Source organism: Neopsephotus bourkii, unplaced genomic scaffold (genome assembly GCF_033783945.1).
Source record: "Neopsephotus bourkii isolate Nb327-2 ecotype Australia unplaced genomic scaffold, CSIRO-AGI_Nbou_v1 NB_372, whole genome shotgun sequence".
In the NCBI taxonomy this organism is placed as follows: Eukaryota; Metazoa; Chordata; class Aves; order Psittaciformes; family Psittacidae; genus Neopsephotus; species Neopsephotus bourkii.
In genome coordinates, this window is record NW_026900878.1 from 245,993 (window position 1) to 367,888 (window position 121,896).

Below are 121,896 nucleotides of genomic sequence, written 5' to 3' on the forward strand. Positions count from 1 at the left end.
GGAGTTGTGCAGCTGAAGGGAAAAAAGCAAGAGGGAATGTGCTGTAATGTCCATGGGAAAAGCACCAGCCACTCAAAAGGAGTGCATGTGTGTAAACAATGGCTGAATTTTGCCCAAGACCCATAAAGACAACTTTTATGTAATACTGTTCCATTGCCAGAACAACTGCTTTTCTTCAATGTACATTGGCAGTTTGGGGTTTTTAGACAACAGTAACCATGGGTACTCTTAATAGACTTGCAACATCAAAGACCCATTATAGTTGTGTAAAAAGTTGCTACATCCAGACTAATTTTATCCAAGGAGAATTCCAGCCTCTAGAAGACTAAGCCAGGAACATTTCACCTGCACAAATAAAATGGGAATATTAGAAAGAGATTATTGAAATAAATTAAAACCTACCTCTTCCATACAGATATTCCTTTTGGAACTCGGGGAGGAGTGCCAGTGTGTAGCTGTAGGGATGGAGTGCTCTCCTGGACCTTTGAGTGTACCTAGGACATTAGCATAAGGCCAGCAGAGATGATCAAGGACTCCTGCAAGAGATTCATGCCCTTATGGAATGGTGGCTGGAGGCTACCTATATTCAGGGACCTGAATGTCTGCATAAGTAACTGTAAGGATGTGAGTTTTTAAAGCAGAAACTAGTACATAAGACCATGAAACTCAGGCTGCCCTAGACAGAGATGTGACTGACTCCCAGAGATTGTATGTTTTGGGGACCAGATCCCACTATTTCCCCCAGTAGTGCTAACAGGGACTGAAAACCCACTCCATTCACCCAGCAACTTCAGGTCTCATCCTAGGTTTCTACTGGCTGTGATAAGTTTTGAAGCTGCTCGCTCAGCACCTCAGAAGCAGTGTTGCAGGATGAGGCCATTAGTCCATATTTACATTGCCTGGTAATGCCATCAAACATTTTGCTTCTAGTCATTAGCAATCCATCCCTCCTGCCTTTCCCCTCCCTGAGGAAGTGCTCCACAAAGCCTGTTTCATGGATTTCTGTTTTTCCATTATTGTTGTAGTCTCCCCAGTTCATCTTGCTCTTTCATTAAACAGCAAACCACAGATACAGTTTCAATCTAGCAGCCTGTTTGCAAGGAACTCACCATTCAAAAAATAAGAACAGATCCTTTGCATGTTCTTTAAAAAATCCTTTAACATGATTCATTGCCTTATTTTTTGCTTGAAGCATATTTCACTTACACTGGTAATCTTTTACCTTTCACTTATAAATTCAAACACAAAAGTGGTTGCAGTTTTCCAAGTCTTTATATACATGAAATATTACATTATCACTTTCCAAAGGTCAGTTACTCTTCTTTCTCTTAATTAGGATTCAAGATTTCCAACAATACGTTGTTGCAGCAGATGTATAACTCTTTTATGTTTACTAATTTACATTCCTGATTTTTCACTTTGCGAAGAGGAAAAACCAAATAGTTATAAATGGGATAAGTACACTTTTTTCTAAACAAAATAAGAGTAAGTTCCAAGTATGGGGGAAACAGAAGTAATCACTGACATGATTCAGTAAGAATTTATGCACAGAGTCTATTACTTTTTTGAAAGTTTATCAGTCTGTCCCCACAAAAGCCATGCTGGAGTGAAGCATCAGGTGTACTGTGCCTTATGTGCCTGGATGTGCAAGTCAGAGTTTCTTATTAATAGAACTCCAGTCATTAAATTGATCTTCTCACATCTAAAATGACTTTATAATATCAATATCTTGAACTTTAAGTAATTTTCTATGTTCTTGTAGCAGTAGACTTCATTTTGTGACTGATAAAAATAAAGGGTAGTATTTCATCATGAAAATATACCCTAATATCTTAGATAATACTTGAAAGGAAGTAAATCTTTCTTGGAGTAAAAAATGTATGTTAAATCAACCAACCTGTCTGAGAGGACACAGATAAACATAGCGAGCAGTGCTGTTTCCTGTAACATTATTTTGCCACATCTAAACATAAAAATCTCACATAACAGGAGCTGTGTCATTTAAGCCACCAACAAAAACCTTTCCAAGGGGCATGGAGGAAATTTATGAATATGTTCTTGTGCAAATTGTCTGTTAAGAAAAAAATAAAATCTGAAAATGGAGCAAAGAGCAAGTGATCCATGTACAAGGCGATGCTTTAACATTAAGAATTTTTCTTGGTGCAATTCTTCTCTGATTTCCTGTGTGCATGTTCCTGATATTCCCTCTGACCTGGCTGTTCTACAGGGGAAATTAACTTTTTGGTTTGGTTACGTACCTGGACCTCAGGGTCTGGGTTGGATGCCTGGCTCTGCTAGAAACTGTCTCTGTGTCCAAGAGCAGATGACTCCATTCCTCCTGTGTCTCAACTAGACATTTGCAGGATACTCGTATTCTCCTGCTTCATCCCTGTGCTTCCCAGCTGGAGCACAGCCCCTTGGTTAAAGGCCATTGCCACATGTGGGGACAACAGCACCTAGAAAGTGGCACCTGGACCTTATCAGCAGTTCAAGGCATGGCAGCTCGGAAGATGCAGCCTTGCAGTTGCCAGTACCCTGAAACAGCAAAGCTCCTCCTGATCAGGTGTTTAAGTTCATTTACATAACACAGCTGCCAGCACTTTGCCTGGGAATCGCTGATGCCTTCTCAGGACAGAGCAGCCTTCCCAGGCAGCTCAATGACATCTTGGCCCCCAAGTTTGAGGTGTCCAGCCCTACTGGAGATGACCCAGTTGCCTGTAAAACTGTATCAAAACCATGGCAGTTTACAGCCCAGTGCAAACCAGCCCAGGCTTCAATTTACCTTCATATGCCAGCCAAAACCAGTGCCAGTTCTGATGTGAGTCAGAGCCCTGACTCTGTGAGTCAGAACCATCGATTCCTAGATACAGGTTTTACGTGCTTTAATCCTTCCTCATGATTCAATTCCCCTGGATTCCCTGTCACTCCAACATCTTCTTTCTGAAGTCCCTCCAGTATATCTAGATCAGTTTTGGTAATACGGTGCCCAGCAGTGAATGTAATTTTGTTTCCCTATATATTTTTGAAATCCTAGTTCTTAAATCATTAGGGTTTTATGTAGGCATACATATTCTATTATAGAATCATAGAATAGTTAGGGTTGGAAAGGACCTTAAGATCATCTAGTTCCAACCACCCTGCTATGGGCAGGGATACCTCACACTAACCCATGTCACCCAAGGCTCTGTCCAACCTGGCCTTGAACACCACCAGGGAGGAGCATTAACAACTTCCTTGGGCAACCCATTCCAGTGCCTCACCACCCTCACATTAAAGAGCTTATATCATATTATATATAATGTGAATAATTTGCTGTCATATCAGTGATACCAGTTTCGGAGGTAGAGAATATTAGCAGGATTTGATTTTGAGTCGCCAGCTGTTTTTTTGTTTAAGAATATTTCTTTCTTATTGGTGTCCCAGTGAATGCCTAAAATGTAAACTAAGTTAAGAGCAGGCAAAACATTGGGATGATTCATACAAACATAAAATTATATTGGTCCAGATTCTTCTGAAGTCTCTCCAGAGTGGTTTGAGTTTACTGCACAGGTTTCAGGCTGCTATCACAAAAGTCCGAAACTGGACTTAACTTCTCCAGGCCCAGATATCAGCCATCTCAAAGCTGACAGTGCCATTTCTCTTATCAAAATCCACTTGCTTGCTAAGCTTGGGCACAAGATTAACAGCAATGGTCTCAGTACAACCTAAGTTTTCAAATCTCTGTGCAAACACTTTTACTCCAGGTCAGTGACATTAATAATAGACTTTCAGTTGATTTCAGTGGGAATTGACCTTTATATACCCAGAAGAGAAGTGTATATATCAACAGATATCCACCTAACTGCGATAACTAAGATACAATGAGCCAGCAGAAGTTTGTGAAAGGTGTGTCAACATGCATAATCTAGATGGAAAGGATTAAGCAGAGTTATTTCAGAGAGAAAAATAAAATAAAATAAAATAAAATAAAATAAAATAAAATAAAATAAAATAAAATAAAATAAAATAAAATAAAATGTAAACAGAGAAGTTATACACAAGATGTGAAGCTCTAATTCAATTCTGAAGTTTCCCACAGTCTTCTTGGGCAACCTGCATAGTCAGTCCACAGATTCTCCACCATGGTGGAAGTCTTCCTTGCTTCTTCCAAAGGGGAGAACTATAGGACCAAGTCCTTGCTTATTGTGACTCTTTTGATTCTGGTAATGATAATAATCACTTCAGTGTCTTCGTTTCTGGGATTATTTGTTAGCTTTTTTTTGCGTGCTTGTTTGGACAGAAAACTTTCCAGGAACAGGACAATCTTTTACCAAGTGAGATGATGGCAAAGGCCCCTCACTTGCAGCTCAGTGCCAGCTGGAAGGAAAGGGTTCTTCCTGAGGTGAGCGAAAAAAGAAAGGGGAAAACCTCAGCAGTAGGGTATTTTGGTAGTGGAGAACTGTCTGGAAAGCAAACACTGCCCCTGGGCTCCATTCACAGACAGAGTCAAAACTGGTCTCATTCCATTTACCCAGGGGGATCATGCTGCTAACAGCCTAGAGCTGGTACCAGCTGTGCTTTGGATGTACCATGCAGTGAAACTGAATTGAAATCACTGAACAGACCTGTGGGAGTTTGCTTGTGCAGTCCAACACACCCGGAACAAGAGCAACTTGCTAGAAACTTCTTATATGAACCTGGAAAAGGACTTCACAGACTTAAGAATGTGTAGTAAGATAGTAGTATTTAATTTTTCAATTAGCTGAAAAAGGAAAATCCTCCACTTCCCCACACCTTGTGAAACAGCCCAGCTAAAGGATGGGATGTAGCAGCTTACACCAATTTTGCACTGTGTACCGGGCTGAAAACCAGAAAACTCTACTCTTCCACTCAACACCCATGACTGTAAGAAGGGATTCATATAACCATTCTGGCCCAATAAAGTGGTGCATGGGGTAAGCACTGTTGTTTAGGCTGAAAATCTTTGTCTCTATCAGAGACAACAGATGCTGTTAATAACCTCTGGGAGATCCATAGGTACTGCGCTAGGTATGTTTTTTGAATGCAGGATTTGAAGGATATAAGCAATTACTTTAAAGAATGCCTCTTTCCTTCGTAAGTTACACAGTTACATACTATTGAAACCCACTCTGAAACTATTAAGCTAAAGGCAAGGAATAGGAAAACATGAAGACTTTTGAATAGCGAGAATTTGCACAGGGAATCAAAGAGGTTTCAAGTTCACTTAGTGCAGATGTTTCTATAATTGAGACACACTAGAAAAATGCATTAATGCACAAATCAGTCTTGCCTACAGTTATCTGAACCATAAAAAATGTCCATAGTCAGAATATAATTCCCTATAAAATCCTATAGGACACTTAAAAAATAAGATAGGTTCTTTTTTTCCTATTAAACTCTTTAGGATTTTTTTCAGTAGGGGAATCCACAGGGAGCACAAACAAACCTAAAGTCTGTTGATCAATTCACCCCATAACCCCCTTTCTTATACTCACCCACAGGTATTAAGGACCTGAATTTTAAAGAGGCCAGCTAAATGCAGCTGGTGACCTGGGAGATTTATTCAGGTCCTGATCTTACTCCCATTTAAACCAGTAAAACTTCCTTTGGAACTGTCTCAAGCTCCCTTTACTGCATGTGCCCAGTCAGCCTACAAATTCCTGCATGCAAGGGCAAGAACTGTACCTACACATGTGCTGCTAATGCAAAATGCACAACTGTTTCACAGGTGGAGGGAGAACAAGGAGTCTCATTGCCTTTTGATTCCTCAAAACTGTACAGCTTGAAGTATAGACACTATTCAAATGAAAAAGGCTAACCTGAAAAGAAGAACTGAGTCTTCACCTTTCTAAATATGACAGAACCCTCCACTTTTATAGTTCCATATATATAAACAGAACTGGCATGTTCTTCTCAGGAATAAATTGTTAGCTCCCTATCTAAAAATCATCAGGGAGCAGCTGTGCCCTGCTGTAACATCCCCATGGAAAGCTGTCTTAGCTGAAAGTCTAAATCCCCAGCAGTCATTCCTACCTGTAGATAGCACAGCTATTTTCTCCCCCAAAATCCGTCAGGCACACAGCCTCATTCTGTTATAGTAGGTTTTAACAAGGATTTCCTAGCCCCACATTCAGAGATTAATTATCAGTGCTGCCTCCCAAACTTACCTGTTTACCCTGTGTTGCTCTTCTAAAACAACAGTATACCCTACTTCCCCCTCTTATACTCACCCCCCCTCCCCCATCAAGATCATGATTGCCTTGATGGATCAAAATAGTGATACAAACAAGAAGGAAATTGTGTCTCTCCATAATCTTTATCTCAGCCCAAAGGGAGGTGGATGGATAAATATGAATAGCAAATTATCTTGCAGTGGATTCCACTAATCAGCCCCAGGGCTGGGCTGGTTTAGCATGAAGCAATTCTTAGCTTTTTGCAGCCCGAGCATAGGCCTTGGGCAGACGACCCTACCCCCTAATTAAGAACCTGAAACAAATTGAAAACAGCTGTGAATAATTAGACAATTTAAGCGCTGTTAAGAAGGAATAATTTTTGTAGCCATCGTAATAAATCTTATGCTGTCTGAACCCATACGCTTTACGTGTGCTTTTTTCTGCTAGTGGGTTAGTGCATTACTCATAAAAGAAACAGTATCCCTTTTGTTTTGATTGGGCCTGTTTAATAACAAAAGAGCATATCACTATAAGTGGAAGTGTGATGACAAAGAGAATAGCCTTTACTTTCCTTAATTTTCAGTCGTTGTGGTTCAGAACCTGTGTCAGATTCCTGGCATGGGAGTTTGGTGAGAAAAAAAAAAGAATTCTTGATTTGCACTGTAAATAATACCTGAGCCCAAGCTACTTAACATTTTTTAGATTTCCTCCGAAAAATACATGTCAGGAAAATACTTAAAAATGTAACAACTGACCTTTAGCTGTAAGTATCAGATAAGTTCTTGAAGTATTAACTAAGACTTCAGGAAATCTATTTTTCTCTGAAATTTTCCACCTTTTTTTTTAATCTTCCCACTTGTCTGGAACTCAGTTAAAGTGTTTAACAGAAAGTAATATACAAAAGGAAAGCTTTCATCATGCACCACCAAAATATTCAGGTCCTGCTTCAGAAACTCATAACTGCCTTTATTAGATATCAGCTCTGTGAACACCTAAATGCATATTTCAGTTTTCTGTTAGGTATAGCTTTTCTGAAGTCAACATATCTGCTCACACACTTCAGCCCTTGTAGGATCCAGCGTTTGCTTGGATAATGGCATTACTTGTAAATGGGATATGGAATGAACTTCATTATTTAGAAGTATTCTTTGGCTTTATTACTATCTTAAAATAACCTGCATTCCTCTGTCATTTTCATGGGTTTATATAGAATAGAATCATAGAATAGTTAGGGTTGGAAAGGACCTTAAGATCATCTAGTTCCAACCCCCCTGCTATGGGCAGGGACATCCCCCACTAAACCATGCCACCATTTGTCCAACCTCACCTTGAACACCGCCATTCACAACCTCCCTGGGCAACCCATTCCAGTGCCTCACTACCCTTACAGTAAAAAATTTCTTCTTTATATCAAATCTAAACTTCCCCTGTTTAAGTTTTAACTCATTACCCCTTGTCCTGTCACTACAGTCCCTAATGAAGAGTCACTCCCCAGCATCCTTATAGATCCCCTTCAGATACTGGAAGGTTGCTATGAGGTCTCCATGCATCCTTCTCTTCTGCACAGCCACAGCTTTCTCAGCCTGTCTTCATATGGGAGGTGTTCCAGTCCCCTGATCATCCTCGTGGCCCTCCTCTGGACTTGTTCCAACAGTTCCATGTCCTTTTTATGTTGAGGACACCAGAACTGCACACAATAGTCCAGGTGAGGTCTCACAAGAGCAGAGTAAAGGGGCAGGATCACCTCCTTCAACCTGCTGGTCACACTCCTTTTGATGCAGCCCAGGATACAGTTGGCTTTCTGGGCTGCAAGCGCACACTGAAGCTGGCTCATGTTCATTTTCTCATCGACCAGCACCCCCTATTCCTTCTCCGCAGGGCTGCTCTGAATCTCTTCTTTGCCCAACCTGTAGCTGTGTCTGGGATTGCTCCAACCCAGGTGTAGGACCTTGCACTTGGCATAGTTAAACTTCATGAGGTTACCATCAGCCCACCTCACAAGCATGTCAAGGTCCCTCTGGATGGCATTCCTTCCCTCCAGCGTATCAAATGAACCACACAGATTGGTGTCATTGGCAAACTTGCTGAAGGCGCACTCAATCCCACTGTCAATGTCGCCAACAAAGATGTTGAACAAGACTAGTCCCAACACCAATCCCTGAGGGACACCATTCGTTACTGGTCTCCAGCTGGACATTGAACCATTGACCACAACCGTTGCATGCAGCCATCCAGCCAGTTCTTTATCCACCGAGTAGTCCACCTATCAAATTGATGTCTCTCCAATTTAGAGACAAGGATGTCATGCGGGAAAGTGATAAATGTTTTGCACAAGTCCAGGCAGATGACATCAACTGCTCTACCCCTGTCCCTCAGTTCCATAGTCCCATCATAGAAGGCCACCAAATTGGTCAGACAAGATTTCCCCTTAGTGAAGCCATGCTGGTTGTCAACAAGCACCTTGTTGTTTTTCATGTGCCTTAGCATGCATTCCAGGAGAATCTGCTCCAAGATTTTGCTAGGCACAGAGGTGAGACTGACTGGTCTGTAATTCCCTGGGTCATCCATTTTCCCCTTCTTGAAAATGGGGGTTATGTTTCCCTTTTTCCAGTCGTCAGGAACTTCACCTGACTGCCATGAGTTTTCAAATATGATGGACAATGGCTTAGTGTTTTCATTTGCCAGCTCCTTCAGGACCCGCAGATGGATTTCATCAGGTCCCACGGACTTGTGTACATTCAGGTTTCTAAGATGGTCTTGGACCAGATGCTCCCCTACAGTGGGCCCAAGGTCTTCATTCTCACAGTCCCTGTGTCTGCCTTCCAAGACTTGAGTGGTGTGGTCAGAGCATTTGCCAGTGAAGACCAAGACAAAGAAGTCATTGAGAACCTCAGTCTTCTCTAAATCCAGTTAGCCGGTTCTCCTGATAGCTTCCAGAGGGGGCCTACATTGTCCCTAGTCTGTCCTTTATTTGCTACATACCTATAGAATCCCTTCCTGTTATCATTAACATCCCTAGCCAAGTTTAATTCTAACTGGGCCTTAGCTTTCCTAACCTGGTCCCTAGCTTCCCTGACAACATCCCTGTATTCTTCCCAGGCCTCCTGTCCTTGCTTCTACCTTTTATAAGTCTCTTTTTTCCTTCGAATTTTCCTCTGCAGCTCCTTATTTATCCAAGGAGGTCTCCTGGCCCTCCTGCTGCACTTCCTTCTAGTTGGGATGCAACACGGCTGAGCTTGTAGCAGGAGATCCTTGAATATCATCCAACAGTCTTGGGCCTCCCTGCCCTCTAGGGCTCTAGCCCATGGAACCTTCCTAAGCAGGTTCCTGAAAAGGCCAAAGTCTGCTCTCTTGAAGTCCAGGGCAGTGAGCTTGCTGCACGCTCTTCTCACTGTCCGAAGGATCTCAAATTCGACCATCTCATGATCGCTGCATCCAAGGCTGCCCCAGAGCGTCACATTTCCAACGAGCCCTTCCCTGTTGGTGAGCACGAGGTCAAGCATGGCACCTCTCCTTGTCACCTCCTTTATTACTTGCAGAAGGAATTTGTCTTCCACAGAATCAAGGAACCTTCTGGATTGCTTGTGCAGTGCCATACCATCACTCCAACAGAGATCAGGGTGGTTAAAGTCCCCCATGAGAACAAGGGCCTGTGAGTATGAGGCTGTTCCTATTTGCCTATAGAGTGCTTCATCCACAGATTCCTCTTGCTCAGGCGGTCTGTAACAGATCACATAATTATATACATAATTGGATTATGTATCACATAATTCAACCTGGACATGGATTCTGAACACCCAGTTTTTAGAGGATTCATGAGATGATGCTTTGTTTTAGTTCCATTTCCAGAGAAATGAAAACAGAGCTCACCATGGCAGCCATGTGTTCACTGTATTTGTGAGCCAGGGATCAGAAATGCAGTTTTGATAAAATACTTGATGCGAAATACCTGTTTCTGCACTCCAGTAGTGTAGATTTAAGTACAAAAATGGAAACAAAGCATTGTGCAAGCCTCAAAAAATTAACCTTATGAGCATGGTCTAAGTATGGAAAAGGGTTGCGATCTATCTTTTCTCTAGCTCATAAAGTGACATGCAGTTCAGCTCTTGCTATACGCTTTTCTGCTCTAAGTCCTATGACACCTCTCACCATTCTGCATCTGCCTGCAGATGAGATCAATGGCACTTGCTCTTGTACCTGAAGCTCTTACCATCTCAGCAGTTTTTAGCCATGGCCCTGCTGGTCATTTCTTCAAGTCTGAATTATCCTTTGCACAGTTTAGCCCCAAAGTACCTGCTGTGTATGACCTCATCAGGATGTTGCTACATGTTGCTACTTCTTTCCAAGCCTTTCATGACTGTACTTCTGCCTTACATTGGCATTCAGGTATTCTGCACATGGAATCAGAGGCCCCTCTGGGTATAAGGAGCTGAGATTTAGATTCCAGATGTTAGATGACGTAAGATGATGTAGCAGCCTGAAGACTACATATAGTAATAGAGTCAGCTTTGCACCAAAATATATTTCAGAAGTTGTTGTGGAAAAGCTAGGATGTCACACAAGCAAGGCGACAGTTCTTTGTTATGCTTTCTGTGCAGAACCATGGCAAATATTTCCATCACTGAAGTTACTTACAACATTCCAATTACTTTAGAAAAAAAGAGAAAAAATGTTTTAAGTCCTAATGATACTTTTAAAAATAAATAGTAGCAATATGAATACACTATCTCTACTTTCCCACCCTTCGTTTTTCATTCCTCTACTTCCTAGAGTAGATGAATTTCTTTTTTTGAGAATTAAGATGGAATGTCTTCCCCAGAAAAGAAGTACACTGACAATGGGGAGGGACTTGATATGTTGATGTTCCCTCATGAAGCAAGAGCAGAGGAAATGTCAGCAGAGACATACCTACCTATCTATACATACTTCTCTTCCTTCTCTATCAGACTGGTGTCCTCTTTAGAGGACTAGTGCCTAAGGAAGATCCCCAGGGATTTTCTAATTTTGGCCTAGGATACAGTAAGAGTTCATTGTGGACAAAAGAACAATTTGGTGTTTCAATGATACATCCTTTACAATGACCTTAGGCACAAGTAATCAGTCACATCCATGCTCAGGGTGTACCATTAGCCCCAGGGACATCTTCTGGGTGAGCCAATGCAAGTCCTTGGGGGACAACAGATACAGAAGGCATGAGCTTCTTTGGTTCTTGTTAGTCTTGATGGAAGTGCAGTAGGGGAAGGAGTAGTTTTGGCAACCAAAGGAAACCCCTGTGTGTCTGCCCACTAGCAGCCACCTCTGGCCCTCAGCTTCCCATTCCATAAAATGGGCCTAATAGTTCCTTACCCTGTACATGGCTGCAGGGTTTAATCAGCGAAGGTTTATAAGGTGCTTTAGGAGCTTTGACTGCAAGTTGCTGCAGACTTGCTAACTATATTATTTCAAAATAAAATAAACACATTTTATACAATTGAAAGGAAAAGGAAAAAAAAAAATAATAAAAATCCACCACTCCTTCCTCCCTTCCAAATCAGCTTCTCAGGATTTCTCCAGCATGCGTTACACTGCAGTCCATACTCAAGGTTTCACAAATAGACATAGCTGGTTGGCCAAGAGGGTTTTTTTTTATCCTGGTGTTTATAATTCCAATTGGTGTAAAATTTCCTGATGGTTAACACATCCCGTTACAGACACTTCTGAATGAATGACTCATTCCCAAATAATTGACTAGCTTTGTAATTTGGGAAGTAAAAATCACATTTATGAGTCCCTGGGGGGAGGGTCTATAATGTTGTGCATAAAAAGTAGATAAATCATAAAACCTGATTTTTTTTATTTTTTTTTTTTTTGTAAAAGCTTCCATTAGCCTTTGTGTGCACATTAAAGCAGTGCCCTCTAAATGTGTGCAGCTGCTTTAAATCACTGGTGCACTTTAAAATCAAGTCTTTTTATATTGTGATGTTAAAATTACATGTTGGTTACTGTAATTCTGTCTTGGTTTTTGTGGGACATCCTTGGATCAGATCTGCTTCTGGAAAGACCTTTCACTTTATACTAAGTTTTCTAATCCCTGCAAGCAGAAGAAGTCTAGGCATTTGGTAGGCAGTGTAAATGGTATTTATCAGGTAAACAAGAGAGACAAACAAAACGGATCAGTCAATGCCAGTGCAATTAGAACCCCGTCCTCACTTACTAAATGCATGCATTTTAGATCGAGGTTTCAAATAAATGTGCAATGTGATTCTAATGGGATTTGACAAGGATATTTGGTGGCTGCAAGGCAAATCTATTATTATCTACAGAATATCTACTTACAAATCTACCCCTCCAAGAGGTGTTACTGAAACTGCATAACATTTAAACTCCTGAATGAAATGGCCACTTGCCTTGCATTTGTAGTCTACCTTTATAGTATACCATATACCTTTATAATACCAAGGTCTTTTCCCACATTTTCAGAGTACTGTAAATTAGTTTAGTATGCTTGAAAGAACCTGTAATTGTAACTGCTCTTGTTGACACATCAGCTTGATGCCACACAGAGCACAACTGGGACCATATCCCTTGGTTTTGCAGCTACAGTGCATTTCAAGTGCTTGACAGGTCCAGCGCTAAGATGTTCTGAATTAGATTTGAATTACAACCGCTAAATGCCCTTGTCAAAGCTTGTTATGCCTGAAACTAGCCATATACATTTAACTGACTATTCCTATGGAAGATATACTGCTTAAACAAAGACATACTCCAAAGTTTCATGCAGAATTGTCAAAATATAATTGAGTTAAAAAAACAACTAAAGCATAAGAGGAGCAATCTTTACTGCCTTTTCCCCCTTTTTTCCTTCTTTGAAATACATCCAAAGGACAATTTAGTGGAATTTTAGTATGAAATATAAAGGACGCATGCACTTCCCACAGACATTGAAGTCTATACAAATACCAGATTCGTCCATACATTGATCCTAGTGTCTTGAAAGGCCATAGCAAAACTTTAGGATCTTGCCCTGTGAAAAAAGTTTCATGTCACATTGCTGGCATTGGAGAGCATCTGGTGCTTCAGGAATACAACAAACTAAAGCTAATACATTTATGAGAATCAGGATCAGGCCTTGAATTCCATAGAACCATAAATTTGTGCTTCATCAAATAAGGGAAGCATACTATTTATACATATACACATGTATGCAAGCATATACCTCTATGCCCATATGTAATATATAATGCATGTTTGCAGTGTTTATACAGTTTAGCCACACATAATAGAAACCTATTTCTAACTTGCAGATGCATCCACGATCACGTATGGGTTGTACAAGGCCATAATCATACATTCTTAGGCTAGAAAATAGCAACCAGAGAGCCCAAAACAGATTTAGACAGTATTTGTCTATCAGTCTGTGCCATGGAGATCACAGTAACTCACTGGGGCTGCATTGTGCTGCTCCTTGCTAAGCCCTGGGCTCCTGACACTGAATGCTTGACTGCTGGAATGGTTTGCTGAAACTGTCTGGGTTGGAAAAGAAAGTGCTGGTTGTAAGCACTGTTATGTGCAAAGGAGCTGGCCCAAAGCTGAGAGCTGAGAGTGACTCCTGCAGACTAGCTAGCAAACTTAAACCCTCTCTGAAGAAGCAAGACAGATTTGCATAACCTAAACCCACAGAAGCTCAGGCAGGACAGAAAGGGAGAAGCAGGCTATCACAATCATTGAGGATAAGACAAATACAGGCATACTTGTGTACATGACATAGCATCATGAGCTCCACTTCCTCCCAAATTCTCCTCCATGACTGAAGAAAACATCTTGGGCATACAGTTGTTGCTTCATGTTGGATTTCCTAGTTGAATGTGAAATTTAACATAACCTTGGAAGTTTTTTAGACTGGAGTGCAGGTGTACACTACAATGAGCTCCCAGGTTAGCATTCACTGGCTGACCTAACTGGAGAAATAACCCTGGTGCCCCCACTTACCACCTCTCCCTCTCTTAAAATGGGAACTGCAAGCACAGACTTTGGAGGGTGATTGTTGGCATTTACCAGTGTGGAACCAGCACATGGCAGAGGCATATATTCAGAAGAATCTCATGTCCTTCCACACACAGTGGATATGGATGTAGACTCAACATCAGCTGTTTCTAAATAAGGTGAAAGGTTCTTCCTCTGTGCCTTGGCTTGTAGATTGTAGTTTCTTCGGGAAAGAGACTACCCCTCCCTGGGAAGAAGAGCACAGAACACCCAGCACAATGGCATGCCATTTCATCTAGGGCCTCTAGAAGGTACTGTAAGACAAAGAGAGAATAATTCTGCCTTGCAGATGGACAAGGACTAGACAAAGAGCAGGGCAGATGCAGCAGGGCTGTGTTTCTGTCTCCAGTAGTGTGGCGGTGCAAACAGATTGGGAGCACACAACTAAGATTTCTCCCATCTGAAGCTGCCCTAGGCATTACCTCAAAAGTTGAATTCTCCAACAGCAACAACAACAAAAAAGATTTCTAACCCCATTCCAAGAGCAAAATGTGGCCTGAACTGGTCAAAACCTGCTGACAGCCTTAAGCAGCATGAGAAACCTGTTTCATGATGGCAGTTGGTTATTTTAAAACTGAGCTGAAAGATTAATGGTGAGATTTTCAGAAAATGTAGGCGTCCAATGACAGGAACTGACAATTTGCTCATGCAATTTCCCATCGCTATGAGTGCAATAGGGAGAAACGGGTGGGCAAAATTACACACAGCCATTCTGTGCCTGAACTCTTTCTGGAAACCTTAGCCCTAAAAAGGCCATAAGCAAATAACCAGAGTGTTAAACAAAAGACAGAAAGACTTAGGCTGAGAGATACATTGATATTCTTTGTTAATTTTTTTATTCAATTAAGAGGCACATACTGATTATTTTTAGCAGTGTCCCCCTGATACAATTCAGATGTAAATCACATTTCTGTAGTCAGCTGCTGCTGTTTAAGCAGAAATATTTTGACACTATAATTATAGGGTTGAAACTATGCTTTACATTAGTGTATAAAACACTCATTAAATTAAAATTCTTCCATGAAATCATGAAAATAAACAGTCTGTCTGAACTAGCATCAACAAATTCACAGGATGCTTCTGCGTTTTCTCAGAGCTGGCCTTCAAGTGACTGTATTACAAGGCCCTTATTTAACCGTGAAGTGTTAAAGGTTCACGTTCCTTTGAAGGTCCCATTCTGCTTATTTTTAAAATTATTGCTTTAATTGTTTTTACAACTTGTAAGATTTTAAAGCTATTAAGCCTCAAAGTTGTGGGGAAAATTAAAACGGTGATTATTATAACTTGCATAAGTCTGTGAGATGGCAGTGGCACTGCATTTTCTTTTCAAGGGTGGATCAAATAAAAGGAATCCATGGCACTACATGTGGCATGACACATTGGTCTATTATAGCTGAGAAGCAGGATATACAATGTATACACAGTGTCTTGTGGGACAGAAAAGAATCCAAAAGCTCAGGGTGGTAGTGGTGTTAGGAGATCCTTCTTGCCCGCTCTGTTGCTCCCCACTATCTTCCTATCTTTTGCCCACCTCCCATCCATCATGGACCTGACAGTCTTGCAGACAATGGGTTCAACTGTCTGTGCCCTAGAGGAGACAAAGTTTTCAGCAGGATGTGACAGAACAAGGCAATTTCAGTGAGGTCCAGGGGAAGGAAAAGGGGCATGTGTCTTATCCCTGCCCTGCTAACACGCTGATTCATTTGTTAGGTCTGTTTTTATTTACTCCACTCCTCAAGGAAAGAAGCTGCTCATCGTCAAATTTTCAGGTATCCCAAACTGAGGTCACTGTCCATAGAAAGAGGAAGACTCCTCTGCCTTTCAGAGGTCTCATTAGAGGGACCCATTGATGGGCAATGGCATCAGCCTTGGCTCTTTCACCACCTACCATGGGCTTGATCAAAGCTTGCTGGCTGGGACTGCGATCAAGAACTCTGAGCCTCACCCTATACCCCCGAGCATGTTAGCAAACCTGCGTATGTTGGCACACTAATCCCTCTAAGCCCTGATTGGGGTTTTGTTTGTTTTGTCTTCATCTGTACAGTATCACTGATCTTTACAATGCACTGAGCAAGCTGTGGCTGTGCTGCTCTTGGGAGCAAACAGTACAGGATCTTCAAGATGCAGATGATGTAATCACAGTGGTCTGAAACATTTTTCCTCCATCTATATTCCATTGAAATCCACAATTATGGTTGACTTTTCTTTGATTGAAGATATTCCAGAAAGATGGACTGCAATGGTAATTGCACCGTTTTATCTGAAGATATGAATCTGAGACTGATCGCTCTGGTCTTATGAAATTACAGTCAACATGTTATTTTCTCTATTTGTGCATGAAACATATATACAATCGTGGTTGCTGCAATGTATATTTAGTCTTAACTTGTCAGAACCATCAGCTAAAGAATATTCAAAACCTTCAACCATTTTATTAATCAGGATTATGCACAAGAAAGTCGGTTTCACAGTGTAAGTTTAGTACACATTGTAATTCAATAGGAAAGATATTTTTTTAATGCTATAGTTGTCTTCCTTCAGCAGCCACATAGATTATTTTTTTGTCTAGCATTACTGGTATCATGGTTGCCCCTTCTCTCCCACAGGATGACATTTTCCATACTGGATAGCAATAACCTCCTTTTCAGAGCCTGTTCACTATAGTCCAGTAAATTCAATTTCAGTTTTCCTTCAGGTCAAAAGGAAGAAAAATATTTTATCACTGGAAAACATTATTTTTTTATTCTAGCTTCATATTATCACGAAACCTGTGGAGGATGTTCAGTGGGGTTTTAAGAAATCCCACTAATAACTGAATATAAGTTACCCTTTTATTTATGTTCCAGATCATTCCACAAAATAATTGTAGTTTTCAAAATAGATAATTGGCAATTTTTTTTTCTTAATATGTTTATTCAGATGAATTACTGTAGTCCTTGATTTTCAGATCTTACACAGAATCTCATGAGAATTTTTTCTGTTTTTTAAGAATTTTATACAGAAATCTTGGTTGTTGAAATAGCAAATAAAGGCCAGACTAGAGAACCATTTCTGGGTTAATATAGGCTACTTCAGAAGAAGAAGAATTTTTAAAAATATACGTGTCTTTTAGGGAAGAACAAAAAAAAAAAAACCCAAAACAGTACAAGAAATATTTCTAGCAGGCAATTAGAAATATCCAACATTACATTTATTGAGCACATTATATATTACTGCCTCTATTTGGCTTACCACAATATAGGTGTTAATGTGCACTTTTATGTAGCTATTATGTAGCAAATGTATTACGTAGAGAAGCTGACTTTCCATTGTTATTCTCTGGTATCTGCTCAGCACTCATTTTTCCTGAATACACGACTGTTAGAAAAGTTGCTCTCTATAATATTCACAGAAGACAAACACAGCTGAAGGGAACTCAGGACATGGCTTAACAAAAATATCGTTCTAGAAATTATTTGCTGGGACTATCTCTTATTAAAGATGCTACTTATATGAAATGCAATTTAGTGACAAGTAAGAGGTAACATTAGCATAAAGGTGAGTGTAAACCCTGAGGACAGAGTGACTTAAAACCGTACCTAGTGATGGCAACATAAAGAGACATTAGTAAGCAAACACTTGCAATGACCAATGCCCAAATAAATCAGATTACTCTGCAGTATATATGTTTATACAAATAGTCATTCTGGTGAATTAAGGCATTTCAGATATGAACCATACATATCAGAACCACATGACCTCCTACCCATGGTGGAGGATTTAACTGCGTAGTCCTACTTCTTCTGGCATGGCTTCTGGAACATTTTTGGGTAATGTAAGAGGAGGCCACTAACAGGGCTCCATAGCCTTCATTTCCCACCAGCCATTCCGCCTTCCCATTTCTCTCAGTGCTGAAGCAGCTCTGGGGATACTCAGGACACAAAAGTGCTCATAGTTGAAGGACACCAGTCACTGACCACCAGAACGAAATACCCAGCCCCACATATTTTAAGAAAGGCAATTTGACACGCATGCTGCATTCATTTTCAGCTACCTCCAATTATCTTCCCCTCCCTCAGGAACAACTCCATTTCTCCTAGCCTGTGGTAGGCTGGTCCATTTGTGGCTGCTTATTTAAGCAATGATGTTGGAGACATCTGAATTCCTCAGTGTAAAAGATCAACAGCTAACACAACCATAATTACAGACTTCATCTTCTTGCCCATACCTGCCTCACCTATGGAAGTCCAGAAGCTTTTGGCTTCCTCTACTTCCCCACAGCCAGACATAGTGCACTAGCATAGTCCAAACCTTCAGGAAATATCAGAGCTTCCCCTACCTTCTGCACTTTCTTCCACCATTCCTTATATTCTCCAGGAAAAAGCTTTCTCTCTCCTACCTTTCATACACAAGAGCTGAAAGAGTAAAACAAGTACTAAGTCCCCCTCATTGTTACTGTCCTAAATGGTGACTCCTTCTTTGAAGAGGCTCATGCACCAGGGTCACCACCATCAGCTAACTTTGCTGGTGGTCAGTTCAAGACACACACAGATGAAGTAGCCAGTATGAGGAGTTATGACAAATGAACTGCTCATGTTCTCAGTAAAGAAGCTTTCTGTAGAGAATGGAGTTTTACCTTTTTAAAGTTGAGGAAGCTGCAGCCTAAGTCCTCCAGAGGTACAGCCTCCATCCCCAGTCAGAAGGGCTTGGTAGGAGGTAGAAATGGAGGTGGACAAGCAGACAGTCTTTGGCAAATATGAACATATGACACCCCCTCCCCCCCATGGTAACAAAGACTGTCAATGAACTACCAGTTCACTGGCAGTCAGTTACGCAAATGGTAGCAGATTTCAGTTTAACACTCACATTTTTCCTAAAAACCAGAGAGCTTGCTCCAAGGTGGCTTGAAGGCCAAATTCCCATGCAAGACCTCTGCCTTAATGAAGTGTGAGGGTTTTCTGCAACACCCAGTGGAGAGCAAAGCTTCAGTCAGAGATGCAGTGTTTTGCTGCTTTTTTTGCCTCTTCATTACCAACTGTGAGACAGAAATTAACAACTCAAATGTTGGCTAACACACTCTGAAGTGCCACTCTGTGCCCAAGGGGCCTGGGAGGTGCTGGGATAGGTGACTGCTAGCTGGTGGCATGGAAGTTGCTAGACACTTGCCCCATCCTGAATGTGAGCAATGAAGCCTCCTGGCCAGCAGCTGCAAATGGGCATCTGGATGCCCTTATGCCAGCAGGCATTCAGTGTCAGGTTGTTCATAGCTGCTGTCATCTCAGCTGTCTGTCTGATGATAAGGTTACAGCATTCACCGTCAGACTGGCAAAGAGAAACTTAGGTGGAAACACTAGTTGGCCTTCCCAGCAGCTAGAGCCCATTCTCTCCACCCCCTCCACCTCCTTCCTCTCTCTCTCTCTCACGTCCCCAGGCACACTTGCTGGCTCCCATTGCTTTATTGCTTCCAGGGGGAGAACATTACTTGGTCTTTGCACAGATCTCTGTCCCTTACATCTCTCTTTCTTCTCATCCCCAACTCCTGAATATATTAGCAGTACTAAATAAGAAGAACTTCAAACGGTTTTGAAGCTTCCTCTGGCAAAACCATAAAATCTGCACTGGTAAAATATACATATATTTCTGTCCCAGATTCCCAATCTGTTTCCTTTAAATCCAATAAAATTTATATCACACGGCTTAAGGGCAGAGGGCTTCATACAATTGAAGCTGATTCAGTAAATGCAAAACATGAAAACAAAGTACTGGTATTTGATATTCCTATATTTCAATATTGCTTTGATATTCCACTATGAAACTTAAACTGGGTTGGGGTTTTATGCATTCTTCCCCACCCCCCCCCTTTTATTTTCCCCACTTTTCCCTTTGAATTTTGTCTCTTTAATCACTGGACCATGGATCAGAAATACTTGCAACTTGTTTGTGGAAGGCCAGAGCCTAAAGCAGCAGCTTGTTTAGAGAGTTGTTTCACCATCTGTTCTCTCTTTTTCTATTAGAGGGCTGGTTTTATATAGAGATTCATTTTATCTAGCTCTCACTCACTCTGTAGTACATCATCTTGTTTCATTCACATGGGCACACAATCGCTCATTTATCTTTCTTTCTGTACACAGTACCTATTTGTACAATGATACACTAAAAGTACACATACCCCAACAGGCAATGTTCTCCACTGACTTTCACAAATTCCACATGTAACTCATTGGAGCCAGGGTAGGGTTTTTCTAAAACTGTATTAAAAAGCTGGTGGCTGAAGGGGGCTGTTATGATCATGTAGTTATGATTAGATTGGATATAAGGAGGAAATTCTTTCCTGTTAGGGTGCTGAGGCACTGGAATGGGTTGCCCAGGGAGGTTGTGAATGCTCCATCCCTGGCAGTGTTCAAGGCCAGGTTGGACGAGGCCTTGGGTGATATGTTTTAGAGCGAGATGTCCCTGCCCATGGCAGGGGTGTTGGAACTTGATGATGTTAAGGTCCTTTCCAACCCTAACTATTCTATGATTCTATGATCATCTAGTTATGATTATCTGTTATGATCATCGGACTTTTGAAATAACGAAGGCCATAAAATAACAAAGGCCAATAAGGAATTCCTGAACCAAAACAATACCTTCTGGTTGAGCTGAAGAGGTTTAAAACTTTGGGTGATCTACTAAAGCCTTGAGGAAGCTGCAGGGGGTTTGGAACTAGATGACCTATGAAGGTCACTTCCAACCCAAACTGTTCTGTGATTCTACAAGTTGTTTCAGCAGTCAGATATAACTGGCCATTTTTTGTGAAGAAAACATCACTGCCTTCTGAAGCTTACATTTTCAGACACTGATTTTTATTCCCTTTGCACTGATAAAATTGAGACCTATATGTTAACCAAAATCTTCTCCCCATAAGGGACTTTTGATACACAGGTGGACACCAGAGCAGAAAGTTTGCATTCAGGCCAACCCTTTTAGCAGCAGTGAGCTGTTGGAGTAGTTCCTCTGTCACCTACAACCATGCACCAGTTTCTGACAAAATAAATAGGTTACATTTCTTTACGTTTTTGCTATAAAGTAGGTTTTGAAGACGTTATCAGCCCATACATTTCTGAACATTTCTCAGTCATCATCCTCTGACAGACTCATAAGAAGTGGTGTTGCAAAGTACTCAGTGCTGCATTGAGGAAGCTTTCTCAGAATCAAGGATGAAATCCTACCTATATCACAGTAACACATGAGCTCTGCTGTCTGAAAGCAAGCACAGGTAGTAATCTGCATAGATCACACACTTCTGATTGCTTCAAACCCTTCACCTAGTGTCATGGTTATATTTGTTATACACTTGTTATATTTTCTCAATTTTTCATTAACTCCTGTAATTCCATTTCAGCAATCTTTATTTGTCAGGCTCTCTTCGATATTTACCTGGCAGGGGAGAGAGCATGATCAGGCTGAAGTCGAAAACAGCACTGCACCAGCTACTAAGAAGGAGAAAAATGACTGCTACTGCTGAACCCAGGACACTTAGCTAGGAGGATGGAGAGTAGACTCCATGCAATAGATCTCACTTCAGTAAAGAAAGTTGGAATAGTTAACTTATTGAGTTTCCTTCCAGCCCTGTTTATCAAAAGTGTAAAAACCATAAAATTCAGAAGACTAATTAATGTTTCTTTGCCTACCATCACTTGAATTCAGTGAGTTAGGCATCTCCTGAAATCTTTCCCAATCTCTAAGCAATTTTAACCAAACATTTTAAACATATGTATACATACATTAGAAAAATCCTTTCTTTCCTCCAAAATTTGGGATTCTTTACCAATATGATAATTTATTGACATTTACTTTTTTCAGCATCTGAGGTGACATCATGACAACATTTACATGTGTAGAACTACCCTAAGCTGACCGCTCACAGCCTGCAGGGTGAGATGCTGGAGCTTTGCACTGCTGGAAGGATGAGTGGAGCTGCAACATGGTGGGTCAGCCAGTACTTGTCCCAGCCCTGGAACAAAACAAGGGATTAAACATTAAAAACTGAATAGTTTTAGCTTTGGAAAACCTAATTTCGATACATTTGTTGTTTAGTAAAATTTTCCACCCAAAAAGCAGTAATTTGTCAAAGAGCTTTTTTCAGAACATCTAGCCTTTAGCTTCTCAAGAGGCTCTTTGTAAGGGGAAGATTTGTACCGTTCTCTGCTAAAAGAGAAAAAAGGAAATCGGGAAGCTTCTTCATCACCTTTTTCTGTTTTCTGATTAATTCTTATTTCATGATAATCCCCTTACTTCGCTGGTTTATTTAATGTTATGAACTATTACTGATGCTACTAAGAATAGTTCCTGGACTACAATTTCCTCTTCTACAAAGCTGAAAGGATGTGTGTCACCTTCTTTATCCTGCTTGGTGGTTGTAAGAATTTTCCAGGGTTTTGTCTGACATACAGTTAATCTCAGAAATTAATTTTTCATGTATACACAGACATTGTACAATGGGGGCTTGAAAGGCAAAGAATTCATCTGGAATATCATGAGTTCTGATGCATCCTTTTAATAGCCAAATAGCTGACATCTGATTATTGGGAAGATGCTCTGGATAATTCAGCCTATTCTGTGCTGCCACTGCCAGTTCTAAGACATATCATGCCTGTTTCTTAGCGCAAATTGCTTAACACATCCACCCATTTTAAGACAGCACAAAATCAGTTTGACAAGCATTCATTATTCTGAAATCACATATTAAAGAGAGTAACAGTTGCAAAAGTATCACAACCATTAAGGAAGAAAAACTTATATGAGGTATAACCTTACTGTGCAGTGGGTAACAGAAGCATTAATAGGAAAAACTTAAGTGGAAACAGTTGACAAAATAAATTAAAGCACAGCTCTCCCCTGAAAAGTGACTAAAAATGGCATCCCAGGGTCCCATGTTTATTATGTGTTACCGACTCCAGATCAAATTTGCTCAGTATACAAATAACGGGTGAAATTCTAGCTGGGCTGAATTCAACTAGAACTTTGCAGATGACTTCAGTGGGGTCAGGATTTCATTTTAAGAGACCTTTTTTTCCCCCTTTTTTAGCAGCCTGTGGCGATCTGACTTGAAGGATCACAAGGCTGGTTGAGAAGTGAAAAAGATAGAAAAACCCTAAAAAAATACAAAATTGTATCTATTTTGTAGAGTTGAAAACAGTCCAGTTTTTCACTTTTGTTTTATAGCTGAAGATTTCACATATGATGTTTTTAATCAGTGTTCTTATCGAGGATATCACTGACATGTTTATTGGCATTCTTTTCTGCCAAAAGCACAGAATTTGGAAAAATGAAAAATCTAAATGGTCATGCTGGTATTCATCTTAGTGATCCTTGTCAATAAAAATGTCAACAGAAAAAAGAAGCCAAATGATAACATGTGAAAAATTTCAGTTTTCTCTAATGATCTTTGTCTTAATACAAAGTCAGAGAGAGGAGGACTGAAAGGCTTTTCCAAGACAGAGACTTGCTTTCCCCCTTGCTTTGCATACCTGGACCGGTTTTATGGGTGCCTCAGGTGACCTCTCATCCTAAAGTCCGTGAAAGCTGGTGGCTGCCTGCTCTGGGTGTTATAACACATTAGAGAAGCCAGCAGGGAAGGATAATCCACTGTGCTTCCCTCCTCCCTGGTGCTCACTGATGGGGCTGGGGAGCAGGGCTGGGAAGGAAGTTTGTTTTGCCATTTCCCATGCTGTACTGTTTCATAGAATCATAGAATAGTTAGGGTTGGAAAGGACCTTAAAATCATTAAGTTCCAAACCCCCTGCCATGGCCAGGGACACCTCACTCTAAACCATATCACTTACGGCCTCATCCAACCTGGCCTTGAACACTGCCAGGGATGGAGCATTCACAACTTCCCTCAGCAACCCATTCCAGTGCCTCACCACCCTAACAGAAAAGAATTTCTTCCTTATATCCAATATAAACTTCCCCTGTTTAAGTTTTAACCCATTACCCCTTGTCCTATCACTACAGTGCCTAATTAAGAGTCCCTCCCCAGCATCCCTATAGGCCCCCTTCAGATATTGGAAGGCTGCTATGAGGTCTCCATGCAGCCTTCTCCAGGCTGAAGAGCCCCAACTTTCTCAGCCTGTCTTCATATGGGAGGTGCTCCAGTCCCCTGACCTGTTTCTCCGGTTAAAAAGACTCCAGACTCCAGAGCTGTCAATCTCGCACTTTTCACTGGCATTTAGAAACAATTTAAAAATCTATTAAAAAAATTAGATCCCAAACCAACTGTATGTGAACAGACAACAGCGAGAGCAGTACCAAGGGCTTTGACTGTAGGCAAAGTTGGCTGGAGAGAGTCAGTGCTGTGCGAATATTGCATTTTAGTTTTGATAGCGCAGGACTTCTCTGTGCTTCTGTCATGTCTAAGCTGTCTGTTTCCATCAGGGAAAGGTCTTACAAGCACAAAACACATGGGCAGCCCTTCGGCCCTGTTTCAAATTTCTGCAAAACAATAAATCCGTTTGCTTTTATTTCTTCTTTCTGTAAACATTTCTCCATCTAACATAGTAACTGCTGTTTATACAGTGCAATAAAAACACAGGTCAGAGCACAATAAGATTATAGTCTTACTTCAATATGTCCAATCCATAATAAAAGAAAACCTTACAAAATATCCAGAGGAACAGTTTGGGGTTCTATTCGTATTAATGCATGTCGTATGGGAGGGTTGTATTGGGACATAATATTTTCCACAGCTGTCAGGACTTATTTAAAAGGCAATATCCTTTTTCTGGGATTTTATTTAGGTTCTGTTTCTACCATGTGTAGGATTGTTAATCCCATGATGTATGACTCAGTGGTGTATGATTACTTGAAGGTAATATGTACAAAATGAGCTAAATATTTTCGGATACTTTGTAGGGATCTGACACACTGGGCTCACAACAGCAGAGGAGGGTGTGATAAGGAGGGACCAAAGGGAACGTGATGTATTGTGTTCCCCATTCTCTGTGGCTCCCATGCTCCCTTCCGCAGGGAGGCATGGAACAGAGGCTCGAATGCTTTGGTCCTGAATCCTTTTTCACAGCTTTCTCTGTGCTGGGGAAGGAAGGGGCATTCATCTCCCTGCACTACCTTTGCTCCATTCACTGGATCATGCCTCAAGAGGCAGAAATCCTAAAAGGCCAGTTACACCAACTTTCACAGATGATTGCATCATGAAGTAGTATACCTGCCTACAGAAGTAGGCAGGAATAACATTCTGAAGGCTATTTGAAGTGAAATATGAAACATATATTATGTCTTCAGATTTAAACATGAAATACAGGTTTGTTTCATGGATGGCATGAATGTACTGCAATGTGCCTTCTATCAGCTGAAAGTACTTTGATATGAAAACCAGAGGCATAACTAAAACCACTGAGCTAAATTTGTCCCAAGTGTAATGTCACTGGCCTTACATCGGGGATGTGTTTGGATCAGTGACACTGTAGGGTAGGTATTTATTTTTGCCACGTAGTTGGGTCTTTCCAAGTGAATGGAAATGAAACAATGACATTAAAGGGCATAAAGTTGCTGTACTGTTAGAATCATAGAATAGAATAGAATCTTAAGGATCTTAAGAATAGAATCTATGGATCTTAAGGCTCTTGCTTTTCTCTTAGTTATTCAGTATGTTTAGAAATCAGGTTATTTGGTTAGAGAATTTGCAGAGCTACCACAGACTTTTGTGCTCCCAAACTCTGGGTGCTCCTGGAAATAGATGAAATATGTAGAGATAAAACTCATTAGGGTGGCAAGAGTTTTGTAAGTATTTAAATGCCTGGAGAAGCAGACAGAGTCTTAGGAAGATTTTTTTAAGTGTCCATAATCTTGTCTCTCCCGAGTCATGGAAGCCTGAGTGAGGAGGGAAGGAAGAACTCAAACATCTGAGAAAGATGCCAGGAAAGGAAGATTTAACAGTTGAGATTCAGCTAAGCATTTTTTGCCATTTTAATGCATCATATTACCAATTTTTGGAGGACACACAGCAGGGCATGTCTTCTTTTTTTTGAATCACAGGACCTGAAAAGGACTTCTCTGTTTCTGGGTGCGTCACCAGGAGGCATTAATGTGAAACCTTGAAGTCTCTGAGACCTTGGCTTGTCTCAGGCCTGCAGTTACCTTGAATGACATTTTTGAGCCCTAAACACACACCTCTAAACACACTTCTATTCTTACACAGTTCGCAATTGCACGAAACCACTAGGAGTGACATGCATTGCTATATGGTGCTCAAGGTCTCCTACAAACAAACACATTGAGATAGGTGCCCCAGTAACACAAAACTGCCCAGGAGGCAGACAGGAAGCTTCAGTCATGGGCAGGTGAGGGACAAAGGGACAGCAGTAAAGTAGGGGGAGAGGAGATGGTTCCTGTGGTGTGCAGGTCCTGCTTTACATGAGGTTTAAACATCCACCCAGAGAGATGTCTCATGTGGGGCTGGAGGGTTGCAGATACCCATGCTGCTGCTCAGTGCACACTACCAGGCTTGATCCTCAGAGCAACACAGGTTGAGCAGAAGAGAGTGTAGATAAAGACTCACAAACTTTGTGGGATGGCATGGGACCAGGATGTTCAGCTGTGATACTTCAGCATGAAGAAGTCAAGAAGAATATGTCCTGTTTCAAAGAAGATAGATGACACTGAGGCACCTTCATCACTTAAAGCCAGATTTACAAATATTTATATATCCCTAGATAGAGGTACGAAACCTGACTAGAGGGGAAGACTGGAAGACATTCAGTGTAGCACAGCTGTGGCAGTGTATTGTGTACACTCCCCAGATGAAAACCGGTGCTCAAATTTTGCTCTTATCCACACCAATTTACTCTGTTCAAGCTCCAAGCAGCCATGCAGGTAGCTTTGAGATCACAGCTGAGGGCAAGAACTGTATAAAGTGGGGATATGAATAAGAGAGTGGGTGAAAGTACTCACTAGGCTGAGCTTCAAGTCATACAGACAGCCGTTTTACTGCAACACTACTGCATACGCTTATGGGCAGTGTTTCACCACCAGTGCAAGCAGCAACCTTGGTTACAGTTGGGCATTGACAGCTTTGATGGAGAACAGTTCTTAATGGGGTGAATTGGATAACTGCTGTTTTCCTGAAAACTCTCAGTATGAGACTTACTCAGCAGGGAAATGGCTTTTAAGGAGAGAGTCAAAGCTTTTCTCACCTAGGATGCTACAAGAGACGTTACTGAGGCATCTGTAGGTGAGAACGCTACCAGACTGCATTGTGTTAGTCCCTGGCAATCCAGGGGGAAGGAATCTGCTGGCTGCTGACACAGGCTTTCTTCCACTTTTATTCCCAGATGCTACATTACATTAAAAGAAATAAAAAGAGGAACTGTGCACAACATTACATTTCCCATGTCAAAGTGTTTGCTGGACAACCACAGGGAGGCAATCTGATTCCAGAGAGGGGGCAACAGGCAGTGGGATGCATCCTCCCTGTGTAAGCACAGCAATGCAGCCACACGAAATCAGGGCAGAGACTTAAAAATAATTAATGAGACTGATTTACTTAAAAATGCAGGGCAACTGCTGCCTGCTGTCCTGCTCTTCAATCCTGAAGAGCAAGCTTGCTTCTGCTTTTTTTATGATTCCTGTGTCACCACAACGTCTAAAAATTTGCATTCCTTCATTCAGATGAGAGGAATATTGTTTGGTTTGGGTTTTTTTTTTTCTTTACTCCTGACAAAATAGGGCATTATGCAATATCCTGGATATCAGGATACCGGGTAGGTTTTGGCATAGCATCTCCACGCAGTTAGAAAAAACTGACAAATCTTACGTACATCATATAATCTGACAGACCTGTCTCATTTATCATTTATGTGGGCCAAATCCTGAAGATATTTATTAGCTATGGATAAGATCCTTGTTTACTGTTTGGTGTAGATCAAGACCTTGCCACAGAACAGGACCTTCTGTTGGATGCTGTACAAGCTTTCCTTTTAATTTAGGGAAAAGAAGGTTTACACAATGTTCTCATGGCAGACATCAGCTCACTCTGCACATGCTCAGAGCAGGCTAACAGCAATGAGGTCATGCTGATACAGTGTTGCATTTATTGATAATCTACTTTTCTAATAACTAATATAGCTGCATAATCATAACTTCTGGTGAAGGCAGATCATAGCAGAGAAAGCTCACCTTTGCACAGAGCAATGTTCAACTGCTTCAGAAAACAGGCGGACCAGGCTCGCACAGACAAGTTCTACAAGCGGCTTACAGAAGCTGTTAGTTTAAGCAGGTGAAAGATGAGGTATTTTGTGCTGCACTTTAATATCTTTTACACATAAAAGAGCCTAAGACCTTCTGAAGGTTTTCATGGTCTTATGAAGACCATAAAGGTCTTGGTGAAATCCATAAAATCATAGAATACCAGGTTGGAAGGGACCTCAAGGATCATCTGGTCCAAACTTTCTTAGTAGAGCATGACCCAAACTGGAAGTCCCCAGCCCCCTGCCCAGATGAATCTTTAAAGTGTCCAGTGTTGGGGAATCCACCATGTCCCTGGGGAGATTATTCCAATGGATGATTGTTCTCATTGTGAACATTTTCCTTGTGTTCAGTCAGAATCTGCCCACCAGTAACTTGTGCCCATCTCCCCGTCTTTTCCATGTAATGCCTTGTGAAATGGGTTTGTGACCAACCTTTAAATACTAGACCAGAAATCAACAGAGGTTTTATCTAAGCTTTCTGCAAGTGCTATTTGATGATGAAGGGAAGGCCAGAGTATTATCTAGTTAACTCTTGTGTTTTTTACTATGACACCTTACAGCTCTTTGGAGTTCCCCCCCACCCAAACCCCATGCTTTCCACCAAAAAGTCCACTTCCCCATGACCCATATCACCTTCCCACTTTTCTCTGGAGCTGATTGACCTCTGAAGAGGAGCTTGCCTGAAGAGCTGGCAGGTGGAGGCTGAAACTGTGACCACAGTTTAGGCCCAGTTTTCTAGACAAAGTTTCCTGCATTGTGCAACACAGAGGGCAAATTAAACTCCTATGTTTGCATTTTTGAATCAAAGAGGTTCCATAACGAGCCTGGCATGCAAGGGCAGGTGCTTTCCTCTAATTCTCATTATTTGTGACAAGCTCTGGTTGCATGTAAATAACTCCTGTACACCATAAGGCTATTATCCAGTACTGTCTTTTTCTTGCTTTCAAATATCATTGTCAAGTTTATTTACGCAGCCCCTTGCTCTTCAGTTTACACCCTTCCAGACATACTATTTTCTTGCTCTATAATTATCAAGCCATTGTAAAACTAAATTGGCAGATACTATATTGTAATTCTTGCACTTTTAGCCTAACTGGGGATAACAACATCAAGAGAAGACGGTCACTGACAAATGAGCGTTTTTTTCCCCTGAAAGATAATAGGTAGCTGCTTCAATAATTTTTTGACAGGTCATCATTTTTATATCTTTCTGAATATATATTTCTACAAGGAGAAAGCTATTACCAATATACCACACACGTATCTCCTGTCCATAAATGCATTTTTTTTTTTTTTATTATGGGAGTGCTTTACAACTCAAGAGAGTGTGAGCCACTCTGCATTTATTTCAGTAGGCACTACCAGCAGGACCTGCAGCTTCCCCACCTGGTGAAGCAGGACCAAGCTCAGCTAGACAGCCTGTGGGCCACTAAAGGGGTCATGAAAAAGCTTAATGGACAAACCAGGGAACCGGCAGACTTCTGGGCTCAGGAAAAAACTATGATAGAAGCAGTGTTAAAATCCAGGGCTGCTGTCCCTGGAATTAAAGGGGGTTTTTACACTTTGAAATATATTTAATCTCATTCGTGACATGTGGGCCTTGGAAGTCATACAAGTCTTGGGAGATATTAAATATGTAATGCTTTGTGGTGACAAATATACACTGCCTAGCAGAGGGTAACAGGGGCCATGTCCCCTGTTAGATCTGCCCAGGCACACATGCGGTGTCCCAGGGGAGAGGCTGTCACCACGCAGCCTGCTCACACCATGCTGCCCCGCCGGGCACTTGGCCTTCCTTCTCTGCATCTTTCTTATTAATTCCCTTAGCCAAAGAGAAAATCTTTGGAGAGAAACAGCTTATTTTGAACTCATTTGGGGGGTTGATGTGAGCACAGCACTCATGCAGTGCTGGAAGGTGCTGGTGCAAACATCTATCCTGATCTGCCCAGCAGCCCATGGGGCTGTCAGAAGAGACTTTAGATCCTCCAGAAATTGCTCTTGACACCATAAGGACCAACGGTTTGTGAGTGATCTCCTGCCTCTCACAAGTCTCCCTTCTTGCCTCAAGCCAGCCTCAAAACTCCCTTGGTCTGTGGGAAGTTACTGCAGGAACCCAAAACACCCTCAATAAGTCACTGTTTTCACTCTTGTGCTGGTACCTAGGGCAGCACAAGAACAAAAGGACTTAAGGTAAGGCTTTTAAGGTAAGCTACAATTACAATCTACATATTTGTACCTCTCTTAAACATGTTGCTTTCTCTGCCTCCAAATTTCTGCATAATCCATCCATCTATTACACCCTATACCAAATGTTTTGCCTTGTCATCTCCTTGTAAATAGAGGGCGTCAAATACATGGCCAGCTCATTGGACATATCTAGGGAAATAGTTTAATCTTCCCAGTGGAGAAACTAAAGAAATCATCCCAACTAGCCGGTCAACTCTAGCCACACACCTAATCAGCCCAGCTGAAAGCAGAAGGCTTGTGATACACATGCACTGGAAGGGGAAGGACATGCAAGATGTGTGGTCATACATGGAGAATTCACATTTTTGGCAGCTGTGTTCTCAAGGATCCAACTGTGGGACTCAGTCTGAGAAAAGTAGTCCTAAATACTGGGAATATGTTTAAAAGCCTGTGATGGGCTCACCTGGCAACTACTTCAGGAAAGGCAAATCCTTATGCTCAGCTGAGATTGCGTACGTTTTGACCCCGTTGATAAAATTACTACTGTGTTTTGGCCAGTAACCCTCCGGTTGTAGTCAAGAGCAAGGAGTCTTGCCCACTCAAATGGGAAGAAAGAATGATCCAAATGAAAACAAGAACTGTTTCTTTGCAAGTATTTGTCTAGCATTGTTCAGACAGTACTGTACTGCATTGTATACCACCATGTGCCTGTTACAAACTCTGAGCAAAGAGAATCTGATAACCTAGAGACTGGAGATTCCTCTTTTCCTCATTTTATTTAAGAAGTTTTTTTGATTTACTTTAGTTTTGTGCTGGAAAAAAAAATTATCTTCAAAACAAAATATTCTCTTGGGACAATAACTCGGTAAAAAGTCTGGAATTTAATTAAAATCTCTTATTTCAGCCTTCTACGTACAAGATATCCAGGAACTTTTCATGGACTAAAGGGCTTTTGAGGAGCCTGGCAGTTCGGTAGAAGGAAAAATAGAAACCAGTAAACCTGAGAAGCACAATGGTATCATGGTCCTTGCTACCATCTTCTATTCCGTATGGGGAGACAAAAGGAACTTTACCAACAGTAAGACACAGCTCTCATATTTGCTGTGTCCCTTGGTGGCCATGCAGGAATTAATTATTTTCTCATCTTTTTACTTTCAGTCCTAGGATTTTAAAGGACTTCCGATTATTTCTTCTTCTTTCCCATGTTGAACAATATTTATTTTCGCTTCTGTTTTATTTCCATTTGTCTCACATGTGGAACTCTTCTTAGAAGAGAAAGGAAACTACAACAAAACTGTGCTTCAAACATGTTTCCACTTTCACAAGACTTGGCTGTGCTTCTCCTGTGTGCTTTAATTAAGCTAAAGTGCAAAGTCCCATCATATCCAGTAGTAACCTTTGGCTTGGAAGCATGACTGAAGCCATTTAGGGAAACAAGGTAGTCAGTGCGATGTCACCAAGGGACACAGCAAAAATGAGTGTTGTCTCTCACTGTTGGTCAGAGTATGTGGAAAATAACATTTTAAACATCTGATCTACAATTATTTAATGCTGTGCATCAGCAGAATACCCTGTTAGCAGAGAATAAATTCACTCCAAAGTTGTCCTGTCTTAGTTAACCAGAAAAATTGCATTTTTAAGTTCCAAAACTCACAAACACGTTTTTTTCTAAAAGAGAAGTCTGCTTGGAATTCATAATACGTGCTCTTGTATTCTGGGTTCTGATATTTATTTTAACTTTCTGGAGCACCAGAAGAAAAAGGTTCATTTATCAAATGATTTGGTGCATTTCAGCAGGAGAAAGCTGCTTCCATAGAGGTTTCTGTCTGCTGCTGTTAGGAGAAGGGCTGCAGGTCTCCAGACCTGGGGAGTTTTGTCTGTTTATACCAGAGATCTCAATTAGGTCAGTGTACCTTGTTTGCTGAAACAGACTGCAGTGAGATTTCCAAGCTGACATTACTAAAATGCTGTAGCAGAAAGAAAAATTATCTGACTTGTGAACTGAAATGAGGCTTTTGATAACTCCAGAACTAAAATACATCCTATTCATCAGTGACATTCAGATGGGCCACTGCGTAAAGCACATGTCAGTATCACTGATTAGACATCTGCCAGAGAAAAGCAAGCAAACCTCATAGGAGAAGACATTCTTCAGTCAGCAGGGCTCAGAACGGTCCCCATGGAAGCTGCTCCATTACAAACAGCTCTGTTTCCTCTACCAAAGGTGTGGTGGAAACATCTTATTTCTATTTAGCTGATCAGACAACCATTTCTTTGCAAACTAGAGTGTGGTATAAAAGATTCAGAATGAGGTCTTTAAGAAGTTATACATTTTCTTGGACAGTTTTTAATTTTAAACCTCTGAGTCTTGTTACTGTCCAGCCAGAGCTTGCTAGCACTTTGGGAGTGCCAGTTTCCTTAGTGTTTGAAGTGACAGCTACATGAACTGTGACATTTTAAAAGCATGATGTCTGCTAGGCATGTCTTGAAAGTTGTATGTGTTTGTTAAGCCCATAAATCTGCATGTTCACTTGTTGCATTACAGCTTTAAATCCAGATTCCAACTTTTGCTTCTTTTTGCCAAAAAAAATGTATATGCCAGTGTTTAATACTTCACTGTAAATTTATTACAACTGGAAGAACTCATGTAGTGTAACACTCTCAGACAGAGGGGGTGTCTGCTGCAATCTGGAGGTGTGACTGCAGCTTGAGCAGACAGTGGAGCGAGTTTTCACCTGGCTTGCTGGGTACTGATAATGATGTAGTCAAGTCTGAATAACTCATCGAGAGCCATGTGCCTTGCTTGTCTCCCAGTGCTCTAAGGCTGCTAGTTTCAAGCTAGGCTGTAGGGCTTTTATGAGTTGCAGTCCCCTTGGGCTTCTGACATGGACAGACAAATGGACAAGGAGACTACACCAGAAAAAGATACTTTTCAAAGAAATGCCAATGGCTATTACAGCTGTCAGATGAACGAGTCTGGAGTTTCAAAAGAAGGTCAGAAGCCAAGAGGTCTTACCCCTTAGACCTAGGTTCTTCAAGGTTAAGGGCAAGTTCCTCTTGCAAGTTAATAGATAGCTGAAAAAAAAGGTATTCAAAAATCCTTGTGAAAGTGAACAGAGCAAAGATCCCTCAGGGACTGTGCGAACCAAAACAGATGCAATCTCCTGGCCAAGAAGTTTCCAAGCCACAGCCCGGCATAACATGGAAAATATATAGAGAAAATAACACAGTGTAACACCTGGTTCTCTCCCTGTGCATCTGCAAGCCACTATCAGAGAGAGGTCTGCAGGCAAGATGCATTTCTGATCTGATCCAATATGGCCATAGCTGTATTCCTGTGAAAAGGTTAGAACCATTTTTCATTTCCCCAGTGGAGAGAAAATGTCCACAAGGAGTTGTCTCAAGGAGTTATTCCTGGAGCTGTGTTCCTTCAGTAGGCTCAGGAACTATTAGCAAATAGAACTGAGCCTCACTGTGGCTTGTTCTCTGAAAGTATTAGCTCTGGGATTCACAATGGTCTAAACATCAATGATCTTAGGATTAGGAAAACACAACTACAGTGTCTGCCACCCCACTGTGTAAATGCACAGTGCCCCCACATCATGAATCCCTGCAAAAGGGAAAAGCAACAAGCATGCTGGAGCAATGTCCATCAGGGGCAGTAAAAGACAAGGATGTATTGAACTTTCACACATGGAAGCGGTCAGTGCAAATGGGTAGCCTTTCAGTCTGAACTGTTCTGACAATTTTATGTCACACCCTTATGTAGTTCACTCCTTAAACAGACTGGCTTCCTCCATATGTTTTGTTTAATTTCTAATACACAACTTGCCAGTGAAATGAAGTGACAATGAATCATTCCAATAACAGCAATCTATAAGAGCAACAGATTTAGGATCAAATAATATATATTTTTTAAATCCTTTGAACAAGCCATTATTTTCTGGAGCACAGTAAGAACCAGGGTGAGCACTGCTCTATTAACTCTAGAGCATAACATCTGCAATACTATATATTTAATAGGAAACATGTTTGCCAGAGTGGATCAGACCAGTGCTCTACTGTCTTCATCAGTAGCTATTCCCAGAGGCTTCACAGGAAGGCACAAGACATCCCATAATAGACCACTAGGAAATAATTTATCCGTAAGAAAACTATCTCCTTAACTCATTTTGGTTAATGATGTCCTCTCTGCTTTGAATGCTGATACCTTTTCCACTTTGGATTTCTTATTATTCATATAAATTCCTAACCCTGCAGAGTGGTTGGCCTCATTAATACTTCCTGGCAGAATGTTCCACAGGTTAATTATGTGTTAATTATTTCCCAAGGTCCCTTTAAAAAAACTGCATCCAAGTCAAAGAAAATCCTCACCTCCCTTTGGTTTCAGTAGACTCAGGGGCTCTCAGACCTTGGCAGTTGGGGGGGGGGCATTGACAAGGTGGTAAGGAATCCAGCTAAGCATGTAGTTTGCGTTAAATGGAGCATACTCCAGCTGCTCCTATTTTTGATAATCTGAGAGCTGCAGAGATTTAAGGTTCCCCATGGTGATCCATCATGACTGTAGATGCAAACAGAGCTGTATTCTGGGATGTGCAGCTCCCCACAGAGCATTTTTCCATGCCAACAGAGACTCTGTGTGTGTGTGTCCACATGTGTGTGAGCATGTAGTGTAGTGGGAAGGCAGCAAGACTGAGCCACAGCACACAGACTGATATCTTCCAGAAGTATTAAGGAAACTTCTTCTATCTCACCACTGAAGTAAACTGCTGAACACTTGCTGTGTCTGACATGAGCACGCTGAGACAGTGCTTTGATCCATGCCTCCACATGGGCTTTGTTTCACACCCCATGTAGTCTGATTGGGCTGCCAACTGCTCCCAAGAGCAGTGGCCTTGCAATCCCTCTCCTGTCCACTGTCTTCCATTTACAATGCTGTTATATGCTGGGACGGTGTGGCCACATGCAGGTATGTTGGCTTGTCAGGAGCTGGTCCTGGTGAGACTCCCATGGCTGGTGTGACAGGATACAGAGATGGAGAGGACACAGCCAGTGGTCTTGCAGCAGCTAGCAAACAGGGGGAGCAGAGACTGGAATCAGCCCATGCTGTCCCCACATCCAGCAGCCCTGCCTTCTCTCTTGTGTTGATGCTGGTGCTCCTGAAGTTATGCAGTAGGTTAGATGAGGAACTCAATCCAGCTGAAAGTTAATGTGACCGTCTACCAGGAAAATATCCAAAGATACACTGGGACGGTGATACTTCCCTCACCCAGCTCAGCATGCACTCTGCAAACACTGTTGCTGGTGCACGGGGAGAGGAAAGAACACGGCACTGGGAGGGCAAGGCAGAGAACCAAGTCTGATCCTTACATTTGGGAAGCTCTAAAAATGCTTCTAACATGGCCAGCAGCCTTGGGTTGGCATAGCATATTACGTGCAGACGCCAGTCTGTTGCTGAGCCTGAGTGCTCCCCAGCACATGCTGTGTCACTCCTACAACGCTCCCCAGCACAGGGGCAGGGTACAAAGAGGAATGTGATGTGGAATCATGGACTCATAGAATGGTTTGGGTTGGAAGGGACCTTAAAGATCACAACATCCAGCAGAAGTCCAGATAAAGAGAGCCTTGCAGAGCAAAGAGCACCGGGGGTTTCAGGGACACGAAATCAGAAGAGGGTAAGTTGAAGTAGAAACAGATTCATCTTCTAGGGTACACAAGCTTTATCACAAGAGCTCTGTTTGCTGGGTGCCTCCCAAAAGACAGTAGTTGCTAGGACATGGTAGGAGGCGACACTTAATAGACTGGAACCTCTCATCCAGGTCTGAGAAACCAGACAGACACAATGGCCCTGCCAGACAGGATGGACATTTTTTTGCAGACCAGAGCACCAAGGCTCTTAGCCATGCTTAATGTCACCAGCATTTCAGTCTTATCTTAATGGATAGGAAGAGCCCTATTTTTAGAATCAGACAAGAATCTAAGATCAGCTCAAACAAGTTTCCTCCAGCATTCAGGTTACATTGCTCTGACTTTGACAAAAAAGAATAAACCCAGAGATGACAATTTCAAAATACAAACAAATGAACAGGGGTATTTTAGGGCATAATTTTCACAGGTCACAGAGTGCTTGATGGATGTGGCTGAATGTGTGCTAGCACCAGAACTGCTGGCTCCTGACACAGGAGCCATTTCCTTCTGTATTTCCAGGCGCAGAATACTTTTTTCCATAGTAGTACATTCAGAAGGGCAGCAGGAGGACAAGGACAGCTGGCTGTGCATCTACTGGAGCTTTCCTAGGGAGGAAGCAAGGGCAAATTTATCCATTCTAGCCTCAAAGACAAAGGGATGAAGTCTGAAACCTGACCTTCACTCTTTCCTTCTGTAAATGTTGGGGTTTCTTAGCCAGCTAGAAATTATTGCATCTAAATACTTGGGGGAGAACAGTCATTAAGAACCTTATAAGCACTTCTGCTACACCTTGGCATTAGCAGTGACTGCATTGTTTTCTTTAGAAGCTTCTGAGTGGCAGAAAAGTGGATATAGAAAAGAAGAAATAGAAATTGTATAATATTCAAGCAGACTGTAATAATGTTAAATACCATTTTTAAGCCCCTAAACTACTTTAAAAACAACAAAAAAGGGACTGATTTACAACCTGCTTCACAGCTGAAGGGTGGAGACCAGTAGAAGTATTTGCCTTTGGATATGTTAGTAAAATAACAAACCTATATTAATCCAGCCTTGAACATAACTGCCAACATTTTGAGTGTATCTGTCTGTTAACAGCATAGCAAAGCAGTCAAAACAGACTTTGTTTGAAAAAGGAATAAAAAGATTGAAGGCACTACTAAGAAGTCAGTTATTCATTATAATGCTTTTTGCATCAGAGCTTCACATCAGAAGCTGTGGAGCTGGTTGTTCGCTTTGTTGTCAGATGGCTTGACATGCAAGTCATATGAGCAAGTCATACACATACGTATAGTGTGTGCATATAAATACAGACACATATACACTAAAGACTGAATTAGTAAACTTTTTTACTTGGGGAAGAAGCATGGTGTATAGATACACTTTCCAGTGTGCAAAAAAAGATCATAGTTTGGTCATGGTTTATAGGCAAACTGGTAGAATAAGATCACCAACATGTACCTTCTTTTGACCAGCTTACCCCAATGTCATCATCATCAAATGGGCACTAAGCAGGACAAAAACTACCTACAGAGTCATTGAAGTGAATAAGCATGTCTGAACTGAAATATTACATGGTGGGACACGGTCATAATTGTCCAGCAAAACGGGGAAGAGTTCCCCAATACCAGCAGCTCTCACGTTATGCTACCCCACAGAAAGACTTGAACTGCAAGAGCAATGCAGTTGTGAGTGACAGTACGGATCAGCAACTCCTCTGAGTAACTCAGCTGATCCGATCATGGTGCTAACAGGCTTGCTCAAAATTGCTAACAGCTTGGCGATTATTCACACCACACAGACTATTACAGGACTGAGCTGAGATGTCTCTTATGGAAACCATTATAGAGCAAACCACTGGGCCCTATCTTCTCTGTGTAAATGAACAGAGCTCTACTGAGTCAGCACAGGTTCTCCTTTTTACAAGAATAAAAAATGCGGCCCCCCTGCTCTGAGCCCTCCACACATGCCAAGACTGTCACCTTCGAGGGCTGGGTGATCAAGGCTTGCTCTTTACATCCAACATGATTATTTCGGCAAGTCCTTGAACACAGGTAAAGTAAAATGAAGTAACTGAAACATTCCAGTGCACACTTAAAAGAAAATTGAATAGTAAAAAACAGACTTACAGCAAGAGAAAGGATTGTGCTTGATTCTTCATGCCAGAGCCTTCACTGAGAAGCTTAACTTTTGCCTATTTGGCACATAGTTGCAGACAGTGCAGTGGAGATTCGAATCAGTCCCAATACCAATACCCGGCAGCTCACACAAGACATAGGATAAGGGGAAAACACCCTTCTGTGGTACACTGGGATTTTGTAGAGCTGCGTTGCTTATTGCCCCCACCATCAATAGTCATTTGTGAATAAAGAGTAGCATCCAAGATGTCAGTAATACCTCCACACTGGGCAGGGTACTCTACAAAAGTGAGTGAAAAAACCTTCACTGTGCAAAGTAACTTCAAAGAGAAAAAGAAGCCTAAGGGCATAAACACATACAACTATAAAATAAAAACATGTTTTATAACAAAGAGCTGACCTACACACCTGTTCCAAAAGTGACTTGTTGGACATCCCTTATTGTTCATGGCAGAATAGTACACTTCAGGCTGGAAATGACTATCACCATGCTTTTGCTTTGGCCTCCACCTCAGCACCATTCTCCAGTTAGCTTTCTGCTGGTCTATCCACATTAAATTCAGGTGTCAGGGTGACACTGACACCTCAGTTAGCTGAGTTAACTAGCTCAGTCAGCTCCAAAATGACAGCTCTCATTTCAATGAGGAAAGCTTATGATTATGTGGTAACTCATCTGTTTGGGGTCCTAGGAGCTTTCCTTGAAAAAGCAAAATCCATGGCTGTGAGCTCCTGAGAAGACTAAAACCAATGGGATTCTCACCATTAGCATCAGAAGATCAGGATTTCAATTCATGCTCTAGCTCAGTCTGTATCAGCAGCTAGGCAAATCACCTAATGAACCATTTAACAATTTATTGCTTTTGAGAGAGTTAATTTTTTTCACTCTGCTTTTTTGTTTTCTCCTCTGACGAGGACAACAGTCGGAGCTTTTCATGATTAGCAGGTTCTGACAGCATTTTGAGATCTTGAGAAACAGCATGCTACAGGTAAACAATGTCCCTGACCTAGAAGCTGCAAAGCCTCATAGGGTTGCAAGTTCAGTGCGACTTGCAACAGATACGGGTTGCAAGTTCAGTGCGACTTGCAACAGATACGGGTTGCAGGTTCAGTGCGACTTGCAACAGATACGGGTTGCAGGTTCAGTTTAAGTACAAATGGTAAATTAGTGCTCATAAGTAGAAACCATGACACAAAGCCAGAAGTGGTATTGGGAGTGAGGTCACAAACCTGGTAGTGAAACCACAGGACAGGTCCATCAGTTTTGATAGTTTTCGGATGGCTTAAAAAAGCACTCTTTGTATTGATAAATATGTTTCCACTCAAGGCTAAAAGGCAAAGTCTCACAGATCTGTTTTTCTGTTGAGCTGTCCCTCAAGAACAACAAGAAGAATGCTCTGCCTATGCCAGTGATCTGCTCAATTAGATTTTACTTCAATATGTGTTAAGAGATTGGAACAAGATTTTACACAAATGTTTACCCTGAGAAAAAAGCCTTAACAGACTCAAACCTATATTTGCCATGGGCATACATAATCTGAATAATAATAACCTCAGGGACATACTGTGAACATCAGGTTGGCTACAGGCTTTATTGTATGGAAAACTTCCCAGCAGGTGGTTGTAATCCTTCTGAAAAGGATCAGGGCTGGATCAGCAGCACCTTGGAGAGTTAGATGCCCATCTCTTATTGGATTTACACTATGATAATTTAAGCAAAGGACCGTTGCTCCTTGGGTTACTTCATTAAAAAGCTGAAATTCTGGTTCATGATGCCATGTCTAATCTAAGCACTTGGCCTGCAGTTTATTTTCTGGGTTTATCAGTGGCAAATAATATTGTCTACAACTTTTACAAAGCTTACTGGTTCTTCCTGGGCATTGGGCTCTCCCTTCACCCTAAAAAGTATATATCATTTTTCAGGAACATTATGTTCTGGAAAATGTTTTTCATAGGGCACTAAAATCCCCCCAAAAGGGTTTTCATTTGTCAAATGTACTTTCTGCCCATATAAGATTCATTCCTTAAAATAAATACTGAAACAGAGAAAACCTGCATGCAGGCTTTGCAAAGGAAAAAAGTGCAGCGTATATGGGAGTGGTGGTTTGCTGCAGCCTGGGCCCCGCTGGTATCCTTGTGAGCAGAGCAGAGCAGAGCAGCAGACCGGGGTTTTTACTGGCCTCTGTTGTGTCTGTTGAACTGTTGCTCCGTCTTTAGTGAAATCTCAAGCAACAGAAATCCTCTATTAAAACCACCTGAGCAGCTTTGTCAGCCGAGCTCCATGCTGTCAAGTAACTTAGCTTCTTAAGCCAATACAAGTCATTAAGAAGAAGGTGAATTAGAGATTTAGACGTTGCCGATAGTAACTATCTCTGATCAATTGATATCTTCCTCTGATAAAACGGTGCTCCACAGACAACCTCCTTCTCTGCCTCATCTGCACAGACCCCAACCACTGGATCTAATTATGGGTGAGGAACACCAGGCCCTCGTCAGCGCTGAAAGGCCATCAGTAGGCCTATCCATTAATAACTCTCCTGTGCGCTGTACATTGTAATTGTCAGACTGCAATTTACAGTAATCCTCCAATGCAAAAACTTAAATAGCTGCAGCTGATTTGAAATTCATACAACCAGTTGAAAGAGAGAAAAACAAGATGCACGGGTTAAAAGGCCAAATTGTGCAAGTGTGTGCGCTGAGTGACAGACATTTTAGTACTAGCCTGGGACCATATTTTAAAAGGTCACTGAAAACTTTTGGCTTGGGCCCTCTGACAAACAATGAACTTTCCATATATTTATTTGCCATCTCTTTGTTTTTACAGCAAGCAAAATAAATGAGTTAAATGACGTTGTGCAGGTCTGCACATTGTCAGCACAGGTTATAAGTCATTATTAAACTCCATCAAATCAGACCAAACCCGGTCTAGGCAATGAGACTAAAAGTTATTTGCATTCCTTCTGTCATAAAAAATCATATCCCCTTACCCAAGACTTTCGTTTCTTTATTAAATGCAGCCACAAGAGTATTTCAGGTCTGGCAATGCGAGCTCAGGAAAACCTACTCTGTATAACTCAGTGTAACAGCTTAGAACCGATTCCACTAAAATGTCCCAGTTGAGTGTATCTGGGCACTCAATCAAGACACACATATTACTTTTAAATAAGATTAGCCTTTTTATTTTGCTGCTTAAGTTAAAAGTTTTCATGTCATTCTCTCATTTTATGTAAACTCCAACATAATTCTGTTTTAGAGAATACTTCAAACAAATTAAAACCCTCAACTTGAACATGTCTAGCAAAACTTGCCTAATGGCATAGCAAGCTGTTTGGTGACACTAAAACACTTTTAAATAAGATGAATTTTCCCTGCGTTGCCCTGGCTTTGTAATTACTGCTGCTGAACAGCATACGCCTTTGGTTACAATGGCAAAAGCAGCGGCTTGCGCTCTGAAACTTATTTGACAAATAACTTACAAGTGACCTGCAACATCTGTTTAAGAAATCGTCCTTTGGTATCTGCCTCAAGTCGAGTTCAGCATTAATTATGAAATGCAAACATATCATCTGGGGCCAAGGGCAGCTTTTACACATACACGAGGCATGGTGCGGGGAGGGAGACAGGCTGCAGACGCCTTCCTTACACCAGTCAAGGGGAAAGAAAATGTTTAAGTAAACCTCCATCCGAGCTACCAGCTTGCAGCATTGCACTAGTGAGATCCAGCCACGCTCAATGATGGGCCTGATCCTAGTGGTGCTGAGCTCCCAGGTACTCAAGGAAGGCACGAGCCGTGGTGGGGTGGTGCTTGGAGAGGCGGGTGGTGATGCCCAGCACCTTCAGCCACCCTGGATGTCTGCTGGAGTGGTGGGAGTGTAGCATCTCTGAAAGCCAGACCCAAGTCTCGCTCATATGGAAGATGCCAGCAACGGCTACAGAGGCGGGTAAGTCACAGCAAACCCCTTGGAGCCGCAAAAATCCACATGAAAAGCAAAGGGATCCATTGCCAAAAGAACACTGACAACAGATTTTAATAAAACTAACGACAGACCAATTTACACTCACAAAATTGTATAGTGATGGAGAAGATGTGTTGTTCAGATGCAGAGCTTTAAATCCTCTACCGAGCCCTATCTCTAGATAGTTTACTGCTGTTCTGCTTGGTGTAACATCAGCTCAGTATGAGATTCATCTCGTAGTACAAAAGCAGATGGAAGAGTGAAATACAGCACTTCTTTCTTCTTCAGAAAAGGGAAACTTTTTTTTTCAAGGTCTTATAAGTCTTTTTTATGTGGAAGTCAGTAAAAAATAAAAATAAGAAAATCTGACCCTATGTAATCCTGAATTACGTTATTTTGGGTCTGATTTAAAAACTATCCAACAAGGCTTGATTCAAATAACATGTGCAATGCAGGTATCCCTTCACATCAGTAAGTACTAATAATATAAGTATTGAATATAAACTTTTAGAGAACTATTTCATGATTGCAATCAAAATAAACTGCTTCTAACCTATATGGAAGCACATGTAATATGCAGTTGAACAATACCGAAACTATTGATTTCTGCAGCTTTAAAAGATATTCGCTTGTAAGAGATCAAAGACAAATCTGAAAGTTCACTTCTGCAGAACTCTTTTCTCTGTGCTGCTTTTTTCATTTACCTTCTCATACATGAATTTAATCAGCCAGCAAGCTCAGTCATCAAGTGATAACATTTCTGCAGCTAATTGTGGCATATTGGAGTCTAGTAAGGAATATTATTAAACTGTCCTATAACTCACATTTCGTGTGAAAAAATGGGACTTGAAAAACACCTGCCCAAACAATTAATAAACACACTGCACAGCAAATACCTATGGTAATTCACTGGATTTACAACCGTCATATTATATTAAACATACAGTATCAAAATTTATCACCCATTACACAGATTCCTGTTTTAATAATATCTTGTACTTGTACAATAGCACCTTCTCTCCCAGAGGGTCCCAAAGCACTTTAAAATCATACATACAGGAATTGCTTCATTTGCTGTGGAAATACAGCTGCCTCTGGGGTGGAGCAGGGGGTTAGGGGAGCAGGGTAATTGTGCACAGTGGTTATAAACACTGACAGTCAAGAGAGATGGTTGGGGACGGGGAGCCAAGAAAATTATGCCAAAGTCTCAGGAGCATCATATAAAAGGCATAACCCAGTTGCAGATGAGGGAGGAGCGTAGGCAGCTGTGGTAGAACATGCACTCACTTGGGGTATTTTTGTGGTAGCCCTCATTGGTGAGCAGTCCTGTAGGACCAAGCTGGAGCTTCAGCTCCGGCCCTCAGGCAGTGGATCAGAGAAAGAAATGAGCTCCTGGCTGCCAAGGGATTTGAGCCAAAGGCTTGAAGGCTGCATCTCTAGTAACATCACACTTCATTGCCCAGATTCCCCAAAGATAACCCCAGTTGTCCTTCAAGGGAACCACGGAACAACGGGAGCCCACTGACCAGAGGCCTCTGCAGTGGATAACTGTGTGAAATTGTCCAAAACCAATGCAATATTAGGAAAATTCAGGCAGGTACACAGATTTATGGCTAAGCTATTGACCCAGTTAGAACTTGGCCACCAAAGACTGGTCTTACTTACACCACTGAAAGATGTTTGTGGTCCTCAGCTGACTGCAATCACAGCTTCATCTGTTTCTTCATAGTTGCCCTAACTGCCAAAGTAGTCTCCTGTGGCTTCATGTGAGCTCCAAATCTCTCCAGCCTGGCCTTACTCAGGATCTTCTTAGAGCACCTTTGATGACAGCAAAGAATCAGTTTCTGAACATTAGGTTGGATTTAGCTTTACAAGGAAATCAGTCAAATGCTTAAAGCTGTCCCCTGAAACTCACCATCAATGGGCTTATTCCTGCCTATTAGACTTCAACCAGAGAACCAAAACCCTAAGCTGCAATTGCTTCTCTTTAATTTGAGACATATTATACCAGCGAAGGCTCAGGGCAGAGATGCTTTTTTAAAACAGACAGAAGACCATGCCAGTGTGCGGGATGAGCAAGCGCAGCTTTCAGTGTGAGCAATCATGACAAGATGAAAAATCACCAAATGATGCCAGAAGGCCAGAACTAGTCTCTCTAACAGCAAAACCAATTTCCCACCTATCAAACACAACCCTACCGTGCCTGATGTCTATGGCATGGCTGGCACAGAAACTACTTTTACTGTTGGCACAGTGGACAGAGACAGCTCTTCTCCTGACAAGCCTGCTTAGGATGCAAGTCAGAGCTTTCACTATTGAAGTTAAATATGGAGTCCTCATAGGGATGATGCCTAGAGTCACAAACTTCACAGGACTTGTTCTAGACCTCAGAAGACTAAGTTCAGGGATACCTGAGGCTTAAAGTTTGATGGAAGTGGCAAAAACTGACATGTGACTTCCTCAATACCCAGTGGCCAAGATCAACATCCACTTCATGCAAAGCTCTACTTCAGCTGGCCTCTTCTTCCCAATCCCCACTTTGTGTCCCACTGTCATCTTAAAACTTTAGGCTAGAATAAGCAATCTTTGGCTCTAACTGCTTCCATCACCACAGAGACCTCCTCTATAATGGTTACCCCTTTCTGGGGAGCTCATTTATGAGCCAAGTTGCCCAGGTCTGTTCCCTTTCCTCTGAATCCTGGCATTTCTTCAGAAATATTTCCATCGTACAGCTTTCGCTATTTGTTGATATCTCTCAGGAGTTTATGCAGGTCCCCCATCACTCCTTACCTGAGCCATTGCACATTCTGGGATTTCCTGACACACATCAATGCACTATATCCTATGTAAACGCAGTTGCTATATACCCAGCATAGGGGATTTACTCATTTTTATGGCACATAGGCTGTTCCTTCAGCTTATGTGCCATAGACTCTATTGCAATTTATTTAGCTGATGCACTACGTAAACTTTCACCTTAGCTAAACTGCCAATAAACCAACGTACTTTTACAAGAAACTTTCCACAGAGATTGCTGTGTGGTTATTTTAAACTAATTTAGTGGCTTCTAAGTAATTAAAATAGGCAACCAAGTAAAATAAGGAGTACCCTTGAAATGCACAGGCACAAGTATGTGTGCTTGGTTCACCTCTACAAGGTGGGCCAGGCGGCTTTGAATTGTCCCTCTCTGCCTTGCATTACCTGCTGGGAACATAGCATTCCTTGGGAATTCAGCCCTCCATGGCAGGCAGTGCTCAGCGCAGGAACCTTTCAAACTCATGGATTCCACAGAAAGGGCAACTTTTTAAAGCCTAGCAAAGGCATTTAGTCCAGAAAAAATGGTTATTACATCTTTCATAGATGCCTTCCCATCCACCACCAGCGACTTCAACAGTATTGTTGAGGCGGAGTCCTGGAACTTTTGCCCTTGTTTTAAGCAAGCTTTGTGCTGGCATGGCCCTGAACAGCATCTGGTTGGCCAGACAGGGAGTACAGCTGCCTATGCCATGCTTGTTTGTATAATGAGGTCTCTTTTGCCTGGAGCACATGTACTATGTAAAGCTGGAAAGAAGGTGATGAGTGCTTCTGGCAAGAATATAATGCCCTGCTATTTCAGCTAGAATCATCCTGAAAGCAATAATTTCTTAACTTAAAATTGATGCTGCAAAATACTATTAATTGCTATAGATGTGTGAGAATAGACCAGATCTTAGCTATCAAGATATTGAGTCTGTACTGAATTCAGGAAGGGTTTCATTCTGACACCAGGGTCTTGCCTAAATTCAGGTGACTGGAGAGTGAATACATGAAAGGAAAAACTGACTGGCATAGGGAGCTGTGGTGTAAGAACATGGAAAAAGATGTCTTTGCTTAATGATACCTGTGTTCACTGATGGTTGTGCTAATGCTGGTAGTTATGAAATAAGCAACTCGTACAACCATAGCACTTGTCCTCTATGTTACTTAGATTCTAATTTATAAAATAAAGTTAAAAACCTTACCCTAAAATTGATACCAAAGTGCCGCCCATGCACTTCTGTGAAAACTATGTGCTTAAAGGAACATATAGTTGAGGACTGGACTGGTGCTCCTTCAGCCCCCTTATGAAGCTCAGAGCTTCAAAGTTACATAAGTGAAGTTTGCAAACAGTGTATTACAAAGCTGGAACAGCTGCAGCAGTCCGTACTCACACATACTCCTGCTTCAGGCCAAGTGGTGGTAAAGAGCAGAGGTTCATCTTCACCTTGGCAAAAGATGGCCTCAACCATCCCAGTATCTGTTGGAGGGACAACAGAGCAGGGCTTAAGCAATGCAGAAAGTTCCCAGAATGTGTTGATAGTAACTTCATTCTCCAAGTGGTAAGAGAGAGGAGAGGCTATGCTGGACCTTGTTCTCACCACCAAGGAGGGGCTGGTGCGGAATATGAAGCTCAAGGGCAGCCTTGGCTGCAGTAACCATGAAATGATGAGATACAGATCTTTAGGGCAGCACACAGCAAGCTCAGTATCTCAGAGTTCAGGAGAGCAGATTTTGGCCTTTTCAGGGATCTGCTTGGTAGAGTGCCAGGATATAAAGCCCTGGAGGGAGGGGAGGCCCAAAAAAACTGGTCAATATTCAAAGACCACCTTCTCCAAGCTCAGGAGCAATGCATCTCAACAGAGGAACTTGCGAAAAATGCCTGCGTGGATGAAAAAGGAGCTCCTGGACAAACTCAGACACAAAATGGAAGCCTACAGAGTGTGGAAGCAAAGACACGTGGAATGTCATGGAGGAACAGAGAGATGTTGTCCAAGCAGATTCTTCTGGAAACTATGCTAAGGCATATGGAAAATAACAAGGTGATTTGTGACAGCCAACATGTTTTTACTAGGGGCAAATTTTGCCTAATAAATTTTGTGGCCTTCTGCAATGGGGTTACAGTGTTGGTGGATAATGGAAGAGCAACTGACATCATCTACTTGGACTTGTGCAAAGCACTTGACACTGTCTTGGCTTGCATCCTTGTCTCTAAATTGGAGAAAAATGGGTTTGATGTATGGAGCACTCAGTGGATAAGGAACTGGCTCGATGCTCACACTCAAACAGTTGTGGCCAGCAACTTGAAGTCCAAGTGGACACCAGTGAGGAGCAGTGTTCCTCCTGGGTGAGTATTGGGACTGGTGCTGTTTATCACCTTTGCTGCTCCACACAGACCTCAGAGCAGCCTTTGAGAACCTAACAGGGGCCCACAAGCAAGCTGGAGAAGAATTTTTTGCAAATGATAGAACAAGGGGGAATGGCTTTAAACTGAGAGGGTGGATTTGGATTAGATATTAGGAAGTTCCTTACTATGAGGGTCGTGAGATGCTGGCATGCTGCCCCATCCCTGGAAGTGTTTAAGGCCAGGCTGGACAGGGCTTTGAGGAACTGGCCTAGTGGAAGGTGTCCTAGCCCATGGCAGGGGCATTGGAACTGGATGAGATTTAAGGTCCTTTCCAACCCAAACCATTCTGTGATTCTCTGAAAACCAGTGCCCTACACCTGCTGATGTGGCTCCACTGAGCAGAAGAAATGGGTGGCAGTTAGCCCAGATGCAGCTGCCTGCAAAATGCACACCCTACGTCAGCTGAAGCATCCTAGATGTTATTAAAATCTAAGACAGACAGCCCTGCTTCCTCCCTTCTACATCTTGCCCATGTGGCAAGAACTGCCCCCAAAATAAACAATGGAGCAATCAGTTGGGTATTCATCGCAGTAGGTGGCTATTTCCAAAGCAGGTAGCTGGTGAGTATACCATCCTTTTTTCTTAAGAGCCTGAAAAAATAGAAGCAAAAGAAGCTGCCTCTGCACATCACCGTGTTTCTCAAGTTCTGCTTGACATCTGGAATTTACACTTATTATGTCTGAAGGACTTTTGTGTTAACTTCAAATGCACAGAAATTACAGAGTCCAAGTGGATGACTTCCCAGCGACTTCAGTGGGAGATGGACAGGAACTTAAAACTACAGGAAATTTTCAAGTTAACAGGAGAAAATTACTTCCATTTAAGAGTTAGCATGAGGCTTCCAATAAAATATACAGATATATATATGTATCGCTATATATAAAGAGTATAAGCCAGGTAACTGGAGGTGGTTAAACTGCAGAGTAAATGATACTGTTTTCCTAACATATGGAAGGTCCTTGGTTATTTTACACACCAAAATGGAAGCATTGTTCACGTTCAACAATAACAAAGAACATAATCACAGCTATGAGAAAAATAAAACCCACTTACATGTCAGTACTGCCTGTGTTCACTGACATGAAGATTTCCTCTAAGGAACAGATCCTGCACCTGGAATCCAGCAGAAGTGTTAAGGGAAGCCCAGCCAAGCACCAAATCTGCTCCTCTGTGTTTCTGGACTAAGTAATGATTAGCTTTGTTACTACCTCTTTTCAGGCAAGAATATTCAAAAACTTATTCCTCTGTTTTCACTCAAATTCCTTTTTCTGTATGGTTTCATTTAAGAACAGCAGCTACCTAAATACATACCTTAGCTCTATTGATGCAATTATGAAACACATTTATTCATGAGATGAGAAACCAGTACCTGTAAACTCTTCTTCAGATGGACATAAAGGTAGTATCTTTCCAATTCCTATAGAGTGGCCATCAAGTTTTATCAGAATGACAAATAGTAACTACCCTAAAAATTTGGGTCTCAACGGTATAAGATTTACTACAGTTAATTACTCCCCTTTTAAAATCAATCCTGATGTTGTTTCGGGGAGAGGAAGAATAACGGCTGCATTCCGTGTAGCTCAAACTTAAAAACCTAATAGGATCCTTATCTTATGTTAAGCTGTTTCAATACCATTGCTACTAAGATGTACTCAAATTCTGCATTAAGTAGGTGATGGCAAAAAAATATGGTCACCTGCCTTTGAAGCAGAACATTTCTGAAGAATTCTGGAGGCTTCATCCCTTGCTGTGTAGTAATGTAGTAATTTGAGACACAGGTTTAGATAGCTATCCCTCATGTCACTCTTCCACAATGACCCGGAAGAAAAAGGCATATTCTTTGATCCCCTTCCTAGAACTTGGCAGGTGGGGGCTGCATTGCCCTCCTGTACTGCAGGTTACTAGCCTGCACCCAGAGCTTAAAGGGCTTTACCTACCAGTGCCATCAGTGCCAGGGTAGAACCTAGTCGGGAAAGAAAAACAATGCTGGAAAGCTGCAGAAGATCCACAAGGTTCCTCAGGATTCTCAGCTGAGACAAGGGACAAACTGAGACCACTGAAAGACTTAGGTGATTCATCCCTCCTCCAAGTCCTGGAAGAAGGCACCACCATGCCTATCAGCAGTTCAACAGGCTTTTCTCTGGAATCTAAGAGGAAACGTACAGTTGAACGTTGCCCATTGCAGATGCCAAGAAAGTGACTGCTGCACTGGGAAGTTTTCAAAACAGACTGGCAGGTCTGTCTGGTCTCCATAAAACACAGGCATGACACTAGTGTGCCAGTCAGAAAACTGTACAAACATGCTTTCAGCATTCAGGGTAAGTGAAACACTAATGGAAAACAAATGGGAAAAATAATTAAAGTCAGTGTTACTAATGTTGAGACTATTAGCTAGTACTAACATGCGATTCTTAAAACGTGCTGAATTGTGTAAACCTGTGTTACTGAACCCTTGTGCTCTGGGGCCTCCCAGCTCCAACAGAAATTTTGCAGGTATAACGGTCAACACAGAGATCCAATTGTAGTGCGTACACCATCATTTTTAACCTGGGTGTCCCTTAAGAGTCTTCACATAGCTATGAAGACAGTTCATTCATCAGAGGAAGGAGACATGCAGACTTGTTTTTAAACAAGGTCAAGAAATAAGGTTTTCACAAATTACTTTTTTTTTTTTAGACTGAGACTGAAAAGTAATTTTTTGTAAATTCTAGAAGATTTATGGAAAGATTAAAGGGGAACTAAGAAACAAAATCAAAAAAGACAATACAAGGTGAACAGACCATAACTTTATTGGAGATATACTCAGCTACAATTATTACAAAAAACTATTAAAGGTAATTGTGATCCATAAGGTGCAGATCGCAAACTTCTGCAGCATGATTACAGTATGAATGAATTACATTTTATGTCCCTTAAAGACAGCTGCAGCATGTGATGGTAAGTATTTTATTGTTCATCAAATTATATGTTATTCATTCTACTTGATTTTAACCATCTTCTCAGTCAAACTATTTACAATAAAAATGCCTGCAATTTCCAATTCTTGTTCAAAAACATTTTTCTCTCCAACTTGCTGCTGCAGTAAATTCTGAGTGCATCTACAAAGCATTCAAAGTAGTCTGTGGTAGCCATTCAAATAAAAGAGGAAAAAAACTCAAGGGCTTTAGGATAAAATTTATTTCTTAAAAATGTAGTCAACTTTGACAGAAGTTAATTTTAACTGCTACTGGAGTTTACCATGACCTCTAGATATCTGCTAATGGAATTCAGAGGGAGTTGCAGTTCATATTTAAATTACATTTCACAGTCACAAACCGTGGTGTTTTGAGTTTTAAACCCAATCTGAACATAAAGAAATTAACTTCTTGAAAATAAGAGCAATTGGAAAAAGGATTAATGTAAGTACCAAAAATTAAAACCCTTCTTGCTTCACCCTTCTTGCTTGGGACTCCGTTTAGTAGGCCAGGTCTACTGGGGGCTGGTGGAGCTGGTCTTGTTTTGGTAGGAGGTTTGCCAGACTGATCAACAATCCTTTAAAATAGATGTGTTGGGGGAAGGGGGGCATCATTCCATCCCAACACACCCAGTCAGTCGCCAGCACCTATAATAAATGCTTGGAGCAATGCAGAGATATTCCAGCTGCTCCAGCCAATGAGCCGGCTTCATTTGGAGCTTGGCTCAGATGCCTCTATACAAACGCCGGTAGCATGGGGAACAAACAAGAGGAATTAGAGATGTGTGCATGTCTGTGGGGGTATGATATAATAGGCATCACAGAAACACAACATTATGGCTCCTACGACTGGAGTGTTGGAATGGAAGGTTACAGGCTCTTTAGAAAAGACAGGCCCGTCAGGCAGGGAGGAAGAGCTGCTATTTATGTTAGGGTAAGCTGGAAAGTATGGAACTCTGTCTGGGGACAGGTGAGCAGTTAACAGAGTTTGTGGGTCAGGGTTAAAGGGAGAACAGCTATGAGGGACATTATTGTGGGGATCTGTTACAGACTGCCTGAGCTAGAGGGATCTGCGGATGAAGTGCTCTACAGACAGATAGGAAAAGCCTCACGCTCACAGGCACCTGTTCTTATGGGGGACTTCAACCACCCTGATATCTGTTGGAGGTATGGTACAGCCTGGCACAAGAAATCAAGGAGGTTCCTCAATTGTGTGGAAGACAACTTCCTTCTGCAAGTAATAGAGGAGCCAACAAGGAGAGGTGCCATGCTTGACCTTGTGCTCACCAACAGGGAAGGGCTCGTTGGAAATGTGATGCTTTAGGGCAGCCTTGGATGCAGTGACCATGAGATGGTCGAATTTGAGATCCTCAGGACAGTGAGAAGAGCATGCAGCAAGCTCACTGCCCTGGACTTCAAGAGAGCAGACTTTGGCCTCTTCAGGAATCTGCTTAGTAAGGTTCCATGGGATATAGCCCTAGAGGGCAGGGGGGCCCAAGACTGTCGGATGATATTCAAGGATCACCTACTGCAAGCTCAGGAGTGCTGCATCCCAATTAGAAGGAAGTGCAGCAGGAGGGCCAGGAGACCTCCTTGGATGGATAAGGAGCTGCTGAGGAAAATCTGAAGGGTAAAAGAGGCTTAGGACAGGAGGCCTGGGAAGAATAGAGAGATGATGTCCAGGAAGCTAAGGCCCAGTTAGAATTAAACTTGGCTAGGGATGTTAAAGATAAGAGGAAGGGAGTCTGTAGGTATGTGGCAAATAAAAGACAGAATAGGGACAACATAGGCCCTCTCCGGAAGCTATCAGGAGAACTGGCTACCCTGGATTTGGAGAAGGCTGAGGTTCTTAATGAATTCTTTGCCTCGGTCTTCACTGGCAAATGCTCTGACCACACCACCCAAGTCTTGGAAGGCAGACACAGGGACTGTGAGAATGAAGACCTTGGGCCCACTGTAGGAGAGGAACTGGTTCGAGACCATCTTAAGAACCTGAACGTACACAAGTCCATGGGTCCTCATGAAATCCATCTGCGGGTCCTGAAAGAGCTGGCAAATGAAATTGCTAAGCCACTGGCCATCATATTTGAAAACTTATGGCAGTCAGGTGATGTTCCCGATGACTGGAAAAAGGGAAATATAATCCCCATTTTCACGAAGGGGAAAATGGATGACCCAGGGAATTACAGACCAGTCAGTCTCACCTCTGTGCCTGGCAAAATCTTGGAGCAGATGCTCCTAGAAGGCATGCTAAGGCGCATGAAAAACAATACCTTTGTCGGTGACATGGACAGTGGGATTGAGCGTGCTCTCAGCAAGTTTGCCGATGACACCAAGCTGTGTGGTTCCGCTGATATGCTGGAGGGAAGGAATGCCATCCAGAGGGACCTCGACATGCTTATGAGGTGGGCTGATGCCAATGTCATGAAGTTTAACCATGCCAAGTGCAAGGTTCTACACCTGGGTTGGAGCAATCCCAGGCACAGCTACAGGCTGGGCAAAGAAGAGATTCAGAGCAGCCCTGTGGAGAAGGACTTGGGGGTGCTGGTCGATGAGAAACTTAACATGAGCCAGCTTCAGTGTGCCCTTGCAGCCCAGAAAGCCAACCGTATCCTGGGCTGCATCAAAAGAAGCATGACCAGCAGATCAGAGGAGGTGATCCTGCCCCTCTACTCCACTCTCATGAGGCCTCACCTGGAGTATTGTGTGCAGTTCTGGTGTCCTCAACATAAAAAGGACATGGAACTGTTGGAACAAGTCCGGAGGAGGGCCACGAGGATGATCAGGAGACTGGAGCACCTCCTGTATGAAGACAGGCTGAGAAAGCTGGGGCTGTTCAGCCTGGAGAAGAGAAGGCTGTGTGGAGACCTCATAGCAGCCTTCCAGTATCTGAAGGGGGACTATAAGGATGCTGGGGAGGGACTCTTCATTAGGGACTGTAGTGACAGGACAAGGGGTAATGGGTTAAAACTTAAAAAGGGGAAGTTTAGATTGGATGTAAGGAAGAAGTTCTTTACTGTAAGGGTGATGAGGCACTGGAATGGGTTGCCCAGGAAGTTGTTAATGCTTCATCCCTGGCGGTGTGTTCAAGACCAGGTTGGACAGAGCCTTAGGTGGCATGGTTTAGTGTGAGGTGTCCCTGCCCATGGCAGGGGAGTTGGAACTTGATGATCTTAAGGTCCTTTCCAACCCTAAGTATTCTATGATTCACTCATGTAATAAATACAGGTATTTCCATGAGAATGTTTTTGTAGGGATCCCCCCAAAAAAACATACAAACCCAAAATACTGTGAGAGGCAAGTACAGTATCACAACAGATCACGATGCTACTCCTCGTTTTTGGATAACATGTGCTGTTGTGACTGTGATACAAAGATTTCACCTTCTATACAAATAAACGCATGTAGCGTAGCTATGTCGTATGCAGTAACATAAAACCCCATAATTTCCAGTTTATGGTTCTGTATTTCTTTACAAGGAGGAAAACCCAATCTGCAACATACATATAAACAAAAGATCTTCAGGTATGTAAAAGAATGCAGTTCCATTGATTAAAATGATACTACATCAAGTTGCACCGGCTGAGGATCTGGTACCTCATCCCTGGGCCACCACTATATTTCTCCCCAGCATGGAAACTGGTACTTGTCCAAGTTCTGTACTCTGCAGTCACAACTTACTATTGTGTAATGAGACTTAGAAATAGGCTTTTTTCTGTATGGACTTTTAGCAGCATCAAGCTCAACAAACACTTTAAAAGTCACTACTGCACACTCAACATTCAGACTGAGCAGAGATTTAGTTGAAGTTGACCAAATTACTAGGGGCCATCTACTCACAAAAACTACAATATATGCATAATATGTTGGTTTGTTCAGAGATAATTACTGGAGTGTTAGAGGCCATTCTAATTTTAATTACTTCACATAACAGTAAAATGATGTAGTAGAAAGACAATAGCTTTAAAATACAATCAAGAGTTGGTGCACATCATTGTTGTATTTTTCCACATACAGTAAAAATGCCACAGACATTACAAATGACCTCAGTTGTGCAAGTAAATGACACATTGCAGGCATTATAATTATCTTTTTCAAATTCAGTAAATCACAACAGCAGCAAGGCCAAACCACATTTTTCCTCTCTGTTAAGCATTTTTTCCTTGAAATGAGGTAAAGCATGGTACCAAGTGCAATGCTTATTTGTGCTACATGAACAGAACAGCGCAAAAAAAAAAAAGCCATAAAAATAAAAACGCAGCATAGTTAGGAGGACTGTTTAAAGTACAGTATAACAGGACTTAAGATTAAAAAAAAAAAAAAAACCAAACCAAACAAGGTTCATGCCAACTAACCCCCACACTATTTATGACAAGCCTGTGTGGTTGCTTTTGAAGATGGGTTACAACAGTCCGCTTACACTTGTGCTTATAGCATGTCAAGTGATTTCTATCCCAACCTTCAAATGATCAGATTTAGGTCTTTAATAGCATACAATGTCCAATAGCAAAATCATATCAACTGTAGGGTAAAACACACAGATGTATAACATGGAAACTACTAAGAATTTTCTATCTCCAAGGATAAAAAATATTTCAATGAGGTCACACTGGAAAAAATTACGGCATTTAAAACACATTTAAAAACGCATCAGCAGCAGAAACTACTTTATAGTCAGCCACTACACATTTCAGATTTCCAATTCATAGGCTTTATCTAGTAACAAAGCAATCATTAAACTATTCTGAAACACAGAACAAGTTCAGTTAATTTTCTTTGCATCAAGACACTCTGTAGCATTTTACTGCTAGCAATTACCTGAAACCCCTGAGAATCTATAACCTTGTAATAATCAGTAAGAAATTTTAGGCATTCAAAGACTAACTTAAACTTTAGTTTTTCATAACGCAGTTAAAACTACTTAAGACTTTCTAGACGGTCTGATTTCATCTGCCGACTGATGTCTGGCCAGAAACACAGAACTGTTAACATTAGTAATCATGTATTTTTGCTAGAAAACTTCATTCCTACCATGAAAAAAGAGCTGTAACTTAAATCAGTGACCTTTAAAAGCAAAACAAAACAAAACAAACCAAACCAGTTAAAACAATTTACCTTTGAAAATTCAGACTGTGTGTTTTTACTATTCCATTTCATTTACACTTGTTTTATATACATCAAGACTTGCAGGTCTTGTATTTCCCTGTTCTATTTTCATGACTGAAGAACCAAACAAATGCTAGAATTTTTTATAAGCTAGTATTTTAATTCTCGTTCTCACTACTATAACAATGCTGCTTTCAAATATACGAATGGTCCTTTTTGCAGAATGAAAAATGACTCAGATAGAAAACATGAACTTTTGAAAACTGTATTTCAGAAAAGCTTAATGTCTATCCCTTGTCACTAAGGCATTTATTTTCTTTTGTTAAGAAAGCAAGAGCTGACAGTTTTTGTTTTGTTTTAGTGTGCATTGGTGAGGAAAGGAAAAGGGTTTAAAAGCAGGAAATACAGTATTTATTTGTAATTTAATACATAAGACACAGCATCAACTTCAAACTATTGTGCTGGAAAACGTTAAAACACCTTGCTCTGCTTTCTCAAACTTCAAGCATAATTAACAGGGCAAAATTGCAGCAAACCTCTATTGATACTGGTGGGAATACGAGACCCACAGCTTTTTTTAAAAGGTAAATTAAGAGGTATTATAGTTACAGTGCAAAAAATTAAAATTTCAAGCATAATATATAAACATAGCACCAAAACAGAAAAACGCATGCAAAAAAAAAAAAAAAGGAAAGAAAAGAAAAGAAAAAAAGAACTGAGGTATTTAAGTAAAGAGTGCCTACAAAAATCTAATTAAAGAAGTATAGGCAAAGCCTAAAAAATAAAAGTACGATTTCCACCCCCTGTTCCCAGCAGACCAAAACACCAATGAGCTAGTTTCTCTAAATTAAGGACCTAAATCACAGATGTATCAAAAGTATGGCAGTTGTATCTCAAACATCAATTTTCATGTTATTTAACAGCACAGCTTTGGTAGGCGAAATATGCATGCAACTCTGAAAAGTACAGTAAGAAATTTATGTGGAAATATCTTTAAGTGTAAAGGTGCTCTGTTTGTTAAATACGTAACCAATTGACTATAAAATCTGCAGCATATTTAAGGTGTGATATGTCAAAGGTTATTTTGTTAGAGTGACAGTTTGCACTGTGCAATTATTCATTACTGTTTCCAGTACTGAAACTATCTAGCTTGTATGTTTGTGTGAAATTGAAATTTTAACCAAAGACCATATTTGTTTATGGTATAAAAAAAACAACCCAACTTTTGACTAACCACCTCCTCAGAATTGTTAAAAATAACCTAATTACATATATATGAATACAATTTCTATTATAATCCTGTAATAAGTCACAGCTATAGTCATGAGTCGTACTGTAAATATAGAGCTGTATCATTGTAAAATGCATAATAAAATGAAGGGAATGTAAAACAGCTTGTTCCAAAAAAAGATCAGAAATTAAAAGATTATTAATGAGGGTTTATTTATTTTTAAGGCAAGAACCTTTTTTTATGCAAGACTGTGTGGCATAATGAAACGGAAGTTTCATTCTACCAGTATGCCAGCCTTTTCAGTTAGAATCTGTCCCTAACAAATAAGTGCAATAATGATTGGGAATGCCATCTTAATGTAAAAAGACGACATGGAGAGATTTAAAAAAAAAAAAAAAAAGAAAAAGAAGAGAGAGAATACTGGCACACTTATTCTTTCTTATACCCAATCATCCAGCACAGTTTATCAACTGCTTTATGACTGGCACTAGTGCACAGATTGAAGAATTTCAAGATTACTATATATAAATCTAGCAACTGCATTAGGCATAAGCTCCCTGGCCTTCTAACACTAAGCAAAGCTGTACTGACAATAAAAGTAAACCATAAAGACCTGACAACAATTATTCTGAACACTTGCTAAATGTCATCATTAAAGCACTCTCGTGATTAAACAAAGCAGAAGTGAGGAAAGAAGACAAGATTGTGTTTGCGCAAAAAACTATAACTACAATTAGTTCCAAAATTTTATACATGTTAAATGTTTCGTTATCTATTCTGTTATCAAACAAACTTTAAATTCTGTCTTCCAATTTGTTCCTCTCAACATCAACATTTTTAAAAATTTTCTTTATTTGTGTTTTTTCCCCCCATTTTATTTTTAAGAGGAGTCTCAGCTGTTTGGGACCTGAGGTTGATTTGCTTTGAGGCTTCGTAGTGCTCTTCTTGCAGCTGCAGATTTGGCAATCCTGTAGCTTCTGCCAACACCTTTAAACTTTCCCTTTCCTACAACTTCCACTGTTACTCTGACCTTTCCATCGTAAGTTCTTTCTGCAGGACTGCAAAAATACACACAAGAATTACTTACTCCCTAAGTAAGTTAATGTGAAATAAAGAGACCTACATTCTCTTTTCTACAGAAGTTAAAGCAGTATAGTTAAACAGAAATTGTTACTTTTCTCAAAGTTATGCAATAAAAAGCAATAAAAATCAGTGAACACAACAATCCAGCTAGCCGCTTAGTGCAAAAGAAATTAACTTCTGACATTTATGAAGCACAGCTTAAAAATATTTTATGGCAGTGTGTACCAAAGGAAGCATATTCTTACCTAAATTTGGCTGTCTCTGGCTCCATCTCCAACAGCTCTCGCACTGGAGAACGGGGCACATTAGCAGAAAATTTCTCTATTTGGAAGGGGGAAAAAAAAAATTAGCTTTCTTCTCTTCGTAGTAGATGGCACTTAATTATTATTTTCTTTTCTGAAAGCAGACAATACCTATTAATGGCCTCATCATCGGATAGTATACTTGCCACACCATTTCCAAAGACATTCCGCTATCCATATAAATGGCACCAGCGAGAGACTCAAATATATCCCCCATGGCCTTTGGTACTTCAATGTCTTCCTCTTTTTCTTCATCTTCTTCAGATCTTCTGAGCTGTTAGCAATTAAAAAAAGCAGGGGGATGCAGGAAGAAAGGAAGAAGAGAGAAACAATTGCATATTTTTAAATAAAAAGATCTTCAGAAATCTCTCTTTCATGCTATCCTGTGCTGCTTCCTTTAAGCTTTTCACTGACAATTTTCCACAGTGAAATTGCTCTTTTATTCCCCAAAGAAACCAAGTTGCTGGATATGTCATTTTTCAAATGCAAAAATAAAAAAACTTCCAAGCACCATTGTGTACAGAGACCCTTATGTGCTTTGTGAATTCCTCATGTATTTCTGTAGGATTTTACCATGGGTCTGGTTTTTCCAATAAGAAACAGACTTGGCTCAATCAGTTAATACTAGAAAGCTACGCATAATAAAGGAAGATTTCATACATTAGGCATCCCCTAGAAGCAGCTTCAAAAATCTGTATGAAAGCTTCAAAATCTCTGGATGAAAGTTGGGTGTACTTTTCCTTATCTCATTTACCCCAGAAGACAAGCATGAAACAAGCACCAGTAAACTGAGCCACTAGTGATAACCAGCAACATGAGACAGCTAGCAGGCACACTTAGCTACCTTTTAAAGGTAGCAGGCAGAGTTTTCTTCTATGCTACTATCTTAAGACAATAGCATAGTCTCATTATTAAAGTTAAACTTTCAGTCTATGTTTTAAAGGCCTTGAGTTAATCTAACCCTTTACAAGAAATACATCAAATACATACAATATACATTCACCTAAGTCCAAACAAAGTGATCAGAAACAGAAATTTTTGACCATAACACTCCTCTGCCTAAAAGAAAGTAAGTTTGTCTTTTCTCCCAGCAACTACTTTCTCACTCTGTTGGGTTTAAACCCCAAGGTAGGGGCCAATGTCAGTTCTCTTAACAGCCACCAAAATACTTCATGAACCAGTACAACCCAGTATTTCTACCCAAAATAAATCAAACAAGAAATGAGAGCTGATGTGTAAACACCCCAAACAGGAATTTTTATGTTAAAAACCAAGTTCAACTCTTCTGAATAGTGTATTTCATACCAAATACGAACTGAAGCCCTTTTGAGTTATACTGAAATAACAGGAGAGAGAAATTAAGAGCTATAAAGCAAGGGACAACAGATGTTTCACGAGTGATACTCGAAAAAAGCAAGCAGATGATGTGGAGACACACATGGAAACCAGCCTAGCTGGCATGAACTGCAGAAACAAAGACTCTTGCATTAACTCTGATGAAATAAGAGTTTCAGTAATTCAGTGCCAGACCAAGATAGGGAGCAGGCATAGGGACAGCAAAACAAGAATTTTATTTGAAACAGCTATCACACAATTTGGTTGCAACTTTGGAGGAAGTTTCTAGGCAACCTTTTTGCATACCAGCAAAAAACTATCACTACTCTGAGGTCTTCAAATAAGTTTTTAGCCTTTTCACTCATACTGATTTCACTCTGCAACACAGGGCAAGACTGTAAAACCATGTTTGTAACAGAAGTATTTTGATTGCCACCTTCTAAGTTGTGTAGCAAAAAGAAGAAATTACTAAAGACACAGGTAACATGCTTGTTGAGTGCTGGAGTATTCCCTGATAGAATACTTTCCAAGAGATTGGTCACAGTTTTTCAGAAGACAAACTATGAGGGCTATGCATTGGATAACACTTCTAAAGAAAGAATAATGAGAAAGTGCATCTCTTCCAGGACCCTGATTAGAATTTGACTCATAAGACCCCTGCTCTCATACATTTTCTGAGCAGCTTATCTAAGTGAATTAGTTTTAGACTAATAGATCTCCAGCAAATAGATGTTCACTATCATTAGCTTTCTTCCTGCATAGAACAGATAGGATCTGTGCTTGCAGGTCTTCAGTTAAACTGTCTTTCAAGTGGTTTATTCGAAAGCTGCATGCTATGTTTCCCTGGTTAGCAGATATAAAGCCCACAAGAGCATGTCACACATACTTGAGCACAGTGCAGTAACACCTGTGCCAGCAGAAATGGTCAAAAGCAAAATGGTGGAAACATCTGTCAGTGTGCTACGTTGAATAATCTCCACATAGTCCGAAGGTAGTATTGCTCATGATGTTGCATGGATATCCTATACTAAATCAGTGTTATATGACTTATTAATTTGTCATGATTTTATGATATAGTAGCAGCTTCCAGGCTAAGCGGTCCTGCTACCCCCTTGCCTGCATACTGTTCTAACAATAACACAAAAGCGAAATAGTGACTGAAATCAAGTGTCACAAAAATCTAGAGGCAAACTGTTTTCAATTTGATTATTTTATGAAAGTTCTTACTTTATACTTTCTAAAGATTGCATTTTAATTTGCATATTGTATGCTTTGTTACTGCGAGCCTGCTTCTTTGGTTGCTGTGTGCATAAAACTAAAGTATTACAAAAATGTCCATCACTAAGAAATTCAGTAGCATGTTTCAATTCAGATACTGAACACATTTCTTCTACTTCCACTAACCTCAGAATCCATTCCTTGCATTTCATTCTTTTCCATTTGAAACTGCACAAAGTCATCAATAACATGAAACAGTTCAGGAGAGACAGCTTTGAAGTACTTGTGGTAGTCATACTTAACAGCTAATGATGCAAAAATGGTATTATTGACTAGAGCAGATCGCAGGTCAGTAAGAACTCCTGGAGAGTGTTGCCGTGGGTCTTCATAAAGGTGCTTGGTTATGAGGTAGTCCAGAATTGCATCTCCGAGGAATTCTAAGCGCTGGTAACAATCTTAAGGCATTGGAAATAAAAGAATGTACAACACCACAATTAAGTTTAACACACACATTCTTTCCAGGCCATTCTGGGTAAGAGGTCTGGTACACTGCCACTTAAATTCCACAAACTAGCCAATTCTCAGAGGAGACAATCTGTTTTTTAAAAACAGGTATCTGTGTTCAGAGCAATTAGTTATTGAATTCTATTAAAAAATCAGAAAAAACAGAAGTTACATCTAATAATAGACATTTTTTAACTAAATATTAATTTGTCAGGCTAGCAAACGATTTTGTTTATAATCAATTAATGCTTTTACTCAAAATCTTCACCAATGCACCAAGAAAGATCAAAAAAAGTAAAATTAAGGGATTCCACTAGCAAGCCGATCAGAAAACGGTAACAGTTAAACCTCAAAAAACCTCATAAGAAAACAATGCAACAAAAGCAGGAGGAACATACAATCTCAGATTTTTCATCTAATTCACCACATACTTAGACTTCTCAAAAAGCATTGAACTAAAATTCTCATTAAGAATGGGTCTTTTAAACTGGAACCTAAAATTGTCAAGCACTGGCTGTTCGGAAAATTGGCAGGGGACAGGAATGGAGAGCTATGCAAATCTATTTTTAGAACATAAACAAAAGCAAAAAGCAGTCTTGAAAGTAAACAAGGATGGGTAGATAGAAAGGAAGGAAGACAGAATTGCTACAAAAGTAACATGAGAGTGAAATGGCTAGTACTAAGCTGTTTTTATAGCAGCTATACCAAAGATACTGCCAGATGTTGATTACTAGCTACTCCTTAACAGAAGAAATTACAAGCAACAGCAATTCATAGCTGCCTTATTTGGTAAACAGAAATGGAACCAAAACTTCTGGACCCAACAACACAATTTCAGCTAGACACTATGCCTCAAGGTTTCTGTTAGTATGCATGTGTATGTGTGTAAAGGGATTATCTACCTTCTATATGTTTTCTGAAATACTTGTGAAAAGTAAATACACAGACAGTAGTATTACCCAGAATAAAAAGCTAAAGGAGCATTCCAATGTACAGTGTGAACTGCTTTTCAATGTACTAACATTGTCAAAACAACTTCTTTAATTAAAGCAGAAATTTCTTACTCCTTGGAATAAAGAACCAATTCACTTTGGGGAAAAATTCAGACTGCTGACTGCACAAGAATTTGCCATTCACTTTTAACAGGGTTGAAATTTACCATCGTTTGGTTTTAATTGTATATTATAATAGCAAAATATTTAAAGTTTTAGAATGAACAAATACTATGCTAATTGGTATAAGCAAAAGTCATGCAAGAAGATCACAGGAATACAAATTTGTGCTGCTGTAGAATCTTCTGTGAGAGCACGTAGAGACACATTAAGCAGTTAGCCTGAAATTAATATTTAGCCTGATTTAGTCAATTGCTTCAAACTTGGACTTTAAATATATACTCAATACAATGCCTAGACTTAGACTATGCCTTCTAATTCACAACTTCAAAGGGAAGTCTCCATGTGGTATAGTACTACAGACTATTCAGCTAATTAAAGTTGTATAGTTTTAATCTTCAGAAGCATGGTCAAAGGGTAATATTCTTGGGATTAAGTTATGGACAAATTTGCTAAATATATTTGCAAAACACGATTGCTACTTCTAGAAGTACACTGCAATTTTCCAGAGTTCTACAAGAACTTATTTCAGCTAAATAAAGATCTAATGTCAGTCACATACACTAGTGATACAGCAAAGACGAAAAATGCTCCTCTTTCCCAAAACTTGATGAAGACTTCAGTCTATTATTCAAAATATGAATAATCACTGAGATACAGCTTCCACACATAACCCCCTCCTGAAATAAAGAGCAAGACAGTATTCTCAAAGACTTAATATTCAGAGACTATTGTCTTTTTAAAGAAACATGTTGTCTAAAAAAAACTATGTATGGGAACACATCATATACTGCTTCTCCTATATTTACAATATGGGGAAAACCCCCACTCGTTTAAGACTACTTACCAGTAATGGTATTATAATGGTACGAGGCATGAGTAAATGCCTGAAGAAGATAAGCCTTGTTCTTAAAACTGTAGTTTATTTTCTTCTCGAAGTTTTCAAAACCAGAAATAAGGTGATTTAGGGTTTTTTCAGCATCTGGGTGATCAAACATACACCTTGGTGGAATCTTCAAACAACCATACTCTAGGTCTTTATACAGAGAAGGCTCTGAATTAGGTATAGAAGCAGAAATAGAGTCTGATGAAAGATTTTTTTGCTCGCTGTTACAATTCTCTCTGCTAGCACACAAAGTGCCTTCCCAATCAGTTTTTTTAATTACAGGGAGCACCTTCAGCCCCAGTGAACACAGGAAAAGCTGAGCAGCTCTTTCACCACAGCTGGTCAGATAGCAGCCCAACAGGGCTTCCACACAGTCTGCAATGCTTTTGTCAGCAATACACTGCTCTGTATGCAAGTCATACGAGATAGACTGTTTTCCCGCATCAACACCACAGTTTTCTTCTGATGGATTCCAGAAGCCCACTACAAAATCATCCTCTTCAACAGCTTTGCTAGGATCCAGATAGCACATAGCATCCCACGAGCTATAGTCAAAATCATCAAAATCTGACGAAAACTGAACATTACCCAGGGAAGACTTCTTGGGTGCTTTCCATTCATAGTTTGAATCAGTGGTTGAAAAGTGAGAGAGAGAAATTTTCTTCACAAAAGCCCCTGATCCCATTAACATATTATCAATGAATTTGATATGCTCCTGATCATACTCCAGAAAATCATCTTCAAAGTCTGTTTCTTCCTTGGGTAACCTCCACATTAGGTTTTGATCCTCTTCATCATTTTCATAATTATCAATTTTGCCATTAGCCAACAAGTTCTCCTTTGTCTATGAAAGAACACAAAAAATATGGTACCAAAGAGGGAAATGAGAAACTTTTAATTCCAGAACTGTCAGAAGTGTGGGATTTGAGTAGTGTTTGCTAACAATGACTGATTTTTTTTCACGTTTCTAATTACATTGTCTGATCAGATGCACAATATAACCTCGATTTACACTAGAATTTTAAGACTAGAATAACTGTCTTAGAATATAAACCCTTTAATGCTAACCTATAATAGCATATATTCTACATACAACATGCAGCATTTCACAGAAACTTGTGCTTCTACTACAATATGGTGCACCTAGGATTAACTAAATCCACTAAACATTATACATTTGTATACCAAGTAGACACAGGAATTCTGTATTAAAAAATGTGGAGAAGTACAAGGAACATTTTTTGGGTGCATCCTTCTCTCTAGCTGCTAAGTAAGGCTATTACAAACATTGACCCAAAGCAATTCTGAAGATTCTTTATGCATCCTTCTATGGCAAATACTAAGGGACCTGCAGAACTTGCTATAGTCATAATCAAGATAATCTCATTTTCTGGATACATAATTGGAAAATGCATTCCATGTAAAAAACTATAAGAACTTCTTTCCCTAGTTCTTCAATAGTAATCACCTGAAAAAGCAAAATACCTTTCTCTATATTCTCAAACACAGTTAGCTGCTAATTAATTCAGTCTACTTGGCAAATTAGTAGAAAGTAAGTTTAGTGTATCAGTGTTGGTGATTTTTTATTGCAGATCAAAACCGGAAGTCTAATACCAGTTAGCTGGCAAGAACCCTAATGCTTATGTGTGTTACTGTCTTCACTGCACAGGTTGGGGATTCAAGAAGTGATCTGGCTGCTTATCATATAGTAGATATAGAACAATTCTTTTATTCTGCAAGAACCACCGTGCAAGTTAATAATTCTCAGTTTTAACAAATATGCTATCTCTCCAGTTTTCCATTCATTTAGTATCACCAGGATTTCAATACGGCAAGTCTAAAATTGTGAAAGCAGTTTTTAAACTGAATGTTAACATATTCATGAAATCATGAAGTAGATGCAAAGGCAAATAGCATTAATTCTTTAACAAGTAAATACTGGCTTAAACTTCTGGGTTGTTTCAGGCTGTACTTATAGCCTTAACTAATCAAGTTAAAGTTGTCACCAATTTTCTAATACTTACATACATACCCACACCAGCAAAACTAATGATGTCTCATGTTTTTTCCCTGGCTCATATTGAGCAAACTGGTATGGACTGATGTAAATTATAAATTGAACACAGATATGCCCAAACTATACAATGCTGTATAATTCGCCATGGGCCCCAATCCAAGAGAGCACTTAAAACATATTAGCTAAATGCACAAGTAGTCTTCCGAACATCAAAAGGACTATTCACAGACTCAAACCAGCATCACTGATGTCAGCGGGAATTCTGCCACTTAATTTGATAGAAGCAAGATCAGATTCAAAGTGCTTTTCTGGAATGGGTCCTGAAAGCCAACACCATTTTGAATCAAGTGAAACAGCTCATATCTGCCCTCAATCTATGTATGTCATATTATAGGTCTCAGACACTTAATCTTACATATCTGTGAACCAGATGCTACCATGGGGGACCTGTTCCTCTTGGCCAAATGCACAACTCTCTAGATGTGAGGATGGGTGGCAGCTGTAAGGTGCACTAGGCAACACTTGAAACCAGCTAAGGATCAGATCACAGCATTCCTCATCAGGACAGAGCACGGCTTAGTGAGATTTAGTGATTGGGGGGGGGAGGAGGGCAGGGGAAAAAACTGGCTACAGAAATTCAGTTTAGACATTTGCCAAAAGAATTTCTGCTGCTGTAATTGCCCATCTCACATATACACAGCTGGGATTTCCTTAGATTTAATTGATCAGAAAGAGATAGCAACATTTGATTTGACGTAGTTGTTTTGGATACTAGTAGCAGTATAATGCTCGAAGTAAGACTAATTTAACCAGTCCCAATTGGAGCTAGTGCTGTTTTTTTTCTTGTTACATACCACCTGCCATACCTATCACTGAAAAAAATACACTGAGACATGTCTAGCTAGATGATTCAAAACAGATTGCTGTCTGCTTTCACAAAGATTTAACAAGTGATAAATTTAATTCTTACTACAATTTCATTCAATTTTCTTAAAATTAAATCCATTTTAATTAGCAGAACGGCTACATGAACTACCCTAACATTGTTTGCATGTTGCTTCATCTATAAGAAAAGTAATAAAAATTGAAGTGATGAGAATGAACAGTAGCTGAAGGAGCCAGGAAGCAAGCCTGATAGGTCATTTTCATCAGACAGCATTCAAAAAAATTAATCAACAATGATCCTCAGAAAAACTAACCTTTTCTTAAAGAATACCTGATTGATTTTGAGTTAGTTATGGCCACTTACAAGCTAAATACATTTAAGTGCTTCTTTCATGCTTTTTCGAAATAAGCTACCTGATCAAATGAGCGGAGGAAGATCCTTCCCCTTAATAAAGCCTGGTAACATAAAAAATGCCAACATCTGACTAGGATGTTTTTGTAATGATTTATCATAATAATATGAGTTTTTCTAGCCCCAGTTATAGTCCATCAGCCCATGGATGGAGAATGAAAATTATATGTAAGAAAGCAAAACATCTACTTGGCACAAACCCCAGTACTACTTAATTGCACGACAGTCTGCATTTTCATCTGAAACTGTGTATTTAATTTACAAATAAACAATGACTAGCAAGGAGAAAGAGGCCACTAAAATGTTATGGTGAACTGAAAGCTTCTAAAAAGCAATGATTAACTTCTTTCCCAAATGTACTGTCTTACTTTTAGAAAGGTACATCAGTAAGTCTCTTTGAAATGGAAATATTGGCACACACAGAACCACAATAATCAGATTGGTTTATTCTGAAATAAACATTTATTTGCACAGTACATCTAACTAACAGTCCTCTCATGTGCCCTCTGGTGGTTCTACAATCGAGTATGGTCTCCAGATTTGGGAAAAAGAAAAAAAATACCTCCACCTCCTTCCTTGACCTCCAAACCATTCTCGAAACACTTAAAGATTATATTACTGACTGCTGCGATCAGTGACATTTCTTGCACACACACTTCTACTATCAACATACAATGGGGTTAGTCAGAAAATAATTGGAACTGCTCCTAATTAAGATTTGTCATTTTGAAGCTTTAGACAGTGAGGGTGGCTAACCCAGCATTGTATTTTGGATGCAAAGTAGCCTTCAGCCACACCCATGGTGCAAGCTAACAGCAACCAATACTGAACATTTTCTCAAGCCAGTTCAATCTTCATTCTCAGCACTATGAAAACCAACTCCCTTTCACATATTCTATGAAGGTGAACTCATTTATTTCAGAAAAACTCCTGAGTACACTAACTACAAACAAAACGTTTTTTCTTCTCTACTTTTCCATTAATATACACACTCATTATTGGACGATGCTCAGTAAATTTCCTAACTCCAGGTTCTATTCCGGATCAGTTTTCCTCTAATTTTCCGTAAGTTAAGGTGAAGTTTTAGAAAGGAAACAAAGATACAGATTCACTTTTTTAGCAAAATATCTGGGGGTTAGAAGGAGGTAGGGGTGGAGAATACAGATACGTGAATAGTTACTCTTCGACATAGTTAAATCAAGTCTTACCACTTCATCCTTCTCCCACTTATCAGTGTTGCTCTTATCCTGGTTTACTATGTAACCAGGAGGAAGCCAGTTGACCGGGGGATCAAAAATTGATACCACCATACGACTAGGCAGTCCTTTCTTTTTTCCAAGGCGATACAAGTTACAGTTGCTGACCTTCAAGAAAAAACACATTCTCATAAACCTCTGGACATACATAAATTCAGGTTAAAATGCAAAAGGAGCAAAATGAGTTTAAATGTCGTGCTATATCTTGTACCATCATGCATTTTTATCTAGATCTCAAAAAGCATTTCAGCTTTCTTAAAATAGATTATTTTAATACTATTTTTTTAAGACTAAGCACAATAGATGTGTCAAATTCAATTAAAGAAATCTGACAGATTAAATCCTATTTGCAAAATAAAATTATTGCTTCTCTTAAAAATAACAGTAAAAATGACCTGTATGAGTATCATTAATTACCATTATTAATGAATATTCAGGTGAGATTTGGAATGAAAAATTATTGTTATTATGGGTAGATTCACCTAAACCTTGGCAGTAGAAAGTGTTAAAACAGTTCCATATAACAAATCTTATTAAGTCACAACACAGATGTTGTGTTCACACTCTAAAATTCTTCTAAATATTTTAAGAGGGGAAAAAAAAAAAGCACTCACATGCAAACATATTTCCTTTTACGTTGTAACTATCAACTTCTGAGCTTCACTTCTCATTCTAAACACAATTTCCATGTTTGTTTTTAAAGTCTTGGAATTTGAACTTGAATATTTAATCATTTCCTTTATTTGAACTGTGCAATTTATTTAGCCCTCCTTATTTTCCAAGATTAAACTATTCAAAATACATCACTGAGAATTAAACTATTAGAGACAGACAATCAAATCCTCAGCATTTAATTCAAGTTATCACATTATGTGGGGGGAAAGAAAAACCCAGAACAGTTTCGCATGACTGATTATTCCAGAATTGAAAAACTGCAGCAACAGAACTGAAGACTCTGCTCTGTACTGTTTACATTTACTTTAAAATACTTTCAAACGTTTTAATGCAACACTTCCGTAAGATTTTTTTTGTTGGTGCTGTTGATTTATTTTTAGCATTCGTGTAAGATCACGGTAAAAGTTTTCAAGGAAAGTAAGTTATTGAAGAAACAACCGAACAGTCAAATCAAGTCACAACCTAAGGCTCTGTGCTGCTAGCTCAACCCTTCATTCAAGCACTCCTGTTAAAGAAACTCTATACAGCTCTAGTGTTCAGTCCATCAATTACCTTTGCTAACCTTGAACTTTTTATTCAAACCTATCCTTTCTTAGGCTGATAATTAACTCTTCTAGATTTCAAAATGAACTGCAGAAAACAGTTTCAATCAATCACAGTTATGGCAACATTAATCCTGTAGCCCACTATTTTCATTCTTATACGCACACTACCCAATGTATAATTAGTAAAGGGGTGGAATTAAATCAACCTGCTACCATTCAAGCTTCTAGCAAAATTCTTATGCGTATGGCTGGTTACAACATGCCCTTTACCTACCATCACTGGATTGTTACTACTTACTTTTTTGCTTCTCATATATGACAGCCGTCCCTCATGAGCATCAGGGTAAGTGCAAAACAAGTACGTAGTGATGGCATGCTTTAAAAATGAATCACCAAGCATTTCTAGCCGCTCCAGATTAAATCCATCACTAGCATTTGAAAGAGTCAAAGCTTGAAGAATGAGACCAGGATTAGGACCAAGAGTTTTTGAGGAGTACCCATTGGAAGGGTTCGTTTCAGAATCTGCTGTGTCTTTTGAAAGATTAATAGCTTTTGAAGTACTGGTGGTCACTGCCATTTTGGGGCATCCATCTGAGGTAGATCTGTTAGCATTTCCATCAAGGTATTTATTACTCAGTAGAGTACATTCATTGCTGGGCTTGGGCTGGTTCTCACTGCTGTAAAAATTCTGAACAGGATATGAGGTAGTTGGTTGTACAGGTATTTCCTGCCTGCAGTAATTCAGCTGATTTCCTTGGCAAAAGTCTCTGTTAACTAAATCACAATTGCCATTGGCAAGATTTTTATTATAAGAAACACCATTAATTGCTGCAAGTTCTGCCGAGACATCAATTTGGAGTTTACTGGGTGACTCATTGAGGAGTGTTCTGTAACTCACAGACATTTGGTCATGGTTTTCTGCAGAAGAGGTTCCATTAGCACCTTGATGTGCAGCATTTTCAGGGACTACAATTGTGTTGTGCTTACAGTAATTTTCATTCTCTGCTAAAGAGGAGTTAGGAATAGAGATGAAGGATTTGCTGTCAATAGACTTTTTCCATCCGAAGTCCAAGTTAGGGTATCTGAAAAGATATATGCTGATTTTGTTAACAAAAAAATATTGCCACAAGACAAGAAGATTCTCCAAGTTAGATTCTTCTGAAAAGAACAGTGACTGCAGTACCTAACTTCACCATTCATAATCAAGTCCTTTTAAGCTAAGTTTCACTTAAAACTGATGTGAGTTAAACAAAGGGTATCAGTTTTAAATTAACACAGTAATAGTTTTCACCTTACTGTCCAGTGAAGTAAAATACCATATTGAAAAACACATCCTGAAAAAAATACATGCCTGAAATCTGCAGGAAGTGATTTAACTCCCACACCAGCATCAGTGGCTGTTTGAGCTCTTAGTTCCTCTGCTGTCAAAAGGCAGTGCAGGCGATAAAGTATGCTGGGGAGGCAAACAGCTTTTCTCCACAAGGATGCTGGAATAGGATGTATAGCACAGAGCTCTGGAACCAGTATCTGGGGAGAGGAGGAGAGAAGGAAAGAATGTTACCTGTAAAAGTAATTGTCAGATCACTGTTGCGAGAGAGGCAACTTCAATTTGATACTTCTATTTTACCTGCTTATTCTGCAAGCTTTCCCACTTTGCTTTCCTTTTCTCAGCACTGCTTAGTGGAAGTGCCTTCCCCTTCTGATTCAAATGGCGAGGAGTCAAAAGATTAAGTCTAAAAACAAAATAAAAATACTCTAATATAGGTACATGATTAATTAATAGAATTTAGTAGCCTAAACTTTCTAAAGTGATGACTTATTCTTAGCATTCAACCTTAGTGAAGTGACAGCATGGTTACCTCTGGAAGAAAAATGGGATCAAGTTACAGTTGTTACAGCCTATTGCGTACGTCTTAAGAAAAAATACCGGTAATTATTTTGAAAAACACAAACCCTCAGCTTTATCCTGTAATTAAAAAAAAAACAAACAAAAACAAAAAAACAGGGCACTTTACAGTCAAATTACAAGCCTCAGACACAAATATGACTGTTGTTACCTTGAAGATGTGTGGTCCACATCCAGCAGTGGCTGGTTGAGATTAGTAAGATCAAGATTATACTTTGTTTTATAATATTCAGCAAAAGTTTCATATTCAGGGGAAGGGAATTTACTGAGTGGAGTAAGGTCAGTGTATACATCAGCAACATAGAATCGATGAGGCTGATCAAAATTTCGATACCTAAAAAAAAATAAATAAAAAAATAGGCATATGTTAGTATGTTATAGTGTTAGGGTAAAGCTTGTGTGCTAAGCTCTTAATGTTCTAATGTGATCAGGTATAAACCATTAAATAGCTCACTTGAGTTTTGATTGGTAGGTTTTTTGGTTATAAAACCCATTTGTTTACACAATTCAAACGCTAAATGAGAAGTGTGCTAAGGTCAGTCTATAATTTCTGAAGTTTCCCCAACAGAAACATTTAAACTAAATGCAGAATTTCTGTCTTAAATATCTAAGACAAAAATTAACCTTTGGACAACAATCTCACAGTAATGCTGCCAAGGGTAATTCTTAATTCCAAACAACTAACAATTAAACTTGATAATTTGGCTGTCTAATGTCTAGTCTTTCATGTACTGCCATCAATAGAAACGGAGGTCTACTGCATGTTAAGACTGTACTACCTCTCATCTAAACTGGTATTTTAACCAAGTCATCCTCTAAATAAAGTTAAAATACCGAACTCCAGATATGTAAGGCAAATTCACAGGCATTCCAAGGTCAATGCAGTTCTTGTAGTGCAGAAAAATAAAGCCAGAATTCTGCAACCCCCTTACTGTGGCTACTGATGCTCATTGGATGATACGATGCTTAAGATGCAAAGGAAAATAATAAAGAAATCAGCATTCAATATTCAGATCTGTGTATTAGCTTATGTCATCCTTGATCAGCTGCATCTACTACTTTAAGCTTCTATTCAAATATCTAAATAGACATCCCTAAATAAAATCAATACACTACTAAGGACTCTTAACACACTTTTAAGAAGTTTTTACAGCTTTTTTCCAGAGAGGAAAAAAAAAAAAATAGAAAAATCAAGAAAGTCATATTATGAGGTTGTCTGAACTTCACTGAAGAACACGCTGGCTAAAAGAACTTCCTGAAAACTTCTTTATCTTACTTTATTCATAGTCATGCCTCATCTGAAGAATTTAATTACAATTGTACCACTACAATCACCATATTATGCTTCCCCTGACGAGTTTACAACCAAGTAGGATATATGGACAAGCACATATTTCCACTATTTTTATGCTGACTGAAGGCAGAAGTACTTGAAATTCTGAGATTTCTTCATCTATGAAAAAGGGTCAAAATTTTTTTGGCTTCTCCCAGGCCTGAGCATTGCCAGATGGCAACTAATAATTATCATAAAAGAGAGGTACTCTTTTATGATGTACTCTGCCACCTCTCCTAGAAGAATAATACTAATTTAGGCACTGCGGCCAGATCTTCAGACAGGTGAAATACCATAGCTTCATTCACACCACCCATGAGCTACTTGTACAGTGCTAACTAACCCTGATCACATGAAGTAATTCTTATACATTGTGATGGTCTGTCACCATTATTTCACACAACCATTTTTATCACAGCATTTATGAGCACTAGTAGCAAGACACTTAAAAAAAAAAGAAAAAAATCTAACACAGATGAGGCCAAAACGAAGTACTAATATTTATCTTCGATATATATTCTACAATTACTATTATTGACAATATACTAGGTACACGCACAAGCCAGTCAGTCCATTTGCTTCCTTCCGCATCATGCCAGACATGACATAGGGAATAATTAAGTCTCCATAAAACCTACCAATTCTGGAGAACCCTTGCATATCCAGTACATAAAATGATGTAGATTTCTCCTCTGAAAGACACTCAATAGAAAGACTTTTTTTTTCTTTTAACTGATCTATTTCACTTGTCAATTTTTCCATCTACCAACAGCACACCTTCCTTTAGCAGGCCTTTGATGTGAGCAAGCAGTAACCAGAGAACATGACTCCCACTCAATCGTTCAAAATTAAAACTGGTTTTGGTAGGCCAGTTCCAGATGAAGTTACATTTTATCAGAACACTACGTTAAGTTTTGTGGTGAACTCTACTATTCCTTATGAAAAGGTCCTACTGGAAGCTCTAAACATTTAAAACCTCTTAGATTAAGTATTAACAACAACAAAAATCTTTAAATTATTTGAGACACTGCTATATACCTTCAGATTAATAGTAAAATTCTTCCTCAGGGACTGCAGTGATAGGACAAAGGGGAATGGGTTCAAACTTAAGACAGAGGAGATTTAGGTTAAATACATGGAAAAAATTCTTTAAAGTGAGGGTGGTGAGACACTAGAACAGGCTGCCCAAGGAAGTTGCAAATTCCCCAACCCTGGCAGTATTCAAAGCCAGGCTGGACAGAGTTCTGAGCAACCTGGTCTACTGGGCGGTGTCCCTTCATGGCAGGGGATTGGAACTAGATTACATTAAGGTCCTTTCCAACCCAAACCATTCTACAATTTCTTACAAGCAATTATTTTGCAGATACCTACATCCCATATTGTAAGTGTTATATAAATACAATTGGTACATACCTGAAGTATGTATACAGTACTCACCGTGGAATGATAACCGCATCCTGGTAATCTTCTAACTTGAAAATAAAAGGCATTTCTTTTGTATACTGTGTACTGGGAATGCCTGTACGCGCTTCAGATTTCTCAATGTCTTCCATGAACTTAAAGTCAATGTCCAAAGTGCTGGAGTCATCAACTTAGAAAGGAAAATGTATAACTATTCAGAGGAGAGTTTTCCAGGCTGAACTTTTCTGAGAAGTTGTAAATTACAAATTTTTGTCCTTATTCTATACAACTTACTTATTTTAAAAAACTTACCAAGGAGACATAAATATATGATTTCATACCTCTACAGAGTCAGTTGAAACCTACTATAAATCAACTTAAATCATCAAGTTAAACAAATTTGAAGTTGTGAAGAAATAATAAAAAAGTAGTTAAAAAATTGTCAGTTACCACATATAGTAGTATTTCTACAGCTAACACCTAAAACTTAACATAAACCAACAAGAGCTCTCTTCTTACCAACATTAAGAGGTAGAACACAATAGGCTGAATCAGCTTCTGTGGGTTTGAACTCTAGTGCAGGTTTCTCGAGACGAAGAATATGCGAAAAAATATACTGATGGAGTCGTGTTATCAGTTCAAGCATTTGCAGAGACAGAGTAAAATCAGATTTCTTAAGCTCAATAGATATCGTAACCTCTCCAGAGCGAGTATACACAGGAAAATGAGGAATCTAAATAAGAAAAAAAAAATAAAACAAAACAAAAAAGAAAAAAACAAAACCACAAAAGAAATCAAAAGAAAAAATGCAGAGTAGGATTCCTTTACAGAGTAGTGGTTGTTTAGTTTAGATGCTGAGGCAGCACTTGCCAAAGCAAGCTGGATCAGAATTTGGACCTTTGATGACCTTCAATTATTGATAAGGTTTTGAAGGCTTAAAGAATGACTGATTTTTTTAATTTTTATATATAGTACTCCTTCCTGTGTTTTATAGCTCTTCTCTTTCTATAAGACCAAATAAAAATTCAAGTCTTTTCCATTATGAAGGAATAAATGTGGAAGAAAACCAGCAATATTCCTGAAATGTCGTTTTCTGCTCATTCACAGTAAATGCTTTTCTATTAAAATTTTCTGAAGCAAGAGGTGCCAATTTCAATTAACATGGACTACCTTTTCTTCTGCTGCAGACTAGGAATGCTGAGAGGACTTGTTACCATAGCTTTCATATAGATAAGGTAGCTCTGCAGCCTCCTCTATAGCTGGTACGCCACTCCTATCACACCTCATATACAAAAGGATGAACATTTTGGATTTGCCACTGCAAAATAATAAAAAATAAAATTGTAAACCAAAATTTTGGCAAAAATAGAACAGACTGTTCCATCACTAAAGACAGAAAATGAAGTGGCGACTAGACTGTTTGGCTGTTACTGTTTATTTTCTGGAGGTTACTTTGTATCAAGCAGTTCTTAAGGACATGACCCATTCTTCAGTCTGCGGGTGGGGACTAAGTGGAAAATGACAGGTTGTAGGGCATGTAGAGTAAGGAAAGAAGCTAGATTAATTACCTGAGGTATAGGTTTGGCTGTCAATATGCCAAAACATCTTGTTGTATCTTCAGGAGGATACAGCTTTCGCCTCCTGAAGTTGAGCTCATCAGGTAGAGGAGTCGTTAACACCATTCCTATTACATACAGGTAACAGGGCTGATCAGGTTTGGGATAACTATCCCTCAAACATTCTGGAATCTGAAAATAAAAGCCCCACCAATTAATAAGAATTGGCAAAATTCACCCAAACACTGTTCTTTGAACAAAAATTCACATGTTTATTTGCAAAGGTATTGCTAAAAATGAGGAATAAAACCAATTAATCAGGACTTAACAAATGTTTTCTTTCTTAAGCAAAAAGACTGGCCAGCAGCCTGGCCTGGCAACCACGAGATCTGCCCAAACATTTGCATCAAGAGAGCATGATACTCCCAGATTTCCCTATTTGCCAGGAGGTGATTCTATTTCATCTCTAAACTTTCTCTACATCCATCCTGTGTTAGAAATACAAGTCTAACTGTAGAACACAGGCAGCACTTCACCATAAACACAACTGAAGTTTTGATGCCAATTTCCATATTTAGCCAGTAACTTTGGAGCGCTTTACGATCAATGTTCTTTACACCTTAAGAGCAGAGAAAAAAGTACGCACAGGAAACACCTACATCCCAGTAATTCAATCTTCATACAAGTCTGGCTGAACTTACAGCTTCATTAACACAGATTTATTTTGGTTTTTTTTCAGCAGAACTGTTTAAAAGTATCAAAATGTTTTTGTTACACTTGGGACAAGCACCCAAGCATGACCTGATACATTGCTCCTTTGCCCAGGCACTACACCATGTAAGTTTTCTATTAACAATTCTAGCTAGCCACAATACTTTAAACTCTGCTGCTTGTATCTGTCATAGACCTTAAGAAATCATGCTTTGTGTTTGGTAGGAAGTTCATTACTTCATATGTCCCCAAACGGATCCTCCCGTTCATCTAAAAACTAAATTGCAATACATGTCCTATATTTTAAAAGTTATACGGTTGCAAAACTACGGCCTTGGCTTAATGGAAAATTACTCATAAGTTTAATAACTATATTAAGCCCAAAAGGATCTTATCGACCTTAAACATTTGCCAAAGCTTCTTTTCCAGATGTGAAAAGTTGGGACAAAAGCAACGGAAAGTATTCTTGGATTCTGTATTGAAAAATAAATGAGAAAGAATGAAGCATCACTTGACAAATTAACTCCTCTGAAGGAGAGATACCATGACCAGGCATTTTACTAGTCACCCCTATTCTAACAATCACTAGTAAGGCAAAAGGACTGAGAAAGGCCTTGTAACAAGAAGCACTAAGAAACATTGTGCAAAGATTTAAACTGTTTGTGAAGTCTTGCAAGAAAAAGTTTTCTCATCTGTCATTCCCTCTGTAATATGATGCCATGGTATCCTTTCCTAAGCTTTCCTAATAAGCAATTATTTAAACTACTAATAAAATTGGAGGACATGGAGGATGCCAGTAATGGAATTACTTAAGGTCTATCACCATAAGTGGAGGCTGCATTTGAACATACAAACAGTTTTGTAGCCTACTACTGTGAACACACACGCTGACATTTCTACAGGTGAGCAAAGGCTATTGGTTCTCCATGAAATTCTGAAGTTGTGTTTGACCAGTAAAGTCACCAAAACAAAACCCACAACTTCGACCCCCTGTGCATCTCCTTCAATCTTCAATTCTTTGTCTAAAAAGCCAGTAACTCTTCCTTTGCTGTTGTATATTTACCAGATAACTTAGAGATTTCACAGATTCTTAATGCACGGCATTTTTTCCTCCCAGTTATTTCTATACTAGGCAAATACAGTCAGTGAGTTTTACCGAAAGCATACATTCTTTGAACTTAAGGCATGCTTCCAAAGCATATTGTCTGTAAGCCCATACAGCTAACAGTGTAAGTCTCCATGCAGATAAAAATGTAAAGTATTCCACTATAAATGCAAGATTTGTAAAAGATTCTTATCTGAGAAGATTAAGAGTTGGCAGTTTGATCAAAGTGAGAGATACTAACAGCTTTAGGATAGCACTGTCTCCGTTTTGTAGAGCCTGGCCTTCCTGGAACACTGGTTTCTTCTTCATCGTGTAAATCAAGCTCTTCCTCATATTTAACCGTTTCTTTACCAACTGGCATCAAATGATCATCCAGTTCACCTGAATATTATGAAAGAGTAGAAAGAAAAAGCATTATGAACAATCAAATATTGGTACTTTCAGATCCTACACAGCAGATATGATTGCCTGCAAGAACACCTCACCTAAGGTTTTAAAATACACTTACTACTGCTAGGCTCAGAATGTGTTACTTTGACAAAAGCGTGATAAAGATGGAATTTCGGGGCAGGGGGGATGACAACAACATGGGACCAAACCAAAAATACCCACTCATTTATGGTAAAAACCCTCTGAAATTTTAAGTAAAATTTAATGAAAATTCCAAAGAAAACTATTTTTGCCCATAGAGAACAACCAGGGACTGAAATACCTATCTAAAAAATCACTCACATGGAGTTATGCCAAGAAAGATGGAACAGTTATATTCATCTATCATTCTAAAAAGGGTGTTACTACCATTAAATGTTCACTCTCAATACTGAGTTGTGCTACCCTGGTATTTTACATTTGTTGATATGAATTTAGTGATCAAAAGATTTAACTGGGGGGGTGAGGGAGGAAATACAAACCCCAGACCTAGAGATTTAATTTTTTTGTTTTTTTAAAGATACGTAAAAGTTTCTGTACTTCATCAAAACACTCATAAATAATGCCACACACACACACAAAAAATAATATGCTGCATTACACTTACTAGAGACAAGAGAGCTGAAGTAATCCTGCAATTCCTGTTTTTGGAACATGACTTAAGATACAGTAGAGAATACAATAAATGTAGGGTGGTGTATTCCATGATTTAATTTGTTACAATTAAAAAAAAAAAGTTATTTTTTGGCTGCAGGATATAGTCTCTGACCTATAATCAGCATCATGTAGAGAACAAAACTAATTTCCCCTCTATTAGGTACATTCAATGTCAAAATCTGCACATCTCATATTAATGTTACATTTGCTGCTTAAGACAAGATACATTAAATAACAAGCTTCCCCCCCCCGGAAAATCTAACTTCAGCTTACAAGGTGTAAGCTAAATTAGTAACAAGATTGTACTGCAAAACAAGGCAAGAAAAGGAAACTATAGCAGAAGGCTATGACAGAAATGCATGTATATGCATAACACCCGTTCCATGTTCAATTTCTCAATTATAAAATATTCTTTACCAAAGAAGTACTGTTTTTCCAGTTCTTACCAATTTTGTGCAGTTTTTCACAACAAATAAGAGCTACAACTCTCTCAGCCAGTCTTGCACAGCTCATTGGAGGACCCTATAAACATTTAAATAAGTCTTAAAAACTTCAGTTAGCGCATTACTTATTATACATTTGTTTAGTTTAATTTAACAAAAACATATTGGGCAAGCAAGACTTTTTGAAAAATACATTGACAACAGTTTTGTGAAGATATTCAGGCTTATGCTGTTTTTCACAGAAGCCAGAATTACAAAATAACAAGAACTCAACAAATTATTGATCAAAAGCAATAAAGGACATTTTTCTATAAAGCTTACATAAATGTGTGGGGAAAAAAGGCACTTAGAAGAATATCTAAATATTTTTGCCTTTGGAATAAACAGTAACTACTTGAAAACAGATTAAAACAGTGATCTAAATACAGTTAGAGCACAATACAGGGAAAGAAAAAGTGATTTACATAAATAACAATGACAGGAATTCTAGAAACAGCACAGACATCAATACCAACATATTTCACTTAGTTCCATGCTTTTCTTTCCCCAGATACGTACCACAATTGAAGCTCGAAGAGGTGAGTTGATTGGCAGGTAGAGAGTAGAATAGAACGTATGATCAGGTAGTTCTCGTGTTTTACACTTAGGAGCTAGGTGTGTAAATGGATCACTTGGCAATCTAGCGCAGTACCTAAGTTGACAAAACATTTTACAACTCGTCAAAACCTGCAAATTGAAACCTAAACATATTTCAGTGGAACATTGTTTTACTGGTGTAAATGCTAGAAGATGACTTCAGGCCATAATGAACACTGCAAGGGTACACTAATTTATATTCTACACTACTGCGCAGAAGACTTCCAAGTCCTTTACTACAAAGCTAGTGTCCAGCCAGGTGGTTTCAAGGTTGCAACGATGTACAAGACTATTCCATCTCAGGTCCCGGAATTTGCACTTGTTTAATCTCCTGAGTTTACTGCTGCCCTATTCCTCCTATTTGTCATGGCTCTCCCTCTAAATGGTAGCCTTTTCTCCACTGCACCCACTTCCTCCTCTCCCAGCTTGGCATCAACTGCAAACATTTCAATGTTATACCATATTGAACCTCTTAATGGCCCATGAATAATGCCACATATGACCAGCTACCAGCTAGCTTTTGAATCATTTACCATTACACCCTTCAAATCTGACTGCTATGCCAGGTTTTATTTACCAGGCAGTCCACCGTAATGGTCTGCACCTCAATAATTTGGCTACTAAGGTACTATGGCAATTGCATCAAAAGCTTTACTTAAGTAAATGACATTCACTGTGCTTCACCATCTTAGAGTCAGTCACTTCATCACACAGGAGAAAATAAAGCTGGTTAGGCTAAAACTGCCCTTAATAAAACTGCTGGCTGCTGCCAACCCTCTTTTCTTTTACATGCCTGGACAGTACTTCCATAAGGACTCAGTCCATAATATTCCATATGACTATGGTAAAACTGAGCAGTCTGCAGCTCCCTGGGTCGTCTTCCTTGCCTTTTTTGAAGTGTCATAACATTTAACTTTTCCTGTCACTGAGGACATCCTCTAAATGCCATGGGCTTACAAAGATGACATTTGGCTAGCTCACATGGAAGCATACCATCCTGTCTTGTGGACTTCTGGTAAGTTCACCTTACTGTATATTTGTTTTTATGTATGACAACAGATTGCTATGACATAAGATGCAAATATTAGAACTGGAAGATCTTATTACAGTTTTAACAAGACACTTGATTTTTATTTTAAGCTAGATTCTCAAGAGAAAAAAAAACAACAAACCCACCCTAATAATCTTACTACCCATTTTTAAACTTAACATTTTCAGGACAGCTTTAAGTTAAACAGGAATTGATGTTGCTACATCTATCATCAGAGCAAGAACCTCTGTAGAATAAAGAGGCAAAAAGCAAATTACCCCTTCAAACCACTGGGACTACTTTCTCTAGGAGAGAAGATATCATGAAGTTCTTCAAGGTCCTTTCCAACCTACCTATTTTACAAGTCTAAGATTCCTAAGAGGAAATGTGTACAATTCCCCAACCTATGTGAAACAGACTACAAAAGTTTTTATTCAAAGATAAGGAGTAAAACATTAATATGCCTCTTACCTATTTATGTGTCCAATAGCAGTGTTTATAGTAACTCTTGGACTGTTCTCATCTGGCCTCAACACGTAGGGTGGAAATACATCATCATCATCAACAATGGGTTCAGTTTCAGTTTCACTGGTATCAACAGATTTTGAGCATTTGTTTCTGAGGATCTTAACATTTCAAAAACAGAACATAAGAGACTTTCTCCCTTATAAAAATACTGTGACATATTCAACCAGAATAGGCACACCCCTTTAACCTCATACCTTCTCAATTGCTTTGTATGTCTTCAGATCTTCTTCAAAACTCTTGATTTTGTCTGTATCTGCTAACATAATGTAATTGGAAATTGGTGCTCTAGCTCTTCCTTTTGACTGCACATAGGAACGGTATTCTGTGGGCAAATCAAAACGCACCACCAAGTTGCATTTTGGTATGTCAACACCCTCTTCTACAATACTAGTAGCAATGAGTAGGTTGGTCTCATGCGCTCGGAATTTTCTAAGAACCTGAAAAAATAATGAAGACATTTGAGAGATTAGTCTGAGATCTGTTTCCACCATCAGATGCATCAGAAGCCAATAAAAACAAAGTGGACCAGATGTTCCAAAAATGTGTCTAAATATGCAGATATAATACTGTTAGAAAAAACGCTTTCCAGAAACACAGCAAGACTATTTATCAGAACAGGCAGATTTCTAGGAATGAAATCTGGTAAGTGCAATTACATGAGTCCAAGAAGCTACTACAGCCATTAAACAATGGATAACATCCCACGTATTTATTTACAATCTTTCACTCGTAATATTAAAAAAAAAAATAAAATGCTGCTTTCAGGACCCAACCATTTCTGAAGTCAAAACAGTCTTGGTAGAGTAGAGCATATTCTAGAACTGGTACTTCTGATATTTATACTACTTACTAACCGATGTTAAGGAAAGGTTTGGGGGAAATGGAGTAGTCAAAAGGACAACCCAGCCAGGAGTACACGATAAATGCATTTGCTTTCAAAATACTGTGAATGCTTTAAATGATGTCAAAATCATGGGGCTTTATATCATTTAATGATTCACCAAATTCATTTTTAGCTAAGATAAATATTAAAACCAACTTAACTGTTGAAAATGCAAATAAATTTCATTTTCACTACACTATTACTGGGCTACTACTAACCCAATGCAGAAGAAAATAATAAAAAAAAATAGATGGTTGATGATCTGATATGAAGTTTCAATTTCTGCTTGTGTAATATGACATAGCAACATCCCTAAATATGTTATGTTTTCTTAAATATGAAAGTCACCTGTATCTCCAATAAGTATGCATATTTGTTAAACTAAGGGTATCCCCTGGGCTTCAAATGACTGTACCCTAGACACTGCTTGCTGATGAAAAAAAAAAAAAAAAGGAAAATAGAAGGTGCTGGAAGTACTCAATTGTTTTTCTTGAAGTTACCTCTTCCTGTTTCCTGAATTCTACTTCCATCTGCTTGTTACGAGGTTGGTTCTTGCCAATGCCATGTCCAGTTATAAAATTGCTACTGATGTAAGCCAGTTCTGGATCTTGCTTGCCAGCTTCTTTTATCAACCTAAAAGCATTACGCGCATTTTTAGAAGTTGTACAGCCCAGCAAATGAAAAACAATATTTTGTTTGCAAGATCTACATTAAAATTAAGAAAGCAAGCATGCCAATTAAGCCGTGCTAACACAAACTGACCTTAGCCTTCCTTAAAAACAGTAGTTCTAGTGAAAACCATTGTCCAAAGAATAAAAGACGATCTGCACACATACACGAGTATGTACATATCATACATTTCAGACCTACAATGGTAAAACCCAAGCCCTAAGGCTCCTTGTTAAAGCACCCTACTCACAATTGCTTTAGTTAATCTAACTTTCTGTAAATTATGAGTAATTTTAGCAGAAAGACCTGTAATCTCTAACCCAAAGCGTGTTTCCTCAATATAAGTTTTTAATTTTTAGGTTAAAACATACATGTTTTTCTTCTTAAAAAGCATTCTGTTCAGGTATACTAATGACAAAATGTTGACCTCTGTTTCTAAAGACTGATGCTCAGCCTACGCAGTGAGATGTTTACTACTTCTGAAATTAACCCAAATTCATCTACTGTTGGAGGATTTAATCCAGTTCTTCAAAAGGAACACTGATCAGGGAGGTAAGGATCAGCCACGCTCTCAGTTTATTCCCCTACGTACTTCTGCAGGTTATGGAAGTAGAAGAGCATAGCTTCTCCAGTGTTTTGATTTCACAGACAAGGTAGAAGGTTGCTCATGTAAATAATACACTGAATCCAGAACTAGGCATTTACAAATTTACAAGCATAATTGTGCAAAGTAATTACACTGTGGTATCCTTAGTTGTCAATTTTCAGCATGGACAGAACCTGGGATTTCTCAAAAGTAACAGGTCTTTGAGCAGCTGAGCCAATAAAAATCAAGGGATCATACAAAGAAACGCACATCCCTTGCACATTTTAATACAGGCATTCCAGCACCACATTGCCCACAGGACATCCACTATGTCCCTTACCAAGTGCTCCTCATGTTCAAAGGACAGGCTGCCTCTGCATGCTCCAGTGGCAATTCAAACCTTTCCCAGTTAAAGCTCTAGCAGTTCTGCCTCACATACACAAAGATGGGTACTGTGCCAGTCTATCACCTGCCCTGCAAACTGCTGCCAACCAAATGGCTAACTTCTCCCTGCCCCTTCTATACTCAGAAACTACCAAAGTCTCTCTTCTTTCTTGGTCTCCGTTTTAATCAGGATTGATGGGAACATAAAACATCTTGACCACTTCATTCCTTTGCAATCTGTTAAAACTGGAATGGACAGGGAGTACAGAGAATGGAAAAGTGGCAAACAGCTTGCCATCCTTACGGAAGCAGACAAGGATTCTCCTGTACTCAAATGCATGCGACTTGTTAGTTCAAGGCTAAACTAATTCACATTTCCATATGTACTCTAGGCTTGAGACAGAAATACTAAGAAAGCATGGATTAGTAAGCGGACAAAACCCCCTTTTTTTTTTAAATATATTTATTTTTCCACATGGCATTTCTGTCAAGTCATATAGCTTCAGTCTGAGTACCTACTAAGCATCTCAAACATTCTTACTGTATTTTACTTATTACAGACATGGACAATTAAAAAAATCTGAATAAACACATTTCTCTCTGCACATCTTTGGCAAGTTCTTGGGAAGCACCCAAGACTTCAACTTTGTGGTTAATAAAGTACCATTGGGGTAGGTAACAGGTGTTGTTTTTCAAATGCATAAAAGAACTTCTGTTATCAGATGCCTCCCTAAGGGAGTTGAGGAGCACTGCAGTGAAAATTAAAAACTCTGCTTTATAAAATGTTTCCTCTTCTGAAAAGGAGCTTATAGGCACCAGAAGTCAACTCTGTACACAAAATAAAAGAGTAAATGACCCACTTCATCAGTTGTGTGTAATAATGAAGCTGATTTTTTTATCCTTCTAATTTGCAGTATTTACAATATGTGCAGTGGCTGTTGCTAGATCTCTAAAGAAAGGTATTAACAATGATTACAGCTTCAGAGAAAATTTCTACCCATTTCTCCCACTAAGTATATATGCAATGAATTTTGCCCTTCCTCAGTCATCACAGACTTCATGAAATGAGATTCTAGTCTCTAATAACTACCATAATAAATATATTTTAAGAAAAAATATACTTTCTGCTTTAACTTAGTTCTGCATAATCTATATTGGATTACTGGAAGCTTGAGTGGCTTTGATACACAAATTCACACACTATTCACTGCCTTATTCAATGAAGACAGTCTTTCCACCTTTATATGTAATGTAAGTATGGTTACATTCAGCACAGGCCCTTGATCTAAACCCACTCAACAGAAGTGAGGTTACAGTCAGGTTCTTAACTGAAGGCTTTCAGACTTAATTCCAACAACGCAGGCCTGCTGACCAGCCAGGTATTTTGAGTCCAGGTGTGTTACATGAGGTAAAGGAAAGCCTGCTATAGCTAGATTTCAGAATTGGATAAAAAGTTACACAAAGTTTTATTTTTTGCTACCAATAACCTGCATCAAAAATGTCTAAAGCTTATAGACAGCGGAATTTGGTTACTGATTTTATCTAAAGATCACATTCTGTCAGGTTCAATGGCAGTTAGCATATAGCATCATGCATAAATCAGTCTAAAAGAATGCACAGTGGAAAAAGTATAGTTTAAATCACATTCATAAACAGGAGAAAATTTTTCACAGTTCTGTTCTCTCCCATAGGATAATGAAATATTCATTTTCAGCTCAGCAAAAGTTTATAAGAATGTTATTTCTTCAGGAGCTGTTAACAAAATAAGTTCATTTAACTGAATAGGTTAGTTTGCCTCATACTGCATATTTACAAAAACATATATAAATGCAAAAAAGGCAAAGAAAAAAAGATGAAGCTCACAAAAAAACCCTAAACGCACAGGCAAGTCTGCAAATCAAAGAAGATATTACACACTCTATGACTATTGACTCTGGCGCAAAGGCAACATCAGGGTCAGATTCAGAGGTATCCAGGATGCAATAAACAAACTTCACAGGACATTTAGCACACTATCAAAAAAACCTATTAAAACTCCAAATCAAGATAAGTGAATAAATCAGATGTCATCTGTAGTTTGTGGAACATAGCATTAAACAATTAAGCGTTATACATAACTAAAAAAATCACATTCAGGAATAAGAACTGATAAGGAACTACAGTACTGCAAATAGGCAAATACTCTAGGGTTCACATTTTTCTCAGTGGAGATTGTAAGAAAGTGCTTAGTGTTTGACTGAATAAGCATTTTATAAACTTCAACTGTTAAAGTAGTAGTGATAAATCTTAAGAGATATTTGTGCAAGGAAAATTTGATTTTCCGTAGCCTTGGATCATATAATACTGTGATTCAGTAAGGTAATGGTAAAGTTTCCAGAAGCACTGCACTTGGTAGGCTAGAGACGTTTCCAGCATCCACTGCAAATATAAATTTAAAGACTGGTTAAAACAAATCAGGGTATACCTATTTTATAGGCTAAAAACAGTGTTTCATATGTTGTCTTCTACAGGAATCAAGTTACTAACTTAGGTCCAAAACAAGCCTGTGAGTACAATTTTCAAAGACACATATTCTTCTCATCCACCCCATATGCACACAGCCTGATTTATTTTTTTGTTATTCTTTATGTAGATCCAGTATGATCTCCTAAACCAACTTTAAAATAAAGTTCTGAAAATACAAGACAATTCCCTATATACTTATGATACTAACATCCATACGCTGGCAGCTGAGTCTGCCTTTCTTCTTTCTTTAAAAGATTTTATTTTTTTCTTTAAACAAAAAGCTTTACCTATTTAGAACAACTGCTGTGTATCTTCTTTCCACAAAAATAATTCCACATAAAATATTAGTAAAGGGAGATGGGAAATTAGTCTCTGGCTTCTCTTTCTCCTCAATTTCTTCATCCTCATCATCATCTTCAGAATCACTCCAAGATACGTAATTATCCTGATTCCTATTGTTATACCATTCAACACTCTCAAACTGCTGCCGTTCATACGGTTTATATTTGCGCAAGATTTCAAGCAGCTTTATTACTTTTGGGGTTACAAATTTCAGGTCAAGTGAGGCAGGCGAGAAGTGCTCTTCACAGAGTGCATGTATTTTCCTTAGGAAAGTGTCTGTAAACAATAAAAATTTCCTGTGCAGCTCCTCTTGTTCATGTTTGATAAACTTCTGTAGCTCTCTCACCATCATCCCAGCTACCTTATCTGCACACCAGGGTCCCAGAACAACCAACACAGCTCGACAGTCTGACAATATCTACAACAAATGAATTCAAATATCAGTTCAAAGGAGTACATTCATGAACTATTCATTTAAGACTGGGATCTTGTTTCTTACATAGCACAATCTCTGCAAGGATTATTACAATTGTTCTATTATAAGAATATTTAGTACTCTGCTTTTGTTATTTAAATGACCTTGGCAACTTTTGTTTCTAATGGAGCAAGTTTCCCCCCTCCCCCTTAAATTACTACAGCTAAACTTTAAACTTTGTACATTTCTGAATCTCAAAAATCCCACTACCTTAAAAGAGTATTTTGCAGTTCTTTTGCAGAGATTGTAACTTTAAATTTACTTTAAGATAATTATGCTAAAAAGGAGAAATACTTTTACATTTAACACAGAACTAAAAAATTAATGCTTTACTGGGCATTTTTATTTTGTTACTGATAGTTGCCAGAGTTTCAGAAGTATCCAACCAGAAAGTTGTACAGTGGCCTTAGGGTAATCTCAGCAAGTCTAGCCTCTCAAAGGTAAAAAACAAGGGTATTGTATGTATGGATGGAATAGAAAAACCAGAGAACTATACCCTACTCAGAGAAAACAGCATAGGCACTTGAGTACCATCAACATCTTTTTTGACAGCAAGTTTTTTCCTCCACAAAGTTTAAGTGGTTAAACAATAAACTGGGAATCCAGGAGTGGGTTGATAATTTATATTGACAATACCATTAAAAAGACTTATGATTTGAATGCATTATTACAACAGAAGAACTACAACAGAACTGTAACATCCATCAGGTTCATAGTTTCAGTTGCTGCTTTATCTTCCATTCTGTGAGGAAGAACAGGTTATCACCCTCTTTATCATCTCTGAAGTTTGTTGGCTATAAGACTTAAGGGCAAAATTTATCTAAACTATTGTAACTGTACATGGAGGCTTGACATTCTCCAGTGCCAAGACAAAAGGCCCCTCAAACTGAAAACTGATTTCTTTTTCTTCATATGGGTGCCTTCATCTTGGAGAACTACGTGATCAGAAAACAAGCACACAGGGTTATGTGCATTAGAAGCATAGCATTTAATCCACTCTTCTGGATTATGCAAATTCTGAAGATTTCCCTCACTTCCCAGCATTCCTTATGCATTTTAGCCTTTTGCATTTTAAATTTAGCACAAAGTAAGCAGGATTTGCTTTTCCCATTCAGCTGCAACAGGCTTTCTTATGTATCTGGCCAGTAATTGTTTTCTGGACAGCATAAAGAGTGGTGGGTTTCTAAGAATGTTAAAGAACACTTTGGAACACTTCGGGCTGAAGAAAAATATATTCTCCAACTTCCTCATGGACTATTAAAGAAGTACGACTCACTACAAACTTCCTGCTGAACAAAGGCTTAAGTATCTACATAGCTGTACCTCAGGAGGCAATTTCAAACCACAAAGCCTGAGAGGGAAACAAAAGCTACCCGGATCCCATGTGTGACAGGTCAATACACCATGCCTCCTGGATCTGCCATCTCGTGTGACAACAGGGGGCAAGCACATAAAAAGTTAGGGGAAAGCTAGAGGTTCAAATTCCGTTCCAGCAAGGTGTAGCACTAGTCAATATTGTTCCAAGATCAATTGTAGAAAGTTTAGATCTATGTCTGGAATGTTTTCCCAATTCTTACTTTATCATCTTTCATTATACCTGGGCACATTCTTTCCAAATACTTCCTGAGGCATTAATTTCTCTTCTAGACTGAATTACTCAAAGGTCACAGGCAACCACAAAGATGTAAAATACCTGACTTCAAAAATAAGGACCCAATACATCAGGGTGCAGAACTGTTCTACTACCTTAAGCAAATCTAAATCTCAAACTAGATGAAATTCTAATAAACGGTTGACATTCAAGCCCCATTCATTTATGAAAAGACCTCACCTGTTAGTGAGCACAAACATCAGAATTCTTTTTGCTCAGTCTGTGATGGCTAGCTTGGAAAGTTTCAGTAACGTAACATACATGGCAAAGAAAAACAGTAATAAGATTTCTATTCCCCAGGTTTTTCACATAGCTTGTTGTTCTTACCTGCTTAGAAATTAAGGTAGAATCTCTTTCTTTTGAATGTACGGATATGTTGCAGTCATGTAGAAAAATAAGTGCTTCATCCAATTCCTTTAATAATCTTCCGTACAATCCACTTTTGTCAGTATATGGCCCACAGTCTACAACAATCTCACATGGCTGAGAAGTATATCTTAATTGAGGGCAAAGATCAAGTTAAATACAGCTTCTGAAAGTCAGAGCTATTTCGCCTGTTAAGGTTATACAGCAAATAGCAACATGAAGTGTAGTCAAGTACATTTCTTTCCTCACCATGAATTAATAATGATGAATACGTACACAGCTAAATGCTTTTAAAGTAGAAAAACCTACCACCACACCAAATACTGAACTACTAAATTCTAAAATACTGTTATTTCTAATACACTCCCTAAAAAAGGAGATTATTATCTTAGCTTCACATACTGGAAAATTTAAAGCAAACCAGACTGAATTTACTTAATCATCCTCACTTTTGGTTTTTCAGAGTATACTCTTTTGATATACCAAACAAAAGCAATCTACATAAGATTAGGTCTATGCATACACTTACACAAGTAAAATAATTACTAGTCTTGAATGGAAGAGCTGTAACTGCAAAATTCTTTACAAAGTTTATAAACTGCATTTAAAAAGCAGCCACAAAACACCTGTTCCAGAACATAAAGAATAACCATCTTTAATTTTGTCCAAAACTTGATGACATAACACAGCTAGTGCAACAAAACATGCTACATATGAATCATCTCACACTGCTTTTCCCCTACAACAAATCACCACGTTACCACCATCTTTACCATAAACAATATTCACAGAACTATACATTCTGTAAGAACAGAGTTTTTGAAAACACCCACTTGTTCTGGTATTTCTATATTGTTTTCATTACTTCCTCTGATCTCCCACTGTCTTTCAGCCTCTATAAACCCAGGTTACTCATTGGTGGGGTGGAATCACACAACTTCTCTGGCATTAGACCACCTTGTACTGTGGGATGTTGCAACATTTTTTTAAATTAAATAGCAATATTATGCCATACACTTAATATGAACCAGTTACTCTATAAACATAGGACAGTGAATTTTACAAGTTCAAAATGTGTTGTGGAATGTGGTTTTTTATGCTGGTAGCATGTTGGGTTTTGTTTTTTGTTTGTTTTTTTTGGTTGGTTGGGTTCTTTGGTTTATTTGGGGCTTGGGGGTTCTTTTTAGCTGTCTTGTTCTTTTTTCGTTTTGGTTTGTTTCTGTGCCTTGGTTTGTTTGTGGGGTTTATTTGTTTTTTATCTGCTTGCTTGGTTTGTTCTTGGCAATTATGGAACATCTCTGAGTATCAAGGTCAATCAGTCAACAATGGTTTCTTAAAACACAAGTTAACATTCCCTCCCCACCCTAAAGTGAAGTAATGGTATCATATACAGAATTTTCTAAAATTTAGGAGGAAATACTTCTACTGGGTTACTCCTCTATCCAAAATGAAAATGCAGACATCAATTTAAAAGTCGTCATTGTATAACATACCTGTCTAAGACAACCAAATCAGTTGCAGTTTCGGCATTGCTCTTTAAAATTTTCTCCAGTTTCTGGATCTTCTCCTCTAACTCAGCAGGATCACACTTCCCGTTTAAAATGGAAGCCGTTAATCCCAAAATTCGAGGACATGATGGATAACCCTCACAGATCTTCAGTAAAACAGAATGAAATAACTTAGGACAGTTATCCTGCAAACTTACTATCAAGCTAATAGACTGCAAACTTAGATGCTTAGTTGGAAAAAGGAACTGAACATTGAATCAATTTTCTATTCTACTGACTGGAAGTTAAACTAGAAACTAAGTAACATTTAACAGCAAACATCTGGAAAGGTAAATATTCACAACATGGAAAAATATAAAGAGTTAGCATTACACAGAATAGCCTTGCCACATCTACAAAACACGTAATACTTCCACACCATCTAAAAGCTAAAGTATCATCTAAAAAAATTAAAGACACATGCTCTTGATAAACTTGAAGAGAGATTTGAAATGACATCTATTATACAGGTTTCTTGCATTGTATAAGCCAAATACCACATAAAGCCAAGAATATCCCAGAAGAAGCCCTACAAACATCTCCAGAAATCAGTATTTTAAAAATAAGTACAAGTGATTAGTACATCCCTTTTCCAAACTCAAATATTTTACCAAAGAATTTGTAAAATTCTCGATTCTATAAAGATAACTTATCTTCTCTGTTAATGCCAGATTTTTCTTCTATCCCCACTGTAAAATGCAGTGTATCTCATAATACTACTGAAGTCTTAACTCATGACAACAGCTGAAACATTTTTCCACTGATATCTTTCCTTGGTAGCAAAGGTGCCTTAAATGGTTCCCACTTCTCCAGGCCCGCCCCACACCCCCCTTCTCCCCAGACTCCTCCTCAACCAAGGATGTAAACAATAATGCAATGGAAACCCACCTGCATAATTTCACGGTATGGATGATCCTGGATTGCAAGATGGCACTCATCAAACACCAGAAGATTAATATTTGACAGGGATAAATACTCATTTCTCAAAACAGTCAAAGCAACATGACATGTCATAACCAGAACCTAGATGAAAGAAAAAACAAGTGCCAGTATAAGAAAAGTTCAAGCTGTATTAGGTCAAAGTGAAGTAAGAAAGTGTTCTGTGGGTCTTGCTAGACAGTAATAGCAAAAATCCCTCTGATTCATCTGTATACAAAAGGTGAGGACAAGCAATAATAAGACATTTTTTACTTGAGAAAGTATTCTGCCTGCAGGTTGTGTGTGTGTATGTGTGAGTATGGAGGACTGATGTATTTGGGACACACACACAACATATATATCATTAGTCACATCCCTAGAGAAAAAAAAAACAAAAACACAAAACCAAAACACCAGAACAAAATACCAAATACAACAAACAAATGATACTAACAGCAACAAGACCACACAGAACAAATGCCATTAAATCCATAACAAGTTAGTGTCTCTTATGTGTCATCATGCCCTTGGCAAAAAAGATAGTTCTTCATAAACTCATAAGCACCTGCAACAGTTATAAAAGCAGGATATTATCAAATTCTTTTTTAAAGGAAAACTCACTTCTTGTACATTATCACAGATAAGAAGTTTCTAAACAAAATGATGTGCTATTTTTATGCTGATTTTGAACTCCACTAAGTACAACATTTTCACTTTTCAGAGTTCCTCAAACATTTCATCAACCACTACTAAACACTGGAGAGCAAAAGCACAAATTACAAATACTTGCATTACTGCAGGATACCTGGGTCAGGGGGAGGGGTTGGGGGGAAGCAGGGAGAAGGGATTATAACAGAAAAGGCTGAGAACGCCTACACATGCTTTGCCTGAAAATTCACATACAAATAACACAAATTTGCTGAATTTGAAAAAGTTAAGATATAATTGGAAGAAACCACTTCAGATCAAGCCTAACTTACTGTAGATTCTGCTTGTGTAATTTATACTTAATAAATTACCTGATGCTTAGAGAATTCCTGACTCCACTTCTCTTTTGTCCATGATTCAGTTAACTCTAAACTTGAATACTCTCCTACTTTAAGATCTGAATGTGTCCTGACAGCTGACACTTGCTGAGCAACTTGACTTGCTAAGAAAAAAAAAAAAAAAGAAATAAATCTGAATCACATAAAGGTCTTTTCGTACATTAATTTTCAAGATGAGTGTCATGTTACCTAGCACCATGTGTGATAACGATCTTTACCTTAGACTAATGTTAATTCAGACATTCATGGTAACTGCCTCCAGGTAAAACCACAGCAAGAGAACAGACGTAACTAAATTACACTTCAGATTCAATGCCTTAATTTCACACCAGGAAACAGAAGATGTCATAAACAGGTTATATTAAATGGATTAGAAGCGAAAGATGAAAGGTATCACATCCTTTCTGTTGAAGACTTTTGCATAAAGTTTGTCCCAACTTTGCTTTTACACAACTTCTATTACGGAACGAAGATATTAGCAATATGCTTAGGAATTCAGTATACTTTTTTTCTCTTACCTGAGTTGACCAAGAATACAGTTCTTTTCCCATTTCTGTTGAAATCTCCCCTGATCTGATAGGACAGCTCTTTAGTGAGTAGTACTGCAATAAAAGTCTTCCCTGAGCCAGTGTTTAAGCAGACTATTGTGTTATGATCCAAAGCTGCTTCAAGCAGTTCAACCTAGGTTTAAGAAATGTCCTTATTTGCAGCAATGCAATGAAAAAACTGACAGAAATAATACAAGCAGTAAATAAACTACAGACAAGTCAGTAGTATTTCTACACAATAGCAAATTTGCTGCTACTTTAAGTAGCTATTATCTTCTTAATAGATGATTGTGTTGCTAGATACATTATGTGAAGAAAGAAGCTCGAGCTTTTAAGTCTAACTGCATATATAAATTCCACCAAATAAGCAAGTACATTAGCTCAAGGTGATCCAAGTTTTTTCAGTAATATTAACTAAACGCTATATTTCAGGCACCTCTGCAGTGCAAAGAGAACTTACAATTCTAGAGATCAGAAATAACTTTCCTTAACAAAATGAAAATCAGAGTGTTCTGAGGGGTTTTCTGACATTACTGAGCTGCTTTGACCAGTATGTGGAAAAAAAATAAAGAAATCAAGATGTACTTTGTAGAAGACAAAAGGTCAGAGGTGGAAGAAGACGTGATTGTATGCATATAACCAAGAGGCAGTGTAATGTTTACTGTATTTGTCCCTGACAGCATTGCAAAAAGCAGGAAAAGAATATTCAGCTTAATAGATGTTCTGTTCATTAGAGCAAACTAAGGAGGAGGAATGGGGAATACTGCAAGCATAGAACACAGCCAAGCAAAAGGAAAAGAGAGACAATTAGCTCCCAACAGGTGGAGGTGCAAGGGAGACATGCCTAGACTGTGCATAACACTGCACATTCTACAGCTGCTCTAGTTCTTTTCCCATTAAGTTCATGGATTTCATTGCACATTTTTTCTGATGCTACTGTATTACTATTATCATTTGTACCTGATATTTTCTTGGCGTGTAAATGTTATCATGAATTGCTTCTTGTTGCCATGGTAGTCCAAAAAATGGACCCATTGGGGATGAAGCAGGGGTCATGAGCTGCAGTCCCGCCATGCTGAGGGATTGCAAAGCAGGGCTTTTCATTCATTCATCCAGTGTTTCTTTCATTGCATTTTTGTTCCAGCACAGCCTACTACAAGAATAAAAAGGAACAGTATTAAATACAGTCACAATATAAAGCAAGAAGAGAAAACTTAGTGTAAGAAGAGGACACTACTTGCTTTTAGTTCCAGTATATGCTAATATCATACCATTTTCAGCAGAAAATGTTAATTAGAAATTTACAGGCACTTTTCTATTAAAAGATGTGTGCATGAAGGTACCAAGGAAATGAAAAAGATGTACTTTAGAGAGTGAAATTCATTCTATGCATTTGAATTTACACGTATACATTTCAGTATAAAGTTCCATTAATGTTCTGACAGAATCCCATTTAAAATATCTTTAAGAACAGACATTTTTTAAATAATAAAGCTGTTTTACCTTTACTTCAGGAAAGAAGTATTATTTTCTAGAGCATAGGCATAAATAAGCATCACATTTTCCATTTTTCTTTCCAGTCAAAATGTCCCTATGACTACTTAAAGCTTTACATACACACAAATAGGAACTTTATCCTAATCTGTGGGAAAAGAACAGGAACTACACAAGAACCTCAGTATTTTCAAATCAACAGATCCTGATAAGCTTATCTGTTTAAAGACTGGCAGAAGAATTATAAATAATCACTGCCGCCTCTGGTAAGGACTAATGAAGAAAGGGAACCTTATCAGGTTAACCACCAATTTCCAGAAAGATATTCTAATTACTAAACAAACAAACCATTCACAACTTGATGACAATTATGGAAAACACTTTCCTACTAAGGCAGTGAAGTTCTCATCACTGGGTTTTTCTTAAAATGTTTGCCAACTGTCAGGAATGGTAGAGGTTTAGAAAAAAAATTATTATCTACCTTGCCCACAGAAACTAAGGCCTGACAATATAAAATATTGCTGAAGTAGAAGACAAACATACTGCATTAAATCTTCAGAAAATTCCCTCTATTGAAATCCGATACATACCCTATTCAGCAAGACAGTATTTTCAAAATCTAGTTTCCCTGAAAATTCCCAATACTCTATATTCATTTTTGCACCAATCTCAAAATGTGAAATGCATAAAACTGATGTTTTCAAATTTGATCACTCATTAGACATAAGTGAGGAAAAGCTGATTATCATTCTATCACACCCTTGCTTTTCTACAAAACAGAAAAGTTGGCTCAGTTTTGCAAATGTGCAGTGAGAAAGAAAAAAAAATGAGAAAAGTGCATGTTATCTAACAGACAATATTAACCACTAGTGTTTATGAGAAATAATCACTTTGAGAGATTGCAAGTAAAGCCATACAATTAAAGGTATTGATTTCTTTTCAAGATGAAACTTTATTTACCAAAGTCTGCACCTAATACAACATTTTAGCTCTTTATTATATATTCACATTTTTAAGTATTATAATTGGGTCATGTCTAAACATTTATAAGTATTATAATTGTGTCATGTCTAAACACTGATATACACTCTAACTTAACTAATATTAAATAACTATGGGAATCACTGACAAAAGAGGTCAAACTGGTTCTCTCCATTTTTCCATCTCAGGCATATTTTGTAAAATAAAGAGAAGGCAATACATTGAATTATATAATCACTCCTCTCACAGCTTCATGTACAAGTAATACCATTTCACAGAAAAAGTCAGATATAAAAATTTATGTATTATAATAGAAATAATTATTTCTCTTTTGAAGACAAAACATTCACGAGTAAACACTATTTAATGAAAGCGAGTAATTGTAACTTCTTGGCTTTTGGTTCAACAATAAATATACTTCCCCCTCTATAAAATACAGTATTTCTGTATGAAAAGCACATTTAAATGTAACAAACAAAACCCAACAAAACCCACACCCAAACAAGAAAAGGGGCAAATGTATATTTTCACAAAATATACTAAAGAATGTTCTTGACATTTTATGCAATTTTTTTTCAGTGGCTTTTGAATGAATCTCCAACTCATGCAAATCCTCTCATTTACTCCAAGTCTTCCGGATTATCTGAACAGATGAAATGCATCAATATATTGTCTTATTTAGCTGCAACTAGAAAACAGCATAGTCTACACACATAAAATCAGTAACACAGTTATTCAGTTCAGCTGTAATACAAAAAGACTCCTGTAGGTTTTTAAATTGGTCTTACACATTTCAAACGATGCATACAAATACACGCAGGTTCTGTTCTAACAATTCAACTAGTAACTTTATAGAGTTCAAATCTGGCACAACTTTAGATGTTCTGGTTCACTCCCTCTTTGCAACTAGTGGTTTCATGGCTGTTCCTCCACTTCAATTCCACAGCTCTGAGTCTTGGGACACAACCAGGAGGAAACATGCATATGTGCTATACAATTGCACACAGCAAAGATGGTCACCCTTGACATTCTGATCTACTGAGCATTTGCACATAAAATATAATGATGTTAATCAGTATGTGACTAATCAGATTAAATCAGTCATGTGGCAAGGACAGTAGCATGATACAAAATCTTCCCCAGCCCCCCGTTGAAAGCATTTGGAAACTCTGGGCACTGCTAACAGAAGTGAAGCTTTTCTATGAAGTGACAGCTTATGTATATGACAGGAGGGGAGGAAGGAGAAAACATAAGGGAAAAGTGTTATCCCCAGCCCTCCCCCCCGCAAGGTTATAGATGAAGCTCCTCTTTAATATATCTAGCTTCCCTTTTTATATTCCAATAAGCATCACACTACTTGGTAACATAAACAAAAAAATCCTTTGAAGAACACAAAGTGTTTATCGTGACTAGAGTATTTCACTGAAACAGTCTCAGGCCTGCTTCTCTACTTACATATAGCAACCCATGTGGACATACAATTAGTGTTTACTTTGTTTAAAATGAGACCTCATCAGTGTCACAATTTCTCAAAGCTAGAAAGGACCAGGAAAAAAACCCCAAAAACAGAACAAGCCTTTTGTGTAGTAAAAGTTAAAGCCAATTCCTCAAGCATTCTTTTATCTAAACCCAGCTACTTTAGTTTCATAAATTACTTCAGGTCAGCAGTGGTTCCTCCTTGTTTATTATTCCACCTATTCTGTGTCTTTTCCAAATCATAAATACAACTTTGGAAAACATATAAAATAGCTGTATCACATCACCAGGAGAGAATCAAGTAAAGAAAACCAACCTTATTTTAGAAAGCTGCTAACAAAAAACAAGCATAGAATCTAATATTCACAAATAATCTCATTTCCTTTGCTACACATTTTACTACAGTGATACTAAGTTAGCTACCCCACCACAAGAAGCAAGAGGATTTATACTTATGTACAGTTCCAGCTTGATCTGGAAAAGCTGTGAAACAACATATACTACAATTTCAGTTTATGTGTATCTTATGAAAGACCTGCCCTAAAGTACAATCAAAAAGCACTGTTGAAAAAAATTCTGAAGTACATGCACGTTTGTACCTTGAAGAGTAAGCACAAGCTAAGCAGAACACACTTGAAATAGTTTAAATCCTCTTCCACTGTATGCCAACTCCGGTAAAAAGAGAAAGTTCTCCTGCCTAAGCCATCAACGTTACTTCCTGCTATGCTGAAGTTTCCTAGTCCTGGCCTTCATTTGAATGATTTTTATTGTAAGTATACAAGATCTGACAAGATCAATGTCAACATTATTACAGAAGTAAGCCAGAAAATGAAGTAATTGTATCATTCTAAGTTGCTATTTCAATAGCAAGGAAAAATACCATGCTCGTCAATAAAAGAAAAGGAGGACAGGACCATCTAGAAATAAAAAAGGAAAAACACACATCTACTTGAAGAACAGGTTTTAAATTGAAAACATCTGAGATGTGTGTGTTCAGAATCTCTGGACAGAAATCAACTGAACCTAGCCAACTGAAACCAGCTAACAGAGAAGCAGAGAAAAACCCAAAGTAGTCGTGCTCAGCCAGAGTAATAAACGTACCTGCTAAGATGCTCCATATTATTCACTGTGCTATTTTGAAAACTGGTAGACTAAGAAACTGTAAGAACTTGTTGAATCCAGATGTGGAGGGAGAAACACCGCAAACAAGTCCTGGTTTCTGTCATTTCAGACTAGGTTACAGAAGTTGGATAAAACAGCACAGTGCCCAAGCTTACCTGTTCTACTAAAATAATACTGAAAGGTCCAGTTTTATGACCATTACTCACCATAGTTTTAAGAACAATATCCACAACTCTGTGTCCTTACTTCAATACATACTTATGTGAACAGTGAACCGGAAAGCTAAAACTAACCCCTTGTTCTACTAATTAAGGAATTTAATTTCAGAAGGGCACAAGGTTAGGAATGAACAGTCAACAACACTTAACAGCCATTTCTTCCAGACTACAGTTATTCTGGAACCGTGCTGTAGGTTTTTCAGTCACAGGATTATACCCAAGTTGAAGCAATCCTTCAATGTAAGAAAGATAAAAGCCCCCCCCCCGAAAAAAAATAAAAAATAAAAAAATCAAGGTTTACTGCACTAAGGAATACAACCCAAACCAAGCAGGGCACACACCTGAAGTAAGACATCCCAGGTCTAGTCCTGCTCCAAAGACAGTCTAATAAAACATGGAGTGACACTGAAGTAAACAGAGAAGAGACTAGAGCCCTGCAGATGCACCTTTCAAGTTTTCACCACCATATGCATGCATTATATTAATTATCAAGTTAATGCAAAGCTACAACTATCTCCTATTATGATCAAAAATTTATTACTGCCATGTGCAACTTATATCATTTGCTTTCATCACTACCATATGTACCCAGTATAATCCTTGTGACATAAAAATCAGAATGCTCTAAAGACACTCTCAACATCAGCAAAAAAAAAATAAATGTCAGCCTCAATGGGTTAAAGATAAAAAAAATCCACTTACTCTAAAGCAAATAAACCATGATCTATGAGAAAGAAAAAAACCAAAACCCTTGCTGCTTGAATGTGCTCTTACATGAACCCCTGAAGAGTCTGAATACCACATTCTTTATACATAAGTTTTATTCCAACTGATACACGAAATATTAAGTTGCTGAAAGATGTAACACAGAAAATTCTTACTTTGGTAATGGAGAACCAAACAAAGAAAACTGTGAAATGTTACAGATACAAAATACAGAGTAAAAAATGAACGTAAATGTTGATTTACAAAATGAAAATATCCACTGAGAATGTTCCACATGAGTTACTGCAGAAGTTTGCAGTAAAGTGACTTCTACTTACACTATAAGCAGTCAGTGGCAAGAATTGGTTTTGCCCAAGTGACGGTAAACATACAAGGATTCTGACACCATCTGGTTTCTAAATCTGCTTTTTAGAAGTGTACTTTTTAAAAGGATTTGCCTTTTCCTGTGATAGTCTAAAGCGTATTTCCTGTGATAGTCTAAAGCATGTTTCGTGAATATTACTCCTGTAACTTCAGTTCTCTCAAGAGAACTCAGAAAAAAAAAAACCCAAAAAATCAAAGCTATACACAGCTTTTATTGGGGGGGGAGGAGAGAGGGAGTGTGGGTGTTTGGGGGTAAGTGCCCAAAACTCAAACATCTTGGAAACAAATGAACAAGTTTCATTTTCATGGGAAGAAGTTTTTGCCCCTTTATTTAGCATCTGGTATCTAGTATACTCCAAAATTGAAGCACATTGAGATTTCTCTTACCAACTCAAAACTCAAAAGTCTGTGAACAACATTAGGCCCCGAAGGTCTAAAGTAAGGAAATACTGTCAGTATTACTCAATACGATGAACGAGAAATCTCCTTAATATTATGCTACCTTTAATGTACAATGCAGCTGCACAAGGCACTCATCTGTTACCCTTCAAAGACATTTACCAATGCACTGCCTAGCAACAATTTTTATATTTGGTCTTAGAATATTCTTATTAAATATAAAATCATATTTAAGATCTGTTCCCTTTCAAGAAGGGCAAACAGAATGCACAAATGCTTACAAAACTCAAATGTAAGCATCCCTAAGGGAAACCAGGGAAGCTGATTCTTAAACATAATCACTAATATTCACTGTGGATGTTCATCTTTAACTAGGAGAATTTGCTCGATTTTTCCTGATACAGAACCAGTCTAACAGCACAAGCAGAATACTGGTCTCTAATAGCATATCAAAGCAGCAAAGGCTGTTTTCTGTTGTTCAGAGAAGTTTCATTAAAGAGATTATTAAATGAAGATTACATTGAGGCTCTACATTTGAATGAGCTTCTTCTGAAACATTTCTACAATCAATACAGTATAGTTAACAGCTGGAACTTCTGTCAGGACTCCTAAACGTATACAGAAGAGAAATTGAGTAAACATGACACTTAGAAAAATGCACAACCCCTTAAGTCCTAAATTTAGTGTTCACTCACCAGTATGATCAAACCTACATTTGAAGCAAAAGCCTAATGAACAGTTTCTGCTGCAATTAGTCTACCGTTATTAACAGAACCAGAAGATCACAGTTCACACCAACAAAGCTGTGCTGCTGTACACTGGAACAGTCTATAGTGGATTATACCACTGTATGTCAGCATAACATATGTGGGCTGTACAGCATTTACTAGTACAGAAATAAAATGTGAAAATAAAATTCAGTTTTCTAGCATACCTATAGTGACAACTAGTGCACATGAAGCATTCAGAGTAACAGTTTACAACAGTGGATGTTTCTCCTTTAACAAATTCAGACATGCAACCAGATTCTGGAAAAAGCTCTCATTTTCAAAATGATATGTATAAGGCCCAGTGCAACAGTCCTAACCATGTAGTTGCTTAATCAGTGGTGCGAAACTGGTACGATGCAGATTCTTCTGCTTTTGCCTCCTTAACACAAGAAAAAACACTAAGCATCTGGCAAGGTGAGGACCAGAGAAGTTAGATACATTTCTGTGTGTTCATGACTATGTTCTCAAACCACATACCAATTTTTGTTTTATGTCTCTTTAACTGGCTAGCATCTTTCCCTGTCTTTGCTGAACTTGTACTTCAAACTGAAGCACACTATTTAAACTAAGGCCTTAACAATTTACCTGCCATTTACTTCCTTCAACGTTTACTTTGTATCTTCTATCTGGAGCAACATATAAATTCAATTCTAATTCTAACCCTTTGTATCACTACTCTTTTGTCTTCCCACTTTTTTTCTTCCCCCCAATTGACTGTATTTGATCAAATCAACTGCATTTGAATATAAAAACCACAATAAATATTTACACAGGTACACACCCCATTTTAAGAAACTTAGTATATTTTCTAATAGTACTCTGCTTCATAAGAAATACCAAAGCACACGTTTCATGACAAACATCTTTTTATCTGTGCCACTGCTGTACCTAACCACCTGCAAATAAAGTAGCTACTTTTATTATTCTTTTCCAAGACATTCACGGTAAATTTCTGTAATCTCATACATGGAAATTACTTTACTCTACGGTCCTGAAGAAGCTTTAAAAATAAGACAGAAGAATGCAGTGAAGCAATGCTTAAAAACCTGCTTCTCCCACACTGCAAAGTACAACCTTACCGTTTTAATTTCCGCAGTCTCTGTGTTTATGCTTCGCGAACTGCACTTTGACATCATGATATCAGCTTGTAGATTTATCACATAATTTGCAAGCTTCGCCTCTTAAAAACAACAACAACAAAACTTATGAAGTACAGAAGTGGTTTCAAAAAGGAAATACAATAGCAGGGTTAATTGTAGTGATTCAGTTGCTTATAAGCATTTAAATGTGTCAAGACTACATATAACCTGCTGACAGAAAACAAGCAATTTAAGTCCATCCTGAACATGAATTATTTTTATTTAGTATTAGAAAGAAAAATTTAAAAGTGTGATTTAAAAGCTAATTTTTGGTAGTTTAAATGTGCAAGGAAAGCCTACTTCCCTAATCCTATTTACAGGTTACTATGATAACCTGTTCCTGTGAGAAAGACAGTAGCAGTACGTTCCATCTAATTTTACTACGTTCTGTTTAACTGTACTGTTTTCCCCATGAACATGTATTTTCATTTCAGTTGACTTAAATGTAAAAAAAAATATAAAAATAAATTTGTAATCCCTACTTTCTCTAAAGTATTTCAATTTGAAAGCGTAAGTACAGTAAGCTCATGAAAAAGCAACAACCATTTCTTCCTAAGCACATTAACACATTCTTTAAGAAAAGTAAAAATATTGTGCAATTAAGACTGTGATTTACATAAAATCACATTTAGCTAAAGAAGTAAAATTAGGGAAGACGGTCATTCATGACAAAGAATTTCATAGCTACATTATCCATTCCATAAAACTACCACTTATATCAAAAATACCATATTTAAACAGACCTGCAGAGTTCAAGATCTAAAATAAAAAATTTCTACAATATATTCACATAAAGTGTAAGTTTTCCCAGACCTAAAGAGAGATTCTTAAGTCAATTTTTTTTTAAATTGATACTGAAAACTTAAATGCAAAAATCTTGATGAAAACTTCTACTCCAATCAGCTCCATAAAGTTAACAAGGAGGACACTCCCAAGATTAGTTCAGTATGTTCATTTTTACCTCAAACGCTGATGCTGAGCTTTTCCAGAGTCTCCAAGCCTGCAATTTTGTTTCACCCTAGGTAACCTAAAAGGCAATATAAGAAGAGAGCATTTTAACATGAACTACCATAAAAATCAATTGTGCCATGTGCTAGTCTGCTTTACTGCATTTTAATATTTAGCTCTGTAGCAATAGCACATGGTCCTTCAAAATCTAATTATCGTATGTCCTTTTTTGTCTGGGTACAGACAGGCAGTGCCTGCAAGATCAGCTTTAAGTGCTCAGGAGGTATTTGCATATTTTTTTTTTATCTGCTAAAGTAATTGCTAGCTGAGTCCAACCAGATTTACAGTTTATCTCCCCTGTGCTCCCTCCACATGTTTCAGCTAATACAGTGCTGAAATCTTGAAGAAAATTATCATTCAGAACATTTTAAAAAGATATCTTAAAGAATGTGTTTCCAGAAAACAAAATAAAGAAACAGCTATTGTTTTCTTTTACAACAAGAATATGAAGGGAGCACAGCACAGAAAATCTGATGAGTGCTGAGTACAAAACAGACCTTCACAAATTTTACTCCCAGGGCTGCATTTTGCATTTGTGTTTGCACCATACATACATCCTTTTTTCCTGCACAAAATAAATTGCTGCTAAGCTGCAGCAATCAAAACTTATTGTAAAGGTTCCTGTTATGCCTATTCATTTATTAACTGCCTCTAAAACATGAGCCAGAATATGTATTCCATTGAACCAGAAAATAGCTGAATGGAAAACTGTCACATCTACAGTAAAAACAGAGAAATATATTCCACTCTGTATTTGCAAGATAACCAGAAATGAGCAATAAATACAACACTATATAACAAGTATGAACAGAAAGAAAAGGTTCAAGTCTTGTCAGTAAAGCTAATGCCACATACAGCTTCGCACAGCAAATTTACTTTATTCCCTACTCATAGATGGCAAATACCAAAGCACACAGATGAGGAGGTAAGATCTGGGAGAACCAAAAAAAGTATGTAATTCTCCACCAACCACAACAATTTCCTTTGGCACATCAAAGCCCTACAACAGAAGACTGCAGCTTTAATCGATTGGCAGACATGAATTACAGTAGGCCCTTTTAATGCTGAAGCCAACATAAAACCAGACAGGCCACATTCCTGAGATGCAGTCAAGTTCTAGTACAAAACGCCAAGCTTATATCACATTAGCATCTAAATGGTAGTGGTGCGCCACTCACAAAAGCCTGTTGCGGGGCAGGGTTGACCATGTACCGCTGCAGGCCACAGGCATCATCTGCAGCTTCCCAAGGACCCCAGAGGACCACGGGCACAGCCAGGGGTCACCATAGCAAACAACACAACCAACCCCTTCAGCGCTTACTAACTACAGCATTGGAGTCCAACCTCATAAGAGTTTTTTACCACATTAAAAAAGGAAAATCTTTTTACTCTAGAGTGATCAGGGACCTTGTTAAAAGCAAGCAAAGGGCTGAAAAGGGAAAATCAGTGAGGTTTCTAGAATCTCTTCTATTGAATAGTAACACTACTTTTTCATAACAAATAAAATAACATCTATTAAGAACTGTTAAGAGCTCAACATTCACATATTTTATCTAAAGGTAGGAAGGTGAGAGTTCCAAGATAATGAGCCATTTGGAGTGTCTAACTAGACACACCACAAACACACCAAATACTCTTAAGAAAGCAGCAGCAACAGAAAAAGAAAAAAAAAAAAAACTAAAAAAAAACCCGCAACAATGCACAAAACAAAACCCAACGCTCAATCAAAAACCAAACAGTTCTTATAAAGACATCAAGAGAAGCATCCAAGAAGTGACACACCATTCACTTCCACAAAGCTCCAGTGCCCTAGAAACCTGAAATTAACCAATAGTTACTTCTCGAAGTCTCAGCCAAGATCTTCAAGTATCTTGGCTATTTGCTACTTAACAGTTGCTAATACAAAACCCAAGTACTTAAATATACCAGAGCATACAGAATATATCAACAGGCTTTGTAATGCAGTATTTGAAAATAATCATGTTAATATGATGCCTAACTATTAAAAAAGTGATGCTGCTATTAAAAAAGGACCTACAGACATACTACTGGCAAAAGGCTGAGCCTGAAACACAGACTATCAATGTTCCTACTCTTCAATATCTACAGTTTGAAATTAACTATTCCCTCCATCTCGGTAATGATGTTCATATTCAAACCATTATTCAAGCTGTTAACAACTTGAAAATTAAGTTCTTATCTTGCAAGAAGATCTACACAACTGGACTCTTAAACAGAACTATGGTGAATTATCATCGTGCAAATACAAATGAATTCCAGCAAAAATCAAATCACTGCAGCAGAGGGTAAAGTATAAAAACTACCACTATGACTGGGAAGAAAAAGTCTGTCTGGGCTGGCATCCTGTCTCTGTATAATTACAGCCGGTCGCAGATGCTGGGGGGGGGGGAGGCTGACTATAAAGCAGGACCCATCCCCTCTTCCAAGTGTTATTCCAGCAACCTTATATTTAAAACATTTTTCTTTTGTTTATTATGGCACAAACAATAAATTTAGTCAGAAACCACAATACAAACTCTCTACTGCCTCAGATTAACTCCAAAACAAAATACTCTTAGCATCCAAAGAACTAAGCCTTCTCTATGGAAGTCAGGAAAAAATTAATAATAAAAAATTACACTCTGGACATAAATAAAAAAAATCTGAACACTCGAACACAATAGATTTAACAGCAATTAGAGTTAAATTATTAATGTAACATTTTCAGGGTTATTTTCAAGCTACTGCTTGAAAATTAAGCCACAAAAAAAAAAATCACATCTAAGTTTATAGATCTTAATTTATATAGGCAATTACACTATTATTATATCACTATCACAAGAAGGAATAAATGACCATATCTGTGAATTTATTTATCATTTGGTCCTTTACATGGGTAACAAATTATTTGCTTGTGATTTAGCTTATTTAAAGGTTAGCTTCAAGCTTTTCAGGTGCCTACATCATTCGACAAAGGCAATTAAGCCCACATTAGGACAGCGAGTTCGCTTTTCCCAACCTGGGAGCAAGCTGTGAGGCAAGTACAGTTCCAAAGCACCAGTTATTCTTGCTTGTAAGTAAAAGCAGCAGCTGCCTCCTGAATATAACCCCACGTGGGTATTTCAATCCCATTATTTGCATAAACATAAATCCTTTCTCTCCATGTGGCATAAAGTCAAGTTCCCCAAAACATGAATGGGTGGGTGTTCGACAGTTTTCTGTTGTCTCTGTGCCAGTACATCAAAAATTAACAAGATTCCTACATTACAAAAGGCTGTCTCTGAAGTCAGTAATTGCATGATGCAAGACCTGCAGACATTTGGGTTTTAAGTCACCCTCTAGAATTTCCACCGAGTCTAAAATTAGCATTCAAATCTATAGATGGTCATAATATCAGTTTCTGTATCACCCAAGAATCAGTATACAAATGATAGGCTTTTTAAAAAAAAAAAAGAAGAATGTTTATTATTAATGACGCATCGAACTAACTCATCTTAATGCAACCTTAAAATACATAAATATTATGCACTAGTTGGCACATTATTTACTCCAATTACATTTTGGGCTTTGCAGCTTTTAATTTAATTCCCTAAAAAAGAAAGGCTTCTCACCCTACATGTCTGCACATGCTCTTCCCCTGTAAAGAAGTTGCCAGTACACTACTGGAATTTTCTTTCATGTGAAGCTGGGTTGAAGTCAGTATTAAGTTCAATAAAATATGTGGTATAAAGACTATTTTTGCTCCAAGAAGACATCAAAAACTGCTCAGATGCCACAGAATCAAATCTAGAGAGAGATAATGGGACGAGTGAAGGATAAGAAGGGAGGAACAGGACATGACAAACAAAACCAAAACACCCCGTACTTTGTTAATTCTTACATTTTATTGGGAAAAAAAAAGAACAAGCTGAACCCCCACACAAACAACCCAATACTGAACCACTGGAAAGACATTTCCATCGCACCAGAGTATGTAAGAGCATCTAAAGGTGTAGACAAAAACATCCTGGAATACGAACATTGTTGCAAGAGCTCTCACACAAGATGAGGGACAGAATTTCCCACATTATAATTGCAAGACAAGAATACATGTGCCTGACTGTAAAATTATCTGAATTGATTCCAAAATGGAAAAAGCCATTAGAAAAGGAAATTCTTAGCATTTTATCCATCTGGCTAACCAACTTCGTGTGCAAAGCCATCAGAAAAGGCTTTTATGTGGAGCCATTTCTTGTTTTAAGAGTCGAGAATCAACCCGGCCAGTGTTAATTATCTACATGACTCTAATCTCAATAACAAGTGTGGTGCATTCTGCAGCATTAATGGACCAATGCTAAAAAAACTTTTCACGATGAAGCACTTGACAGGTATTCCAGGTATTTTAAATTTTACCTTTATAAAAATTGAAATAACCTTTAACTTAATGCTTTCTATTTGACTCTATTTGAGTCAAACTGAAAAGAACTGCTTTTATTACTTTTATTCCTACTGAAGCATTATGCCTCAGCACAGAAGCAGCTACTTAGATGATACATACCTAGTTGAATACAATGAACATCATGTTTATAAGCTACAGCATGTTATAGATACTGTTGTTTCCTTACATGTAAATATATGCATTTAGAATAGAACATTATTGTTTCTTTACATACTTTACACTTAAACTAATATAAGATGTTGGCAGGTCACATCAATTAACAATTTTTATTTATTTTAATGCATCAATCTTGCACTTTTCAATACTGCCCCATAAGGCACAGATTTACATACTGTATGTGGCTCAAAACTGGTGAGAAGTCATAGTTACTACATTTTTTAAGAATATGAAAGCAGCAGCTTCATGTAGTATTTTATTATTACAGTTATTTGTAACACTGTTGACCTTCAAGAACAACTGAGATGACACTGAAACTGATTCACATATATCTAAGAATTTACCTGGTGAAAAGACAGCCATGGGAGAGCTGAAGTGCCTGTCTGAGGTAAAGTGGCAAAAAAAGTAACAATACGTGATGAGACATGCTTGTTTTGATTCTTCTCAGTCCTGAGCTACATAGGTAAGAAAAATTGGAATAGTTTACAAAGATTTGAGGACTACATCTTGTGTTGTATAACCTAAAATGTTTTGATTAAAAAAAAAAAATCCCTTTATTTTTAACAGATGCCTTAAATAGAAGTCTTGGGTTTAAGAGTAAATACGGAATAATCATGATTTGACTTTGAAAAATAAAAATACTCAATACCCAAAATACTCAATTGGAACAGCTTTCTCTCCCCATTATATGGAATCATAGATGTCTAAAAAAATAACAGAAGCTTTAAATTTAGAAGCTTTTTTTCCCCTCCTCCTTTAAAAGCTTTCCACATTCTGAGCAACTATGAAAGCACAAGGTCAAACAGCAGAACAGCCTACCATGTTAGAGTTGCGATGTAACCCCTACCACCAACTCTTGCAACTAAGCACTAGTAACACTTCGAGCGCACAGACCACAAAACTGACCCACTCCCAATTCAACCATTTGTCAATCTTCCACAGTAGCAGAACAAATGCAGGATGAAAAAGAATAACTTAAGATAAAATAGAGAGATTTCTCTGAATTATATTATTAGGTATATTAATAGATATCTTTGCCTGATGCCATGTATACATTACAATTAAGAATCTCTTCAGTCCAGTGCAGACCAATTCAACACAATTTTTCAGCTTAGCTCTGCACATTACATATATAGGAATGGATATTATACTATGTGGTTAATAAAAAAGAAGCTAAGCTGCTACTCCTTGTTGAACGGTGTAAAGGCTTCAAAACCTGAGGGGCAAATTATTTTTTAGCCTTCTTTTCTCAGAATGGAATGAAAGCTATCACAGCATACAGGCAAAAGCATTCTCCAGTTATGCAAATGAAAGGATTGTTCCAGACATCAAAGCATGTTTTACTGAATATGGCATTACTCAATTATTATTGAAGCAAGTTAGAAGGAAAGGTAATGGAATACTGCTGAAAAAAAATCCACATTTTCTGTATTATTCTCTAAAACCACTCAGGGTTGAGAAATTATGCTTTAAATGAGTTAAATCCCTGTGTATAATGCAGTTGAGGGTTTCTGACATTAGCTTGGGTTCTGGAAGCAATTAATACAGTACTGCACCTGTCAATTCTGCTGCGCACAACTCAATTTCCTATGGTTCTTTCCGTTTCAGACTGAGTAAGTGGCACAGTATTGCACTGAAAGACAGACATACCTACAGGATTCTGCTCAATAGCCATCAGCTGATGTAAACTCCTTTATTTTGCAACACTAAAATTCTCTACCACTGTAATTCTATCTGTCCTGAACTGCATTTTCAGGGCAGAACACAAATATACTAGTTTTAATTTCTTGTCTAAAAATATCACCATAGACTTTGCTTTACCCAGAATTACCAACTCCACAGCATTGGTAATCAAGTAACAGTAGTATCAACAAAAAATATGAAGCAAAAGAATTCTGTCCTGTTCTTACCACACCAGTTGTAGTTTCCACAGAAGCTGTCAATGACTAATATAATCTAATTACCATAAGTATAATAGAAGTCATTTTACAGGTTGCTTGATTGCAGCAACATTAAACAGTCAACATCAAGCAACCATCAACAAAAAATGAGGTGTTGTACTGTTTCATTAGTTCAGAGTTTTCAGGAAAAAAAATAAATAAAAAAAAATGAACCAAATTCTGTGAGGTCTTCCTGACAGCTGCAACAGCAGAGCCGGAACAGTCTCTGCTTTCTGCTGGTGTCCTAAGCTTCTGCTCTGGGTATATTAAGTCCTACAAAAAATAAGTGACAGCCTGGCAGGTCCATTTGCTGCAGAAATCCTGGCAACTGACCAAACCCAAAAACAAGTGAACAAACATAAGAGCTGGGAAATGACAGGAGAATCAGATAAGCAGAAGAACACATCACCACCATTTTGAATTTGGGAAAAGAAAAATAAGAGTCACACACAATCTGATGCAGTTATGACTGTAACCTTCTTCCAATCTGGGCAGCTCTGCAGACACTTTCAGTAATTTCACTTAGCAATGAGAACTGAATTAGGAGTACTTTCTTTCCTTCATTTATCCTTGCATTACCTTGCAGATGACCAATTCCAGTAGGTCAGACTGACTATGTAGCTATCCAGAGGTCAATCAAACCCAGACTCTCTGAAGAGATCCATAAAGCAGCACAGGAGGGGACAGAGCAGAGCAGCTCTAATGAATAGGTAGCCTGTTAGGCAGAATCAGAAGAAACACTGCCAGCATTTAAATGACAAAGAACTCAATCAAGTTATGAGGCAATCAAAGAAAAGGAGCAAGCTTCTGTAGGCAAACCAGAAAAACATGAACGCAATAAAAATATTGGGAGAATTTGAGATAATTCTGCTTACAAAAAGAAAACACAAAAATTACTAAAAATCTTGAGACCAAATAATTAAGTTTTAAAATAGAAAGTAATCAAGCATTTTAAGGTAAATTACCATTAACACCCCAATACAGCAAGCCTGATTAGATCAAAAGTATTAACACTCCATAATTTAATCTGGATTTATACTGGGAAATCTTACATATAATGTTTCTTATACGGCTAATCTTTCTATCAGTTACAAAAATTTTGGTTTGCAGTTTTCTTCGCAAACAAGTGCTGCTACATTGACATTATTTACCTTGATTTGCAACTATCAAATACAGGCATCTGATTAATGAGGAGGGTAATGTCACAGCATTATTAATATTCAAGTAATTATACCATTTAACTTATTAACTGGTATATTCTATTATGTAGTATAATTTTTCCCCTGCTTATTATGCCTATTACAGTGCCTTTGGAAAGGATTTACAACTCAATTAATGCAAATATATCTTAAAGTTATAATAATAATTAAAACTTTAAATTATGCAAAATACTTAAATACAACTGGCTTTCAATTTCATTGACTAATCATTTGCTTTTATCAGCTAATGAGCTGCCTTATTTGAGTAGGCATAAACAGATGTACTGAGATGCCTAAAGTGGCTGTAATTGATTGGTATGATGTTCAGAATGATTTAAGCAGGATACATGCCTACCTAACTTTCAATAGAGATCTGAATGATTTCCCATTTCTTCCTTAGCACTTTTTTCTCAGCTCTGTAAAGGAATCTTTCATTTCTCTTTAATTAACAGATGAACAACAATCCCTTTCTTGCACAATAAAAATCAAAAGTAGTATTTCTAAGAAAACTGCATAGCTTTCACATTTTTAAAAACTGAATAGACATACTTACTGAAAGACAGAAGTAATTCCAACACTCAAACCTTTTCTCTATAACTAGATGTAGTTCATTCAAAATTGATCATTTTCATAATTTACAATTCAAGGTACTTCAGCATCTTTCAAACACATACTAAAACAAAATGGTGGGAAGTAAAAAAACCCAACAAATTAAACCAAAACAAATCCCAGGCTATTAAGTCTAGGCCTTTAAAACTGGCAATAAAAAAATAGTTTTGAAATAAAATTTTAAAGGTATATTGAAGTAATTAAAGTTTGACTTGGCTGCACAGAGAAACTGAGACTAATCAACTTAGGCAATGAAGTTCATTCAAAAAGTAAAAGTGCATTAAACCCTTATGGGCAAGCTGCCACTGAAAGACTGACCTTACATCCTCTCCAATATAAGATTAAACACAGAGCATATGCAGAGTTTTAACATGCCATAATTTCATCAAATTGGCATTTCATTTTAGCATTCTCAAGTATGCTCATCAAAATCTGTGTCTGGCTGTACAAACTTTTTCAAAACAATCACAGAAGAATATGCTCTCTGGTGTAGACAAAATACAGGAAAGTCACTTTGTATTTTACCACTTTTCTTTCACTTTCACTCAGCAGTGAGACAAAATGCTGCATGATAAAGACTTCCAGATCACAGCTTAACATGCATTTAATATGGCACTGCTATACACACAAGAGCATCACTCATTCACCCTTCAACCTGCATGATGCTTCAAGCCCTGTATTTTGCTGACACAACTGTTTCCAGGTAATTTATGACATCTAGAGACAGACCATAACAGATTAAGGAAATCACACAGAATAAAACTGTTTCTAAGATTAATTAGTCTCCTTAATCCACTTTACCACATACTTCAGAAGTGTTTGCACCAATAAAGCTTAACAACAAATACCACTACCTGGGGATACACGGGTCTTCTCTTTCTAGGCAGAAATGCCATCTAAAACACATGTCAAACTACCACCAAGACCTCAAATGCCTAAAAGGAAGAAGGATTTACTATTTGGAGTTGTATCTCCATGATTGTATCTTTCCTAAATCAAATACAAATATTTTATATTAAACTTTTCTGCATTTCTAATTAATCCTCTAGACAGTATCATAATATCGAGTGCAAATACTCCTGCATTAAGTACTGGCTATCATTTCATATGAAAATTACACACGTGTCAACTAATATTCGTAGAAATGTTCCCATAAATTGAAAATCGTAAATAGTGTTTATCCCATAAATCCAATGGGATACAAAAGCTAAGCCCGCACTTTAAGTGCTGAACTCATTACACTGAAAGACACATTGTTTACCTTTTGCATATTCTTGATCAAAGATTTCACGTATCTTAAGTGTACTACCACCTTTCAATTACATGTTTTAACAAAAAAACAAAGTCTATTATCACCACAAAACCAAGTTTCACCTATTGGAAAAAACACATAGTATGGAAAATTCACATAACCTCAACCCCATCCCCATTCTGTTCTGAATGCACATTTACTGGGTAGGAAGAAACAGAAATCTTGCTGAAGTTGGGGGAAAAAAAGGAAAATTATAAAGTTTTCATAGTCTTGCCTCTCAACTAGTCCAACTTGTTACTTCTGAACTTCCCACATAATTATCTAAAGACATCTGTTGTGGAAGTGTGGGGTCCTTAAGCTTTGAATCTTTGATTTCAAATTAAGGATTACAGTTCTCTATCATACTGGTGGTAAATAAACTATAGAGTGCTTTGTTTTTATTTTAGATTTTGTTTGGGGCATGTGGTGTGTTGGTCTGGGGTTTTCTGGTGGCTTGTTTTGGTTTTTTTGGTCTCTTTTGTTTTATTTTGTTTTTTAAAAATCAGGACACTGATTTGCCCTTCCCCAACTGAAGCCTAAGCACTGCTTTCAATAGCTTTTAAAGCTAATAAAGGTATGCCTGAGACCTTGAACACACGATTACAAAAAAAAAAAAAAACAACAAAAAAACCACACACACACACACACACACACACACACACACACACAAAAGACCTCCATCACTTTGAAAAGAATAGGAAGCTGGATAGAGAAAACCTTTTATTTTAGGCAGCTTGTTGCACAGCTCCCCAATTATGGAGTCACGACTATGAATTACTGCTAGATAAAAATGAGAGGTTTTAAACTAGGCATAACTCCAGAACCAAATTTCCCAAGCTAAGAGCTAGAGTCTAAGTGTTCCATCTTTATTATTGCACTCTCATGGTTGTTACCTTTGTTAAAAAGCTGTTAAAAGCTCAGAATAGTAAAGAAACACAGTTATATCCAATTATGTTTTTATTCTGTTTTCATAACAAACCATAAGCTTCTCCTCCTCCCCCTCTCTTGCTTTGGTTCATAACCTGGATTTACCACAGCTGATTTTCATATACAAAACCAAAAGATTACTGTAATAGTACACCTTTTTATAATAGCAGGTATTAGCCATAAGTAAAAAAATGGAAGGTTAAGAAAAATATGAAACAACTGTTTAAATTCATAGGTGAAAAGAGAAACCAATATTCATAAAGGAAGACAATAAAGTGGAAAGTAGGATTTTGGGATCAGATTTTATGAGACTGCAGATCCAATCCCATGGCAACCTAGTGCTAGATAAAGTAACCCCACTCTCACTGCTCCTCCCCTTCTCTAAAACAGCTTTGACAGTTGTCTGAGTCTTTGGGAGAAAAATAGTTCAGCACACTAACAAGTGTCTTGGATTTTTTTTCTTGACCTAGACAAGTTTTCTGCAAGCTGAATTGAACAGTTGATGGTGATCAGATGAGCATTAGAGCTGGCATAAAAAGATAGCTGTCATCCATTTTGACAGCCACTAGACTGCCTACATTACAGAAAACAAGCAAACTGGATTCAAAGGGGTTTTGACTGTCACTCAAAACCAGAGACCAGTTTCTCTTCTCTATTGCCAAATGTTGCTGAACTATTACACTAATGACAATAAAACTGAAAATACCAAATCTTCTTGCTGTCTAGTTCAAAACTACTTGAAAGCCGCAAAAGTAAACACCCAGTGGCAGCAGACAGCAGTATCACAATGGATGGATAAAAGATTTTAACAAGTGTTAATAGTTGGCAGTCAATGTACACATTATTAGCATTATTGGCATGCTACTCAAAATGCTTGCCAGAAATGAGCACCTGCTTCATCATTATGCCGGTCACTACATGCCTTAAAATCATCCAGTAATTCCTTGCAGATCCTCATCCACTGAGATAATAACCAACCAGTAGACAGCTTTAAGAAGTCACAAGTTTTGTCACTGAAAACTCACCTTCTACTCAGTTCAAGCAACACAGTCTTTAGACCTCCATTTTCCAGACAATTTAGTATTAATCAAGGCAGATTTCACCCCTCAACTTCTACACAGCAGAGCATTAACTATGCAAAGATTACCATAGCGAAAACTACTCCCCTCCTGGAAGTTGATCATGTGTTTCTAAAACTGAAGGAGCTAACGGAAGTATTTGGCATTAATCCAGTCTTTTTTCAATGAACTACTTCAAAATAAAAAAGCAGGCCTACATTGCCTATTACCTTCATCAAACCTACACCTTCTTCAGAGCTTTGTCACCTGTCACAGCTCAAGCTCTTCCCTTTCAAACCCTTCAAAATCCTTCAGTAGACTGTATAGCCACAATTCTTCAGAGGAAGATTTCACCAAGTCATGGTCTTTCTGATTACACAGTAAACAAATCAACCAATCTATTCAGCACATAAACCTACAGACTTGAATACCTGGGTATATTTTTTTTTATTTATAACATTTAAAGTATACAAACAGGCAGCTGCTTCTTGTCCTATCAATGCTTGCTATGCTGCTTTATTGTCAAAAAAAGTCAAATTAGGAAGCTACTGCTTCCTTTGGAAACAATGAAGAATGGAACACTCCTCTACCCCTTTTTACAAGTAGTAAAAAAACCACAAGGCAGTCCATAGGAATTTGTTTAATTTTCATAAGCTAACAGAAAATGCAGACCTTGCTTACAAGAATTATAAAAATAATGTGAAGGAGAAGTATAATCCCATGGCTCTTAGTAATATGCTTCCGTCACTTTCCTCTTGCAGTCTCTGCCATTCACGCTGACCATTCACTGACCTGGTAGAAAACACTCATTTCCTAGGGCCATTTTTTCCTCTTATTTTACCTCACAGAAACAGGAAAGTGTAAGTAGCAAGAATAACTGAAGATTACACACCCATCTTCCTGAGGACTCATAGAGCATACAGGAGAGGTTCAAACCTATGTCAGACAATAATGAAAGATGATCTTCAGTAACTGGAAAGGGGAAGGATCACGTCTTCCCTCCCCCCCTCCCCCAAGGATTTCTACAGACCTTGTATCACTTCTTAATAACTTTACACAGAAAAATTGACAATATATGCATTTAGCTTTAGCAGAAACAGCAAAAGCTTGTGGATCACTGAAAAAATTAGAGGCCAAAGCTTTCACTCGTATTTTTAAGCACTTTTTCATTTTATGTCCTCTTTCAAAAAGAAAAGCCTACTAGCCACTGACCATGAAGGTAGCAAGGCAGACAGGACTGTCTGCTCAGAAATACAAAGCTTAAGTGAGAAACTAGAAGTCTTTACTTGAAATGGATCACAGGCACTAATATCCTGATCAAAGATGATCAAATACAATCAATGAATATTATGGTTTCATAAAGCCATAATTAATAAACCAGTATAAATAGTCTTAATGTACAGAGACAGGATATAAACATCTAAAAAGAGTCTTTGATTTAAGCACTTGAGAATTAAAGGAGGTGGTGAAAATAGAGATCCCTAAATTCACTTGCCAAAAATCAGTGAGAGAAGTCAGGTCCTCTGAATCCTAGACAATGTTCCAACGATTAGATCACCTCTGAGCAACTTCATCTTTAGGTACATAAGCTTTGTTCATTTCTTCTTGACCAAGAAAATACAGAGCCAAAGCCATCATAAAAAGCCAGTAACAGTTGCAAGAAAGCTGTAAGAAACTTGATCTACATCAGAAACAATGCAGACTTTGCAAACAAAAGAACAAAACATGAATTGCAAAGTTAGCAAGCCCAAACATGTTCGCATAGCCAAATCATCTCAATGGAGTCAAACAAATTAACTTTAAAAAGCAAGCTGTATTTCCCTCACTTCCTAAGGGGAGGAAATTTATGCTACCAATAAGTGGGCAGTTCTAAAACTACAAACCATAAACAGAATATTAAGAAAATTAATTAAAAGAAACCCAAGACCCTTAAGTTTGAGGAGACTGATATTTTTTAACCACTACCTACCTATTAGCATCTCTGCTGAGAAAAAGGCTGCTACATGGCTTGACAACTTACGAGAAATCAGATTCCAAAGGAGGAGACTGGCACTGGAAACTGGGTTTTAGTAACAGTAAGCAGTTTTGTTTTCTTTACAAATGAAAAACCAAGATGATACTGATGAGCAATTTAAAATAAAATAAAAATAAAAATAAAAAAAATATTCCCAATGCCTGCTAAAATAGTCCCAACCTGACCATCACTTTTTTCAACCAAACCTAAAGCCAGGAACCACTCTGCTGCACCACAGATAAAAATGAACACTTACTCAGAGAACCTAAAGGAACTGATCCTTTATGAAGAGTAACAGAACTTGCAAAATATGGGTAGAAACTGATCATGCCAACTTAAATGCCATAAGTACTGAGCAAAAGAGCAGAGGAAAGCAAGCTTTTCTACAGTACTATGATGCATTAGCACGGATTAAGAGAGAACACTTTCGGCTCTTTTTTCAGGACTGAAAAGTAACATCTGTGCCAGCAGAAACAAGATTCATTAATGGGTTGCATTTCAGTAAAAGCCACGTCAAACGGTACTGAAGTCTCTTAGATTCACATGTATTTATTCAAGAAGTTGGAGAATATCGCTCTTCCTCCTTTTCCCACCTGAGGACATTTCAACACCTCCCGCTGTGTGACAACACAAGTAAATTCCTAGACAGTAGTTTCAGTTCTCTGCTTCATGACTCCAAAAGCTGCAGGAATTTGGAGGTGACAAATGTCACTTAACTAATGCAATCTGCAATATAGAGCAAAAATAACAAGGGAATTTGAGATGTACGTGCAAGAACTACTAAAACCAAGAGTTCACCCAATACAATATCATGGCATACATTAAAGTGGGCACTGCCTTGTCCTGTGCATTAGCTCTTTTAGAGTGATTATTTTCATTACATCTCTATATTCACTGCATCCCCCCAAATCACCAACACTATCTGAATATCAAACCTTGAAATTCCTACCAAAGATTGCAGTAACTTCAGTTAAAAAATAACCTTTTAGTTTTTACTATATATCAGGATTTTTGGTTTATTGCAATACATATGGAAGTCATGAAAGGCTAGAGGATGATGACACCTGGGTGGTGTAAAGAAAAATCATGCCTTCTCTACTCTAATCATTCTTAGCCTTCAGGGTAGACTGTTCTAAAAGCATACTGCACACAATTATAGAGAAGCTCCTATTCCATACAATACTATAATTATAATTGCTTTAAAGGGAACCACTTCCTGGGGGGAAAAAAACCAAACTGAAATTACTGTGCTATCATTCAGAAGAAATTGCTGTTGAACATATGACGGTGATGGGATACAGATGATAAGTGGTTACACTGCCAGACATTAGGATACAAGAACTATCTCACTGCTCTGCCAACAACCTATCAAGCTCAGTATACTCCCTAGTTTGTACCACCTTCATCAGAAGGAAAAAACCCAAACCAAACCAACAAACAAAACAAAAACAAACAAACAAACAAAAAAAAAAACCAGAAAACCTTAGGTTTTCTTACAGAGAATTAGGGAATATGGAACAACCCATCACAGAGACTGTTTGACCTATCTGCTGCCTGATCAATCAGATTATACCCTGAAGTAAAATTCCTGTCTGTAGTCTTAGCACTTCCTATAATGCTTGTCATCCCTAAAGTATACAATTATTTTCAAAAATCTCCCTGAACTCTTGCTCTCACTTATATTCACAGCTAATCCGAAGAGAAATCAAGTGTTTCAACTGCAAGTTCTCCACATTCATTTTATTAAATAGATCCTTACTCTTTGAAGAGGGATACACATTTTTGTATTTGGTTTTGCTAGTAATTTGCACTCAGACAGAGATCAGAGTACATTTAACCTGTTCATATTGAAAGTGAACATGAAGCGGAGATACTACCATCTGTGCTAAAGCAACTTTGTGCAATCCATTAACTTTTCCAAAAAACAGGAAAAAGTACTTTACGAATTGCTGAAGTGTGAAATCAGAAACATCTATTTGGCTTCACTGACAGTAGCCAATGGATGACATATATGAAGGAGTATAATAGCAGAGTAAGCAGGAATACCTTCCACTGACCAGTCACTCACCACGGTGTTTGTGGAGTCTGAGAAGATCCTCCTGTGTTTGACAGACTGATGATTTCTCCTATAAATTAATTGTTTCAACCTCCCTGTAAACTTCTGACATTCCCAACATGCTGCAACACCTGGTATTTTAGTTACACATGGTGTAAAGGAGCATCTCTTTTGTTTTGAATGACTGTTATCCCTCCACTGGTACCTTTTACCCTGGGTGAAAAGCACTAGTCAATTTTTGATCTCTTATTCTTTTAGGACAGTACCACTTTTATTTTTGAGGTAGAAAAGAGGTAAAGGGAAAATATCCAAACTGTACTTAGTATTAATCATATGGCCCCAGAAAGGATTTATACTGTGACATACTGATGCCACTTTCTTCTCATGTAATCATTAACTGTAGCATTATTTAATTTTTGACTGCTGAGCACTGAGCTGCTGCTTTCACAGAACTGTATCACCAAGGTGCTTTCATGAACTGCAGTAGCCAATTCCAAATTCAGCACTTCTGAATAAACATATATTTTGTTAATCCCGGGGATTAATAAATAACTAACAACCCAATGATTATACATGCTTTTCCAGCCTAGTAACATCTTCAAAGCTTATTTAACCACAATGTATCTTGTAGAGACAGACAATGGAAAAGACCCTCTTAAGGGAAGAATTTAGGAGAATAACTATGGCATAATAGAAGTCAGTTTCCATTTGTATCTATATCAACCTGTTAAAACAAGCACTACCCAACCTACTGAACATACACATGCAGTTTGCACTTCATCAGAGAATCCAAAATCCCTTATTAAAAGTGTAAAACAGTGTAAACTGAGTGTCTGCAAAACTGTTTCGATTTTTCATTTTTCGTTTCTCTAAATGTGGTTATCATCACCCAGCCTATGCACTTTTACCCCTTGAGCCCACCACATAACTCGAAGTTCTTCATCAAAAATACTCAAAACTGCTCATCTTAAGTGCCAAACATCCTCCAGACTTTTAACAAAGTTAACTGAAATACTAGAAGTCTCACTTTTTTAAAACAATATCTGGTTAATGACAATACGCAAAAAAAATAACTTTTTTTTTCCAGATGTATTTACAAACCATTTTGTATTCATTCGTGTTTTTTTAGGTTACCCAATACAGCAACAAACTCCAGTGCAAAATCCTTCATCTTTATAACCTTTTGTTTTTCAAGGTAAGGCCACACAGCGAAAGATCTGCTTTAATCACGCCGCCACTATGTTTTTTTCACTCCATGTACTGCCTTCATTTAAACTGGAAGAGGACGGAAAGGAAGTAAAGAGAAGAGCTACGAGTTTCCTACAAAGCCTTTAACGTAAGCACAGCAGAGTGGAAACTCTTTTACTGCCCTGGACGGCTTTCCCGAGCCTATCACGACACGGCAGAAGGGCTCCAGAGCCCCCCGGAAGGCCAGGTGCCAGCCCCTTGAGCGCCCGCCTCGGCGTGGCTCCGGCGCGGTTCCCCTAGGGCCCGGAGTCAGAGGACACAAAGCCGAGAGAGGCCAGAGCGCAGCCCCCGCCACCGCCCCACACGCGAGGCCCGGGCCCTGCCGGCACCGGGGCCCGCGGGCAGTTGCCAAGGCCGACCCCGGAGGCCGGTGATGGCAGTCCCGGGACCTGCTGGGACAGGGTCGGAGGCAGGGCAGACCTAACCAGGCTCTGACGGAGGGAGGACGAGGAGGGAGCTACTACTGCCATCCCAGCCCGCTCGACAGCGGCGTCGGGGCGTGGGAGCGCCGACACCCGCGCTAGGCAGCCATACAGCTCCTAGGGCGAAGGGCAGGCGATACCGGGCCGCCATCTCCTACCTGCTCGGACGGGATCCAGCCCGGCGCTTCCCCGCACTACAGGCCGCGTCTCATTGTGCTGCTGCTGCTACGGCCGCCGCCGCCATTTCCCCGCCGCCGCCGCCTCACTCCCCCCAACTGTCAGGTTCCTCCATTCACCTGGGCCCGGGACAGCCTCCTCCCCCTCCCTTCCCCTGCGCTGCCGGCTCTACGCAAACGGAGCACCTCCCCCACCTCTCCCACTCATACCAACAGAGGCCGCCCAGCGCCCGCAACGTAAGCCCGTTCCGAGAATTCCACCCTGCGCCACTCACACGCTCCACATCCCCACTCTCTGAAAGGACCCAGACAATTGGTGGCGAAAGCCGGGTAAAAGGTGAAAGGTTCATAAAGCAACCAATGGGATAGCGGGATACAGCCACAACAGGAGAGCCGCCGGGTGGTCCAGAGGCTCACGTGCGTGCGCACTCCCTTCCCCCCACCGGAGGACTGCCAGGCTCTCGGGCCCTAGCGCTATCCCCGCGCACGCGCTGGGACGGGTCTCGCGAGCGCGGGAGCGGCGGGCGGCAGCGCTGAGGCTGTGGAGGCTGTACCCGCCATCTTGAGGGGGGTGGAGCTGCCGTGGCCACCTCCAGGGTAGCGCTCTTCCCACGAAGGCAAGAGGTCGCCGAGCTCGCGGAGCTCGCCTAACGTGGGGCTTAAGACAAGCCCTAGGAGAAAGGCGATCCTTTTGGCAGCGTCTGAGCAGAACCGTGCTGGGTGATCGCTGTGTAACAAGATCCCAACTTTCCATACTTGCCGGCGGTCATTTCCATCAGGAATGGCCTTCCTGCCAAAGGCAAAGTGCTGCTTTTCTACCAGGGAGCTGGCGCGCTCAGCTCTTGCTGGTGCTAAGCCCAGAAGGTGGCAGAGAGAGACCTCATAGAACCCTTCTAGTATATGAAGGGGGCCTATAAGGATGCTGGGGAGGGACTCTTCATTAGGGACTATAGTGATAGGACAAGGGGTAACGGGTTAAAACTTAAACAGGGGAAGTTGAGATTGGATGTAAGGAAAAAGTTCTTTACTGTAAGGGTGGTGAGGCACTGGAATGGGTTGCCCAGGAAGTTGTGAATGCTCCATCCCTGGTACTCCCCAGGGGGAGAATTTGTGTACTCCCCAAGCAGCATCTGCTTTTGCCATTGTTTAAGGTAGGGTTTTGACTAGCTGGACCTCACTCCAGTGAGGAGTCTTACTCCAGTTCCTTGTCAACACTCACTTGTTTGAGTGACATTCCTTTCTGCTATTTTATTTTTAAGTGCCCTTTAAACAGCTAAACACTTAAACCACTTTTTTAAGTGCCCAGATTAAACAGCTGATGTAGGGTAACTCTTTTCTGCTATCAAACCCTTCAGCCACAGATGAAGAACCAGAGGGAAACATGTGATGCCGAAACAGGGAAACATAATTCTCTTACGTCTCTAATGCTGCCATTTTCCAGCTTTTATTTTCATTACAACTGACATAGAAGTCTGGAAGCTGCATCTTTAGGAAACGGGAGAAATGTAAGACAATGAGAAGGCTCTTACAGGACTGCCATGGAACACTTGATGTAGAAGGTTCAGGTGTAAGTGTGAATAACTGGTCACTAACATAGGACGTAGTGCTGGAGTGAATCAGTTTACAAGAGCTAGCACATGTGGAGGTACCTTGCAGGGTTTTTTAATTCCAATCTCAGTTAATTCTAATTCCATCATTCCCACCTCCCATGGCATCACCTACCAACATCATTCTCTTTGTGACTGGTGAGAAAACTGAGCCCTCCTCACAGAAATGTAGCTAATAACCAAACCTGCAGACTTCCTTACTGCATGACTTAGATCCATAGACACAGCCTGGACCAGATAGATGCTGTGGGCAAGCAATGAAATGGGTAATTCTTGAAAATGTGGAGTTTGAAAT

General features: G+C 38.9%; 1 protein-coding gene across 7 annotated transcripts; it reads right to left on the reverse strand.

The window, feature by feature from the left end:
• Positions 1-53,988: 53,988 nt before the first annotated feature.
• Positions 53,989-120,411, reverse strand: DICER1 (dicer 1, ribonuclease III). 7 transcript variants are annotated; one of them, XM_061348867.1, is made up of 29 exons: positions 120,205-120,411; positions 102,414-102,479; positions 101,393-101,493; positions 93,725-93,917; positions 92,735-92,897; positions 92,190-92,320; positions 91,141-91,275; positions 90,199-90,359; positions 88,667-88,835; positions 86,159-86,631; positions 82,228-82,360; positions 81,039-81,281; positions 80,788-80,942; positions 79,209-79,341; positions 78,654-78,729; positions 77,363-77,502; positions 75,318-75,497; positions 74,269-74,482; positions 73,786-73,939; positions 71,167-71,349; positions 70,737-70,842; positions 70,461-70,636; positions 69,408-70,191; positions 67,842-67,997; positions 63,281-64,163; positions 61,004-61,272; positions 58,376-58,538; positions 58,208-58,283; positions 53,989-57,937 (listed from the first exon to the last, which is right to left on the reverse strand). In XM_061348867.1, exons 4-29 carry the CDS (start codon positions 93,866-93,868, stop codon positions 57,772-57,774), a joined length of 5,766 nt encoding a protein of 1,921 aa, XP_061204851.1. In that variant the 5' UTR covers positions 93,869-93,917; positions 101,393-101,493; positions 102,414-102,479; positions 120,205-120,411; the 3' UTR covers positions 53,989-57,771. The 7 variants fall into 7 exon arrangements, with proteins under 7 accessions (XP_061204851.1, XP_061204853.1, XP_061204850.1 ...); XM_061348869.1 differs by lacking the exon at positions 120,205-120,411 and adding an exon at positions 119,977-120,145 and having other exon boundaries at positions 93,725-93,914; XM_061348866.1 differs by lacking the exon at positions 120,205-120,411 and adding an exon at positions 119,977-120,145.
• Positions 120,412-121,896: the final 1,485 nt, after the last annotated feature.

Bases quoted from the DNA above. Each gene is read 5' to 3' on its own strand.
- DICER1 (XM_061348867.1), bottom strand. From the start codon at position 93,868: ATGAAAAGCCCTGCTTTGCAATCCCTCAGCATGGCGGGACTGCAGCTC. The intron at 88,836-90,198 runs GTATGTTATACA...CCCTCAATTAAG, and splicing joins GATTTGGTTGTCTTAGACAG to ATATACTTCTCAGCCATGTG. The intron at 70,192-70,460 runs GCATGTATTTTT...ATATCTTTTCAG, and splicing joins TCACTTCCTGCAGATTTCAG to ATACCCTAACTTGGACTTCG.